Here is a 144,179-nt window from a genome sequence, read left to right as displayed (position 1 = left end):
TCTCTCTGTTCTTTTTGTCTAATAGACATTTTTCCTAATGGCATCTGGCTCATTAAGCACTCAACAGCCTATTACACTATGTTAACCCAGTGCTATCTGACCATGGAGTTTGTGCAGATTTCCAGTTTATCATATTTTTGTCCTGTACCCGCTCCGCTGGGTGCCTGTGCTCCACGCAGTAGCTGTGATGATGGCCCATTCATTCACACTGTGTTGAAGGGCTGACTATAAAATTCTTTCTTTCTTTACCCCCTCCTCTTCTTGCAACCTAATGCCTTCTCTTGCTCTTTGATTCCGGCTGCATTCTTATGGGATTAAGGGTTTTCTGTTTCCTAGAAAGAATAAAATATGGCTATCTGAGCCAGAGGAGTAGGAAATCTCTCCGTAAACTCCTTAATGGGGGTTTTTATGGGTTATATTTTCACCTCATTTAGCTTTTATTTCAGTATGGCTCTTTCATCAGTCTGACCATCTGAAGGAAACGACAACTTTATGGGAAGACAAGGAGGAATCGTTGGGTTAAGAGAGATATGAAAACAGAACTCAAAGAATGGAAAGGTTTAGAAAGAATAAAGGCCTGATAGGTGGCTCACTGAACTCAGAATAAATGTGTTCGTTGGATGGAATGATTCCTGAGAGACTCTGCACTGGGACCAAGAGGCTGCATGTGACAGTCTGTAGAAGTGGGCAGATTAGCTTTTTTTCACAGGTTTTAAAATCAGTAAAGGGACTTTGATATCCTGTACTGCTTTCTTCTCAGAAAGGGCCCTGGTCATTCCCATATCCAGATGAATACTTCCTTCAGCCAGGGCATGTCATTATGGAAGATACCTGGCCTTTCAGACTTCATGAGAGTTACAAATCTGCCAAATCTTTCCCTGGTAAGTTGTTTCAGTGATTATCTGAACTCATTATGAAAAATGTGTATTTTACCCCACCTGAATCTAATTTCTAATTCTAGCTGGCCAGACATTGCATGCCTTTTGTCTGCTAAACTGAGCAACTTTTTATCATCAGAAATATTTTTCGTTACCCAAATACAGGCCGTGATTTCACTGCCTCTCAACCTTTTCTTAGAGAATTTAAAGAGGCTGAGCTTCTTAAGTCTTTTGTTTTAAGTCAGATTTTCCAGACATTAAAATCATTGCTATAGCTTTTTTCTGATCCCTTTCTAGTGTTTCAGCTACCTCCTTGGACTGTACATGTTATTTGAGTAATGGTCTCACCAGCACTGTATGCAGAGGTAATAATAACATTTCACTTTGGCACAACATGCTTGTTGTAAAACCAAGCATTATATCTTCTGTTTTACAGGACAGTACACAGCGTTTTTGGCAGTGCCTGCTTCTGAATATGCTCTAAGGGTGACTTTGTCTTAGACGTAGAAATAGTGCGTTTCACTGCAGTGGCATTCAAAGTAACACAGTTTACCAGGCTGAGAGCACAATTGACCTATTCCCATTATTGTTTACTGTTCTCCAAATGTTTGTGTCCTCTGAAAACTTCACCATCCTGGTTAAAGATGTTGGATAACATTGGACAAAAGGAGATCTCCGTAGGACCCACAGAAAATACCCCCTCTTTGATGATGATTCCCCATTAACAATTGCTTTTTAGGAGTATAACTCTAGGAGAGACCTCCTGGGTCACTGAGTCTAATCCCCAGCTATTTCAAGTAACCACATCATACAGTCACTATTAGAAATCTAGTTCAATTTTAATCCATTTAATATGCGCTGCGTTGGTTTTTATGTAGTGATGTTTTTGTAATCTGAATGCCCTGTGATAGTAAGTCATTAAGCCATTACTTTATTTCTAGTAATGACAAAAAACAGCTGAAGTGATTTTTATATATTGCAACTTCAGCCTAGAAACAATGAACCAAAAAAAAAAAAGCCTGAGGTTTTCTTCTCTACTCATTTCAAATGAAATGTTTTTAAAAATTAAAATAACAAATAAGATGACACCAGTAATGCACTGAGACATGCTGCTGAAAAAATAACACGTGGGATGTTTTTAGGCAGATGGGTCAAAGTTCCAAATGGATTTTTTCCTAAGGATGTTGATTCACAGGGACAGGAAGATAAAACCTAGATGGCAGAGATAATTGCCTTCCCCAATATTTTCCTTCCTCCCCTCTCCCAGCGTTTGTGCCTTTCCTTCGCAAGGAAGCAGAATTACATGTGAAGCAACTTTTGGACTTCAGCCATTTGCATCTGTTCCGTTAAAATAACATAGGTTGTAGAAGATGGTTTGGGAACTGCATCACGTATAGTTCGACTGTACCTACTGCAGTGCAGCAGTCCCTAGAAAATGGGCTGAACAGGCAGTGGAGAGAGGTACCTCCTCTAACTGTCCGTGCTTAACCTGCCAGCTGTCATGAATGAACATCCCTAGGTCCAGGCTTTCGCTCAGCTGATGATGCTGGAAAAGGCCAGGCAGTCTCTGAAGCAGTGTCCAGCAGAAGTCACCGTCTGCAGGGATGAGTATCAGATGGCCAGTGTCACCCATTGCTGAGCTCAGTGACGGCTGATGGCATGTAGCACCTTAAGGTACTGACGCGCTTCCTGCTGGCGTGCAAGTGTGTATCCCTCTGTATTACATGCCCATCAGTGATGAGGCAAGATGCCTTTGTGTGTTTTGGGAGGAATGAAGCCAGATGCCTGTAAGTTTTGATGATTTTGCTATATAACTTCCTTTTCATTTGGTGACTGGGAACTAGATGGAGCTTATTTGTTTATAGAGATATATTTTAATCTCTGGCTGTCAAAGTGGATTTAGGTAACATGTATATCCTTCTTAAATGTTGGAGGCTGAGCAGTTCGGAGCTCCTCTCTAGAGGTGGGGATGGGAGAAGAGTGGGAAAAATAATCTGAATGTTTTCAACACAGTAGTGGTGTCAAATTTACCCCAATTTCCAAACTGACCACAACACTGATGTTAAGGTTTGACTGATTTCCCACCACATCTGAAGCAAATGTAGTTCTGGCCTATTTCCATGTTTCTATGAGCCAATTACTGCTTTTGGATGCTTTGGGCTGTATTTCCCTGTGAGGTTATGAGTTTCTGTTGTTCTGAGCAAAATTCATAGGCACAAGGCATCTGGCAATGTGCCAGCACATTGAATCTGAATTGAAACCCATCTTTGTGTAAACCCAACTGAATAACCCTTCCTGGGCCTCAGATATATGCTAAACCTCATTTATGTGGTGAGTGATACTTCTAAAAACCAGCCCACGTTATGCAAGACTACCCTGCCTTACTATCGTATCACACATGCTTAAATGAGATGTTTTAATGCCAGTGACGTAAGTCCCAACAAAGAGCAAGGGTTTGGAAGCTGCAAAAGGAGCATTATTTGCTCCTGCTCAGTCACCTCAGAAATATCAATCTTGCAACTTATATAAATGTATTTCATCAGGGACCTGTCCAGTTTGGGCATCAGAGTGGAAAACACTTAGGTATGTGACTGAGCGGAGTTCGGTCACTCAGGTGAGCCATTCCCTGCACAGCTGAGTGCTGGTGGGATGAAGTCACAGGTGTGATGGTGTGGGACTGAAGGCAATGGAGCATAATTCTAATCTCAGAGCATTTTACCTTTTATATGATGGGGCTTTTGCTGCTTCTGGGAGACACTGGGTTTGTTACACACAGCCTTCCCCACTCACCTGCAGTGACTGTCTTAAGGCAGAATTCACAGAGGCTACTTAGGCAGAACTTAGGACCTGAAGGGTCTTTGTAATCTGCAAAGACCATGCTCAAGCGGTCAAAAAAATCAACTGGTTTCTAGATCTGTGTGTTCATTGGCTGCATTTTACTTGAATTCTGCTGGATTTTGCCCATTTTGGCAGAGTGTTCCAGAATGTGAATGTCTCAGGGAATTTAATTATTCTAGATAGTTCTTGCTCTGTCCAAGGAGGCATGTACCCTTTCCTATTGACCAGTTAGGAAGCTGTCTAGGTCTGGCTCTTTTAAGTACTCTGATGTGGTCAAATGCCTAATTTCTAGGCATAGCAATATCCAAACTGAAGGCAGCTAAGGCACTCTATTGTCCATAGCCTCTCTTGTGCCTTAGTTCCCATCTTATCATAGGGAATGGTAGCCCATCCTCCCTTCCAAGGATGGTGTGAGGATAAATACATTAAAAGAGGTGAAGTGCTCAATTATTATGGTAATAAGACTCCTATAAATGCCTAAGATATATGTGTATATTTGGATATTAGCAGAACCTAACTTACAACTGCAGCTTAAAAAAACCTACCATAAACCCCCATATAAATTCCATCTGTGAATATTTGATCAGATGCTATGTGGGTGGAAAAGTATGTTTCATTGCTATTGTGATTGCTTTCTTTCTTTAGCTTTTCATGAGTAATAAATGTGAAGAATGTCCAATGCTTTTATGCTCTCCCAGTCAGTAATATTTTCTCTGAACCCGTATGCGAATGTTTAATTCATTAAATGGTATCATGCAACTTTATGGTGAAATCGTAAATCTGTTCTGTTACATTGCTTATTGGAAAATCTTCAATCCCAAGCAAACCCCTAGCACTATAGCTTGCTTCCCTTGATTACATATGTCTTTTATTGGCTGCTTCCCACTTTCTCTTAGGTTGCTTTCTCCCTCTGCCTCCAAATTCTCCATTCCACTTTACAGTAGTGAATCTCACTGGTTTGAGCAGAGGACTTGTTTTCACGTGCATATAGCTGGCAAAAAGTAAAATACAATATGTCCTGCACTTTACTTCATATGGCTTTCTTTCTCAGTACTGCTCAGATCTTCAGGATGAAGGTCAGTGCAGAGGCACTGGAACATTCACTGTGGGCCAGAGACACCTGTGACAGTTCCTATGGTTAAAAAAAAGAAAGAAAAAGTTCCTTTTACTTTCTTGTTTTCTTAAGTTAACTGTTGCCAGTGTTAGCAAAACTGTGCAGGATGGAATGCCACATGCAGTATCACATATTGCTGTCCTCTCAGCATCATGCTTTGCTTTTCAGTTGCTCATGGTCATGACTATAGGGCCATCAGGAGGTATTTCTGGAGACCTGGAGGTGTTATCACTACTCTGAAGTGCTCCGAGGAAAGCAGTTGGATAGCAAGAACACAGGCTGCTTAAATCTTTGCAGAAAAGTCCAGTGTGCAGCCCACACAGACGATCTTTCAGAGGAGTCCAAGTTTTAGCTATGGTTATAGACCAAATACCTGTCCAGACTGAAGGCAAATAAGCTTCTTTTTCTAGATTGTTGTGGCCTTACATTTTGCCAGAATCCCAATGAAATTAAGTCAAAATCAGCATGCCTGTGAACAGCACCCCAAGGGACAGATGAAGAATCTCCCTGCTTGTGGCTCTTTGCAGCTGGATTATCTGTGAGACCATTAGCATGAGCAGCTGTGAGGCAGACAGGGCAAGTCGCCCAATGCTTGGCTGCCCCAGACTCTCTTAAAAACTACCTTTGAATCCTCCTTCCTGAGCTGCGCTGTGCTTTCTGTGGTCACAGCTGAGGTTGCGGGGCAGTAATTATTACTGAAGCCTTGTTGGTGGATCTTCGCTGGGTTCTTCGTGGTCTGATCTCTGCATCACAGAAACTGTCCAGGCAGTTGAGGATAGTTGGCAGCTCCTTGGCAGTGTCAGCAGAAACCGGCAAAAGGAGAGATTAATCCTTAATTCCAGAGCTGGCTCAGGGACCCATAAGTTATAAGAAAATTGCCCTTCTCTTGCTACGTCTACTGCTCATCCTGTGGCTAATACTGCTTTGGATCTCATCTGTCTCCATGTTCTGATTTCCAGAGCAGTCAGCAGTAAGGTTTCAATCCAGCAAGATAGATTGCCACCATTATGGCATCATTGGGCACAATGGTACAACTCTGGGCCTAAAAGCAGCTTTTCTAAATGCCTAGGTAATACCAAAAGCAGTAGGATACAATAGTGATTAGACACCTAAAGGCATAGAAAAAAACCCCACCCTGTTTTTTCAACCCACACGTTAACTCATGCATAGTTTTATTAAATCCAGTGAGCTCCTTTTCTTTAATGCGGACATGCGCTTAAGTGCTCTGGTCGTTTTTTTTTTTAACTCTCCTGTATTTTTAAAAAAATCATTATGTTTGCATCAAGGAGTGTCCTCTGTACAAAGGGTGGGATTCCAGCATATTTTCAGGAAAGTGAACCAGACAATTATCTTGCAGGACCGGTGCAGACGCCAGAACGAGGAGGTGTGGTAAAGGGGAATGCATAATTGATTTCTTCTCTATTCCAGAGCTGGATGAAATGCCTGACACAGCTGTTAGCTCACACTGCTTACAAGAACGAGGAATCAATCTCACCAGATGTTGTTCATTTCCTCTGTTGCTGTGTGGCCAGCTCTGTTGTACAGAGGATACGGGGGGTGGAGGGGAGGGAGGGAAAAGAAAGGAGAGAAAATCTCAGTTTAAATTACACAAGAAGGGCCCAGTGTGGGAATTTAACGTAAGTGAGGAACACAAGAATGGCCCACAACTGGGAAAGTGGAAGCTGGAAAGACAGAGCCCACTCGTTCATGAGTCTGATTCATTTGCCAGGGAGCAGAGCAGACTCCTGTCCCCTGTGGGCTGATATACCACCATCTTATGAGTTCTCCTGAAAGTTAATGTTTTCCATTAAAAGGGTGCAGGAGGTACAAGGGGAGGGTTCAGTAGCAAAAAAGCCAATGATTCAAGGCCACATCTGCCAGCTGCATTGTGCACTAGACCAGATGAGTCTGTGGAGCACTTACATGTGTAGAGTCTGAGCAACGTTTGGGGAAGGGATCACAGTGACAGTGTGATGTGCTGCTACCACAAACTAACTACCTGGGTGCTTGCAGTCCTGAGTGTGCCAGCACCATTTCAAACCACCTTCTTTCCTGAGGCTGGAACAAGCTCCTGTGCTGGGAGATGCAGTAGGGAAGACCAGTCATGACATGGGAGGCACCTGGTGCTGGGAAGCTACTGAGATGTTACTTCATCTCTTCAAGATTTTTTCACCAGAGCAGCATCTTCTGTAGATCACTTAAAGGTTTCTTTGCCTGTGTAACTGGCTGAGAAGGAAGGAAAGAGGGAGGCAGAGGAAAGGACCTTTAAATGAGGAGGACACTTTAAGCTAAAAGTAAATGCTTCAGGAAGAGAAATATGAGATGGGCTGTGGAGGTGCCACTGGCCAGGAGAGGGCATGGTGATATCTGCTTCCTATAGAGAAAAGCTATTTTAATAAGCCAGTTGAACTCTTATTTAATGATTATAATTTGCTATGGAATATCCACTTGAAGGTGAACTGATTTCTGTTGTATATTTTTGACACTTTTTTTTATACATTCCCCATTTGTTTGCAGTATGGACCAGGTAGGTTCTTGTCTCTCTGGCTCTACCAGCCTTGAAGGGGAGAACTCATGGAGCTGCTGCCACGCGACATTAGACCAAGCCACTGCTCACAAAGCAAGCTCTGTCTTGAGATGTTTGGGGAAGGGCTTGTGCCATGCTTTGTGACCTTTCTGTCTAAAACACCTTAAAATAAGTCCTTCCTTCTCTGCCATGTAACATTTAATAACTTATTGGTAAAAAAAACCCAAAGACTTGAAAACAACAACAAAAACGGATTCCAAAACAGAAAAAAGCACAATGCTGTTTTGTTTTTGCCTGAAGTGTTTGGCCTACGACAGGGTAAAAACTCTGTGGGAGAAAATAACAAACAAGCTGTCACTGCTGAAGTCACTCTGGAGAGACACGGTGACAGGACTCTGATGGACTGACACGTTCCTCTCTTGATATACAAACACCACCACTGAGGAGGGGACAGCCAGCCTCTTGCTGTTGGGTTTTAGGACAGATATATACTTGCTGGAGTGAGAGCAGGGATGGAAATGGGACCATAATGCTCTCAATAACACTGTTGTGTTGATGTCGCCGCATCTGGCCTGCAGTTATGGAGCAACATGGACCTACTCTAAGATGTCTTCTCATGAAGTGGTTACTTCTGTCAAGGGTGGGAGACTGGGTTATATGGAGCACTTATTTCAGCTTTGTCCAATTTCTGCAGTTTTGATTAACTTAACTGGGGAACCGTTGGGCTGAAAATAATGTGAAGATTCTGTTCTCCAGCTGCAAGGATGCTAAGCCCTGAGTCAATCTGTTGAGATCAGTGCGATAATCTAGATTTACACCAGTGCGAAATGTTGTCATTCAGATGGATTAGCTGAAGTGATTCCTTAAGGGTGAATAAAACTCTCTCACAGGGCATGTTAGAGGCTCTGATGAAAGGATTTATTGTACAGTTCCTGGGAATGTGGATGAGAGAGACATCCTGATACTCTATAGTTACATTGATCAGATCCTTGATATTGCTCAAGGCAACCTGGGAGTTATTCCTTGAAGTGACATCAAACAATTTCCTGTTTTGTTGCAATTATACCCAACCAAATCCTACTTTGCCATGTTGCTTGAATAGCTTGCTCTGAATATCACCTAGCGTGTCAATTACTTGCTGTAGTTTGCAAATTCTTTTATGCAATCTATGAGATGTGACAAGGGGACCTGATCCTTCCCTGCCAAAGCTGGCAACTTCTGCTAAGTCCTTCGCTTTATGCAAACCTCCCTTCACCATCACTGAAAGGCAGACAATGCATGTGCAGTTTGAAGTTACAGTTAAAATTACATGGAAATAAAATGACAGGAGCAGCTGTCATATTTTTAACAAAATTTGGTCACTGCGGATATGAAACCTGAGAACTTGCATAAGAGACCCGCTCCACTGAGCGTTGGTTTAGTCCACAGAGCAGCTGCACAAAGGGGGGCATTTCACCACTTTTCTGGATCTTCTTGCCTGGGGAATTGTGGCTGCAGGTTCCCGAGGGCCCCCTGGTGTTTTGCGCAATCTATCTTTAGAGAACTGCAAGTTCATTTCTGAGAAGGGCACTGGCTTTGAGCAGGGACTACCTCCAAACTGACAAACCACTTCCTGCAATCGTTAACTGAATTAAGAGCTTGCTGTCCCCTTCATTCCCCTGAAAAGACCCCTCTCCCACCCCTTCACCCCCCCCACCTTGGCTTGGCATCAAGAAATATTGGTAAAGACAACAGGGCATCGAGGGTTGAAGTGATACCAGTTCATAGGCCTCCTCCCTGCCTGCATCTTCTACAACAAGCCCTGGTATCAGTCCCATTGGGTTTCTGCATGAGCTAAAGCCATGACATTTCCAGAGTGTCTTCCAGTCCTGGGAAAGAAGGTACCTCATATGTCTGCATTAGATGCTTCCTTTGTATATCTACCAGCACGGCCCTCTTCTGAAACTGGTGCAAAAGGATGTTGTAATATTTGGCCAAATTCTGGGTAGTAGTAGAGCACCTGCAACTCCTGGGACGTTATTCCCTGCTAAAAGTTTCCCAGATCTTGTCTGTATCAGCTTCCATTATAGAATATGGCAAAATCTTGCAATCATCTGTGTTGACTTCAATGATGTATGCTTGTAGCCATTGAGAAAAAGAACTGCAAAGCTGCTTTGAATTCTTTCTGTCTGATTTTATATGTGATGATAGTGGTCATGGGTCTTTTTTGTTTGTTTGTTTTCTTTTGTTCCCAGATTCGTGGTCTTCTAACCTCTACTTTACCCAGCCTTTGCACGCTTGTGTCTCCAAAACCTCTTTCTACTGGCTGAGATTTACAAGTGCTTACTTAGGACATGTTGCTCCCTCCCTAGGTTCCTGGTCCTCCTCCTCTGAAGCTGTCCAGGCAGGTTTGTTCACTGTAGGAGTTACAGATGCAGACTGGTTGCAAACGAGTGACAGAAATTGAAATGTTAGCTAAATAATATTTTTCAAGAACTTTTCAATTATGGGCAAGGCAATTTATTAGAAGAATTTTTTCTTGCATTATTAAGATTCCAGCATCACTGCAGAAGTTGATTGTAGTTTAAGACTATAAACACACCTTAACACATGCTTTTCTACTTCATTTTTATTAGATAAGCTCCATTAAAACATGATTGTTGCTTCATAACTTAAATCGTCATGAAAGATATCCTTCTTGCAGACATGTTTATCTCAAAAAACAATATAAAGGCTTTGACTGTTTTCACATACAAATATAAAGAAAAGTTTGTTTTGCAAACAAATATTTTCTCTCAAAGCAACTGTTTTGCTTCTCCTTTGCCACAGACACAATGCCAACAGGAATTAAGGAAGAGCTAAATGGGGACCATGTGCTGTATGCCAGTCTCCAAGGACTGGGAAATGCATGGAGGAGTGCATAGCATGAGTAGAAGCCAAAATCAAGAATATAGGCCAATATAGACGAAGCCATCTGAATTTCCCATTCAACTTAGAAGGCTACTTGTGTTTGCTGGGGATGTTGACGGAGCTGAAGTGCTATGTGTAGAAGACCTTCCAAAGGCTGCTAACTTCGGCCCCAAAAAGCAGCCAGAAAAGGAACTGGAAGCCTCTACTACTACTGTCTGTGCAGGATGAGCAAGAATAAATGACCAGGGACAGTTTGTTGTCCCTCTCCAGCTGGAAGAGGGACCCACAATGGTACATTTTAAGGCTTGCAGAAGATGGACTGAAAAAGAGTATAATCACTATAATATCAGATGTTTTGATTCAGTATTTCCTGAGCGTTCAGGGCACCTGAAGGCAAGATGAGCCTTTAAAATTAGCTCAAAAGACAGAACCAGGGAAGAAATTTTTCAGCAGAGCTGGTTTTTTCATTGGGAAGTGACATTTCTTTAAAATGAAAACTTTCCCTGGGAACACACCAGTTGGAACGAAACTCGTCATTGTCATTGCTGACAAAGCTGCAAACTCCAGAGGTTTATACATACAGGCACGTAGCTTGAACACAGTCTACAATATATACACCCCAGGAGGCTGGAGTGTATAGAGGCAGGCTTTTGCTCCCACCAAAAGCACTTGGAGTGTTTCCATCATTCTTAATGGAAGCAAGATCAGGCCCTGAGTATGGAAATGCAGAGGCAGATAGTGTGAGCCCAAGGGAGTTGCTCGTGTTTGGCCATTGCTGCATGTAGGTTGGATACTCACTTTAGCTGCAATATTCTTTGCTCAGTAGGAAGACATTGATGACAAAGGTGCCATTTGTAACACCTGTGTAAATTGGGGTTCAATTCATAAAGGTACTGGAGCCTTCCCTGGCCTCTTGGTAAACCTGGGAGTGAGAGTCATATCTGTTTCCATTGCTGTAAGCAGGCTGTAGAAAGCTTTTTCAGATAAGTAGATAAAATACGCTACAAACACATGCAGGATTGTGTCACTTCATGGTTCACACAGTCCTGACCATGGCTGGTATTGAGTTGTTTCATCAGTTAGCGTCCTTCTGCCATGTCAACTCACGTGAGCCCAAACGGCTGTGGCTCACAGCCAGTCATGCACCCTGGGGAATGTGGGTCTGATGTCCTCATGTCTCAGGACAGCATCCTGCCAAGCATGCCTGGAGGGCATTTGCAGCAAGACCAGGCACAAGTTACATTTTGAATCCGTCATTAGGAGTGGAAGGTTCACAGGTCCCGGAGAAGAGCAGGAAGCGTGAGCGAGGCCGTGCAGCCCAGTGGCTGTGGCTCTGAGCGGGGAGCCCTGGGCTGGGTGGTGGGGAGCCCCGCTCCATCAGCAGTGTCTGGGCTTAATGCACTGGCTGCCTGGTGTCACAGATGGGAAGGAGCATTGACAGAGACACAGAGAAATCAGACCAAGAACGTGTTTCTGAACCCTACATCTCCAAATTATACATTTATTGTTCCTTTTTGCATTTTAAACTCTAACTTGCAAATACTCCATTTGATAATTGTTGTTTTTGTAACGGTATAACTTTCACCTAAGCACTTAGTCAGTAGCCTAATGGAAAGGGGAGTGTATGAAACTGCTCTTACAGTCTCTGACCTAGGACTACAAATGTCTGTATCGAGAGGCAGACTAAGGTTAGACTAAATGCAGGTATGCTGGTTCCCAGGTCTGTGTACTAATGTATTTCTCACCCACCCACTGCCAGAGCCACTTTGAACTTGATGTGGTGTAAAGGCCTTTGACTCCAATTCCTCAACAAAAAAATGCATGCAGATGAAGACCTACTAACACATTTAGACCACAAGGGAAAACTCAGCTACCCATGATGGTCTTCCCTGGGCCACCACAGCGAGCAGCAGTGACTTTTGAGGAAGGTCCATAGATCAAATTTACCCTTTTCAAGACGACAGACATAATTTCCAGCCATCTTGGCCAGAGTTGCTCCCCACTGCAACAGAGGTTGTCATCCTACTAAGTTATATCCCCATTTTCCTTGAGCAATCAGCCATCCTTGGTGCTCTGCTTTTTTGGCTACTCTCCCACCTTCTTTCTCTCCTCCTCTCTGGCCCCATTTCTTTTCTGTTAAGAAAGTTCAGCTTCTCAGTGTAAAGCAATAGAAATCAGGGCCTGAAGGGATTTCATGGGAGCTGTCTAGCCCATCACCCTTGCCCACAGAAATTCTGCTATACCTAAATTTGTATATGAGGAAGAGGAGGAAGGGGCAGAGAGGCTGTCAGGCTGCAAGCTACTTTTGGCTTGGCTCTGATTAGCACCAAGCACAGGTGTTAAGCACATCTTCACTGTCAGATTTTCCATTCAGTGTGTGTCCTTAATACAGGCAGAAACTATTTTTGGTTACAACACAATCAGCATCTTTATCAAGGGTTTTTCTACAGTGCCCATCTGTACAGCAGCCAAGTACTTCCCAGACAGATTTGGTCTTCATGGCATGAATGAGAAAGCATTTCTCTGACAAATTATTTAAAAATAGTATGGGTAGATTTATTAACACCTTATAAAAACCTAGGCAGCTGCAGCTAAGTACAAAGTCAGGCAGCAAAACGATGGAGTAAAAGCTGGTTAATGTTTTACAAGAAGTTTTCTAGACATGAAATATCTCTTCTTTCAAAACTGATTTTTTAGAGAAATGATGCCTTTGAAAACTTTTGCTTGCAATTCACATATACATCCTCGATACACAACCCACATAATAAACATCTTAAACTTGAGAGTCTCACTTCAGTTTACTTGATACCAGCCAGTAATTATGAATACTAAATTTCTGTAAGTAACGTCTAATCCAAGTTTACATTGTCTGCAGAAAGGTTTGCACCATCTAAATCAATTTAGAAATCTGTTAAGTAAATCTGACGCAAGTTTAGTTATAGCAAATGTCTTGGCTAATAAATTTCTTGGGACTGGATTGTATCTTTTCTGCATGCATGGATGAAACTCAAGTGCTCTCAAGGCCTCAGTGAATAAATAATAAATGATGCAAAATAGCTTTTTGATACATAATAATATCATAACTTTAAAATGTGTTTTCCCAGGACTAGAAATGAGTCTGGTGTGTCCCTCTGGGAAGTTATTAAATACAAAGAAAAAAGAGCTATTTCTAGTGTTGGAAACTGGTCAATACATCTCTCACCACACCCTGATTCCTGGCAATCATTTACACTCATCTCTTTCGCCCTTTCAAAGAGGCTGTAAATTATTGCCAACTCAGTATGTTACACCCACCTCATCACAGGTGAAAATAAATTGCCAAGCAGTGAAGATTCAGATCTGTGGAATATACACGTACAGAAAGGCTGCTGCTTCAGATTATCAGATACCTTTATTTATCTTCACTCCATCATAACCTCGTGTTTAATACTCTTAACCCTCTCTCATCTGATATTTGATCCTATGTGTCAGAGGCCTGTTTCTCCCTTGTTGTCTGTCCATAAAGATTTGTTGCTCAGATTAATCTCCATTCAGAGTCAAAGTGTTTCTCTGCTCACTAAACTGATGTTTAATGATCCTTTTTGACTGCATGGCTTGTCCCTGGTGTGCTTGGGATTTTAGTTAGTGTTACAGGTGGATAAGTTCTTAATCCAGTTTCAATCACATATAAGTAAATTTAAAATATCCCTTAAAATGACTTTATTATAACTCTAGACCATTTAAAATAACCAGTTTTTTCTCTCTATGATAAGTTGAAATGGAAGTTAGAGCTGATTTTCCTTCCCTTGGTTTTCCTTCCTGGCAAGAGTTGGAGAGGCCGAGCACATTATACCTGTTCCTCTCTTTCCCCTTTCATTTGTGGGGGAAATATCGTTCCTTTCGACAAAGCTGTTGTCCCTCACACAGCGCCCCTGCAGCAGTTACTGTGTAAAGCTCAGAAGCCAGGAGCAGTTTCTTAGCACCGCACAGAGGTCTTGCCTGCTCCTCGGATGCTAGCCGTATCTCAGCTCCTGGGACACTCCTAGGACAAAGAAGCAGCTACCGGCCATCAGCTCTGACAAATGAGACCTGTGACCTCAGCACAGCAGTTCAGAACTGTTCCTTGCAATATTTGCCAAAACCTTTGAAACTGCCCCTTTTCCAAGTATTGAAGCCTACCGTGGTGGCAAATTTAAGTACTCCAAAATTAGGAGATAAAGGAGATAAAGAAGATAAAGTTGTCTACGCAGCCCCCAACTTGATCTCTTCATATGAACAAGTAATCTTCAATCATATGATTGAAGACCTCTGCACCTCTTGGAGCTCCCATAGATGGTGGTCATTCAACCCTGGGCAACCCAGCATGGTCAGCGTGAGGCTCATCTTACCAGACCCACACAAACCATCCTCTGAGCGCAGCATCATTCATTTTACAAGAGCTTTTCTACCATGAGAGCAGTCAAATGCTATGCCAACTCTAAAGAAAATATTCCTCACTAATGCCAAAAGATGTAGTTAAGTCATTATTCTCATTTTTGGTGGTGGAGAGAGATTCAATGTCCATTAATTACAGGCCATGGTTTTTCAGAGTCTTTGGTGTATTCCATGTGCGCAAGGTACAGCTCCTTGCACCTCCAGTTACAGCTGAGGCAGCAATGGCTGCAAACCAGTTTTGTCCTGTGCGCTGAATGAACATGAGAAAAGCAGGCTGAGTATGCGACTATGTATTTAAAAGTGGATCTATAAAATGTGCAAAAAGAGGCTGGGTATGTGGCCTTTATGTCAGCATGTATTTACTAAATTTATAACCTAAATATTCCTTCCTGTCTCTAAGTGGGTACAGCGTGCATTTTTAGGTTGTATTTTCAATACATTCAAAAATTTGGAAACAAGACATGTAACATCACGTCAGCACCTGAACTTGGTATCGGCTGGACCAAACACTAAATTCACAGTGTAAAGCCCTGCCAAGTGTGTTAGTGGGGTAGTCCACAGCAGCAGTGGGTCTCCATCTTCCCTACTGCCTCAAAGGAAATGGAACATGTGGCTCGTAAGCGTCCCAGATGTTTGTGGAGAGCAGAGGAATGAGGAGATTTTAAAAAAAGAGAGGCTTGGACCATGGAAGGGAAGCGGTTTTAGGACAGAATGAAGGAGAATTTGGGTCTGGAGTATAGAACTATGCTGATTGTTTAAAGCAACAAGAAGTCAGCAAAAAGGTATTTTAGGAAAGAGCTTGGAAGGAAGGACATGGGATCTTTGTGTGCTGTTCAAGCCACTGACATCAGGGCTGAGTCCCTCGACAGCTGCTTTCAGCTCAGACATGCTGGGAGGGAGTATGTCATATTTTATCTCAAGCCTCCTAAAGAGCCAATTACTCTAACAACTCATCCCCACTCAGAGGCAAAATAGAGACTTCTAATGAGGCATCACAAGGTCTCCACCTGTCTCTGAGCTGACCACCTCTGTCTTGTGGTTGTCTGAAGCATCACTTGAGTTTTAGCTCAGCTTTGCTCTGTGTTGTGCCTTCCCTTGCTTTATCCCTCACTTCTGTTGATTCTGGTTTTGATGTCAAGGGTTCAGACTCATTCTTTTTTTCCCTTTTCCTTTTGTTACAGAAGCTGTAGGTCTGTCTTCCATTAGTAATCACCTTGTGGGAGGAAGGCTACTTCACAAGACACTATTGTCCTCTGATGTAATATACTAGTCCAGTGTCCTGCAGGCCCCTTAAAGTCATGATATTCACAATCACAGTAAATTTTCTCGTTCACTTTCTTTGTGAAAATGCCCCAGCGTTTAGCATCAGCACCTGAAACAACCAGCCAGTCTGGGCTGAACTGTTCTCTGCAGGTGTTCAGAAGGTACTGCTCTGAAGTTCAGCAGCATCGAATAAAGCTCCAGAGCTGACTCTCCATCTCTATTAAGCACCCTTTTAACAGTATTTTTTTACAGCAGCAATAAAATGTAGCTATCGCAGAACCAAAATAATGCTATTTTAAAATCAAATTCTTTTGCAAAACAGAGTCATGGCATTTGTGGTCTGTGACCCATTATTACTGCAGATGGTATGCTGTGGCTCACAAAGAAAGATTTTATATGAGACTGCATGTTTAGTGCTTGTATTCTCTAATAATGCTGTTTACGGATAAATAGGATAATAATCTAGAATAAATAGGTATTTCCCCCCACCCCCCCCCAGCATATCCAAATTAATTGTTATCACTCCTGGATCATAGATTCACATTTTCTGGAGTTATGATTCCAGCCTGCTTCTGTTTTACAATTTTGGTTTTTTAAAACTGCCTTTTCTTTCCAGCATTACTCAGAGCTTATTAGTCTGTACTGTTTTCTTTATGGCATTTCTCTACATCCTGAATATTTTGAGTTTTCTTTTGTAATTTCCATATTTTAACCTAGTTCTTCTTATCTCTATTTTTTGCTTTCTCTTCTCCTGTTTCTCTGAAGTCCTCTTCTGACCTGCACTCTCCCAGTGGTGGTCTGTTATGTTTCAGGTGCACCTTCTCCCAGAGTAACTGTAAATCTCATCTTTTAAAGATTTTGTTTTATTTCAATTTATACACCCTCATAATGGGGGTGTTTGATTTCTTCTGGGTTTCACAGATATGCTTATGATCCACTATGGACACTGGCTGAATATTCTTCCCATCCCTGGACCTTTTCCTTCTTCTTTCCATTGGGAGCAATTTAGGGCATCAATGGATGCAGAGGTTGTGGTGTTATCAGGGTTGCAGCTGGACCCTGGGAGGTTGCTGCGTGTGCTGAGACTGTGATGAGTTGGGTTAGGCCTCAGGAACAAGTGGAAAAACCTCCCTAGAGAGCAGAAGGCACTGGGCAGTGTTTGCTGCCACACAGCAAGTGATCATGCTGGCTGGAAGCAGAAACCCTCTGGAAGAGCAGGGGCCATGGTCAGGAGATTGCTCCTTCCATCCTGGCTTACCAAGCTGAGTTTTCTGAATTTAAAACATGAAGTTTTTACTCAAAGCAAAGGTATCTTTTTAGGTAGTACACTTCCTGGGAAGGGTCCGGCCTGTTCCACCTCTCCAGCCAGGTGACTGTCCCATTGCACTTACGTGCCCCCTCTTCAGCCATGATTTGTCCCCTGTATGAGCTGAGCATTAGTGGTATTGGTTCTGTCTTCACAGTCTGTATCGTTAATCAGTTACCAGACTGATCAGTGCACCCAACCTAAAATTAATAAGGGATCTGCTGGTGTGCAAGGTAAAAATCTGCTCCATCTAGGTATCGCCTAAATCTTTCCTATAATAAATTATGCTTGCTTGTGTAGAGGTAATGTCCTTTACACCTACTTTGGTAAATTCTGTCTTTCCAGAAGGCTTTTACAAAATCATTTTGCGTGTTACAAAATATAACAACTGTTTACAAAGCCTAGATGAAAACTTGGTTTGTGTTTTCTTCCACTTTTTGTGCGGTTCTTCGTGCTCCTTTCAAATTTTGTGTGCAGTTTTCCCATTCCTTCCTGAGCTTTCCATTTTCTTCCAGTTGCTCCTTTGGCTAACGCAGTCCTCTGAATGAGACCTGGTTTCCTTCAGAACTTTCAATCTGCAAATGATGTTCTCCACTAAGGTCTAATTGCCTTTTCCAAACTGAAGTCAGAATTTTTTTCTGCAATCTTTTTCTTGCTTTTGTCTCTCCGTTACAACTTTTGCCTCCACTTAAGGATCCCATAAACCCTTCAAACAACACAGTTGATTCAACAATTGCAACTCTGTTTTCAAAGCGTCAAAAGTCTTTTTCCCTCTTTCTGAGTTCTCATATGATATCTTGTCAGATGTCATAAGATCTCTCTCAAAAGTTTCGTTCTATCTAGAATGAAGGTTTTTTCAATGTCTTGATCATAATCTCATCACTAGTTTGATCTCCACTGACATGCATATTATCAAACAAGGTTTGTGATTCTCTGATGAAAAGGCTGTTTTTAGTCACCTTTTTCAGTATGTTTGCTTCCCTTCATGAAGGGACAATCTTCTAGCTTGATCCGATTGTTGCTGTGGATTGATGGGGGTCAGAGCTATTTTTGGCCTTCTCTGTTCCATGTTCTTTGCTCTTTTTTTTTCCCCTTCTGTTTCTAGATACACTCATTTGTAATTATGTCCACCTCTGGTGCCATGTAGCATTGCAAAATCAGCATACTGCTAGTTTGGCCCCAGAATTTTCTAAATAAAATGACAAAAATCTGCTAGGACAAAAAGAAGGGTTTTCTTCTGTTGGTGTTTTTCTGTAGTTTGGTTTGTTTGTTTGTTTGTTTGTTTGCACTTTTTCTCAATATTTGCAAGGTATTGGTTGGCTTTTCCAGATCTTCACTGGTTTGTCTCTGCATATAAAAAAATTAAGCCTAAATAGTATAAGTTTTGCAAAGTTATAAGCACCTGAAATAATTTTCAGAATGGGCAATATAAAGCAACTAAGGTGTGCTTCCAGCCCACCATAAAGGGCACCTCTCCGACAGAAAAAGGGCCTTGGGGCAAGGTGTGCTGTGCTTGTTGAAGTGTTAAGAATGAGCATATTGACCTGCAATACTTCATCACCTGCCCAGCTTTTTACCTGTGAACCCTTGATCCTACATCCCTGCCTTTGACTGTTACATGCTCTGATTTTCTGTATCAAGTATGTGTACTGCAAGTCTGTAATCAAAGCTGTGCTGGGCTTTATGTGCCTAGTAGTTGAGTGTAGGAATAGGCATCAGGGTGGTTGGTGTTACACCCTTCTCATGTCATCCCTTTGGGCCTGAGCTTATTCCCCTACCTTGTGCTGAGTTGAATTGGGGAAATAAGGGGATGCTGATCTAATCCCAGCCCATGGCTGGTCTGGCTGCAGTCCCTGGATACTGAGGGGGCAGGTAGCTCTGCTAGGGCAAAATTGTCTGAAGGCCATTATAAATTTATTGTTCACTTACAGCATTTTAGTGTTTGTAGAGCTGTTTTGCTTCTTTATTTTGCTCTGCACAGGCAGAAGGGAGAGAGAAGGAAATGTTCTCAGGCAAATAGCTGCGCAACAGGGTTAAGAGAGGACGCATCCTCAGTGTGGAAGGCTGTGAGAGTTCAGACTCATTTTGAGATCTAGTGCATGCATAATGCATTTCTAATACCATAAATAGGTAGCAGGTCATGAGAAAAACTCACATGCTTAGAGTTGGCTGGAAACCAAAGTTGTTGATCATATACAAGTAAAGTGAGCAAGGGTCACCTCTTGCATGCATTCTGATAAATCCAGAGCTGGTTTGTTGTGGATCACTGGGCACTTCTAAATTTGTAGTAACAGAAGGAAGAAGTCTGTGATTCAATGGCATTTCACTCACTGAATCTAATGAGCTTTTCCTATCCCCACACTGACCACAGGGTATCAGATGAGGAGATGGATCTTAGCCTAAGAAAGGTATAAAATGGAAAGGAATTTGTCAAGCATAACTAAAAGCTGGGACAGAAGCTCCTATTCAGAATTAAGGTGACCTTAATTCACATTTGATTGACTAACTCTGAGTGCACTAACCACTGGCTCTCATGTGGGTAAGACATCCAGGTTCAGCTGTTTCATAAGGAATAACATGTTGAGGATATGCGGGGTAACTCCAAATTTCCTTTTAAACAGCTGGAATTGTACATTAATTACATCTATCCATAAACATACTTTCTTCATCCTTCAATAAGAACAAAGAACAGCTGTACTGTTGTTAGCTGTAATGTAAGTATGCACAGATCTCTAGAGACTATCCCCCTCCCAGGCCTATGTGTTCATCTCAGATCTGACTTTCTGAGGCAGTTTGCTCTGGTTTTTGTGTCCAAACTTTTCCATTTTGCTTTATATATATACACACTTTTACAGCACCAGCAGCAGCATAAGACTTTCCTGACACAGCTGAGTGGCGAGACCATTCCTGCTTTGGTCAATGCTGAGTCTTAGTAATTCAGTATCAGCAAGAGGCAGTGTAAAGAAACTTAGTTTCTAGATGAAAATGGCACTTTTACTTCCCACTAGACTCTGGCCACATGAAGTGAGCCCTGAGGTTGTGCAAGTCATTCCCTTGTCCTCAGGACTTTGCTTTGTGCTGTGACAGTGGCTCAGTGAAGCATGATCTTGCCTTGGACAGATGCCCTCTGAAATTTACCTTAAATTAAATTTATTACTGTCCTCTGATTCTTACCTTTTATCTGCTGGTCTTAACTTTAAGCTCTGCTTGCTGTGACAGACCTCTCTAGCAGATGTTTCTCTGTATACTGTAACCTTGACACAAGGGATTTACTACCTCAGTTGTCACAGAGGAGGTTACAGTTGGCTAGTGGTGAGTGGGAACCAGGCTGCTCTTCCTCTCCAGTGATGGTCTGGGAGGCTGGAGGACACGCGTTTGTTATTACCTTGGGTAATAACTCCCAAATGGATGAGGGGATTGACTGCACCCTCAGCAAGTTTGCAGATGACACCAAGCTGGGTGGGAGTATTGGTCTGCTTGAGGGTAGAAAGGCTGGATCGATTGGCTGAGGCCAGTTGTATGAGATTCAACAAGGCTAAGTGTTGGTCCTGTACTTTGGTCACAAAACCCCCATGCCACGCTACAGGCTTGGGGAGGAGTGGCTGGAGAGCTGCCTGGCAGAAAAGGACCTGGGGGTGTTGGTTGACAGCTGGCTGAACATGAGCCAGCCGTGTGCTCAGGGGGCCAAGAAGGCCAACAGCATCCTGGCTGGTATCAGGAATAGTGTGGCCGGAAGGAGCAGGGAGGTGATTGTGCCCCTGTGCTCAGCACTGGTGAGGCTGGACCTCGAATCCATATTGAGTTGCTGGAGCGTGTCAAGAGAAGGGCAACGAAGCTAGTGAAAGGTCTGGAGCACAAGTCCTGTGAGGAGTGGCTGAGGGAACTGAGGTGATTTAGTCTGGATAAGAGGAGGATGAGGGGAGACCTTATTGCTCTCTACAACTACCTGAAAGGAGGCTGTAGTGAGGTGGGTGTTGGTCTCTTCTCCCAAGTGACAAGTGATAGGATGAGAGGAAATGGCCTCATGTTGTGCCAGGGGAGGTTTAGATTGGATATTAGGAAAAATTTCTTCAGCAAAAGGGTTGCCAAGCATTGGAACAGGCTTCCTGGGGAAGTGGTTGCATCACCATTCCTGGGGATATTTCAAAGGTGTGTAGATGTGGCACTTAGGGACATCGGTTAGTGGTGGACTTGTCAGTGCTAGGTTTAGGGTTGGACTTGATGATCTTAGAGGTCTTTTCCAACCTTAGTGATTTTAAGATTGTCACGGAGGAGGTCACAGCTGCCTGGTATTGAACAGGAACCAGACTGCTTTTCCTCTCCAGTGGTGGTCCAGGAGGCTGGAGGACACAAATGTGGGCAGACACACTTGACTGGCATCTGCATGGGATGAAACCTGGAACTTCCATTCCCCAGAAATGGTTGAAGTTCAAATGTGATGACAAAGTAGAAAAATAATTGCTGTATAAATATGTGACACTGAGCTAGAAAAGATAAGCTCATTACTTTTAATGGCTTAAAAAGCCAGACGCGAAAGTGACAATAGCTTTCAGCTTTTCTGTTGTAATGTGATATGTGAGCAGTAGTAGTATAGTATATCATTCTGGAAAATCCTCTAATGAAATTTTAAGGTTTTTCCACAATGAAACTTTTAATAAACATTCTATTTTTTCCTGCAGGAAAATGAATTCAGTTTTACATAATTTTGCAAACAAATTTGTTTGATTCTTGTATTTTTCTTTCTCTGAACTAAAGACTGTTTTGATGAAAAATTCCCATTATATTCCAACCTTAGAAAAATGTCACGGTGACATCTTCAAAATTTTGAGAAGGTTTAGTGCAGACAATACCACTACTGAAAGAGAGTGCTCTGGTGCTTGCACAGTCAGAGAAATCTTTTAATGCTATTGTCTGGAGTAGTGTGCAGTCAATGAGATGGTAGGCCTTTAACCATACAGATTTTGTAAAAACTGTGTTATTAAACCCTACCAACTTTATGTGTTTGGGCTCACACTACCACCAGGAGATATAAATCTAAGTTAAGTCAAGTGAGGTAAGACTTTGGTCTCTGGAGAATAGTGTAGGAGCTTCTGGAAGCAGATGGATGATTTAGTAGGAGCCTTCTTTTCGCACTGACTGCAAGTATAAAGCTGACGGAGTTCCCAGCTAACATACCAGAGATAAAAAAGAGCTCTGACTATTTGTGTTTATAAAAGGTCTCCTGACATTTTGCAAAAGACTCTGACACTTCAAATCTCTGCATCCTGGCTAAGTTGCAGCTTGTATTCTCCTCCCAGACACCCCTCATCTCGAGAGGTGACTGGTGCTCTGCTTCCCTTCTGCCACTTTATCTTTTATCTCTGTAGGAGCATGCACAGTTAGAACAGTGTGAGCCACAAAGATGATCCTCCATTTCAATGATGGTGCTGCGAGCGCATGGCACATGTCCTAGAACATAAGTGCCAAGCCTGTGTGTGGCAGAAGTTGAATGCTATAGCTTTACATCAGCAAAAGCATTAGGAAGGTGAAATTTTCTTCTCTGCTCTTGATCTCCAGGCTCTAGGCAGGGGGCATAACGCATTGTAGATGCTAGTGGCTGTCCTGCCCAGATTATTAGTAAGTCTTAACACCTCTTGGGACCCAAATAAAACATTTGATTGAATTTCAACTTGTTATATACTGTGTGTGTGTTTTGATGCCTTTTGCTGTCCACCTTCATTCTTTTATAAATTAAGATGAATTGGATGGAAGAGATGGTGGTATTCCATGTGTGTGAGACAAATGTGGGTACAATCCCAGTGTTCACTAACTGTACAGTCTCCTGCTATCTTTCCCTAAACTCTACGCTGCACTTCTTGAAGGCATCATGTAGCCTTTTAACCAGCAGATAGTGGTATGATTTACATCATTATGCATGTGTGGTCTGTTCAAACAAGCAGGTTTAGATGGAACTGATTGTAAGTAAGCAAGTACATATGCAAGATAAGGTCCTTCGCATCCTATGTGTGGGTGAAGCCCATGTGAGAACTGGAGGAGACTGAAGAACATTGTTGGTTCCAGTCCATCCATCTGCTTTGAAGGGCATTCAGGCACTGCAGGATGTGTGGGCAGAACGGGTATGTTCCTCAGATACAAGAGTCACACAGTATCTGTGGCCCTAATAGGGAGCTGAATCTGGTGATATGGAAACTAGGCTTTATTGTCTCCTGTGACACAGAGTTCATCCTTGATCTTGGGCAACATTTGATCCTAGGCACTAGAAATGCAAACACAGTTGGACCTCCTTTTGGAGGAGGCACTGTTATATAAGACAACACAGAAGTAAAATCATTATTCACAAGTGATGTTTCCTTTAGTTTTACCAGTTCACTATGGAATCATAAAAACCATGCTGGTCTTTCAACCTCTTGTGTCTGTCTGATGAGTGATATTCTTTTTGGGTGATTAATGGAGCTGAATAAAGATAATCCACAAGAGCACATATGTTTTCCTGATTATGTCTTATAAAAGAATGCACTTGGACAAAACCATTTTCAGATATTCCCAATTGTAAAAATATCCATTGCAAAACCAGCTGAAATTGAAAGCATATTTGAACAAATCCATTTTAGATTTTCATTCTCCAGCTGCTTTTGAGTCTTCTTTTTTCCGTTTCTATTCAATTCACATTGACACAGTTTCACTGCCTGGCTGGGTGAAAATATACCCGAATTTTGCCTCAGTACTCACTGCAATCCCTCCAGTGATCAGCAGGGGTTCCCCTTGGACTGTGACTAACTTGACTCTCTGCTCTCCTCCCTTGCCATTGACCAGCCCGTGGTGTTTCCACATTGGCTACCTGATGTGGATCCTATAATACTGGGGAAACATATTAGTGCAATTTTGTGTTCACAAATTCTCTCTAGTTTTTCACCTCACAAATAATCCAAAAAGAGGAATGGATGGATGACCATAGATGTGTTGTCAAAGGACACTTTCTGTATATAAAAGCCAGGCAATGAAAGAGCAACAGCACCGCCATGTTCAGGAGATCATGATCACTGGTGGATGTGGGCAGACCTTGATACAGTTTTGCTACACCGGCAATTAAGGCATGATGAATTTAATATCTGAATAATAGGACACCCCCCACCCCCCCACCACCCCCCCCCCCCCCCCCCCAATATCTTCTCTGATGAAGTATTGCATCTTCACAAATGTGGAGCTGAATTTAACCATATATTAAATCTAATGCTCTTGTTTGTCTGCAATATGTTCAGTTTAAATTCCACTGAGTTCAAAGATATTTGGACTCAGCGCTCAGGTTTCACGCTCCACTGGGAGCTGAGGAATTTGATCCAGATGACAAGGGAGATGTAGCCGACTGTCATGGCTAAGGTGGCTCATGTGATGAGGTGACCTGCATACCCAGAGTGACAAAATGACTCAGGTGCTTTCCTTGACATGTTGCAAAAAACAGGCACAGAAAGAAATAGCTTCATTCTAACAACAAGACTGACTAATTGATCACAAACCTATGTTATTGATATATGGATACCCTGGGGAAAACATGGTGTGAAGCTACAAGTCCAAAACCAATGCCAATGAACCGGGACAGTTGGTAAATCATGTAATTAATGCAGGTGGAGTTTAGGAGAGAACCAGCTTTTGGAAGAGGACTGAAGAAGATGGAAAAGGTAAGTCTTTTACTAGTTTATGTTGAATAATTTATTTCATTACTGAAAATCTGAGAGGATAAATTATTTACTGAGCTATTTTCCAGCAGACAAAAAAAACCCCAATCTAGTAATAAGAAACATTCCTGGAAGGCTATTATGATTTATCATGAAGAAAATAAGACACTGGGAACAGTGGCTGTAAACTGAGTTGTGGATATGTTATACAATGGAAATTAATGACATGCCTTTTCCATCTTGTTACAGAAATATGAAAAGCAGTAATGATTGTTGGCTCAATCTTTCCTAGCCTTTAGTAACATAAAATTCTTAATTTTTCTTGGCGGGGGTGAAGGAGGGAAGCAAATTTTTGGGAACCTGCATTCATGTGGTCTTGCTTTCTCACTCTGTCATTCCTGTATTGTCATTGTTCACCAAGGCTCAAATGAGAGACGTTTTGAAGGATGGGTTTCATATGTTCTGACTTCAGGTGTTCACAGTGTAGGTGTATGGATCCAAGCTGGCTGGCAGCAGGTCTCTCTGACAGTCTTTGGAGAGGTGTCAATGCAGCTAATGGAGTTCAGGGCGAGATTTGACTCATCAGAGTCAGGAGTCTATCTGACTGAGGTGTATTGCACCCTAAAAAGCACACACACTACTGATAGTCTCTCCACTGACTTTGTAGAGGTGTGCTCAGGTGTATAAGCCTATATTATAAGCAACTACATTTAACACCAAAACTCGTAACACTTGCATTCCAAGCACCACTTTGGGACTCTGGACTCTTTGGAGGCTGGCCAATCTGGCAGAGTAGACCTGGATACCCTTCCCAAATGAGTGTCAGTGAAACCTTTGGGTAAAATTCTGGCTTGCACAACAATTCTCTATGATTTGCTTTTATTTTTCATGAGGGTGTGATTTTATTCCATTTCATATATAGCTTAAGCTGGCAACTATGTGCCAGATATTACCTAGGACAAAAAAAAGCGGAGGCTTTCATGGCACTGTACCTAAAAATGGGATTTTGGTGCATAAAATACCTTTAGCAACCCAGGCTTATGCATTTGCTATCAGCTCATCTGAATGAAAGTGATGCATTTATTCCTGGCTTGTTTAGCTTGTGCGTTATGCAGGCCAAAAGCGAAGAGGCTTCTCTCTGGGTCTGGGAGGCGAGTCTGAGGTTGGCTCCAGGCTTGTGCTGAAGCTCACTCCTCTTGATTTGCATGTGTGATAAAGCTCACCATGCACCCATCTCTAAATACGTACCTACACGTTGGACTGTCCAGACCTGTCTTTGTGCACCCTCAACTCTGTTTCCTGAGACCTGAGCTTTGCCAGGAAGAGCATAGCACCAGTTGCCTAACGTGGAGAGAGAGTGGGAGTCAGGAGCACAGCCAGAAGCTGCACCACTAGACAGACCTGGCTGACTGCTAGAGCCAGCGACATAGCCTGATGTGCCTGGCTCTGTTTGTCGCTGGCTGGGTAGGTCATTGCCATAACTGAATCATTCATCCTGTCCCGGCTTCTGTAACATCCTTCATGCCACAGATCTTCTGTGGACTTGGCTTCTAATCAGATTGGAGGAGGTGCTGGCTCTTGCAGAGTACTTCTACAGTTCTGTTCCTGCTGGGACATGTAGACACTACAGCTATGCAGGTAATATGTGGCTAATAAAAGCAATCCCCAATGTTGTGGTTATTGCAATGAACGGAAAACTGTTGTATTCCTTATTTCTTCATACTTGTAGTATGCTAGTATGATAAATATGAATTACCAGGTAAGTATGTGGTTTGTGTGTGGTTATTGGGGAAATCAACCATGCTGTTCTCCTGACAGGCAATAGGATCTGCACGACTAATTCCCTGAGAAATGAAAGGACAATATTCTTCATTAATAGTAGAGAGAAAGAAAACATTTGCATGGTGAATGCAGTGAATTTGTACATGAATATAATCTGCTTTGCTCAGTCTATTGCACTTAAGTGATTTCTGTGTCTCGCATGCAGAGCAAAAAAAACCATTTCACAGCTCCCCATGAAAAGTGGCCAATCATTACTGCAACCCTTGGGACTGGCTGTGATAACATTAGTCATGATGAATCGGTGTGGCATCTATGGGACCATAACATGCAGTGCTATTAGAATACTGCTGGGTTGTGTTTCAGAGTATTGCAGACTAGTTTATATTTTTCTCTTTAGCCACAGAGAACTTTTTCCATTCACTAAAAATATCTTATTCACAACAACTTCTCAGGTAACTCTTTGCTACAGTGCAATGGTTGGATTTTTGTTTTTATAAGGTCAGAACCATGAACTTCTGATATAAAATGACTTACCACAAGCAAACTCCAAACTATAGGATCACTGAAGAAATTAGAGTCCTGAAATAATTTTTAAAATCCTATAAGTGAAGCTGTTCACCAAAAAAAAAAAAAAAAAAGATCAAGGGAAGAACTTATCTCTTCCTGTGTGATTGATCTTTTTCTCTTGCAGTTGCCCTCTGACCTACAATAAATCATTTTAGAGTGTGTCAGGAAAATGTCTTCAATAGCTTTAGAGCTGTGAGGAGGAATGTTTTGTCTCTCAAAGTATTATCACACAAAACATCCAAACAATTGCAGCTTTTCTGTTATTTTTCCCACATCCAATGGGATGATGGAGGAAGGTTTTTCCTCATGTTGATGTGAGTTGATAAAGTCTAATGAATATTGCCATCTGAAATCCATATACATTTTTAATGCTGTAGGAGGTATATAGAAAGAGACTTGGATTTCCGTATGGGTAAGGAACCTAACAGGAAGGAAACACATTGGAGAAATTATAGCCCTGCTTTACTGAGCTGGTGTTCATTTGAAAATAAGTGTATTTTCAAAATAATTCCCTATTAAAAAAAAAGTATATAGATGAAACTGTTGCCACACATGGTCTCAGGAGGCAGGAATGGGTATGAAGGCTGACTCTCCTTTTACCTGGTTTCAGGTAGTCTGATCCCTCATGGTTATTTTTATGTTAAGTTGCTTGTAGTTCGTCCACAAGGGAAACCACTGTGTTTGCAAAACCACCTGAGCTACGTCACAGCCTCGCCGTGAAAACGATGTGCAGTAACTCCACTGTGAGTGGTGGCAATGCCTTCTGACACCTTGGCCTCATGAGACTTGAATTTGGTGGCCTTTGGTGGATGCATCCTGCACAAGGCATCCATTTGACAAGCAATTTGGAGGTGGCTGATGCCTGCTATAATGACAAAAACCTGGAAAGGACTTTCTATAGGAAGCTGAATTAGTTCCCATTAAAATATTGTTGAAAGTTATCATTATTATGTTGTGTTATTAAACATATGCTAGGACATTTGGGATGGGATTCCTGTGGGTACATACAGGCATCTAGAGCAGAGATATCTACATCTGGGCTGGTAACCACATGCTCTCTCAGTAGGTGCTGGAGACCAGAGAATGGTTTGATACATCCTGAAGAAAATATCTAAAACTGTCATCCTAAGAACATCCTAAAGGTGCCTATTTCCTTTAATGGGCTTTTAATTTCTTTTTCTGGAGCTCTCAGAGATTAGCTCAGAGATAGATGTCAATATTTCAGATGTGTGATGTTAGGAAAGATGGTTCCCTATGGATCCCAAGCAATTTTATAGGCATTTTAAAAGCTGAGCTCTCAGTCTAAATACACTAATAGATCCAGCAGGTTTTAAACACTTACTTGCTATATTTTACTTATACAAATATATGTTTGTTGTATGTTATATATTACATGAATTTGTTAAATTGTTCTCCCGTTTAAATTCAATTCCTTGTGGTTTCACTATCCGCAACCCCCACCCCTCTCTTTGAAGAGGCCCCCCACATCTTTACAGTAAAACAGCCCAGAAATGTCATTATGTAACTCCGATACCCTCCTAATCAGTTGAGCTCTGGCTGGGTGGGTAACCCCAGAGGCGGCGAGAATCTCCCGCACCTACGGCTTGTCCAGCTTCCCGTTCTCAGAAGTACCAACCACAAGAAACTCCTGTGGTTACTAACAGAAGAAACAAGTTCCCTCCAATCTCCCAGTGCACCTTGTCAGTTGTGGTTTGTGAGAATTACACTGTGCTCTTATCCAAGGCAGTCAGGACTGGCGCAGGCTTTGCACCCCTTTGTGCTGCCAGTTTGGGGTCCTCAGCCTACGGCTTCGAACCTTCCGGCACGGCAGCTCTGTTCTGTGGGAAATTGTTCACATTTGTCCCACAAAGAAAACCATGGCCTTGTGAAAGCTACCTGTGCTCAATCACAACCACTCTGTGGGAATGAAACAAGGCTTCCCTTGAGATTTTTTAATTTATTTCTCATTTATGTCTCTGCTAACCTGTAAGATAGTTTGTGGTGAAGATCTTGTTGCCTTCTTCCGTCTCACACTTTCTGAATAAAACTGAGCAGCCTCTGTTCATTTATATCATTGCTCTGAGATTACCTTTGCTGTGAGGTGAGGTGGGAATTGGGTGATGTGAGATGACATGTTTCCTAAATAAACCACTAACAACGATAAAAGATGCCACCAGGTATTTTTATTATAATGAATAGCTACATCAGGAAAACCATTGTAATATAGTTAGTCTCTCACTCTTTCAATTTCCTTGAGGCTTTTGTCTATATTTTTTTCTCAATATGACCCAAAAGATTGGGCCTTGCAAAACACCTCCTTTCTGAAAAGCTATCCTGTGATCTGTCAGTGCACCTCTCGCATTGCTGCTTTGTCCTGTGACTGCTTGGCTGTGATCCTGGTGGAATTACACCAGCCTCTAATAGGCAAGTTTTCCCTGGTTGCTCCTGGCTATTCTGCATAGCACCACTCAGCTCCATCAAGGAAATAACTGCAATATTCTCTTCCCTAAAGAATTTCATAATGTAATCAGTGGCAGGCCATGACTGAGAATGAAACTAAAACTTGATGTAACGGTCAGGCAAGAAATTTGACTTGGAGCTTTGTTTTGACTGGGTCCCAAATGAGGAGAGGCATTGCTGACAGCTCTGGGTATACTCTGTGGATGCTGATGGCTCCAGTGGCAATGAAAATGTTCACAGTTTTTTGGTTTTGTCTTGTTTTCATTACCACTGTCATGTTGTTTCTTTCTATGAAGTCTGGGTTGCCAGCTAATGATCTGGTTCCAGGGGCCTTTGGCTTCCTGCAGAGATTAATTAAAGAAAATATTAAAAAAATCACACTGGGAATTATTATGAGGAGGCTCAGCCTCCGCTGGGTGCTGGCTGAGAGCAGGTAGGCAGCTGAAGATGTCACCAGACACCCAGGGGTTCCCAGAAATACTCAGCTATTGAATGTACTTGGGATATTGAATATGAGTTATTTAGCTGTAAAGCATCAGGGGCAAACTGTTGAAGTGCCACCAAGCTTCACCCACAGAAGGGCACACCTCCCCATTATATTTGTACTCTTCAGCATGATCCAGTTTTGGTTTGACCTAGCAGGGTGTGCAACAAACGGTCAAGTACTGACAAACATGACTCCTGCTCCCTTCCCTGCTTTTTATCTGCTGGCCAAGTTTAGCAGCAGCTGCCCACTTCAGCCAGGCTGGGGCAAAATTCAGTTTGGACCTGCATGTCATTTTTAGCTTTGAGACAGGCCATCCCAGGGCTCCCAAGCCAAATATCTGTGGGAATCTGAAGAATTATAAAGTCCAGCTCCAGAGGGTTTTAAGGTAAGAAGCAGTTTGGCTTAGTTAATGTGTGAGCATAGGAGACCTCTGGAGAATGCCAGATCAGGAGGAGACCACTCTAGCAATGAGTGGGAAAAGCAGCTTGGCTATTCCTTCAACACTTCAGCACAAGCACATGCCACATACCACTGTAAGTGCTGCAGCTTCTCTAAAGTCCTTTGGTAAGCCTGGGCCTGGTGGTAAATCACCATGATTATTGTCTCTCTGGAACACCCGATTTCTCAGGTGGGTGGGTGAGGGTGAGGATGACACTCTGGGAGCCCTTGAAGTTTGCAGCTGGAAGAACAAAAGCCACTCGTAGTCTTATTGTGCTCAGTTGTAGCTGCATTTATTGTGCCAAACCTTCCCCTGTGAATCCTGGCCCACACACTGTGGTTCCTTCCTCTGGTGCTGGTGGCTCAGGAGCTGGAGCGATGGGAGACTTCTGGAAAGGTAGTTGGGGTTTCTTCTTGCTGTGGGCCAGGTGGCTGCTGCTTTCACACCACTGAGTGTGGTGGTGAACTTTTCTGATGGACTTTCGCTGGCTCATTTTGTTGATAAGCAGACCCCCACATTTCTGGAGTGCTTTGGAGGGGCAGGACAGGCTGTAATACTTTAGGTGAAGTGCACACAAGGCTTCACAGAGTCATTTATTACGACTGTTGTTCCACTGCCAAAATCTCTGTTATGGTCATTTGGCACCTGTCCGTGGAGTTGAGTACAACTGTGCCAATTGCCGCCAACAGAGACTTGGCCCTCTCTGCTGGAAAATCCCAGCCTTCCAGGATACGCTTATCTTGCTAGAGCTATTTTATTTTGTCTGCAGTAAAGCTGGACAAGTGATTTGACATTGGTGGACCAGGCTGTTAAAAGTATTCATAAATGTGAGGAGTTTTGTTACTGCAGAGGACCGAGCTCCACAGCCTGCTGAGGACAACACTCATTTCAGTGAAGGCAAGAAGTCAACAGCGCTGACCCTTTTGGTTATTGTGGTCCAAAAAGAGGCCAATATGCCCTGCGTCTTGTCCTAATACCCTTTATTTCAGACTAATCTCACACCTTGCATGTCCATACCCTGTGGCTCACCCATTTGGGAGTATCTGCCATCTCCAGCACTGTGCTGACCTGCTTTCCTTCCCTTGGCTGGGATGCTCTGACTCTGGGCCCCTGGTGATGTGGCTTCCCCTTCTAGGTGGTGGCTCATTGGTCTGGTTACACCACAGGTACCACAGCGTATGGGCCTGCACATAGGGAAAAACCCAGTGAAGCTGCTGATGTGCATTAACTATTTCTGGCTGGGTCCCAGGCAGTCTCTTGGGTGGACTAAACTCAGAGCTGGTCCACAGGACAGTTTGGGAAGGTGGTGTTCCCAAAGACAGATTCCCAACACAGGGCAGAAAAACCAAACAGTTCTTTCTAAAATACACAGATCTTGACATACTTTCTCCTGCTTCTGAACTGAAAAGTGAATAGCAGTGTTAGGCAGTGCTCAGGACCTTGTTATTTTGGGTCAGTGATCAGAGAAGTGAGACTCACCTGGTGTTCCCTCCAGCTCAGAGGGAAGGAGGGAGGCTCTCCCGCACCATGCAGAGCTCAGTGCTCTCAACCGGGCAAGGGTAATACTGACAAATGCACTCTGCACCGAAGCTCCACGTGTCTTTTTTAGGATGGCAAAACTGCTCAGCACTAAGTATGTATGATGGGATACAGCAAATGTTAGCAGTAATGGTAAAGGTAAGCCTTACAGGGCTGTCACCTCCACACAAACGTTCTCTTGTGATGTTGAGACGAATGATTCAAAATAACTGCAGTAGTTGTGGGTTGGTTTTTTTGTTTGTTCTTTGTGATAAAGTGATTGTTTCAAGGTACATGCTGCCTTCCCTCCCAGCACTCCAGTCAAAACACGGCTTGTGGAAACCAGTTCCCTTTTACATTTCAACTGGCTGGTATTTACATTCTCCACTCATTGTTTGTTCTCACTTTCCTCTTGCCTCTGTAGAAGTGCCTGCTGAGAGTCATGCCATTTGTTAGGGACAGCCAAAAGATGTTGACTCCACTGCCTTCTCCGCAGGAGTCTTCTGTGCAGTGATGCTCACCGCAGCTGAGTCCGATTTCCTGCATGGTGTGCAAGGTAATCATGCAAACAATTAGCTGTACTGCACGAGTGATGTGATCACATTTGCTAGGATTCATTGATTTTAAAAGCAGAAAAGACTGTTATCATGTAGCCTGATGTTGCATTTTCAAGGTTTTGTTGCACAATTTATTAAAAACCCTTTCCCTCCTTTGTGGTCTGCAGACCAGGCACTACTATATATAAGGCTGATGCCCACATCCCAGTTTCCAGAGGTGAGCCCCAGGAAGAGACATGAAGTTGGAAACCAGGTGAATCAAGCTGGTGTTTAGCTGCTATAGCAGCTAAACCATTAACTAACTGGAATATTTGGACATCCTGTTTAGACACCTTAAAAACTGGACGTTTTGCACTGCAGTTTCCTGGCACTAAGTAGTTTAAAAAATCAGGCCAATTACTTCCTATAGATCCTCAGTTTCAGACCTATATGCGTTCTTAGAAGATTATCTGTACATTTTATCGTTAAGCACAGTTTTGTAAAGATAGAAAAAAATTCTTTAACACAGAGCAATTAACTAAAAAAGGGCACCTAAAGAGTAATCAGAAGTTTGTGCACTTCTTAGGAGCAAGCATTTTCCTCTCCGCCATTAAGTTCTCCCTAGGCAATTTACTAATTCTAATTAAATGCCCACTCACAGTTTCTATGCAGTCAAAACTCCTATTAGTTAGATTTGGTCCAAGGTAGAGGCCATGGGGTCTTCATAAGATTATTTTTACCTTCTTTTGATTTCATAAGTCTTCAAATCAAACAGCAGTTGCTCAGGAAACAGATCAGGTGAGAGAGCTTGTTGTTTTGGGCAGTTTGCAGAATAAGCCAGAGCTGGGAGTAGAGGATGGTCTCCACTTCACTGCACATGGGGTGTGAACCGTCAGTGCCCAAAGGGTACCAGTGGATGTGATGTTCTGCCAGATCAGAGCTGCAGCATTTGCCTTCCACTTCAGTCTGGTGTAAAGGACCCTACATTCCCTACAGCAGTGCAGACCACATTTGCACAGTCCAAATTAAGCTCAGGTTACTTTCAGCACCAGGCTAAAGAGTGCAGTTGCTGTGAACTGTTCTTAAAAGACTATCTTTCCTGGCTGACTGAGGACAAAACTTAAGGAGAAAAGTTTCTTGACTTAGTCATCTTAACTGATCTCCTACAGGTGTGTGGGCTGATCCCAGGTCATCTAAGTGATTGCTGGTCACCATACAGCACTTACTAACATAGGTAAAAGTAACTAGTGCTGTGTAGTTGGGAACCTTGATAGCTCCAGAGGGTAGGAGTTCAAAAGTCTTCTTGAAAAGGAGCCTTGTAACCTACCCGAAGGTATTAGGGAAGCAAGACTAGAGACCAATGAACTTTTGGGGCATGTGGGGCTTTCTCCTTGGCTATGTGAATCAAGAACTATTGTCAGCCCTACTGTCCCTGAGACACAAGAAAAACTCTTGCTGATTTCTGTAGATATGAGATCAGACCTTAAAGTGTTACCCCAAACAGATGGAGCTCAATGGGAGAAAAAAATCTGGAATAGTGTTAGGGAGTTGGGTCAAAAAACAGCAAAGAGTGGTCAGAAATGCCCCTCTCTGGACTATGTTGTGGCCATTCCTTCAGTGCAACCACAGTAGCACTTTGTTTTCTTTCACTGCACAGGCAGCCTTGCTGCTGGTATCTATATAGAGTTAGTTTTCTCTGTGTAGGTAAAGGATTTGCTTCCATCAACAACTGAAAGTCAGCCTGAGCTGCTACGGCCACAGTAAAAAAAGTGCATATGTGTGACTACAGCAGTTCAACCCCTAATCTATTCCTCCTGTTAAAATACTGTTTATTGCTGCTTGTCAGTAAAGAGTGACCAGCAAATGGAGATGCCAGCTCCATCTGGGTGCCAGATTACTGGCAGGAGAGCTAATTCCTTTGGATCTTCCTGACACATTTCCTAAACTGAAGCAAGGGTCTCTCCTTCCTTGGGAGTGACTTCCAGCCATCATTAGAGGGAGCTGTTGCCCCAGCAAGCCTCAACTTCCCTTTGCCCTCTTCTTCAGTCCTGCTCTGAACTGCTGTACAGCAAGGAAATTCAACTGATTCATAATTTGGCACCTTTCTGTACAGCACTGTCAATCATGTCAGCTCTTGAGGGTGCTTCGTAAATAAATATCTTCATATTCATTAGTTTGGCTTGGTCGTACACAACAAAAAAAAGATGTCTGAGCTAAACTGTGGAAGCACTGTGATCTTCTTCTGGCTGGGGGAGCCGGGGAAGCCTTTCAGCCCTTCTGTTAACCTACATTAAAAAAGCAGGGGAGAGCTCTGACATAATTTTCTTCTGTCATTTCACCAGGCCTTTCTTTGAACCATCAGTCTTTTCCCTCATCCTGACCCTGTTCTCATTTCCATCACAACTGGAGTAATTCAGACCAAGCGGGGAAGTTACATGGGTGCAAACTCCTGTGAATGAGATCAGAGTTGGACTTTTTGTGAAAAAGGACAAAGGCCTGGGACCAAAATCTTAGCAAAGTTGAGCATCTGACTCGATAGTTAACCTTTGCTTTTAACTTGTAACCATTTTTCTTGGAAACAAATGTCAGGACTGTGGCTCGGGGTGCCCTGCCTCCATGCATTCTGAGCTTGTTTTCCTAACTGGGGATGGGCATGTTGTTAGGTTTTGTTTTCTGATGAGAAATGTGTGGAGATTAGATACACGGTGTCACTGGTGTTATTCCAGGCTGATAACATCACATGGCCTATTTCATACTAAACGGGGGTGTAGATTGAATTACTGCAGGCCCAGCATGGGTTGTGCACCGCGTGTGTAAGAGCGTATTTCAGCCACATGAAGCAATACACGGGGTATTGTTTTAAATGTGCATGGGCTGAATTAAAAATGTCAGCTATCACATGAGGGTTGTTTTTTAACGGACAGGAACAATTGTGTAACCAGATCCCCATGCTTATTAAACCAAATTCAGATTGGTGGATAAAATTTAAATAGGAATGAATTTGCCTGTTTACTTTTAGTATCTTGAAGCTGGGAGTTGGCTCCCTTGCAGCAGAGGGACTGTGCCCTCTGTACCTGTACACCACTGTTCTTAAAACTATGAAACTTATTTGAAGCAGATAAGGTTATCTTGGTATTTGCAGTTTTCCTTCTACTCTTATGTTTTTCCTACGGAGAGCACTTGGCACTGTCCCTGCTTCTAAGGTAATACTATTTCATTTTCCAAAGCAATTTGTCAGGTTTCTAAGTGTGACCATTCAGCATGTAAATTCAATGCATAATCCTCGTGCTGTCATCTTACTCATTTAAATGGACTGAATACAAGGCATATTTTTGTAATCTGTCTGTGGTCTCTCGGGACAGCTTTGTAAATGACATGTTACATTCCCAAGTCTCAGCCAGGCAAAGAGGTTCATTCAGTGCCAATAAAGAGCAGTTATTTCCTAATAAGTATATTAGCTGCTCAAAATGCGGTTGTGAAGATCTGAGAAAAAGCTCTGTCAGAGAAAAACCAAGCGGGAGTGAAGCAGCGAGTGCCTCTGCTCAGAGCCTGTGTCCGTCAGGACGGCGTCCAGCATGCTGCTGGCAGGCCTGGTGTATTTGCTGCCGTGGGGTGATCCAAGTGCTGCGAGTTAAGCTGGTCTGTGGTCAAAGGGCACACCATCAAGCAGACAGCGCCCAGGAGTCAAGCGCTGTGTTTCCAGGCTTGCTGTAAGCTAGCAGCAGCCACTGTTGCCACTAAAAGAAGCAGCTCTGCCTTTTCCTGCCCTTCCTGTAGCCATCACTAAGAGTTTTTTCACAGCTCTGCAGGCAACTGGGTCTTGGAAGTGACCTGGTTTAAAACTATTCAGGAAACAGCAACAAAAAGTCATTTTAACTGATCTGATTTATCGTACAGCTGCAGATACTGGCCCCAAGGCATGGTGGCACCAGAGCAGGAATAAGTTGCAGGTAGCAGCGAGGAAGATCAGGACTACTTCTTCTGATTGCAGTGTTGGTTTATGGTGGCTTAAAGTGAGCATGAAGCTCCAGGTTTAGCTACCTATGCTGACAAAAGCTCCTGCCTGCCTCAACTCCACAGTGCTGGGCCATTAACTCCCTAAGTTAAAGGGCTGCAAATGGAGTCTGCTCTGTCAGCCCCCCTGGCTATAACCCCTTCCCAGCTTTCTACCTCCATGCTGTCTTGGGCAGTTTGGTTCAATCAGTATCTCCTGGCTCACTCCAGTGAGTTCCCTTTGCTTCTTTTGCGTTTGCTGCCTAGGGCTGTCAAGTCATGGTCTTAAATTTCAAGCAAAGAAAATGAAGTATTTTCGCAGGGTGCAGAACTGAGCAGTGGAACTCACTGCCATGGGATGTCGTAGATGCCAAAAGCATAAATGAGTTGTTTTTTTTTTTAAAGAAAAGACTTAGATAACTCATGGAGGAGAACTGTAGTGACAGCTATTAAAGATGATGATCTCAGGAAGGCTGTTATTAGCTAATTGATGTGGCAAGGATCATTCTGTGCATAACCTGCTCTATTCTGTTCCTTAAATCTTAATGTGCCCCCTCAATCCCCTCCTTAATGTGGCAGGGATTAAGGTTCAGGACAGCAAACTAGGACATTGGACTTTTTGGTCTGATCCAGTACAGCCATTCCTACACTTCATAAACAATATTTAAATAATCTGTGAGTGGAACTTAAGACATGAATGTGCATTGTCACACTTTGTGCACAAATTATCACCTGCAAATGCAGTAGCTTATCTGGCAAACTGTACGGTCATATATTCTCAAGGAAGAATAAGATCTGGGTGTCAGCTTCCAAACATGAAGTTATCCAGTCCTGCACAGCAAAGATAAGGCCAACTATGTCAAACTTCCGGTGCCTTTACTCCGGCTGGTATTCTGCTGCGGACACCAAGTGCTTGGGAAGAAAAGAGGAATGTGAAACTTGCTCTCTTTAGTATATGGCTTTAATTATAATCGTTTATCCCACAAGCAAGTGCTTGTAACTGAAAATCTGCAAGGATTATGTGGAGACTGATTTTGCATTTATTTGCATGGGGATAAATAGAGAAGGATTCCTATGCAGTTGGTGGATGTGGGGCCGTGTGACAATGAGCAGAATCAGGCCTTTAGTATTTCATGGGTACCTTGGTGCCCTTTCTCCCTGAGACAGACACAGCAGAGCCAGGGAGAGCTCCTCCTGTCTGCTTTCTACCCAGCCTGATGGCAGTGCAGATGTAGTTCTCGAATGGCAATTAGGAACGTTTAGATCAGTGTGTTTTTTGTTGCAAATGCTCTATGAAACGTACGTCTTTAAGTAAGAGGAAAAGACAAGAAACCCCATTGTCCGTCCATCTCCCAAATGCTTTGCAGCTGAGAAGGTCAGCATGGTTGATCGTGTTTCTTTCTTCATGGTCATCCCTGGACCATGTGAGAGCTTTTCAAAACCATGCCATTACCTACTGCTGGCCCACAATGTGTCCTGTGTGCTTACAAACACTATCACCCCTAATGATTTCGGGGCTGTATCAGGTGAGAGAGGGTTTCCTCCCTGCTGGGAAGACCTTGGCAGTAATGTCAGGTGGCGTGTGAGGAAGGGTGAGTTTGGGGCTGGCTCCTGGGTTCCTTTGAGCTCCTGGGGACAAGAAGGAGACCTCTCAGGGTGTGCTTCAGATATCTGACCTCAGGTTCACCTGGCACACTGACAGCCTGCAGGATTTATCAAGAAAGAGAGAGAGGGCCATATCCTTCCACCTTGCGGTTTGGAGGACACACACAGCACAACATCACCAAGAGACTTGGTTTCCAACGCAGCACACAGTGCAAAGCCCATGGGCACAACAAACACTTCTAGTAGCAAAATGCATGGGGGCTCCCGGGCCTCCTGTCACAACAGCCGCCGACAGGGACACAGGAATTTCAGCGCTGATCCGAGCTGCAGCAGGGTACGCAGTGGGGTGGGGATCCTGGCCACTCAAACACAGCAAAATAACAAGTGGTTTCATTCAGCAATGCAGTTTCTGCTTTTCATGCAGAGTGGGAAGCTTGCGACAGGATCCAGAGAGGTGACGGGAGGAAGTAACCTTTACATGCAGTAGAAAACTGAATTCATTGAAGAAATACCTCCCCCATACCTAGCCTTCTCCTAAACCAGTCTTCTGCCTCAGAAGAAATAATCTATCAGATACCGACCGCACTCTTGTTTTTCTCAATGAAAAGTAGGAAGCTCTAAGTGCCACGCAGACAAGTCCTGTTTCCTCGTGCTGGCCAGGACAGTGGGTGCTTACAGACTCGTTTGGGGGGGAAGAAACTGCTCTTTGTGGGGTTTGGCCTTCATGGGGGCGGCTATCGCTCTTGTCTGTGAGTCATGTGCCTTAATCCTCCAAAGTGGACTGCCCTGCAGTTTAACATTCCCTGAATTCCTGCCGCCTGCTGACACGAAGCCCATTCAAAGGCAGCTCCAGAGGCCGGCAGGCTACGGGAAACCTTTGCACCAGCTAATGGGGTCGGCCGCTGCTCCTGCTCGTGTCCCTTGTGCCAGACATGCCTTTCTATTCGGAGCTGCTGGGCCACCCGTGCTGGGGACGGATATAGCTGGAGAGCAACCGGAGAAAGTATCTGGAGAGTCACCACCAGCACCCACAGGCTGGGTACCCACTCCCAGAGCCCTGCTGCAGTGTAAATCCTACCGTCTGCTGGAGAATGAAACTGAGGCAGAGGTCGGGAAGGATTTTTTGGGAGGCTGGATATTTGATCACAGGGGGACACAGAGCAGGAGTTGGGAAGGGAAAGAGGTCTAGAGAAGAGGACAAGCTATGGCGGCCCCCTGTGCCCCAGCCCCACTAATAAGACTGAGCAAGGTGGGAAGGGTACTGCTTCAGGCTCGAGCATGCTGCGGACATGTTCTCATAAAGCCTTAAAATTCAGGAGAAAGTGACATTTTTGCTATTCCAGGAGGGTGAAAGCTTTCATCCTTGCCCTGACTCTGGATGCTTGGCAAACCTTAACTTCACTGGTCCTGAGCAGGGCTGAAAAGGAGGGCTATCCTCTCATTTCCCTGTTTGTAAGGTGGAAACAATGATAATTACAAGAATTAATAATTCTGTCACATAAGGAGTGTTTTAAGGTTGGCTGTAAATTAAAAATTCACCAAGGTGTCTGCAGCCTTTGGAAAGACTGAGAAATTTGCTTGGCCATCTGACCTTGCAAACACTTAAAGAAACTACAAGTCTTGAGAGTATTAATAAGATGGTTCTGCTGAGTAAGTATTATGCTTGCAAGCAAGGGCTGGGGACCCAGGCGGTGGCAGGATAGGAAGGATCACAGTTATTTTTTCTCAGTCTGTTATGGTTTCTTATTTTCTAAGAATTTCAGTGACAGGTAGGAATTTGGAAGCTTTGGTGTGCTGATAACAATGGCCGTTAGGATTTGACAAGTGTGAAAGAGAGGCATATGTTGTCCCCAAAGATATGCAACACTAACCATCCATGCATCATCTGTGGACGAGTGTTTACATTTTACAACTTTCTGAATCAACTGTCACTTTTTCTCATTCTCTCTCTTTTTTTTTTTTTTTTTTTATGAATGAAGTCTGAAGCAAGCCAGACAGAAAGGAAGGCTGCAGCATGTTTTATAGCTTGTGTTTCCTTCTGGTGAGGATGTTACATTTGCTGAAGTGAATTTCTGAAAGAGATGTGGAAGGGTTTTCTGGTCAGAGTTAGGGGATATTTCATTCATGCAGGAAGTTGCAAAAGCTGAACAGAAAGTGTATATTCTAGAAGTTTCAATTTAAAAAAAGTAGGCTGGAGGGTAAAATTGCAAAATAGCAACTGAGGTTCAGAAGATGAGTTCAATACATAGTCCTAGTAAGGTTTAATATTAATATTAATAACAAAATTCCTTTAAATCCAAGACATAGGAATACTATTCCAGTGTGTATTTTTAAAAACATTTATTTTTATGATGTATTTCTGTGACAAATAATACCTCTTACATAAGCAGTTCCAATGCAGAAACTTTGGACTGAACATGGGGAATTCTTCAGAGCAGGGATGGATGGGATGGACATGATATCACCTGAGTTTGGGTTTAGGGAGTTTCAACATGTTACTGCCAAACAAATCACCAACACAGCAAGAAACAGGAATGCTGCTCTGCTGTCCAGAGGTGATGCACGAGCTGATTTGAGTGGGGATTGTGGTTCAAATGCCTTTAATACTCCACATACCAGTGCATCAGGGAGTGGAAGCTGATGTGTTTTAGCTTTGTTCTGCTAAGCAGTTAGGTTTTCCCATTAATTTGTCCTAGACACACAGCACACATCTTTTCTACAGACGTGTAGCCTCAGTGGGCCAGATGCCAGGGGGATGGAAGGGAGTCTTGGCACAGACAGTGAATTATACCTTACTGAACCACAGGGATTCATAGTTTGATAGGTTTTAATGTCAGGAGGAGTTCATTGTGGCCATCCAGGCTGACCCTGTGTGTTACATGGGTGAAAGAAGCTCACCTCAAACTTTCTACACCAGGCTCATAGTTTCCTGTTTGAGTGTCTGTATTTTCAGAGAGACAAATTCAATCTTGATTTAAAACACTTCTAATGAATTTGCCGCATCTCTAGCTAAGGATATGCATAGATATAACTCAAGCTGTGCAAGCCCTTTATTCAGCCAGTTTCAGCTAGTTTAATCCTCTCTTAAATCACTATTCCAAATGGATAAACTCCCAGGTCTGAGCACATGATAGGGAATAACTGAGTTACTGAAGATGCCCATCATATGAAACCTTCTAAATGAACATGTGCATGCCTTAAGCTTGACCCAGTGAGAAGTGTGTTAGTTTAAACTGTCTCTACAGTGGATTTAATTTTCATTAGGATCTAAGCTAGCACAATTTACTTTGCAGCTGCATTATGCTAAGGACACATGCACCGTCAGGCACCGACCATTACTGGGGCTTAGCTGACAATCAGTAGCTTGATTAACTGCCTGAATTCACTCATGCACCCCAGCCCAAAAGGAGCGGGTGGACAAGATCTAAATAGCTATATTGTTATCTCATTTAGTTGTCCCTGGACACGTTTTATAAGCTAGAGGAGGCCTTTGATGCACTTCAGAAGTCAGTTTACTGCGTTATTTGAAGGTGAAGGGCAGACAGAGGCAAAATTTTCATTTCTCCAACAAGAAATGGAACCTCTAACTTAAGCTTTTTTTGTTAAAGAAAGCAGTGTGTGATCTTCAAAAGTCACGAGTGTTCACAACAGCAGCTTAGCGTGTCATCCAGCAAAATAACTTCTCCTGTAGCTTAGCCGCCTCCTAAAATCACATGAGAGCACTGCTGTGAGGCCTGTAGCTGCTTTGCTTGTGTGATCTCATGCGATCAGAGCCTGGAATGGCATGTAAAGTGACAGGTTGACCCAGCAGATGGTTTCATTAGTACTGCACAGGTCATGACAGCGATGCCTGCAGTAGCCTGTAAGCATATTGAGAACCAAGTGCCAGGAGACATAGGGAAAGCAAAGAGAAGCTCGCAAAATCAGCAGATTAAAACCTCTGAGGAACAAGTAGAAGAGAAGCTGAAACCTGTATGCAGAACTGTTTTTCTCCTGGTGTGCAAACCTGCCTTTCCAAAACGCTTGGTGTCCAAGTGCCCAACATGGACTCCAACAAGCCTTCAAAACTGAAATGCTTGGAGGTCTCTGCCTTGTGTTTGCCTTTGCCAACATTCCTAAACACTTGCAGGTAGTTTACAAAAGTGATATTTGTTCAACAGTTCGGAGTCTTTCAGCTGCCTTGCAGCCTGATTGAACCACCATGCCCAAGTTGCAGACTCGTTCAAGATGGGGCCCGTGATGTTTAATGTTGTGTTGTATGGAGCAGGGACTGCTCCTGGCTCTGTCTGTGCTCCTCAGGATCCCAGAAATGGTGGGTGGAATGGAGCTTTGGAGGTCACCTAATCCTTCCTCCCCCAGGAAGCAGAAATATTTCCAAGTGGAATGAAATGCAAAGCCACTGCATGGATGGGAGCATAGCTCAGGGCTTTCAAGAATGCAACATCTTAATGCAGTCAAGAAACATCAGAAGGGAAAAGGAAACAAAAGAAAGAGGGAAAACCCTGACAGATTTCCCAGGAAAAAAGAGACCCTCAGAGCACTTTTTGACACCTATCATAGAGGAAATATACTGGGAAGGCACTGGACTGGAGAGAAGTAATTATTTTTCTGTATAATCTGGGTGTAAATATGGAAGAGCCTCATGGGATGAAGGTTTGGGGTTCAGCAGAAATTTGCAACCAACATCCAGCTCCATGAGAAAAAACGTTTCACCCGCTGCTGGTTATCATCCCAGCTCTGCCTACAGGCACAGTGGAGCAGACTGGCCCAAAAAGTACAGTTTCTGGCAAGGTTTTTCCTTTGCTGAATGTGGATGCTATTGATCTGCTGAGCTTAATTAAACTGTCTGGCTATTTCAGCTTGCACAATTTAGATAAGAAAATGACTATTCCTCTCAGACCACTAGCCCTCTTCCTTATTTGCTCTAAGTCTGTTATTGTAATGCTGCTCAATTTGTAATACTGAACTGTCTGTACTCAAATTGAAAGCTGCTCCCACCATTGATCAAAATTTCTGCCTTGGTTGCCCTCTAGATGGCAAACTCTCCTTAGTTTTGGAATGGAAACAGCCACAGTGGTTGCTGCTGACTTTTGCAGTCATTAATTTGCAGCACAACTTCAGTTTGTATTTTTGAATCAGCCAGACACAAAAAAGAGCAAATACCAGCAATAGTAATGGATGAGGAGGAGAAGGGGGAATCAGTGGTGATGTATGCAAGTTTCATAGGAAGATTTCTCATGAGATGAAATGTGAAATAACAGGCATTGATTTACCATATTCATTTGGGAGGTGCTGGCTGTCCCCCGCAGCTGGGTGCTGTGGATCTCCAGGAGTTACTCCTCCAGGAGTGCCACATAGTTCTGCTTCAGTGCTTTAGTTGTGACTGAAGCAAGAATAAAACAGAGCTTTTATTTATTTATTTATTCTTTTATTTTGCTGGTGAGAGGAGCCTCAAGCCAGGAATCAGGGCTCCCAATTACTCTGTAGGCAGCAAGTTCTCCTGTTCTTCTTGGCAGCCCATTCTTTGGGTTTACCTAACGTCCTGTCTCTAATTCTGTTCCTCCTTTTCAGCTCCTGTCTCCTGCTAAATACTTTCTTCCCTCTTTTTCAACCAGAACCCAGCCCTAGAACTCCTTTCTTAACACCCCCATGCACCCCCATTCCCAAATCCCACCTCCCCTCTCTGCCCAATCCTCCTCTCCCCTAAATGTTCAGATGCAAAATACGGTCAACACTTGCACAGAGCATTGTGACAAAGTCACAAATGACCATCTCTCAGATGTCTCTCAATATTTTACCCTCCAGAAGATGCAAACATTTTAAGTCCTACAAAATGAAGAAAGTTTGGTGGCCCAGGTCTTAACTATCCCTCCTGTTCCCAGAAGCACAGGGCCTCAGGGGAGTGTGTGGCCTTCCAGGGAGAGATTTATCTGCTTAAAGTGGTTGTCTACAGTGCAGGCACCTATATCTGAGCTAGTCACCTGGGCTGCCTTTACAATCATTGGAAAGCTGTCATCAGAGTTCGGGGAATCTATGGCACTTCCTAAAGCGGTCACCCACACCGGTTAGAAGTGTTGTACTCCCTAAACTGCCCATAAAGAGAGTCCGGACACTCTGCTTAGATGGAACTTCTATCACAGGCAGAGTTAGAGAAGAGGAATCTCATTTTGTGCCTCTGGTCAGCTGAGGTGACATTTTTATTTTATCTGTTTCTTGGAATTCAGAATATTTCAGACTTCCTCTTTGTGCAGGAAACAGAAGAGTCTTTGACATGGGTAGTAAGACTTCCTTCTTACTTTCTGCTTGAAAGCTTTTAGAAATCAATTCTCAGCCATGGTAGTGGAGGTAAATAACAAAATATGTAAGCTCAGCCCTTTGGAAAATGGAGAACGAAGGTAAATGTAGTATTTTCCAAATGAGAGTTGGGTAAATACCACTTCTTATGCACACTTTTGATTATAAACCTAGGCAGGAATACAAGGTTTCAGAAAGGAACTAGTTCTTCTTTCATTTTTGGTATGATGAGGAGGATGAGGAGATCCAGGCAAGTGTCTGCATTCACTATCCTATTTAGCACTGCAATATTTTCCTAGGACAAGTGAAACACCATTTTTCTTTTCTCAATCATGAGTTCTCAGGATAGACAAAGAAAAAATGATTTCTGGTCCATATAGAGTCAACATGACAAATGGATCCCCTCCCCACTGAAGTATTTGCTTATTCCTTTATGTTGATATGTTGATACAAAGGAAGGTGCTACCCACGCTCCTGGATGGGAAAATGTTGTCAGGATAACAGAGATTTCAGAGCTACAAAAAGCCAGTGGCTTCTCTGTTCATTGCGCATTTGCTGTGTTAGTGCAAATGTCTCCATTTTCAAGCAGCTGAGCCAATGATTTATTATAGAGTCTGATTTCTTATGCTTCATATAATCTAGTTGGAAAACAGTAAGTTAATAGAAATGGGGATCAAAATTAAAATTGTTTGTGCTAAAAAGTGCTGCCTTCTCAGTATGCTCCACCTACAAAATAACCACATTCAGATCTACGGAGATTTAAATACAGAGCTATGATGGAAAGCAAAGGGCCTGCAAATGTAATGGCCTGGGGGCCACAATGATGTACTGGAGTGCCTCTGTTGAGGTGCTGCAAATGCAAAAGGTAGGGTTAGCAGCTGCTTTGCAAAATGTCTGTAAAGTCACATCAGCTCACAGCATCTGTGCTTCGGTTGTGTGAAGGTCTTGATCATCAGTATTTTTTTATTTGCAAATTGGGCTTAGCTATCATGTGAATAGTTATAGAAGGCTGGATTTGTATTTTAAATATTTGTTAGGACCCTGACAAGCAGGCTAACTCTGTACATAAAGCAAAAGGTATTAATGAAAGAAATGTAGTGTGAAAGGTGTCAATGTTAGATCTCAATTTATTACTCATTCCAAGCAAAGAGACCCCCACCAGAATTACACTAATTTCACTATTATAAGCATACTGCGGTAGCATTCTTATTACTCATGGGAAGCTATTATTTTTTATTAATTGCTATGTACTTAACAGTTCCAGCCATGACTCAATGCCTGTGTCCCAGGGATTGTATGGGTGCAGAAGAAAAAGACAAAAGTCAGAGGGAGAGGGGCTGAGACTGTCTTTCCCAGAATTTGTCTTTGTGTATAGCGATAGTTGGGAATTTTCATACTAGGAGAGGCTATTTTTACAGAACTAAAGTTTATGTTAGGGAAAACAAGTTTTGCATGAAAATATTGAGTTTTCTTTGGGAACTTGAAAATATGGTGGGTGCCTACTGATGTGAGAATCCCGTGACATGTTCATTTGCTCTCACTGACACCTACCAAGGAAGCAACCTGTCTTATATCTGAGCTACCAACTAAATGGTACAAGAAGGGATGGACAGGATATTCCCAGACAAATCAACTTCCCTAGAAAATGTAATGACCCAGTACCTTCACATAAAATGTGCTCTGGGAATGGGTGGATGAAAGCATTCAGCATTCAGATTTGGTAGTTTTTTTACTGTGGTCCCATTTGACACTAATATTTTTCTAAAACTCTGCTGCTTTCTGTGGAACAGAAATTTCACTGATGGCCAAGTGTACAGTATAAACCTTGCTCTTTACAGTGCCAGTTACTGCTGAGTGATAGTGTTGTGGTAGTTCAAGCAAGCTAGCAGGTACATGGTTTAACCATTCATCTCAATTGGTTCATCATATCTCTGGGAACACGTTTAAACCCAAATTGATTGGTTTTATTGCTGTCTCAGGATAAACTCTACACAAGTTAGTCTTTTGATGCTTTGTAAATGCATACCTCTCCATGGGCTGTTTATCTGACATGTCTTATGGAATTAATGATGTTTATTCCCAGTTGACCAATTTGCATTAGTGCCACCTTTATCCAGTCGCAGGATATGCTTGAGCTGACCCTCCACAATTAATCACACCCATCAACACAGCCTGTGTGATCTTCACTCAGTCACATTAACTTGCTGGAAGCTATCAATTCCTTATAGGTGAATGTACTTGATGAAGTCCCTATGAAGAAAAGCAGAAATTCAGTCTCAGACTATATTACCTTACAAGTTCTCTGGGCTTAATTCTGGACTGAAAAAGGAGAAGATTTCTCATGGACATGGCACTCTCAACTTAGACTAATAAGCTCTAATACTTGGACTCATCCACCCAGTTTTATTTACTTAATGCAGAAGCGAGACCAAAAGATTTTACCATTGGAGCTGTTATAGTCAAGGGAGAGAGATGGCCTTCTCCGGGGCATGCTTTAGCTCACCAAGGGAGGTACCTGTATCTTTCCACTGGTGAGTTTTCAGCTTATAGAGAATAATCATGGGCCAAAATGAGTAGGATCGGCCCAAGAAAGGTCAGAACGAAAATCTCAGGAAATCTTTATTGGCATGTTTCCAAATGAAGTCCTAGGTGAAAGTTAAGCTTCCCATGAAGGATGGGGGTAATCAACTTTGCTGGCAGAGAAAGATCTTGCTTAGGACAGGTTTCAAGTTATCTGTATTCCACTTTAATCACTAGCCTAAATATAGGGTCTGGTGACATTTCAGATGCCCTGCCTTGTCCCACCTGACCTTCAGCTGCTGCAGAAGGGCACAAGTCTCCTGTAGCTTATGTGTCACATCTAGCAGTGTGACCACGTCTATGTATTTCAGATAAACAAGGGCAACTCAAACGACATCAGACACCTAGGTTTAAGTAACCCAAATCTGCTTGGGAGTTATTATATAATGGTCACTTATGAAAAGGTAAAAGAACCCATCAGACTGAAGGAGAGACCCTGGTATTCAGTCTTTTGGACAGGTAAATTTTTTGTGTCCATCTCCATGTCTGCAGCATACTTTGGAGGAGATACCCCTGCCATAATGTTGAGTGACTGACTGATCTCTGGGGCTCCTCATACAGTGACTGGGAAAATAAAATGTGGATTGTATTAGTTGGGTCTCGAAGACTGATCTGAAAAAGAGAAAGGGAGAAACATGTATTATTAATCACAGTCTTGTGGTGTGACTTTGTTTCAGTTGCATTATTTAAAATTAGAATAGTCAAAATTTAATCCACATCCTCCCAATTAGTTCAGAACAAGAAAAGTATTACTTTTTTCTGTTTTCCTTCTTTCTCCTGCATTATTCCTCCTTTTCTTAGTAAGATCCTTTTTGCAAGGGAATGTCACCTTTGCTAGGGTGTCATTGCTTTTAATGGTGCAGGAGACTGTCTTTGACTGTAAGAATGACCCAAAATTCAGAGTCTTACTGTTTGTTCCAGTTTACAGGAAAAACCAGGGATGTGTCAGGTTTCTCTTTGTTATAATCTTCTTATACCAAAGGGGGAGGAGGTCATTGTTCTTGGTGGGATCAGTGAGAGATGCTGAGGAGGCTCACAGCTCTTCACTTTAGGTCTTTGCAGCCTCTGCCCAGCTGCTGGACTGCAGGTGCACCTGGATGGAGCCTACACACACCTGTACAGGCAATGGTTGGCTTTCCATTGGAGGCGACAGATTTTCTAAACTAGGTGCTTAAAATCAATGGCTTGAATAGTGCCCGCCTCATACTGTATCTCCTCTGACTATTTCTCTTCTTTCTGCACCAGCACTTACTCCCTTTTTGTAAGCTTCATTTCATAGTCTTCTCTGGATTGGATCTGGCACTTTTTTGCTACATATTCTGTCAGCCTTTCTCACAGAACACGTTTCTCAGTGGAAACCTCCTGGTCCACGTATGCTTTCAATATGTCTGTGGCTGGAGTGGACTCATGCACTCAATGAGGGTGGAGGTTCTAACTGTTTCTCTTTTCAGGGAGGCTTGGCTGAAAACAGCACACACTACTTCTCTTAAGCACATGTCAGTGTTTTCCCCAACAAACATGGCTGGGCAACAATCACTTCTAAATGATGTTGAAACAGCTTGAACTACATTTTCCTTTTATCAGACGTGGTTTTATCCCTTCCTCTGCACCCTCATTAACTGTGTTGAACTTAGTGGCAATGTTTCTGTGAGCAAGATCAGGTAACAGTTAGTGGATTTTATATTTATGCATCTTTGTGTATTCTTTCATCACCCCAATACACTCAATGTTTCAGGCACACATTTGAACCCCTTGGCTACAGTCTAGCATCAATTCATACCTTTGAAACTCCCAGTGCAAAATCTAGAAAAAGCAGATTTGTTGTTTAGCTAGAAAAGCAATATGGGGTTTTTTTAGCTCCCTTTATCATGAAAATTGTTAATTTCATGATCACCAAAGCAGTTTTCACTGATGGGTGAAAATTTAGTCCAGAATTATTTAGTCAACAACTGCTTCACCAGCAGGATCCCGTAGATTACCAAGGCTATGGGAATTGCTCTACAGTAGTGTTATCCGTCACTGTCTACATACCTGTTTACTTTTAAAGGTGGAGTGAGGTTAGCAGAAGCAACAGCTTTTTGGATAGGAGCATAAGGGAAGACCATGGAGATGCACCCACAGAAAGACATTTGGCCACCTTCTAGTGAAAGAGAACACTGAAGAAAAGTGAAGGGACCTCATCATGTGCAAGAATCATGCAGAAAGGCAGAGAAAACATGGATCTGAGAACACTCTTGATGTGTTTACAAATGAAAACATTAATTAGTGGATGGAGACTGACAGTCCAGAAGTGTGGTTTTTCTGTACAGGTTAAAGAGTGAATCTAAGAGCTACTTCAGTTCCGTGTGTGTGTGAATAAACAGGTCCCCAGAGCAGCGTGGTGACTTTACTGCAACGCCTACCCTCACACCCAAGTTCAGAAGCTCTGCAATGTTTAGGTGCAGTTTTTAATTCCAGAACTGGTGCGTTTGATGATCTAGATGTGCCCGTGGCTTCCTAAAAAAGCTGGATTGATCTTGCTCTGGTTTAGATGTCCACAGTGTAGAAACACATGCATATGAGCCAGTCACCCATGGCTTTCTTCACAGTTGATGGAGAGAAATAGTAATTTTCAGAACATTATCCCTGTGAGGTATTTTAGATGTCTACCTTGCTGTGAGATAAATTATGCCACAGAAGAGCCTATTTCTCTCCAGTGATGATAAAGGAAATCTAGATGGTTAGCTCAGAGGTAAACAACTACAAGGAACTTACTGGAGTTCTGCTTGACAGAATATGCAGAAAAAAATGAATACGATGGCTGCAAGCTGTGTGCGTTCTCTGCACAGCCACATTCTTCTGGCAATGGACCCCTTCCCCTTTTGTTGTGATTAATGCCACATTTTCTGCAAGTAAATTTTGTCTGGGCCATTTGCTGACCTTTGCAGCCCATCTTTGCACTTCAGTATGCATTTTTAACTGCACTCCCTTTGGTCTTACTGAACTTTTAGTTTGAAAAGCAGAGTTTTGACTTGACCTGCAAATATCTTTTTTGCAAAGTCAAGCTCTGATTTTGTCAACAGCTACACTACAAATAATCTGCTAACTAATCCATTTCCCAAACTATTCAATTTAGGCAGTCTTGTTTTAGCAGCTTCCAGTAGTCCTCATGCTTCTTCCAAAGCATACTGTCAGTTTTCAGTGCCTTTGGAGCTGCCACATCCAATACTGGGGAAGATTTCAGTCTGTTTAACTTCCTTGCAGTAATGCTTGCTTTCAGGTACAATTATAAAAACTGCAACTATTTCTTCTAGTTCTGTGTCTCAAAGGAAGGACTTGAAATTCTCGGATCTCAGTGTCAGAGTTATAGAAGTTCACTGCTTCTATTATATCTGATACCTGTAGTTACTTTATTCTTGAGCTTCACAGGATCCTGTTGAAAGTGGCTAGAAATCCCCATGTGCCATTAAACATTAGACACGTCGGACTGAAAGGATCATCTCGGTGATTCAGTCCAGGCCTTAGAATCAGAGGTAAGGAAGGCCCATGGAACATCCAGCTTGCCCCATTACTGATGGACTACATCCATGACAACTTCCCAATGATCTCTTATTTATGAAAGCCCTCTAGGATAAAAGTCTGACAGCCATCAGAACTAGCATGCCATAGAAAGTGAGCTAGAAAGGAGATGAGCAAGGAAGTGAGCAGAAGAGCTCAAGATGATCAATAAAGTTCTGTACACAGAGTGGGAAAAGGGAGAGGCTGAGGCTATTTGGACCAGAAGATGGGGAACCAGGAGGTGTGGAAAGTGCTGACATAATCTGCTTCATGAAAGATGAGTAGATGTGTGAAACATTTAAGGTATGAAATCACTTACTCAACAATGAAAAGAAACCATGGTACTGAAAATTCTCAAAATATAAAGGGAGGATTAATCTCACTGAACTGTAACTAAAAAGTCAGTCATTGGGCTAGGCTACCTCCCTTGTAGTCAGTGGAGAAGTCATCAGTACCATTAGCAGAGTTTATGGTGCCGTATGGCCTTTTCTAAGAGACATTGATGTTTGGCCAATTGTATTTCATCTGGCCTCACTTTTGCAAGACTGCATAATTCTGTGATGCCTCAGGCATTTACCATTAGAAAGCAAGCCAAGTACGGTCCTTACTATACAACCAATTTACAAATGTTTGTTTCCTACATCAATAAATGGCACCTTCATGTTCTTTGCCAAACACACTGACTTTAACTTTATTCAATTAGTAATGAAGAAGCACGAACCATTAAAGACTAAGAACTTTGGTGATTTTATCCACCAATGTTTGGCACCTCATCAGCAAGCAAACACTGGTTTCCTATGGACATAGTTACACACTGGTGGGGGCAGAACCAAAGTCAACAAACATTTTAATTACCCTAGGTACCATATCCGCAGGTATCACATTACAGACCATGTACTTCAGAGAAAGCCGCAGCTTAGCTGCAAGGAGACCAGAGCCTTTGCATGAAGGAAGGTCAAAAGTCAAAGGAAATGCCCATAGAAGCACTAGTCACAGTAAAGGAGCTTAATAAACCCCTCACCTTCTTGTTTACCCTTGATTTCTCATTTATTGTATAAGAGAGGCAAACCTAAATGCATAACAACACAAGAAGCAGCTGGACTGTGTTTGCTCAAGAAGGGGACTCAGCTGACATGGTAGACAGGAACTCGGTTAATCAAACCACACTGTTTTTCTGCTCATCAGTGCCCTGAGGCCACGCATACAATAGCTGGAATTAAGTCCTCACATTTGCACTGATGGGCAGGATGTCTTTCACAGCTCCATGAGAGAAGGAAAAGTTGCCGCTGATGTTAAGTATGTTAATAAAGTCAATGGGTGAGATTGATGCAATTGCATGGCTAGTGTGTATATATAGTTGCTTTAATTGAATGTGGATCCAAGATAATGCTGGATATTGCTGGACAACTGTGTCCCGACCAGACCATGTTCCCACCTTCCTGTAGCCAGCTGGGCCTGACTCTTGATCACAGCTATGCTGGTATAGTCTTTCTCTCTTAATGGCTTTAACTCAGATCTTAGATAAATGCAGTTACAACAAGGCCCAGATGTGCTAAGGCAGGCTTTTGAGTAGATGTGGTCAGGGCACAATTATCTCATTGTGGCATGAGGACTTGTGGTATGAGATGGCTGGAGTGTTGGACAGCTGCCTTTGCAGGCTTTGTAACAAGGTCCAACTGCCCCCAAGAAGCCTTGATTCTCACCCCAACCACTGTCCTGAACCTCTTCTGTGTGTTATCTGCTGTAATTGGTGGCCTTCATCCTCTGCAACTGCTAACAATGTGAACATGCTGAAACTACCACAGTCTGTTTCTGTTCTGCTTAACATGCTACAGCTGACCTTCATAGGGACTGCCAGGAGATGCATTTAATTGCCAGCACTTTTAAGTGGTCCCGTTGCTGTGGTACAGATGTGCAGTGCAGATCTAAAGCAATGAGACACCCCAAGTGCATTTTTTTCTGGTTAGAAAAGGCTACTTTTTCACTGTCTCTCTGGTGACTCTTGCTTTCTTTGTTCCTTCCTGAGTGACCTCTGGGGGTGCTGATGGGATGAAGCATGTATGGCACATCCTTACAGAAACCCAGAGCTCGAATGCTGGGTGAAGGGTGGTACAGGATCTTAGTTAAATCTGATGCAGTGCCACTGATTTCTTCTGTGGCATTGGACAGGTCCCTTAGACATCCAGAAACCACTAGAAAGCTTGGTGTCTGTCTGTCTGTGGCTCAGACCCCTCATGCACAGCCTAGCCTTCACTCCTACTTGTGCCTCCACATTTAAGGGAGTGTTGAGAGAGTTGACCTCCTGCCATGCTGGGCTGAGCAAAGAGCAGAGAAGTGATGGCCATGGTTAATGTAGCTGTTCCAAGGAAGTGACCTGAGCATGATGTCTTAGGGACTGCAAGGTGCTCAGATGCTGCACTGACTGAGTTTAAACATTCAGAATTTACCAAAAGCATCACAACATTTATCAGGGTTAAATGGTTAAGTTTGGTAGTAAAATTGCCCATTTAGTTATGTGACCATTTCAAATAGCCTGTTATACAGTAAATCACACCCCTGTTCTCAGGTCAGCAATAGCTACTTAGAGTTTGTGCTCTTTTTATGTATGTTACTGGCATATGCAGATTCATTCCAGTAATTATATTTATCCTGGTACATGATCTGACTTTTCATTATTACCCAAAAGAAAGTTGATATTCAGACTGACAGCAGAATTAGATCCTTAGTCTTACAACAGGAGATGATAGCTGCTTATTAATATCCCATAGAATATAAAACTGTAGATTAAGTATTATCTGTTAAATGTAGTCATCCAACAGTTAGCCTGGGTTTCAGAACTTGTGAGGTAGGTGTTTGCAGGTCATGCTTGCTATGGAAAAACGTGAATGGGCAAAATGACTCTTCCATATTCATGAAAGGTTTAAAAAATTGCTAAAGCTGCTGCCAGGTCACCTGTAACAAGTTCCAATTCCCAGAAGCATGTGGGAGAATTTTCAAAGTCAAAAATCAATGGCTATGAAATTACACATTAGTCTAGGGGAGTGTACTTTGCCTGTTTTCACAGCTAACATTCATCTTCCTATAGTAATAGTGGCGCAGACAATTTGCCACGGTAAAGTTGATCTATAAGTGTTTTAATTAAAGTTCTGACAGCAAATTGAAATCTCATTTTACTTACAGAGCAGACAGAATTTATCTCCCTCTCACCTGCGAACTCAGGCTTAGAGGAGGACCTCAGGACTGGCACAAGCCTGGGAGGAACATTAGGAAAACACACACACTCATCAAGCTTTAAGTTGGTGCTGCTATGTCTCCTCTCCCACAATGCAGATGACGGTATAAGAACTGGGTTCTTGCGGCTTGGACAGACACTTCTTGGACATCAAGACTCATGAGCACCTTAGCAGAGGTCTCTGGGCATGCCAGAGTTCTGGTCTGTAGGAGGTAGTAGGGACTTTTTTAGCTGTCTAACACATAGGCAAGAGATGAGGTACACTGCCCTTTCTGAGGGGGCTTGGGGGCTGAATGAAGAAAGAAGGTGACAGGAAACAAAATCTCACATCTGCTTTGAGGAATCTGGTATTTTCCATCATGCCAGAATAAGGTGACAGCAGAAAGGAAGGAGAGGATTATCACAGGGTTTTGACAGGCCTCAAGCAAATACTCAGAAAAGATGAGGAAACTGAGGCAAGAGTCTCTTGTAAATTATTGATTTCTTTGATTGTGGTGTGCTGTGTAAGACAAAGCACAAGGCTGAGCAGACTTAAGCAAGGGCAAAGTAGGTAGTTGCCCAGGGTGAAAAAGTGGAAATGGCAAAATTGTAGTTTTGAGACACAATGAGAGAGACCCCTCCAATCTTGGACCCACACTGGTGTGTCTGTAAGAGGGGTGGTGGGACTCCCCAGACACATGCAATGCAGTGCGGCAGCATGGAACGAAACCCCCAGCAGCACTACCAAGTGCCGATGTACTCAGCCCCCAGGGCTCCCACCCTCCTAGCAGCTTTGCCTCTTCTGCCATTGGAAAAAAGGCTGTGCATATTCATGGTTGCATCTGTAGAGAAGGCAAGGCCAGAAGAGACCTGGCTTCTGGCTGCGTGCATCACTTCTTCACAAGGTGTGTGCATGGTCAGCTGTGCCAGAGGAATGGGTTGGTGACAGGTAGTGCAGAGCCATGATGGACTGTTGTTAAGAACAGGGCACTGATTTTTGTCCTCCTGAGTTATGTAGGTGATGCTGGTCCTCAGAGGAGCTGTTCTGTTTCCCTTGCCAACATGAACTTTGATTTCACTGATGAGAAATCTTTTGTGAGTTTAGAAATCTCACCTTTTACTGATTTATGCATGAGAAGTGTCTGTCCCTTTCCACTAACTGCAGAGAGCGTCTGTAAGGGCATGGAAGACGTTGAAGAGTGTCTCAGAGGTCCTGAGAAAAAGCTAATATAAATCAAAATACATAACAAAGCTTTGCAGCCATAAAGAGAAAAATGTTAGCTTCTAGGAGTTCAGCAAGAGACTTAAGTTATCTAGAACATAATGTATAACGGTCTCATACCTCATCAACTAAACTTGCACTGGGATCAGCTGAGATGATAACTCCATTATCTTCTGTTACCAGTTTTTCCTGTGCAAAACCCAGTACAAAGCATCAAAAACCGGAACGGATGCTAGTATTTTGATTCAGCTTTGTTTGAGAAGTGACCTGAGAATTGGCAAACCACAAAGCCATACACCTTTGCTTTCAAAAATACCCTCTGCAGGTTATATATATATATATGTATGTATTTTTTTTTTTTCAGCCAGGGCAGAAAAACCCTAGAAAATCACCAAAGTGCCTGCTTAGTTTTCACAAAGTGTGAGACCATAGAAAAGATCCATGCCTCTTTCTTGTGGGTTAACCACTAAGTCTGGCAGCTCCTTTTGGGACTCACATAGCAGCTTGGTTTTGTAATTATTTATAGAACATTAATTTTCAGTCAGGAAAGAACTAATTGTTTACTATTAGCATAACACTCAATTTGAAATAATTAAGGAGAACTCTGTTTTGCACTAATCTTAATCTAAGTCTGAAATGTATCCCCAAAGTCCATTAAAAACAAAGCAAAACCCACTGTTAATTAGCGATTTACTCTGTTACAATAGCTGGGAGTTTTAAGAAGTTCAACCAAGGACTATACAACATTATAAAATAAATCTCCTGGTCTGTCACATTTGAGAGTTACTAATAAAGAGGGTAATTCAGCATTATAAAAGTGCTTACTTTGTCTGGGGAGGCGTCACAGTATGTCAGTATTACATAATTCACATGATGGTGGATCAGAAGAGAGATATAAATTGTTTGGTTGAGGAAATTAACTGAGGATTGATTCTCTCTGTTTTAATTTATCATCAGAATGCTAGAAAACCCCTAAAAGCAGATGGGCTATTGATCCTACAAGAGGATAATCAGTGCATCAAAACAGGGGGAGGTCGAGAAATGGGGACTCTTGAGGCTCTTCAGTGATTGCTGCCTTAGACAGAGAGATCTTATTCACAGAGAGAGAGGCGGGGGGAGAGGGAGCTGCAGGAGAGGCTGCTTTGGGACAAAACCTGTAAGTGAAGCAGAAAAAATGCATCTAGCAGGGGAGGAAATGTAAAATCGAAGAGGGAAGATCTTAAATTGTAGAGCATGGGGTAAAGAAAGACCTCACAATCACTCAGTGAGGACACACAATCCATCAGTGTCCATCCTGTCTGCAGGGCATTAATTGTCATGTTCATGAAAGGAACCTGAGAGTCCTGAGGGGATGGGCTCCCAAGAAACCAAGTGTCTTCTATGTGTGGTCCAAGTCCTGGCATGAGCTTCCATGACTATTTATTTCTCTGTGAAGTTTCTGAAGGACTGGAAATAATTAATAAGCTGGTTGTGTCTCTGGCTCCGGGAGCAAAGCATTTCTGTGTCCATGTTAACCACACATAAATGATGTGGTCTGATGGGAGGCTGTGTTAAGGCCGGAGTCAGGACATTCTGACTCCTGGCATGGCAGACAGTTATATGCAGTGTCCTAGAAGCAGCACGGGAGCATCACTGCCTGAGGAGGAGAAGAGGAAGGAGAGGGATAAAATTCTCATGTTCAGTCAGCAGTAGTTATCACAGATCCTGGAGGGAATCCAGGCGAACTTAAAACAATATTTATGTTTCCCTGATCTTGGTTGCCTTCCTGACACAGCTTCTCTCTGGCAAAATATGGATGACCCAGAAGGGGCTCTGTCTTGTGCACACCCTTGTAACCCCATAGTCCTAATACAGCATTTGGGAAACAGTTGGGTAAGGCTGCAGCCCTTTGCCAGGCGGTGCCTCCTGCTATGGGGTGTCTGTGCACACGAAGAGGGGCTATGAGACTGTGGTATATAAAATGATGCACCAGAATAAGACTGGTCTATGAACCACAGACTTCTTCAGTGACTCTCAGCAAACCACTGGCTCTTTCTGCCTACTTATGTAAAAAAACCCAAATAACAATTACTTTCCTTTTAACCCTCATGCAACTGTTTTGATTATAAGTCTGTCTAGGAAGATATGCTCTCTCATTGTGTAGAACACTTCAAGCAAAAATGTTTGTTGTCATTTAGGTGTCCCTCAAGTGGGGAGTTAATGCCATTTCACACATCACAGGGTATACTGCAGATCATGGTCTACTGAAGGTCCTGTGTCATACCTGAGAGCTCCCTGTGGACATCCTGGATGCCTTAGGGCACCTCACCATACAGGGGCTCATGCCCTGTTTGCTGTGGGGGATCCATCAACAGTCATAAGTTCACTTATTTGTGTTTCTAAACATTTCTGAGGCACAAATCTGTCAAATATCATCAGGAACTGAGAGTTAACCCTTTTTTATGACATTGAACTTATTCCAAGGTATTTACTGTCTTGTTGATGCTTCCATTATTTTCCAGTGACTCTCAAGGTTTTGCTCATCATGGGCTTTCTTTTAATAGCAATAGATTCATACGTCTATTAATCCATGCCCTGGCTTTGGTGTGAGGCACTTCTCATCAGAATACTCTTGGAATGGAGCCAATCACTTATTCTCAGCACATTGATATTGGGAAAGTTGCAGAATATTTTCAGTGCTTTTGGATTCAGAAGTATCCCAACCCCTATGAAAGAGTAATTGTGCCAGTGACATCAGCTCTTCCTCTACTTCCATCACATACCCAGAGGATGAGCCACCACCGTACACAAGACTAGGGTCTCTGTGGATGCCCAGCAAGTGCTCTCCTGTCCACAGAATTCTGTGTTTGAGCTAGGCAGCCATAAAACAAGTACAATTTGTCCTGATTTTGATACTCTGAACCAGTTGCTCTGATATTGCTGGTTCAGAAATGGCTATGTAAAGAACAAATGGGCAGAGTTGGAGATGCTCCCTGTATTTCTGAGGTTTGCCTCTAGCTGGGGCCATTCAGTTTGTGGTATCAGTCTTAAGAGGAAGGAGTTTCATATCACAGGGACTCTGGAAAGAGCAAGCAAAATCCACCGCCTTCCATGGGCTCGAGCTAAATCCTTCTGCCTGAGAGACACCAAGTAGCTCTCTCCTATTTTGCTCTGTAAGTGGCAAGAGTGCAGTTGGTTGTGTTGAAACCAAAATACTGTGCTTGCTGAAGTCTTGTGAACTTGAGCCTACAATCGAGCCATAGGCAGAGGGGATACTTTGTGATTCTAAGAGGAGTGGAAAAGACTTTTTGATTAATCTTTTTTTTTTTTTTTCTGTAAAAGTCTCATAATGTTATGGTGGTTTTAGACATGTCAGATGTTTTGTGACAAACGGAAATTGTATTTATACTTACATTAAAAATGCCAGTTTCAGAGTTTTCAGGGAAAATTTGAGTATTAACAGAAGCTGAAGCACCTTAAAGCAGAAAAATCCCTATCCTAAACCCCCAACACTTAAAAAGAAATCTTTAGTTTTTAACAGGATTTAGAATTTTAATAGCTTTGAATTAGGTTGATAATGACATAAGGTAATAGACAGAATGTAAACCTCTTCCTTCTGCTGGTCACTGCTAGCTAACTGGGGAGCTGACCAGTCAGCGCTGGTTTCTTACATGACACACTTTTCCCTTTCAATGTGCTGAAAACATGGGGTGCTTACCTTCACTCTGAAACCTCCACTAGCTGTCAGGGAGATGCTCTTTAGAGGAAAGCACAGAAATGTCTAGGGTCCAAAGTGATTAATGGGGAACGTAGATGTTACTATCTTCATTTCAAAGGTAAGGAAGTAAAAGGACACTGAAAAAGTAACCAGTGGCAGAGGCAGGGTTCAACACCACATTGCACACATTGTCCTGCTCACTGATGGCTGCATGTAAATGTCCCTGCCACAACTAGTTGTTATGAAGCTTAATCTTCAACTGGTTTAGTTGCCAGTAAAAGATGTTTGAAGAAGTTGAAACTGCAATGATATTTTTAAATTAAAGGGCTTTTTCTGAGGAAAAAAAAAAGCAGCTTCTGTTAATAATTATGTGTATTCTAATGGTACCTTCAGGCTCTATGCAAAAGCAGCCTTTGCCAGGGAAGAATTCAAGATCCTGCAGGGTGTTAATCCAAGCAGACTAGACAGACAAAGAAACTATTACCCCCTTATCAATGCAGACTTGAGGGATTAAAGCTGAGTTCCAGAGACCCAGGTATGACCTTGAAGGAACTAAACCCAAACCATCTAATACCCTGTTCAGTGCTATCAGCTACTAACAGTATTCCTTAATAGTCTGAAAACAAACAAAAATAACCACTGTACAACTGGTCAAAAACAGTGAAAGAGCCACTTATGGGAGCATGAGGATATTGCATCAAGCACTCTGGTTCATTCCTCAGAGAAAACCCCAGGGAACTGTTGTTACCTCATTTATGAAACTGAAGAGTTGACTGTTATGGGTGGGTATGAGAGATGTGAGCAGCACATTTAATAGTGAGGGGTAAAATCTTTTCTTAGACCATCTGAGATAGCTAGAAAAAGCAGACAGTATTTTAGGTAGTCAATCCCTTATGCTGGGCAGCATGTCATAACTAGATGATAATGGGATTGCTAAGTATTCTTTAATGGCTTTTAAAACATCACAAGTCATTCCCTCCCAGCTAAGCAGTTTGTTTCCAGTAATTATGTAGGCTTTGTTTTCAAACTGTAACAGAATCCCAGTGCAAGAGACTCTCTGAATAAAAAACCTGGTAGTGTGGCAAGGAGCACTTGTGGGTTTGCACAGGCTCATTGGTGTGAAGCCTGAAACTCTTCCGCTTTACACTCCTGGACCACAAAAAAAACCAACCAAAAACCAAAGCCAAAACAAAAAAACCCAGTATTCTACTTTTCTTGAGTCTATTTCTATGGCCCTGTGAAGCATTGGCTCTGTGTGAGCTAGTTGCTGTAGTGGCATCATCAGTTTAGCATGATATCCACTAGAGCAAATTAGCTTGTCAAGGAAAACACATCAGCATGGGAAAAGATGATCTGAGTGTGACTGCACTGTTTCTGATTCAACACTGACTTGACTGTCTCCTTCCAGCTCTCCACAGTGCCTGTGGGCTGGACATCCCGTCTGAGGACCAGAGTTGTCTCAGGGTCCTGAAGGCTGCCCCAGCAGGTCACATCAAAGCCTCCTGAGAAGGAGCCTATTTCTCTTCTTGGGCTGGCATTATCACTAGAGGGGCACAAGAGAGAGCTAGAGGCACAAAGCTCAACTACATTATACGCAAGCAGACCCTAGAAATTTCTAGATGCTCAAGCTGCCTTTTCATTAAGTGATGTACATGAATATTTGTGGTCTTGGAGCCACCCTAGGTCTTCCTACATAGTACTGCATGTAGGGACAGATAAGTGTATGGGTAAGGTAACTACAGGTGACTTACAGAACACTGTTCAAAGACAACCATTTTCCCTGTGGATATTTTACTGTGAACATTGCCTTCTTCTTGGCCCACCTAAATCATAGTGTACGAACTTTCTGCCTGAAGGACAAGGTGAGCCCTATGTTACACAATATCAGGAGGAAAGGTTTATGATGGTGAAATGTCTTGGATCAAGGTCTTGGTGCAAAGTATCCTAGACCTGACTGAGCACATAAACTTCAGAAATGTTCATTGGAAAATTTTTCCATTTTTGCTGGAAAAAGTTGCTCACATAATAAAATAAATAAATAAAATAAAAGTGTATGCATGCTCAAACACAGGAGATTCCTTAAATGTCTCATTGAAGAAGAAATAGCAAAGTTCCTTTCAATAACAACTGAAAGTTTGGTTGTTATTTCTGTTAATTTTTTTTTTTTTAAATATTTGGGGCACATTATGTTCAATTTGGAAAGGACTAGGACATGTCTGAAACAGCGTAAGAACTCTGGCAGCAAAGATCCTGAGCTTTGTATGCATCTCAGGGAAGAAAATAAAAACTTCCAGGTAAAAAGCTGACTCTGTATCTATGGAATTCTTGCAACAGTTGTTCTAGGGAGTAAGAACCTTCTAGGACTTACCTTCTTTGCTATCTGTTAGCCTGTCTCTGCTATTGTCCTGCGAAAAGAGGCTGCTGGGCAACCACAAAGAGAAAGGAGAAGTTAGGAACTTCCAGTGCTATAAATTACTTTTCCACAGGATAAAACTACAGAGGATTATGGCAGCCAAAATGGTAGCTCCTGCTGTCTGCTGGTTTTTGAATACATACCCACTATGCCTAAGTTAAGAAGTAATTTCCCAGTTTACTGTGTTCAGATCTTCAGTGTTCAGTGGCTTATGGAAATTTATGTGACATGTTCGCAAAGGAAATAAAAATACTTCAATTGGCTTAATGCATCTAATGTATAAAGTTTATAGTGATTCTTTCAGTAAGTAAAAGAATGAGTTTATTGGCTGATATTGAAGTAAGAAACCGAGTTTGATTGCTAAATTGTGCATCATTCTGTCTGTTTACTTTGAAAGTGTCCTGGTAAGTGCCATTGTAAACCAGTGTAGAGCGTTTGTGGTGTGTTGTTCACATGACAAGCCAGTGCTTTAACTGACACCATAGTCAACTATTTAATTATATCTGTATAACCACCGAGTCTCAGGCTTCGAAAGACAGCATCCTAATGAGAGTTGGATGGAAACTGGTCCACCTATAGAAAACTTTGTTTTCAAGATAACAGCATACCTTGTTAAAAAACCATTTTGGTCAGCTCTGTTTGTGCTTTGGGGTCATTATCTGTACTTCAAAACAAGACTGCTTTTGTGCAAGCAAGTTATCAATTCTTGCTCCATCCATGGGACAGGAATTATGACTTCTGTTTAGAGCTTTTCAGCACCAGCCTTCACCCAGCTGTGGACTGCTCATACTTCCAGAGGTGAGGAACACCATGTGTGAGGAGCATGGGGTGGGGATGTATATTAATCCCAGCTTGGTTCAAACTGATGACTTCCCTAGAAAAAACCAAAACCAAAGATCTGCATGTAGGCTGTAAGGTCAACACATTTCAAGAACCAAACAAAAGCAGTGCAGTACAGTGTAGTTCATCTATACCCTTAGGGCTTTGGAAAAGCATATTGCTTTTAAAGGACAAACACACTAACGGCATTCCCATTCCTTCATTCTCCTTTTCTGGGCAAGCCGAAACCTAAGACTTTTATACCGTCTTTTTGAGGAAGCAGTGTCTTGTGGGAGATGCTTGTCAAAATTTAGATGGTGTATCACTGAAACGCACCTTTCCAAACAAAACCACAAACCGTATGATTGATCCATGGTGTTTAATGTGTAACAAGGAGTTCTGCTGCTATTGTAAAAATACCAGCCGACTTTTAACAGGACCATTAATTGATACTGTATCTTATTAGAACTCTAGTTTAAATGGCAGTAAAATGTTAAACATTCTTGAATGTATTAATAAAGAAGGGCAATTAGACATGCTTGTTTCAGGACTCTTGATAAATTAATAAATCTTGAGTTAATTACAGTGACGGGCAGTGAAATTTATCTCTCAGTGGCCACAATCAGTACATTTCGAAAAGGACTCTTATCACAGTTAAGTACATGTGTGTAACAATGGTTAACTGGCATAGTAAATCTGGCAGGAATGATTGTGAGGGGTGGCAACTCTATAGTTTATTCTCTTCATTATCTATCATTAATTTTTTCAAAGATTAGATGAGATCAAGTTAACACTGCAATCTGAACATCTCCAGAGGTGGGGGGTGAAGTTTGGCCACCTGTTTTTCTTCGGATCCTTCCGTACCATTCATTACCAAAGGATTTTGGTCAGAACTAGGTCACATGAAATAATAGGTGACACTGTACATAAAGCAAAGCCATTTCCCACCTACCATTTTCATCTCACTCTGCCTCTGAGGTGGCAGAGCACCAAGATTAGACTCATGGCTGAAAATAGACCTGAAATGCTGACTGCTTTCTCATTGGAACCACTTGCTTTAGAACGGTATCGGTAAATATAGGAGGTGTTTCCTTAAATCTTGGTATATACATGGTGACTCAACTTTCATTTAGCACTGTTTTTAGTAAGTACATGTATTTTTACACTTAAGGACTTTGATATAATACACTCTTGCTAACATTCTGCAAATCTTTGCGCTACAGTTTTTATGCCTGTCTGCCTGAACATCTGGTCTGCTGTAATTGGTGACAATGTTCTAGTTGATTTTCAAAGGTGCTCATTGATTTAATCTCTACATTTATGGGTATCCTATATCCAGTAGTAATGTTTAGTAGCCTTTCTACTTTTACAACTGTTTCACTTGCTTTGAAATGTTGAGTTATTCTCTTGAACTTTGCCTGTACTGGCCGAGACCCAACGGGACTATTCTGCATAGTATAAGGTAACTAATATGTGAATTATTTACTTTTTTATTTATCTGTTCAATAACACCCCACTCTCCTTCTGATCTCCATGAAATTATCCAGAACTCATTGCTTTTCAGACCTTGGTTTCTTAGATGGAATTTAAATAAAACTTGATGAAAATGCATAGGGGAGAGAATAATGGCTCCAGCTGTAGGACACAAGAAGCCTGGATTCTGTACCACTATACTCCAAACTAAAAAGCAAGAGAAGTAATGTTTTGAAAAAGCATGTATGGTTAGTAACATAACAGTTTCAAAAATACAGTTTTGACATGATGCAAACTGGAAATGACCCCATGCTGATTACAGCTCAGACTGTAAAATTTAATTTAAGAACACTATTCTGCCATGGTCATGCAATTTAAATCATATATGTTGCACCATCTTTTCATGCTAAGGACCATGTTTGGACTGATGGAGCATGGATCTGAAGCTGAAGAACAGTGCAAGGGGCAGAACATAAGCAAGAACCCTTCCTTTAAGACTGTGAAGAGGAACCAAAGACTTTTTATGTAACTCAAGACTCAGTGAAAGCAGATAAGCTGTATTCCTTGGGAATAAGCATGGCAAAAATTGACCTACAAGCAATCACATGGAGATCACATTTTATTAATTCTGCTCTTTATTAGGCAACTGGCACATATATACGTAGGCTTAAGTGAGTCTTTACTTCAACCATTTACTAGAAAGATAAGACTTTAAAATGAACTCTTATAACAGAAACATTTATGAAAGGCAATCAAGTGAAAGGTTGAAAATCTAGTTTCAATTTTTCATGGCAACATTTTCCATCAGTTCATTTTAACCAGGTAGTTATTCATGTTTGTATTCAATAAAGCCAGTGGGTACACACTATATTTTGCTTTTGGTAAACTATTGCTTTACCTAGGTATTATTTTATTGATGCCTCCAAGCTGCAGATTCCCTTTACTGGATTCCTGCAGTAACTGACAGTCAAGTCTAATAATAAACTGTTGGCTGTGTTAGCTATTACTAAAGAAAGGCCAATTATTTTTGAAGACAGCAGAGAGATTTCTGCTCTTTTACTCTTTGAACACAACGTCATTGCTTCAGTTTTACAACAGTCCCTCTGAACCCAGAGAGGTGTCCCAAGAAGTTTACCTTTGAGAAGGGTGGATGAAGAATGATGATTATGACTGTAAATTCTAATCATTATAGCCTAGCCTAGCAGAATGACAACAGTGTGGATAGCAACAGGGTCATTTCTGTAATGAGAAAGTCAGTGCTATTTGTATTGTGTGGGTTTTTTATGATTAGAGAAGCAAATCTAAGCAATTCGTAAGGAAGTTAATTACTTTACAGGTATATTCAGATTTACTTGTCTGCAAAGCTGCATGCCAGAAGATGTTTACCCAGGTCTTGCTTGGATTAATGGTGAGAGGCGAGGTGATCAGTGCAATGTTGGTGCAGTGCAGAGCTATGTGAGGGAGCCCTGGACTCTCCCTGACTGGGCAGCTGTGAGTGAGCTGTGCAGTACTGCCTCATGCAGAGATGGCAGAGTTCAATTTAAGTAAGCATCTTGTTCCCTTGACTTTCTAAAAGGTGGGATCAGGAAACCCTTGGCTCATTTTGGGGCAGGACACCACCTACTCAAGTGCTGTATTTGCTCTGTTTACGGTGGGGACTCCCCTCCTGCTCCATTTATGACCTTTTTGTCTTGCTAGCTGCCTGGCTGGGATGCTCGGCTGGTTTCTGCTGTCCTGGACACAGAGACAACCGGATCCCTCAGGTTGAACAAATATGAGTCAGACTGCAGCTTGTCAGGCATCACCATGTTCTGCATCTATTTGTTTCTATTTGTGTGGATACCTGTTTAAATGCTATTAGGGAAGAAAACATAGAGTAGCGATGATGTAAGTTACTGTCCAAGCACTTCATTTGAAAGCCACAGTCCCCTGCTGGAAGCAGACCTGTGCGTAGTCTGGTGTCTCAACTTCGCTCACAAACCAATGCTTGAGCCTCTGCATGGACTCATCCAGGTACCATGGCAGCTTCCTCACTCCAAACCAAAGATGTCTGCACAATGCTAGCACAGAGATGGTGGGGCTTACTTGTAAGGTTATGGTGCATCTTCACCCATATTTATCAGAGGATCTGGTGATCTGCAGTTGAGGAGACAGAAACAATAAGTTCAGCTGAAGTGGAACCAGCTGATGCCTCTCACAGATCATAGGACAATAATAAGTCTTATGAGGAGTGGCTGAGGGAACTGGGGTTGTTTATCCTGGATAAAAGGAGGCTGAGGGGAGACCTTATTGCTCTTTACAGCTACCTGGAAGGAGGGTGTAGTGAGGTGGGTGTTGGTTTCTTCTCACAAGTAACAAGCGATTGGATGAGAGGAAATGGCCTCAAGTTGCACCAGGGGAGGTTTGGATTGGATATTAAGAAAAATTTCTTCACCAAAAGGGTTGTCATGCATTGGAAAGGGCTGCCCAGGGAAGTGGTTGAGTCACCATCCTTGGTAGACATGGTTGTGTAGACATGGTGCTTAGGGTCATGGTTTAATGGTGGACTTGACAGCGTTAGGTTTACGGTTGGACTTGATGATCTTAAAGGTCTTTTCCAACCTAAATGATTCTGTGATTCTATGATCTTTCCTTCCAGTTAAAATGGGAAAGTGCCAACAACTCTGTCCTGTGAACTCAGGTTGTCCCCAACAGCGCTAGGTTTTAGGTCCGTCACCAATGGCAGCGTCAGCTCAGGGCTCTCCCACTCTTTCACCTGGCTTGATCTGACTTGTTTTGCCGTTCTTTTCTCAACCCACTTCTATTAAAAATTGAATTATCACTTTCAACCCAAATGCTGAATAACAGTGCCTTTAGCTGGAAAGTAGGAGGAAGAAGAAAAGCTGTTTTCTATACCCAGTGCCACAGTTACCTGCTTTCAGAGGTGAAGTTGCTCTGACCAGCTCATCATATCACATTCCTCTTGGAATTAAATTAGCAATTCATTTTAAAACACAAAGGATTGAGCGTTGATTTCCTTTAAAGCCTGTATTCCTTTTTACAACACCACTTCCCTTGTCTAATGCTTCCTTCAGCTTAGCTACTGAGGTAATGTCTCTCTGGGACAGTTTTCCAAAGCAATGAAAATGTCTCTTCAAACTGTATGCCTGATTTCCGTGTCAGATCTGACAAATCCTTATTTCAGATGAACCATCCTGCTGGTAATAGAACAACAGAAGTGAAACATCACTAAATGCATGGGAAAAAGAGGGGTCACAGCGGTTCATGTTTTAGCACTTTTCTTAAACCTTTGCTTTCTTCACCTTGCTTATATCTTTGTGCTGGCTGTGGCCTCAAAACTGATCTCACTTAATTTCTGTCTTAGAAAGTATCTTTTAAAGTGAGGTGATTGCCTGCGCAATTTTTTGCCTGCTTGGGAAATGTTCTGAGGCAAGTGGCCCTTTCTTCCAGCCAAAGTTAATGTAAAGGTGGTCCTGCAATGGTGCTTTTTATTTTATACCTAAGGGAATAGGAAACGATGAACAGAGACAGTGCTGTCCCAAGCACTCACTGCTGTCAGGTCCTCCAGACGGTGCTGGAGTGATGGTGCCAAAGTAAAGGTTAGAATTAAGAGCTTCAGAAACAAGATTATTTCATTAAGGGTGCTCCCTCCCTGAGGCGCTGGGAACGAAGTGGAAAAGGAAGGTTATGATGGATGAGCATGAGGAAGGGAACAACATGACCAGGAAAAGGACTCACTGCTGCCTGCAGTGAGACCTGCATGGCTGCAGATCTGTGATGGACTTATGCTACATGTGTATGGCATATGCTGCCCACATGGCACATGTGGTGTTTTGGATGAAATGTGTGCAAGCCCCCCTTATCCCCACATCCTCTCACCCTGATTACTAGAGGAAGGACACATAAGTGTGAGGGCTACACTGATTTGGGGGGTGGTGTTCCTTCAGCTGGTGTGTTTTCATCTGTCATGTTGCTCCATGATGTTGAACGCAGATGCTGGGAGAAGCAGAGCTGTCACACTGCTGGGCGCGGAGTTCCCTTGCTTGGCTCTGAAGGGCAGTGCCAAACAGCCACCACAGCTTCCCCTCCTGCATGTGGCACATGGCATACACTGCGCCAGGTAGAGCTGAAAGGAGACTTTATAAAGCCTTAGCAAATCTGCCCTCTAAGAGCTGTGTGTATCCATTTTGGAGTCAGCAAGGGAGAATGCAAACACTGTTGTCAGAGTTCCCTCAGGTTCTTCAGATGTGCACATCTGGCCGTTAGGCTGATATACAGGGCACTCACATATCTGTGTGACCTCTACAAGGTGTCCTCTACAGGTGTCTTCTTAAGTACACCGTTGTGGCTGTGAACAGGGCTGAGAAGCCCTGTGCCACAATGAAGGAAAGTGAAGCAAACCTTCCTACTGCATTTGCAACAACGTAGCAGAGGCACGTCTTTCAGCTGGGAGGGCTCCCATGGGACCAGGATGAATTCATCTGCTTTTAACAATTGCACTCTGTAGTGCGGTTTTGGCCGTGTAAGTTTTGCTGGGCATGGAGTCCTCCTGGGAGGATGAGCGATAAGCCCTAAGAGCTGCACCCTCTTAGGAAAACTGGGTGCCAGCTAGGGAAGTTTTCCCCATTAAATGATGAAGCTGACAGTTACAACATGCCGTGGTAGACAGTAATATACCTGTTGAAGGAAAGCCAAATTGAAACCTGGTGGAAGATGGTGTTTTCCATACATCAGGGGTCTTGTACCCACTTACAAAGGGTCACACTGGTCCTGCCTGGAAACAACTTTAGAATTCCATAGTGATCACATATAATTGCAACAAATGAATTCACTAACGTCCCTTAAACTACAATGGACACTGGCAAAACAAACAGACAGATGTTTGATGTAATAAAAGTTAAGTTGCCTCTTGTCATCTCTCTCTGTGAAAGGTTTCTTACTCCATATTCTGTGGGAGAGCCATCTGAGGTCTCCACTTAAAACCAGACTGAAATGTAATCTCTACCCTAGATAGCCATCAGCAGGAAGGTCTCCAGACAAATTAACTAGTTTAAAAAAGGAGAATATTCACCTTAAAATCAAATTCACCATACACGTTTGGTCCCGCCAACAAGCTGGTTGGTTTGAAACAGTAGCCAGGAGCAGGAGAATCTAGATTTATTTCAAGACATCTGGAGTTATTTGTCTTTTTGTTTGGGTAAGGTTTCAGAATTCACAGCCACTGAATTTCAGGCTTATGCGCCTGGTCCATGTAAGCTGTCTTGTACCACACATGGAGAATGGGGACCAATCCTATGCACTGCCACTATGCTTTCCTGCAAAAGCCCTCAAACATAAAGCTGTTACCAACAGCTTTATTTCTCATTTTATACCATCTAAATGTTGCCCACTACTCCTTAGAGCTGGATTTCACCTCAGATCAGAGCTGTATGGAGGCCAGGCAGCAAACAAAAAAAGATGTTGATTATTTTCTATGATGGAGGTGATCATAGTTACCCAGGTATTTAGATTAATACTAACTCATCGATATTTATGCACAAACAATTCAATGCGACTACATATATGAAGAAAAATACAGTTCTTGAATTCAAGGATTTTCTTTTCCTTTGAAAAATGGCCAGCTAAACATTCAGAAACAGAGTTGTTTAAAATTATGTGTCTGCCCTGGGGTGCTGAGAAGGTCAAAGCAACGACATCTGCAGAGCCGTGTCCTCCTCCTTCCCTGGATGACTGCGATGTAAAATGTAAGGCTTCAATCTGTGGGGCAAAATTAACCCCAAGGTCAGAACAGAGCAAAAATGGACACTGAGAGCTGCATTTTTAATATCTCATTATTTCAAGCTGCGTAGATCTAGGATTTTGATTCAAGGCCACTGCTAGTTTCATTGCCATTGAAAAGCAGTCAGGTTTTGAGTGTAAGCATCTTTTTACAAGATATTGTATTATCAATATTCAACCTGAAAATTTATAACTAGTTTCGCAGGTTTCAAAACCTTTAAGAGTTATTTACCTTCTGGATTCTGCTGTTAAGAACTTCTGCAAGTTGCTACAGATCTTTTAAAACCCCCAGCCTCTTATTGGTGATTTTACATTGGCAGCAGTCAAATTCTCTGTGTTATAAGCCTTCTGGGCATTACAAGTTAATGGCTGAAACTGAGTAGCAGTAAAGAATGATTAATGGAAAAATCTCATGTCCCCCTATCAAAGCTGACTCAAGAGCTATGCTCATATAGCAGCAGTTACATTTCTCAGCTTTGCCATCTCCAGACAATGAAAAATGGCTTCTTATATATTTCTAAGATAGATAGTTCCCTTAATATTGACTCTATTATATGAGAGAATTGTGCTTTAAATAAGGATAAATATTGACATATTTTATTATGGAAAATAAACTCGCATTTGAGTCAACATGGCACAACTATCTTCTGTAGTGAACTAGTGTTTAATCTTTATTTAAATTTTAGTTTTATTTACTGGGAAAAAAAAGGCACTTCAAAAGCAGATAGTTTAAGAAGCCAAAGCAGCACAGAAGTAACAAGAACCCAAACATTTAAGAAGCACAGAAAGCTAAGAGTGACACAAATGGTAAAAATACAGTGAAGGGGTTTTAATGAGAAGGAAGCACAACATGCTAATACCTCTCAAAATATATGCTGCTAGCTTTGGGTTTCAGATGTTTCATGTAGGCAGATTCAGAAATGATTTGGGTGAGGTTCCCAGGGAACCATGACAGACCGAGTCTCATCAAACCCAGGCAGACTTTGAAGGGTCATCTCTGGGTGAGCATCATGTAGTTGTCTCAAAAGGTACCACAGCCCTGGTGGCGTCTCTGTCATAAGCTTGATGACAGCTGCAGTCCCACACCCTGCTGAAGAGAGAAAAGGAGTTTCTGGTGTGGGGCATAGTGTTGTCCATGGATCCTGAATCCAAACATGAGGTTACAGAACAAGGGGCCTTCCAACTTGGGAGACACTGTGTTATATTGACAGTATAAGCTGTACTCTAAGTTTGCTGATGGCACTGGGATCTCTTCCACTGTATTATTCCTCACTGGATTCCTCTTCTTTCCCAGAAAAAAGTCTGCCTTGCCTTGCCTTGCCTTGCCTTATTTTATTTTATTTTATTTTATTTTATTTTATTTTATTTTATTTTATTTTATTTTATTTTATTTTATTTTATTTTATTTTATTTTATTTTATTTTATTTTATTTTATTTTATTTTATTTTTTATTTGTACTAGCATTGTAATTGAGCTGGAAATGTTTCTTTCCACCACATAATATGTGTCATGGCTTTGAAAACAAAGCCCTGTTTTATATAGAAAAGGACCTTCAATCCTTTGGTGTTTTGTGTGCAAAAAAGTGAGCAATAGGTACTGTGCCTGTGTCCTGGGGATTAAGGCACTCAAAATACAGGAGTTCAGTGCTCTTGTGATTACTGGGCAGATGACAGATCTGAACTGGCTTTTTCTAGGTTACTGATTTGTTCTCAAACTACTTTCAGTCTCCCACTCTTTGAGCAGAAATAGGACCCTTATCCTGATCTTTGCCGATAGATCTTTCCCTGGAACTATCACCTCTCTGTAGAAAGATTTTATTTCCCAGACAGGTGCTGTCATTTGGACAGCATTCTTTCTCTCCCCAGTCTATAAAAAAGTTGAATTAAAGACATTTCAAGCTCCTTGGAGAGCACGAGTGCTCATTCCTAGTTGGCAGCATCCTCGCTCTCCGCGGAGATGACTGTCAAAAGAAAGAAATGGCAGCTGCAGAGCAAAAGGTGAGCTTCCGTGTAAGGAGCACCTACCTTTGAAAGGCTTTGAATAACAACACACAGACCTGGAGCTTGATTCTCTTTAACAGTGAGAGGACCACAACATTTTGTTTTTAGGACATGTTATTATCCACAGCATTTCCTCAACAAATTACAACAGAAACCTGGACAGAGGAATGGACTCCGCGGTGAGGTTCAGGTGAATATCCAGATGGCAGAATCAAGTCTTGTAATTGCTACAGCCTCCAGTAAAATTAAATTGTAAGCCATTGGCTTTCTAAAGGCCACATGTCTAAAATTACGTTTTTCCCCCTTTATGCCAAGACACATTCTTTCAAGAAAAAAGTATCGCTAAGCAAAGGGCACCTGTCTAAAATTACCAAGGCTCAAGTAAGAGATTTGCAGATCAACTTTGCTGCCCTTTTCCCCTTGCAGTAAACCTATATGCTTTGCTTACTGAGAACAAGAGAACATGCCCTTGCCTTGATTTGTGAACTTTAAAAAATGCTGAAAAAAATATCTGGGAGGAACTAGAACGCAAAACTGTCCTTCAGCTGTGAAGACTATTTTTTCTGGTTTCTTAATAAGAAAATGAGGATACCACAAACATATCTGTCTTTATTTATTCTTGTGGTCCTCTGATTTTCCTCAAAATAATTATTGCAAGCATTTATTTACACCATATGTTGATTTACACTCTAGGCAAAACCAATATATTTCCAAAAGAAAAAAAATCACATTTGAATTTGTTTATTTCAGTTGTATTTAGACCTAGTTGGAAAGTAGAATTTACAACCTGCATGGAAATGTGGAATATCTGTATTTCATTTTGGTCTTCAGTATAAAAAGACTGAACTATTACCGATGGAATAAAATGGTTGAAAAGAGTCTGATTTAGAAATATCTAAACATTTTTTATTTTGACATTGAATTTGAATACAATTTTCTGCTGTGAAATAGACATCTGCCTACCTTCTCTCTATATGTGTGTTCTCTTGTGTGACTTCAAACTGAAAAAATGTTAGCTGTATGGCACGTTTTTCCACTGAAAATAATAATTTTATTGAAGCAGCTTCCTTCAAAATACATAATTGCCAGAGGATGCTCATTAGGACCTTGATTACATCTTAGGGATAATAAAAGTAAATTTGTTTTTTTCAAGCTGATTTCCTACAACTAATGTAAGAAACCCAGGAAAGACTCTGCTCAGATGGGCACGACCCATCTTCACTCACATCTCAGAACTTTATCATTTGACGGTCTGTGATATGCCTCTGCAACCTCTGCGATGGCTCACGTGCTGGATCTCATCCAACTTAAATCACAGCTCACAGTGTGGTCACTGTATTTGCTGCAGTGCTAAATTGCCAAAGGGCAAGAACAGCTATGCAATGCCAGTGAAGGTATTTTGTGTTCTGGATTGCTGCAACAACTTTTTCAACCTATTAGGTGAAGATCATAAAAAAAAAAAAAAAAGAGTTTGATTAGTTGGCATTCTAAACCCGATGACAAAACTCCATTTACTGCTACTGATAAAACCAGTCATAAAAGTATGAAAATGTTTTGGGCTTTTGCAGTGGATCTGTCATGATTCAGGTGTGCCCAGCATTAGTCCTTACCTGCTGGATAAACTGCTAAAGAGCTGGTTCCTGAAATATTCTGTAATGGAAGAGAGCATCAAGTAATAATGCCTCCATTTTTACTACAGTTTATTTTGTGATAGTAAACATTATTATGACATTGCTTGTTCCCATGATAATGCCAGCAAAAACTGCTGTGCATTATTGTACATTACAAATCACTTTTCCCATAAAAGTATCTTTGCGATTGGAAATATCGGGAAAAAATGCAAGAAGGTACATGCCTTAGTTGTTCTTAGCTTATGTGAACCATTGCCACCCTATGCTGTGCACGAAAATTAAATGTACAAAACTGAGGACTGAGGGTCAGCGTTGTAAGCGTGCAGCATTGCTCCACAGTTTAGAGACTGTCCAGTCTGCTGATATCCTTCAAACCTGATAATAACTCTTCAGCTACTGTAATCAGCTGAACTATGGCAATTTACTCCATTGCAAGATTCTGCACCAATTCAAATTGTTAAATTCCCCTGGGCTGCAGGTAGTTGTGGATCAGCCTCTCGTTCCTTCTCTTGCTAAAACAAATTTTCTCATGGTGCAAAATGGTGCAGCTTTAGGCACATGAGTTCTTTCTCCAAGCCAACTGTCCCATGAAAGCAAGCAATCAGCTTGAAAATCCAGAAGCTGTTTTTCTTCCCCAAAATAAAAACAAGTTTTTCTGTTCATCCCAGTGTCTGAATCCACCTGAAGGAAGAATTAACTCCAGTTAATTCAAAATCAGTCTCATTTTTTATAAGACCAAAAGACTCCTGTGGGTCATTTTCTAGAAGTATAAGTGCATGTTGCTCTTGCAAAGTGTTTATGTGTCAGGTAATGGTGTATATACTTGTACCTGCTTGTTTTGGATGCATAAGCATCAAGGACATGTGTCTGAGAAGCTTCCAACTTTTGCACAAATACAGATTCTCTAAGGAGTTTAGCAGCCACATCAGATACTTAAAAGTGGTATTAGGGCAGTACAAACCAACCAAACCAAACCAAAACTGCTTTGCAGGTTGTTGTTTTTTTTTTCTTTCATGCTCCCTACAACTCTGTGCAAAGTAACCAAAGGAGCAAAACCAGGCTACAGCCACTGGCATGAGAGATGGGTCAAAGTGTGAATATCAGTGGAGCTGGGAAGCATTTCTTTCTCATGAAGTAATGTGTGTTGATAATCCCAGATACCCTTCAGCAGGAAGAACAGCTTTTTATAGGGCTCAATTTTCTGCATTGAATGAGACTTGCTGAGTGTCATGGAAGACATTTTGAAAAGCACCTCAGGTGCCAAGGATCTCAAATCTGAACAGACTTGGGGGTTCCTGGATCCCTGAGCTGCTTCTGAAATGTGCTAATTTAAAAAGAAAAAGAAATTTTAAAAACTATAGAAAACCTTAAAAGATGAGAAACAAATCCAAGCGCTTGTATGGGACAAGCGATATGTGGCGTGGGGACAAGAGGTGCAGCAACAGGAAATAGGTCAGTGTTTTAAAGCACAGATTGAAAGTGGCACCATTATTGCTTTTTTTACAATGACCTTCTGAACTGGAGATTACAAGTAATTAAATAATATAGTTAAAATAAGAGATAAAGGTTCTCCCCATGTATAGTGGCAGTCCTTGCAATGCTGGCAGCAGCAGGCGGTGCCCAAACCCTATGATTCCCAGTGAGCCCTATCTCCCGTTACAGTGCTCTGCAAAAGGTGCTGCAGGTCCATGAGCAGTTTGGATCACATCTCCATGCACTTGGATTTCACTCCATTTTCAGTGTGTTAGCTCAGTTTTACAGATTTGAGCATCGGCGCCTGGTGTGGTTATGACTCTGACCTGGCACACTCACCCACTGGCTTTGGGCACTGAGTGCACTGCACCCAGAAGGAGTCAGTAGCTGATCCAGCAGTTGCCTGCTGTTTATAGGAACTGCTCATGATCCCACAGTAAATTGCCAGAAAGCTGCTTTCATGACAGACTGCATTCCTTTCCCCCTCATCGCTCCCCTCTCCACACGGCGTAGCTGGATTTCCAATTATGGTTGAACACTGATGTGTCTTTACTCCCCTTTTATTTTTGTTTCTAACCTCAGAAGCCATTGCCAACCTGATCTTCCCTTAACTAACCATATTCTTCTCTCATCAACATGAACAAGTGCGGCACCATTGAGCCCTGTGTAAATAGCCACAGTGACATCTGAAACAACAGAAATGTTAGTATTCACTTGATGGGGTTTTTTAACAACATACTTGGAGATGTCGAGGGTTTGCTTTACATCTGCAGCAAATTCACTATGTGATCTGTTGATGGGTTGCAGATGGCATCATGAGCCACTGCTTGCAACAGAAGTAACAACCCTGGTCACATTTTACCACATTAAACAATTTACTTGGGTGGTAATTACATAGCAATTAACTTTGCTGCCTCACAAATGCTCTGTGAGCAGTCTGTCTTTTTCAGTTTTTTCTTCTCTGTCAGCTTCAGTCTTTTATCTGTGGCTGGGTACAAGTGTTCCTGCCAGAACAAGCTACTAGGAAATGAGGGCCAACCATGATCTCTTTGGGAAATAATGTCTGGTCCTCTGGGCAGGACTGGGAGATGAGCTACCAGGGTAGTATTTTAGCTACCACTGGATTACTGTTACCACTTAAAGGACAGGCTCTGTCTTGACTGAAACATTTGATGTCTAGTCAAAATCTATTGCCCAGGCTCTTTCTGCAGTCGCTGGGTAGACTAGGACCCCAACAGGGTGATTCACTCCTGCTACTTAGCAGTGAGGTGAATTTCTTGAGCTGAACACAGAGGTGATGTGAATAAGATGCTACTTTTAGATAAATATAATTAAGGAAAAGGAGGCCTGTTCTGCATGGTTACAATCCTGAAAAGACTAAAGACTACATGGGGTATGGAGAAAGTTTTTATATCGGGAAAGAGCTTGATTTAGCTGTCTTAAAAAGATTTGATTACAGGTGATAAAACAAAGTGGCTCTCTGGTGTTATTAGGCTTTATAACCAAGAAACTTACAGCAGAAATATTTGTGTGGAATGGAGGGTGGTATCAATCACTGGGACACTCTGCCGTGCTCTGTGGTAGAGTCCTGAACACTTGACATGAAGACTGGGCATCTTTCCAAAAGATGTGTTGTAATACATATAAATAATGTGCTACATATTAATGGACTGAGTACTATGTGGACATTTTTACATTGGATGGCCGCTGTAATCTTTCTGGAGCAAAGTCTATGAAACATTTCTTACATGTATACTTTTTGTCTACAAGTTTTGCTGTGCATTTTTTTTTTTTTTTGCACAGCTTGATGGCCTGGAAATAAAAATACATACAGAATGCTTTGGACGCATAGGTTATTCAATTTTGATCCAACTGAAGGTTCTGGTCCTTAGGTTGCAAACCTTTAGGGCATATGACACCTGTTGTGTTGACATATTTTCATCACTAAAACTATTAATAACCATCTTTAAAGAAGAAAAGTGATCGTGGAGGAAGGCATTGCATGAGGACAGAAGTGATTCAACTTTTCTGCAGGGGGCTTCCTTTGTGATTTTGTCTGACTCACTCAGGTTCAGCACTTTAAGCTTTTAAGATCTCTTTTGAAACCATTAGGAGGCTGATTCATAGCTGAGCTTCAGGCTATATAGGCTGCATATAGACTTCCTACTTTAAGAGTGTAACAGTGTCATTGCTACTTTTTTGACATCTACACTCGATGATGAGCTACTGCGGCTGTCTCTTATCCAGAGCTGCCAGACCTTTGCTCCCTAATCAGTCAAGAGAGAATTAGTCTCAGCCCATAGTTTGGCACCTTTAGTAGGAGGTCTGAATGTGATCTTTTTTGCATTTTTTTTCCCCATGCCTATTCCCTTTCTAGAGAGACTGTGATCACATTATAGGTAGACACTTCTAATTGAAGATGCAGCTTTAAGTGCTACGTTCACATAACTAAAAGCCAACTACACAGGGCAGTCACAATCTATAAATTCCTTTCAATGCCTTTGTCATTTTGAGCACTGTTTCTGGACATTGTGAATTGCCTACCTTGTACAGAATAGACTGTAAACTTGTAACTTGTAAGTTGAAAAATTTTGCAGTATGGAGGAAAGGTGGCATCTGCCGAAGGCGGGAGTTTAAAGTCTGTTAAAAGTCAGTAGCATTGTTTTTTTGTAATTTCCTCATGTAGCTCTTATTATCCCCGCCCATCTGTTCTGACAGAACTTCTCTATGTTCTGAACAAAACCCTGAATAAGAAATTTTTCTAGTGCCATAAACTTAATATAATCTAAGCTCTGATTACTGTAGGGTTGTGGGTTTTTTTACCTGCGTTTAGATAATTGCTGTGCCAAAACTGCTGTAAAGCGAATAGTGTGCTGACTGCTTAGAACACTAGATGACTTAAATATTTCTCCCTTTCTAATATTTAGCAACTGTCATTTAGCTCTGTAGCATCTGGAAAAGAGCAGTCCAGCAAAAGTTGTTAATGTTATTTTGATGGTATGTTTCCATCCCTGACTATCTTGCTTGCTATACCAGCTGCTGGCAGCACTAAAATGCAACTTCTATTTAGAGTGCTATTATTATTACTATTATTTTCCTAGTGTGACACACACAGCAAAAAAGTTTTGTAATAGACAAGTTAATCTGCAGCTGGAACTTCCTTTGTGGCTTATTTCTTCCAAAATTACAAGAAGCTTCTCAGATTTATGCCAGACACAGGTCTGGAAAAAGGCTAAGCTACTTGAGCCATCACTACTCATGGAGATCGGAGATTTCCTAGTTTATATACAGGACTGGCCAGGGATTTTTTTTTGTGGAAATAACTGTGCTACAGAAGATCCAGTTCTGGCAAAAAGGACCTTGCTACATTTTAGTGATAGACTGCGTCAACTAAATAGAAAATTATAATTTGTTAAATTGAACTGAAATATTTAATGTTGGATCACTTTGAGATTAATCCATGTTTGGTTAAGATTGTGGAAACATTTAAAAGATGTAGTCTGATAAGTATTTTTTGCTTTACAGCCAGAATTCCCCCGCAGGATAGCATAGGTATCTTAATGTTGTACTAGCTGAGTATCTAACCAGGCAACATCACTTAGGCCTTACACAGCGAAAACCAAGAGATTGCCTCATCTTCTAGATATATGTGTTGTCTTCATCAGCATAGTGTAAGGTCATATCACTATCTTCCTTCTCAACATCCATGAGAGGCAGCAAAATGCTAGTATTTCTGTTTCACATATGAAATTGAAGGCCAGTTAACAGACTTGCTCATCGTACAGGAGTGTGAACTGGAACAGACAGCAGGCTATGCTGTATGCTCAGCTAGCTGCTGAGCTGATTGTAACAATAGTAAGAAGGAGCTTAGGCTTAAAACCTGTCTCTGCCAAGTAGGACCCAGAAGTAAGAGAAATGTAAACTCTTTTTTTCACCTAGGCCATGCTAGCTCTTCATGGACAGGGGAGCTTCAAATCCAGCTTCTGCTTGATTTGGAGCAGGGCTTGAGAGTCAAGACTCCCTTCTCCAAAGTGAGTGAAACAACCAGTCCTTCTGTAAGAATTCCACTTTATCTAGAATCACTCTTCACCCCAGCAACATCTGGACCCCACTAATTCAATGAAGGACCACAACTGTTAGGACGCCTTTCTCTTGCTCCCTGTGGCCTCCTGAATATTTTCTTAAATTATGCAAAGCTGTTCTCAAAAAGGGAAAATAATAGTTTGGTGACTCAAGAACTCTCCCAGAGCTGAGTCCTGATATCATATTCCTGCTTTGGTCTGGATGAGTGAGAAGCCATGTTTCTCCTGACACAGAGGTGGGCTGTAATAACTGGGTCATGGAGGATAGAAGTGCCGCCAGCCCTGCTGTCAGACTGCTCACCACCTTGGGCCTCAGAGGTGTGGGGACAGAGAGTGGTACAGACAGTGTGAATGCAGATGAGGTTTTGCAGATCACCAGGTCACTGCACACCACTAGGAAAAGAAATGTAGCTGCTGGATGGAATTCCCTGCAAAAAAACTTAGGTGCCTTTAGGGTAGGCAGAAACTGAGTGGCAGGTTTGAAATTTCTGTGATATTAAAATTTAGACTTTTTCATCTAATGGCCTGAGGTCAAGCACAATAGTTTAACCAACCTACTTTAGAAGCAGGTTGGTTTCTCATGTTGCTGGTTAACACCTTAAATGAAAAGGACTGTAACACTTTACTTGTCTATGGCCTTTCTGGAAGTGCTCCAGAATGTGACTCTGTCCCACGACTGTATACTAAGAAACTGCCTTCTGTGGCCGAGATTTACAGACTGAGCTAAAACATAGGTGTGACTGCCAAGGTGTCAGTTTGGAGTTGGGGGCACAGAGACATCCATACTACAGAGTAACCTGAGCTGCTTCCTGCACGGATGATACCAATGCTACAACAAAGGTGGGCATGGGGAGCAGAAATGAGCATCAGAGAATTTGGCTCTCCTTCTCTTGATTCCTGACTGCGGGAGGTAGAAAATCTTTAACTCACCCTGACATAGCTTCAGAACAGCTAAGAGAAACAGGATATCACCAAATCTGTCATGAAACTTCCATTTCTCATAGGTTGTCTCCTCTACCTGAGAAATCCCAGTTAAGAAAACCTGCAAGATTGCTGTACAGGGGAGTATAAAAAGAGGTGAAGAAAATAATGGAAGCCACATGAGGAGACAGATATGCAAGGAAAAGCTTCATTCTTTCATTTTCATGCTGCAGTTGCCCAGCCTAGCTGTTTGTCCCCTAAAAACGTAAGATCATAAGTCATAGAATAATTCAGGTTGGAAGGGACCTCAAGAGGTCATCTGGTCCCATCATATGTATCTTGCACCTCATCCAGACATTCTTGTGACCTAAGTGTGGCAATCTGTGAAATAACATCCTTGTTATTAGGTGTCACACTATAAGTACATTGCAGTGATTTGCATGTCTCTAATCTGAGACATAATCCTGAAGTTTTTCCTGTTCTGACAAAGCAAATACAGCCTCAGTATTCATAAAAAGATAGACATTAAAATAATATTGAGTAACCTTTTAACTGTAAAAAATGTGGTCATGGGATTCTGTGTGAGAAGAGCGGGGAAGGGCAGTAAGGTTTCACATCCGTGTTATTCATGCTCCTTATTGTATACCTATCCAGAGGAAGAAAGTTATGCATGGATGACTGCTTAGTGGCTCCAGTTCAGAAACATAAAACCCCCCATGCATGTGAACTTTAAACACATGACTAATTCTGTTGGCCTTAATCTGAATTTTCCCAGTGATGCCCCCTATTGTGTCCATATAATTTATATCTAATGTCTCTACATAATCTGCATATACATAAAAGGATACATCTCACAGATAGGGTAACCATATAATTCTAACCACCGGGTAGTATTACATGTCTATGTATGTGCCTGTATGTTTTGTAAGCGCAGGTTGCTGTGTAAATGTTACTTCATTCCCTCGTCTGCTATAGAACTGAGGGTACTTCAGGGATCTGGTAACCTTACATTCATTCCATTTAAATAAAGCCCAACAAAATAATATAGGAGATTATGCAGCACTGGAGGAGGAGGGACAGGCTGGCTGCATTCCTTACATTCATTAAGATGCTTCTGTTCCAGGCTTCAAAAATGTAAATAGGATGAGCTTTCAGAGGAGTCAATGAGAGTTGAACTGCATGCAGAGTCAAAATAAAGGCCTGTCTAGCTCAGCATCCCTCTCCTGGCCATCTTGTGCTCAGTGTAGGACAAGCAAGATATTCTCGGGACCATGCAAGAGGTTCAGGTGAAACTCCTTATAAGAAGGAAATAATTCACTGGCTCAGTCTTGTATGTGCTGTTTGCTGAAGGAATTAGTACAGATCATTTTGAGGTAAGGCATGGAAGGAAATAAAAGGATGTGCCCCGGAGTTCTCCTCTTGTTCTCCTTCACCTTCTTGCTTAGTTTGCAAGCAAGCTTCTTTGCTGAAAAAAGCAAAACCAATCACAAGAAAAACAAAAGCAGCATCCCAGATAGGGCATCTCCTCAAAGTATGTCTGCTCAGCTACTTAATTTCTTCATCACATTCCTTCTCAAAACTCTGCTTTCCTGCTAGTTTCCAAGACCCTGGTTTCTTTGTTCTCACACTTCTGAGTCTTGACTTTGTCCTCTGCCCCTTGGGGTACAAAGCTGTTGTTTTATTCTTTTGTACAGTGCTTACGGTTAGGGGATGCCTGGACAAGGTATCCCCTAAGGCCTTTTCTTCTTTCCTTGTCTCCACCTGACAACTCAACTGCTATGAGAGGCCTTGAGGTGAAAGTAGCTTCCTGCTCCTCCTGAAGCTTCCTGGACATGCTCCTTTCCAGCCTGCATTACCCCCTGATTTTACGGGTTTGGCAGGGCAGGATTCAGTGAAGAGAGAGAAAAAATTAACTGTATCTGCCCTGGTGTCTGCACCTCAGGACCAATCACTCCAGCTTTTGATGAAGCACAGTCTCATCACGTCATGCCACAGTGGTTGCTTACATCTGCTCAAATTAACATAGGGTTGTGTTCAGTTGGCCAGACGCTGACACCAGCTGTATTTAGTTCTCACAGCCTTGGCAGGTGCAGTAATTCAATGAGGTTAACCACCAGTTAAAGGGATGCAGAAACCACTTCTCATGTTTCAAGCTATTCTATTTTGTGTGGTAGGAAATGTCCCTTCTATCTATATGGTTATTGATCATATCATTAAAACGTAACAGTGGCTGGAAACTAGAGCTGTGCAAAAGTATCAGTGGTTTTATTTCCCAGAGATATTATCAAGAAATATCACCTCCTGTGCCCTCTCCATCAGGTTTGTATTCAGATGAACCCAATATTTCTAAATTTTTAAAGAAAATGTGTAACAACTGATGTGCATTGAATTCTGTGGGTTTTTTCAGGCACAAATTTAGCAAGGGTGAAGGAATGATCCAAACCACAGTCTAATCAGAGTCAACTTGAAACCCAGCTCAGGTATTTATTGTTTCCAAATGTTGGCTGAAGTTTTGGATTAGGTATGAAGTAAAAAAACAACCCAAAGAGCTCCATTCCATCAAAGTAATAGCAGGAGTGTGCAGCGAATCCTGAGCACAAACAATGTGTATTTCATTGCAATTTTCCTTTCTGGATATTTCCTTTTTTAAGAGTAGCCTTGAGTCTTATGCTTCATCATTTCTTTACAATTGATTCCAAAACATGTAAAAGTCTCACTAGAGTTGATATCTGGCAGAAAGGATCCTGATCCACAGACCACTGCACCGTTGGGAAAGCCTTTTTCATTGGCTCAAAGACTCTGGAAATGACATACTGAGATAATTTCATAAACTCACCATTTAGCTCCCCGATCATGGGTGTTTCACTGACAGCATGAGCTCCCTCAGTTGGCCTCACCTCCTTTTTCCTACTCTTGCTAGGGTAGAGCTACCTTATTGCCTCTGGGTATAGCACTTTGCACAGTAGTACCTTATAATGTTGTGCTACATGTGAAGAGCATCACTCATGCAGTGCGACCAACAGCCCTTTCGCTAGATTGTGTGGTGTGCAGCTTTCCCAGGTTGTCTTATGTCTGATTTATGTTTAATTGTGGTTTTCTTTTTTTGTGGAAATTTGTCAGGCTCAATTTCTGAAGATATGGTTAAACAAATTAATAAATTTCTAAAAGCTACTATTGCTAATTAACCCAGCATGGGAATAGCCCTGGTGAAATGTGTGCTGTGTGTCCCCATACATGCAAGAGCTCTCACAGGTTTCACACAGTTTGCTCACTAAAACCAGTCCTATGAATCTTCATTAAGCCAGAAATTATAGGCATTATCACAGCTCCAGTTCTGGCTTTCCACATCCATATCTGAGACTGTGCATAGCAAAGATACCACTTCATTTCCAAATAATTTACAAAGGGTGTATTTTTCCCCACTGAGAATTGCATTGTAACAGCAATCAGCAATTCAGAGCTTTCAATTAAACATCGTGCCATTTAAATGGCAGTAAAAATGAAATGGTAGAGCAGAATGGGAAAGAATCTAAAACCAGGTGCAATTACACTCATTTTTATTTCAGACTCTTAAATTTTAATGCCTTTTACAGGCACATGAATAAATGAATTATGCAGGATTCACAACTGTTGGGAATTAATTCATACTGTTCCAGAAAGCTCTAGTTCAGCAAAGGTAGCGAAGGGAATAATAGCTTCTAAAGGCACCAGCTGTTGACCATAGGTCTTCCAGTGATTCCATATACACACCAGCAAGTTACAGTACCTGCCTTGTGGCTAGGGATCAGGGGGAGTGATCCCACCATATCCTGACAAAATAATTTCCTACCAGTATCGGTGGGAGATAGCTGGCTTCTTATTTTGTCTCCAAGGAGAACTGTGATGCCACTTAATACTAGGCACACTTCCCCTCCATCCTCAAGTACTATTGACAATATAAGTTGTTTTCTCTTGTCAAGCAAAGTCACATACTTGTGACCTTGGTAACCATCATTATTAACTCAGTTGCCTCTCATGAAGATCCAAACATTGATTTGCAGTTAGATTCACACTGCGTAAGTGTATCTGTAACTTGGGACCACTTCATTTAGGCTCCCTGTGGATTGCAAATTTTCTTCAATTCAAGGCCGTTTACACCTAATAGGATTTACACTTGCTAACTGTAATTTTGGAGCTGAGGCTGCTGCTGTGGTCAATGGAAGCTTGAAAGTTTCTCTCAGGATCTTACCTAGATGTCAGAAGTTTGACAATATGAATACTCCTCCTTTATCTCTCTGAGGCAAAGGACACATCTGAAATCACAGCTCAAAAAAGAAGCACTGATTTGATTAAAACAAGGACCTTATTTCTCTCCTAAAGGTCTAGTATATCCATGAAAGAATTGGAGTAAGACTTGACCTGGGTTATTTTATTGTTTTAGGCAGGAATCAAACCCTTTAAAAATTTTAGGGAATATCAGCTGCTAGTCTGAATCATACTAAACCCTCTGTACCCTGTGTTCTCACCAGTCACTAGAAATCGAAGAAGCTGAGAAGCTCATGTGGGATTTTCCACACCTTGCAAAAGTAGGAGCTTATTACTCTATTGCTCCCTACCAGTTTCTGCAAACAATTGCAAATGCCCAGACTGCCTTTTCCCAGCACTTCTTCTCTGAAGTGAGCCAGGGTTGTCAACAAACAGAAAACCGATTTTCCAGATGTGTTTGCAGCATATACACACACATCATGTGTTCAGGTATCTTTTCTCAAGTGTGAAATAGCAACATAAGTTCTGATGTCTGCAACGCTAGTTTGCAGTGTAAGTCTTACCAGACATGAGATGCTGCTAGGCTTCTCTTGCTCAGCAGCCATCACCTTCCAGTTCCATTGTACCCTCCACACGCATCTTAAAGTTAGCTCAGAGTGAATGTCTGGCACTGTGGACATGGAGCATAAGCAAGGCCACAGCATGCCCCATTAAATTTTGCCCTAGCTGCAAAAGTGTGTGAAGGGGGGGACACAGATTCACATATGCAAATGAAACAGATTCATGCAGCTGATGTGTTCAGTATCTGGCCATCTTGCTTTATGTGAAAAGGTTCACACAGGAACAAATAGGAACAGAAACAGGAACTTTACTGTTCAGCTTTACCTACATCCATTATGTTAGTAGCTTTTTGGTTTCATGATCTTGATTATGGGCTCTGGAAAATGCAGCAAAACTCCCTCCCCCTCCCTTTCCCTGCCCAAGTTTCTACAGTGGGTAAGTAGCTGTAGAGCAGCAGTGGTCACAGCACTGCATTTCTTTGTGTTACTGCATTTTTATTTCTTTATTATTCTTCAGGGCATTACATTGACATCATTGCCACTCCCATCATGTCAGGGCAAACTGGCTAGATAAAAAGGCAATCCCATCTATCCTCTGTCTGCACCAAAGACATCAGTTTCAAGGAGGAATTACAATATGAGGCTATTAAAATTATTAAGAGTATCAGGTTCTAACTTTGCTAACAGCAGTGTAACTTCACTCCTTTTTTCCATGGTGCTTTGTAATTCATTCTGATCTGAGAATATCCTTGATTCTGGGGCTAGGAACACACATGGAGTTCACACAATTTGTCTTTGAATTAAACTTGTTGCTGCATCTCAGATGAAGAACTGAGATAGCATTAAGAGGAACAGAGAGTCCTCCCAGTACTTCCCTCCCTGCCATCCCTTGTAGTGAGATCAAAGATCCCTGAAGTGTAACAATAGTTTATAAAGGAGGGAAAGGCAAATATTCATCCCCCTCCCGCTGAGGCCTTTCCCTAATTTCAGGCTGCTTTCTGTATGCAGTCAGCATGATCTGTAGATAGGGTGCTCCCAGAAGAGTCCCAAACTCTTTGATCCCTGACTACTATGGTTTGGCTTTTGTGACAGCCTCGTAGTCTGCATGTGCATCCACAGCCACAGCATAATGTGCAACCTTTAACAGGAGGCTGGCTGATGCCTCAGCAGTTCTTCCACTAAACATTTGGTTAAGGTAAATATAAACAAGGAAGATTTTCTTGAGTGGTAAAGGATTAGTGGCAGCGAGGGAGGCAGCTGCTTGTTGGTCATCCACTGAAACGTAACTTCATTATTGCAATGGGATCTCCTGCAAGTAATTCTGCCCCTCCACCAGCTGATCTGCAGCACCTTTCTCCTTTGTGTGCATTTGCAAAGGGAGAAAAAACATACCCTATCTGGCCTCAGAAGACAAACTACTCATTCATGTCAGCTCACTGTCGCTCTCATCTCAGAGTTAAACTCCTTTAGCAAAGGCATAACAAACTCTAGCTCAGACTTTCTCTCCCAGAGCCATCACTTCTCCCTGCCACTCATCTACCCTGTCCAGGGAGAGCTCCGCCAGATCCTACCCAGCCATGCGGTGCCCTACCCCAAGTAACCCACGGGAACCCATCACCCAACTCCTCTACCAGGGCAGGTCTTTGCTCTGACATCTGTGGGTAGGACTGGATTCCCTCTGGGTAGAGACCAGACTGTGTCATGAGCTTCACTGGGAAAGAAAAGTGCTCTGAATAGAGACTGACAACTTGCTTTGGTAAGAGAGATGAGCCTATGCCCAGCTCCAGGAACTGCTGATGCGTTTTCTGTCAAAATGTTTCAAGTGTGAGACTCCAGTAAGGGTATTATTATAGTTTCCAATGTACAGATTTTGTGAGTCAATACCTGTGAAAATCCTTCACCTCAATTGTATTCTGGTGTTTTTCTCACAGGGGAAAAAGTGATTTTTTCAATCCTAAGAGTTTCACATATGTAGATTGTGCTGGAGCTAGTTAGGAAAGTTTTCTTTTTATAGCTATGCCCTCACGCAGCTGACCTGCTGTCAGAGCCATATTATTTCTGCTAGCACATCTGAATTACAAAGATTTTATTTATGGAATTTTATCTCCCTTCCTGATAACAGTAATTTTAAAATGTCAAACTTTTGGAAGCACTCTAAAAAAACATGAAAGAGATAAAGGTAACTTTGTGGCCTCTTTAAGAATAGTTCTTTCTAGAAGAACAAAGCATATGAAAAAAAGAATGTATAGAAAGCTGATTTGGATTGATATACTTGGTTGGTAGCTCATTGACTAGTGGTGACACATACATCTCAACAAGACAATCATGAAATAAATGAAACAAAACAAAACAAACCAAACACCCCACCCCACAGCTGCAAACAAAATGGGAGAAATAAGCGTGCTTTCAGTGTTCAGCCTGACCTTTATTTGCTTTTAAATGACATGCCACTGAAGCAGCATTGCATAAAATTGTCCTAAGACTTCCTGTAAAAGGTGTTGGGTTTTGATTCAAAACAGTTGGAAAAACACATGTCTAAAGGAAAGTGCACTCAGAGAACCAGCTGTTGAGATGACTGTGCCACTTGAAGCCTTGGAGAATATAGTGGAAAACTGCCTCAGAACTGGAAAAGAAACAAACTCGGGACGGATCTTCAAATCAGGACTCAGCATGCCAACAGGAGTGCAAATATGAGGGTGGGCAAGAAATTGGATGTGAAGCTACAGTCATAACAGAGAACTACAAAGACCTATAAACATGACTATTTCTTGAAACATTCTCTTTCTGGTGTTTTTTTAATTTGGAAAAATTCACTTACTAAGAGAGGTACTAGAAAACAGGGCAATTCAAGGAATTCAACTCAAGGAAGAGCAATCAATGGCAAAAAGAATGTGATTTCAGAGATATGACAGATTAATTACACAATTATTAAATTACACTGATTTGTATAGGAAGTCATGTAAACTATCACTTACCAAAATTGTGCTATTGCCAGCCTTTAGCAGACAGAATATGAAAATGTGTGACTGGAAGCTGTGTGCAAACAGAAAAGAAGAGAGAAGAAATCCCTGTTTTTATGGTTTTTGAAAGTAACAGGAGACATTGAGAAGAAAACTGATAGTGAAATGCTATCAGGCTGTCAACTAGTCTCGAAGGAAAATCTCTGAAAACCACAAGAGTGGGAACACTTATGGAGACTTGGAAGAAACAGCTGAAGGATTAGGCACCCACCCCTGGCTCCTTAGCTGTCTTTAAGCACTCATCTTCTGTTTCATTCTGGAACTAGCTGACATACAGGAAAGTGCCCTACTGTCCTGCTGTCCACAGTCAAGATGTGCATTTTCACCCAAACTGGGTTTTTTTGTTGTTTGTTTTCTTTTTTTTCTTTTTTTTTTATGGGGTGTCTTTTTCCATTCGAACTATTCAACTGCAAGTAAAGGATCTTCCTGACCCTGTTTGAAAAGCTGATGAAGGTCTGTTCCTGACACACCCCAATCAAACACCCAAATTTCAAAACCCTGAGTGACGATATGCCCATGGGTGGTGGGGAAGGGAGGGGGAGAAAGCATGCTGCAGCCATCCTTTTTGAACTTGAAGGAAAGCAGTGCTGAAAAGTAAGGAATGACAGCCTTGTCCAGACATTAAAATCAGAAAGTCACCATATTTCTGGTTCAGTTCTGCTCTGCACACCGAGGCCTGGGAGTAGTAGCTCTGAGAGAAAGAGGCAGTGAGAGACGGAAGCATACAGCTGATGTAGTCTGAAATAACCAGATGTGGAATTTTAAGGCATGAACAGGTGTGGACATCTCGGAATGCATTTTTGTCTGGGTAAGTGCCCCGCAGAGCCTGGAGATCAAAGTTAGGCTCTGCTGGTGGAAGAGAGGTTTGTCTTTTGAAGAACTGGGGAAAAGCTCATTTTGTGAGCAGACGATAAGTGGATAAAGGTTAGTTGGGAGGCTTCAGGGCTGAGAAAGTCAGAACAATGAAAAGTTTGCCAGGATTAAAAGCATCATCCTCTGCATGTTTCCTCATTACATTCTTTCACTTGGCTGGCTCTGATCCAGCAGACGCTTGGATAGAGCTCACGCTTACATAAAGAAAAGCACCTGAAATACCTCTTTGTCATATGTGCACCCACACACGTATAGGTATATAACTTTTAGATTTAAAACTTGTTCTACTGGGGAGTGAAGAATTGTCACTGGACTTGCTTGTGAGGCATCACCCTTCCCTTCATCTCTATCCAATTGCTTTGTCTGTGACATGACTGAGGTTGAAAAGTGCCTCACACATTTGTGTGTCTGCCACTAGAAACAAATATTAAAAAAGAATCTGGTGGAAGCAAAACAATGGGCTTTAGTTAACTCCCAGAGCCTTTTTGTTTTCCTTCTGGCCACATGCATGGGCTCTGCTACTGTCCTGCTTTCCACTAACTCACTTCTCTTCTTGATCAAGTTCACAGAGCTTTCTGCACATGCATTCACTGATGACTTCTGTAGGAATGCAGGCTTGCTTGATATGTAGCATATTAACACTTCAGATTTAATCCCACTGTTGTTACTACTGCTGTGATAGTATAGCATGGCTGTGGTCTTAAGCACTGCACAAGCATAGAGGGTAGAATTGTCCCTGCCTAGAAGGGCTTGAAGACAGACAGACATAAATCAGCAACAAAACAATCAGAAATAGAGAGAGCAGAGATTTTTTTTTTCTCTTCCTTTGCCTTCTGCTAACCACCCCTCTCATCTCTGTCCAGCGGTGAGGACACATGCTCCACCCTGCTTTGCCCATGCAGAATGGTGCCCCTGGCAGAATGGGGCCTCATGCCCCATCTGGGTTGCGCAGAGAAGACAGAGGGGAAAAGAACAAGCTGACATGTCTCTGTCTGACCTGCCTCACTGATGTGGGTAACAACAGCATGCATGGGGCTCTAGCAGGTAGTATCTCTCAGATGCATGTCCCCTGAGAAGCCCTGCCTATGCACCCCATCAACACAGCGTGCACCCAAATGAGGCTGCGCTTCTCCAGCTTCCAGTCCTGCTCAGTTATCAGTTATGTTATCACAGGCACAGTGGCATTCAGCTATCTTTTGGAAGAGAGAAAAAGGAAAAATGGAAGAGGAATCCCCAACCTTCTCTCTCCCAGGCTCGCTCATCCCCAGCCCCATTCTCTCCTGAAGTAGCTCCCAGCAGGACAGAGCTGGGAGCTCCCAGCTCTCATCCCTCTGTCATGAAACCCACAGACTAGGGATAGACAAGCACTAGCACATCTGACCAGGAGCTGTTGTCCTATGATTATGGGAGGGCTTGCAATCTGAAGGTAACTTCCAGCCCTTACATGAGAGGCAGTGGCTCTTTTACCTCCTTCTAATTTGAGGAAGCCACTACTTGTTTACTGATGTTCATACTGCACTGAGCATACATTTTGCAGTCCTTGCATTGCCATTTTCCAACATGCCATAGGATTTTGCACTGACAGTTTTTAAACTGCATCAAGGAAGCTGTCAGAGGTGAAGCTACAGGTTTTGACAGCTGGATAGTTGACAGCCAATGCTTTAGGTACCTGGGGAGGCCTTGGGAGTCAGTTTGCAGCTCTAGGATAAGCACATTAAGTGGATGTATTGGCAAAGTAGCAAAGTTATTAAGAATGGTGAGATTTAAACTGTCATCAGAAAACCATCACCAACTTGGCTTGTGCTCAATTCTTGTTTTGCAGGCTACCTGTGCAATGTCATGCTGTTGCTCAGTATCTGGTGAACAGTATCATGGGGAGAATGTAGCTGGCCTGCTTCACCTATGCTCCCAGTAATTATGACTCTGGTCTGGATTTTATACTCTTCAGCAGGTTAAAGTTGGAAGGGTCCCATTTTACTTTCTGTCTCAGCTAGCCTTCTTCCCCATTCTTTGACTAGCCTGCAACCCTGGCTTGCAAAGACTGCATGTAATAAACTAAGGTGATTTAAAGCAGTTGAAGATATTGTTAACAGTTCCATTTCACCAGATTTGAAAATTCAGCACTAAATCTCTACCAGCCTTGTTTTGCTGGGGTTTGACAAGCCAGGGTTCCTACCTGAAATACATAACGTTTGTTGCACAGATGTAAGAAATCCATCTGTCGTGACACATACACACACAACCCAAACTTACCTTCTGAGCAATCCATCATCTTAGTGATTCTTTTCCTTTCCTTGTTTTCCCATGGAGATGATTAATTTACTTCAAAACTTACTCCTTCATCTTGAGAGCTAATGCAAGGCTCGTCTAGGAATAGCTCTAACCAAGATATGTGAGGACATTTGTAGCTGAGCCAAGAGGCCCTGTTCCAGCTCCAGCCGACATGCAGCCCTAACAGCTGATCCAGACATCCACCAAACAGCTGGCAGGATGCAGCCCACAGCTGTTAGAAAAAATGACATGGAATGGTGTCTGTTTAAAGAGGCAGAGGAGATAATTTAAATCCTATGACCTAGGGACTAGCAATACACAAAGGAAGAAGTTTTCAAGCGCATTGTGTCATACATATGTGTATGCACATATGCAAAGAAGCTTAACTGCAATGGGCTATAATAAATGAATTGGAGATTATAGTAACCTCAGTACAACTAGCTGTGTCAAAGCTCTATGTGTTGTTCAGCTCCCAGTAAGAGGATTCCTTTGGGATCCTCCCTCCATGTGAGGGAGAGAAAAGCAGTGGGAAATGGTGGGGTTTGTATGTGTGGCTGCTCTAGCTTTTAAGGGTGTGGAGTTGCATTTGTGAAATAGTTTTTTTTTTTGTGCCCACATGATGCAAAGTCACGGTGAGTGCTTTAATAGATCACTCGTACATCAGGTAGCAAAAGATACTGAGGCCATCTGTCTTGCTGCTAAATAACACCACAGTTTAGATCTCAGAGTTGCTTAAGGTCAGATTTGAAAAGAAATTTAGGAGCCTAGAAGTAATGTGCTGAAATGCTTGACATTTAGAAGCCAGGTCTCTGGAGCGCGATCCAGAAATTGAGAGTGTCTTTGCTCCTTACATGAAGTCTGAGGAGCACTGGTGTCTCCAACCTGCTACCCAGACAGGGTGGACATGCAGCTACATATACTCACAGAAAAGGCACTGAGGACAGCGGAGTGAGTGAAGACAAATCCCTCCAGATGCCCCACCCCAGAGAGCAGGGAAAAGGTAAGAAAAATATTGGCTGGCCTGATTCGGTACCTGGACTCATTTTCTCCAAGCGAGGTCTGACCATTCACTGCATTGGGTTGACACAGAATTGTACGTAGGTAATATGTAGAGATACCTCCATCCATAGCTTATGGTCTCCTGTACTTTCTCACATAAAAGTTTGAGGATTAACCATGGTTAGAGATGGAAAAGCCCTCTTAGCTGCTGAACCCCAGCCCCCTGCAGTATGGGATTATCATCTTGGTAGATCCTGCTGTAGCTCAGTCAATAGGGGAAACAGAAAACCAAATGAAATGAGATATTTGGCTTCATGGAACTCAATTTGGAAGCTACACTTTTATGAACATCTGGTAATGTTGCCTCCCACTCATAAATGTCAAATGCAGGACCCTTTGTGTCCCTTTGGTCAGGATCTTCCCCTTCTGCTGCAACACTTTAACCAGGGAAGTATTTAGAGCATTTCCTTCTTCACAGCAGGTTAGAAACTGCAGGCTTTTAAGGAAAAAAAAGCAGTTTGTTTCCCACTACTTTATTTTTACTTTCTGGTCTGAAGGGACCATTTTATATCTTCTAATTCATTAAAAGTCCTCATGCACTTCCCTGGTCTTTGTGTCAGAAACAGATTTATCTTTCCTTATTATATTCTTAAATTTCAGTTGAGCCTGGAAGTTAATGTCTTTCTGTCAGTTACTGTAGGTCAGAGCTTTTACTTCATTATATAGCAATTATTTATTTAATTGGAGCTTTTTGAAAGGTTTAAATCAGGAAGGCCAGCTGGAGGCCTGTGGGTTGGCTCTGGCCTGTGGACCAAACCCCCACAGAGGAGACAGGGACATCTGTTTTGGCAGTGAATATGCTGCCATAATTGCACTTGCTCCAATGCCAGCCCTTGGTGGACACATAAGCCCAGCCACCACGACTGTTGAATGGACATGGGAGAACACAAGGACCCCTGCCTACAAGCTAAGTCTGGCAGTTAGCTCTGGACCAGGTCTCTAAGTTGTCCTTCAGAAGAGAGTAATGAAACTAGGATTCAGGTCTTACGGTTGGTCTTATGATCAGATGAAGTCATTTGTCACCCTAAATACAATGAAAATTGAACAACTGTTGGCACGTGGATCATATTGGAAACCAAGGATGTGCTCTAGCACTTAGGCCACAGTGGACTAAACTTCAGCAGTTATAGCCATAGCTAACCTCAGGGAAGCCTCTTCTTCTGACATGCTTTGTCCTGCTCACATGTGCAGAATATCTACAAGATTTCCACCTCAGCACAGAAGCAGCAGAAGACAGCATGTGCCCCTTCTTCTGTTGTTGGGATACACAGACAGTTGGCCCCAGCCCTAAAATCAACATTAATTGCTTCCATGGGCTTTGGTTTAAATCTGTTGAAGAGAAATATTGTTAAGGAAAAAAAAAATGCAGCCACTGATTTCTTCTCAAAGGTAAAGAGTAATAAAACCATGTCTATGAAAACAGCCACAGGTACAAGGGTTCCAAGGTAGATGCTAATAGAGTGATCCCTGACTGTGTAGAGTTGCAGTTTCCGAAGGTATTTTCCTTCCTTTCTCACCATGAGCAGACATCCTGTAAGACCCTAATGAACTATCTTGTGAGGTCCCTAATGCAGAGGGTAGAAGTGAAACAAATCTGTGTGACCAGACTATCCACAAGTGTTGAGCTTCACATTTAACATTTCTCCTCCTGTTTCACCACGCTACCTGTGTGGTATCTCTGGTTGCCCCCCTAAGGCTGTTATATTAATGGCCATACAGGCCTCCACCAGAAGTACATAACCTCCACTAATGAGCTCCTGTGTATGAAAAAGGGAGCATATTCTAAAGGATAAAGCATTAACTTTCTTACTAAAAAGAAATAACCCAGATGAAATGGCTGCAAATCAGCCTATCCAAGAATCAGCATCTTCTGTGTTTTTGATTTATAACTTGTCTTAAAATAGTGTTCAGTGGTCTTAGCCCAGAAGGCAGAGTACTAAATTAGAGACTGCCCTTGACTTAAAAAGCCTCTAGACTAAGTTCAGATGGTACGATGTAAGAAAACTGTTAGAAAGGACTAGTAAGATAACCTTGCTGTAACTTTATAACTTAAAAAATGAGGAACTGTTTCTGCATTTCTCATTTCTGTATTCATGAGCAGGGCTCTCCAGAATCCCATTAGCCAATGTTATTGCTCTTTCCCCCTTGTTTCCCAGTATTGGCTGTAGCTGTCTAAAATCTGGCTTAGGGTAAAGATATGTTCCTCCTGTATCTTTCTCTCAAACAATACACACACCTGGCTGAACCTCTATCCCAAGTGGGAGTATGCTACACAGAGTCAAAAATTAATGCTCTTACTGCTCTCTGAAAGCTACCAAGAGTTTTCTGGCTGAACACCTTCATTTCCTTATGGAGAGCATCTGTAAGACACAATCCTGGCACACCATTAAGAAACTCTAGTGGTTAATCATTCTTCAACCAGCAGTCCTCCTGCTTAGGTGAAATTTCTCATCTCTCATTGTCTGTTACTACCTGCAAAAACATGGACCAGAACACACAATTGAGTGTTACTAAATTTTAATGCAAAAGACTATATTTTCAGACAAATAATTCAGCAGAGTTTACTGGCTAAATTCAAGGAGCTCTGCTGAAATATCTTATTCAATATTTCAACAGTTCTTTTCTTGACCTTTCTTAAGCACACTTCAAGGAACTTCAGGGTTTCCCTGGCAGACAACCTGCCCCAGACCTGCAGTAGAGGACACAGTTGAGCCCTGTTCATCACATTCACTTTAACAATGCAGCTGTGTTCTGCCATAGAGCATTTCCAAAGCTGTTTCCATGGCTTAATTTATCCTCCAGCTACTCCACGGCCACACTGGGTGACAAAAAAGAAGTTCATGTCAGCAAACCACATACTGATTTCTCCAAAGCATTTTGGCCTAATAGAGTCATAACTGTCTACCAGGACAAGCAATTTTGTTGTTCTGGTGCAGTTTGTATGTTTGCTTACCTATGTCTATCTGTCTTCAGTCTTCTAATTTTGACTGTTACTTTTTATGTGTTCTGGACCAGCCATTTATTCCCTACAACAGCAGAGTCATGAACAAGACCCGGATGCTTAGGCACATATGCTTATTTAACTAAAAACAGCTGAAAAATTGTCCTATGTTCCTGGGACATCCTAAAAGAGAATAGGAGATGATGATGATGATGATGATAATAATGATGATGATGATGTTGATTATGGCTGTCAGTGAAAAATCAGTCCTTTAAAAAGTGTATTAAAAGACACACTTTAAAACAGTTGGAAGTTGCTTATCAGCCAATCACCTCTTCTAAATGTCTATGGAAAAAGTACTAATAGTGACTTACATACATAAAAGCTTATAAGCATATATCTATATCAGTGTTCCTGATATTACTGCTCCACATGCAAAAGGGACAAAATGATATTTTTGTACACAGGTTTGTGTGAAGCAGCACTGAGATGTGTTGGCCTACGCTTGATGTTCCTTCTTTGCCACCACACAAACAACCCCTAAATGCATCCTTATGCACAGCATGGTGCCTCTGTAATACTTCAGCCTTGAAGACTTAAGTTTATCTTCCTATTAAGTTAGTTCGAGTTGTTTAGGTTTAAGATCGCAACCTGCTAATGGAGAGACATGATTATTAACCATAAAACATGGAACTGATCAGAACCATCAATATTTTTAAGGAACAACATTTTGGTAAAATTATAAGCAATTTTCTGCTATCGTTTGGGTAACACATGATCTATATCGTTCCTTTCCAAAATATAAGTAACCAGGGAATCGTTTGGCTGGGCTGATAGAGGGTGTGGGGAAGTGACTGTAAAATGCTAGGCTCTTGTTTGGATTGAAAGGACATGGTCAGACTTGCAGAATTGGGTGAAGTTCCTGGGCTACAGAATACAGAGGAACAGTAAACTTGTTAAACCCTTGTTGCTCTTCTTTTTATTTTGGAGCTTACATCAACCTCCTGCATCTAAGAGCTGCACATGTCCCTAACAGCACATGAACGAAGAATAAGGTAGAAAACAACATGAATACAGATAGAATGAAATCCTGAGACAGTGCAAGTTCAGTACTAGAAAGAGGAGGTGACTTTATAGCATTTCAGTGGCAGAGTCTTTAAAAAATTACATATTCCTATGATTATTTTGATGCACATAATAGTAGCAAGGTCCTGTCTCCCCCTTCTGCCCCCCAGTCTTAGTTTGGAAGTTCTATATATTTTTTCTTCTGCATCCCAGCAGAAGACAGAGCATGAAAACCTGTAGAGAGATGCTCATTTAGAATACCGTCAAGTTTTTAATTTCCTCAAAAGAATCAAAGTTTGCATGAGTTCTGTATGAAGGTCCTACCTGGAGTACTGAAACTCTTTCTGACAGAACTGATCTAGCCATACAGTTTAAATTTAATCTGTGAGATCACAATATCTACAGCACAAGAGCACCGAGTAAGAGAATGGATGATAAAATGCATGGACAGCTCCTGTTGGTTAACTACTAAGTGATTACGATTCTTCAGCCCACAGAATAGACAGTAATAACAAAAGTCTGTAAAATCATAAGTAATACAGGGAAAGTGAAAAAGTAGTGATTCTTCACTGCCCTTTGCAGAAGAAGAGGACATAATGTGAAAATATCAGGAAGCAAGCCCAGAGACAACTTTTCACACAGCGTGCTGTTAAGCTGTAGGACTGCTCCCCACAGGATGTGGGGGATCTGGGTTCAGGAAGGAACTGGACCAGTTCATGAAGGAAAAATCCACTGAGGGCTATTAAGTACAAAAATTCTAAGTCTGGTTTAAAATATCACTGAATTACAAATTATTGGCAGCTGGGATAGTATTCTGGGAAAGTATCCTTGAATGCTTTCCCTAGCTCTTCCATGGGGATCTACATGGCTAGACTGATCTTTGTGTGAGATGGTGTAGCTGCTCTTGTGTACTTACATCACAGAATTAGTTTAGATTCAAAGAAGTGCCCAGCTTGTATGACAATCGTAAAACACTACATTTCAGGGTGTCTCTCTTTTCTGCTTCAGAAAGCTAGTCAAGCCTGTAGGCAGCTTCCTGCATACATTTAGTTCCATTGAAATTAATGTCAAACTTAAAGCTCATGTTTAAGCTAAAATTGAACCTAAACTCTGGTTGCAAAGACACAAGTGGAAGGGTCTGTGATGGGAAGTATAATTCTCAATGTAGACACTTGCAGGACTATCTTGTATTCAGCTGCTTACAGATTAAAATATGACCATGAATTGTTCTTTTAAGGGCCTTGCTTCAGCCCCGCATATTTGTTTTGAAGCTTAACAAGCTATTTTAAACAATGAACCTAGAAGACAATGTGGTTAATGGTCGGGTTGTGTCAATGTCCCTGACAAACCTTCTCAGGTGAAAAAGCACCAGTGGGTTTCTCTTCTTTAACTGAAAACTCAGCCATGAAACCCAGTGCAACTCATCATCAAACAGATTTTTCACACCTGTTCGGAAAAGGTTAAAAACCACCAAGGAACCATCTGGGTGTCAGAAGCAGCATCTGGAGTTGTGGGGACTGCTGATTCACTACCCAACTAGGAAGCAGAGTTGTTATTTTTTTTTCCCTAGGCTACTAACCTATGCTTTACCACTCCTTTCTTGCGCAGTTGAGAGATTAGTCTATTTTTGCCCTCTACTCTATCTACAAGGAAGAGGGCTGTGCAATGTGTAATGACCTGGGTGCAGTATTGCTAACTGACGATGGTGGGAAACAGGAAGGTTGTTATAGCTAGAATATGAAGCAGAACATTTCCTTTCCCTTGAAGCCAGAGCTGCTTAGCTTTGGGAGAGGTGTGAACAAACAGATTCGCCTTTAAAAAAAAAAGAAGTGTGAATGGTTTTTTAAATTGTTTTATTTATATATTTATTTAATGCATTCCAGACAATGACAACCTGTATTTCATATGATTTTTTTACCACTCTTCAATGGAGATGTTGACACTTTTGATTAAACCTTTGATTAACTCAAACCCCTTTTTTTCAAGCACAGTACAAGGAAGCACTCACTCTTTTTTTTTTTTTTTTTCCCCTCATACCTTTTTGGATGGCTGGTAATTTTCTATGTCATTACGGCAACATTTTTCAGCATGTGCTGTCTTGCAATATCACTTCAAGCTTTTAATTCCACCCAGGAAAACAGATTCAACTTAGTACAAATTATGCCAGATAACGTTGTTTTTCACAAAGGATAAAAGAATAGCAAGTGCTAACAACAAGAGCTTAGAGTATTTATTTAACCCTGCACAGTGTTTAAGGCTGCAGTGCTCATTATGGGATCCTGCAGACAAAAACATCATTGTATTTTGAAGACATCGATAGAAGGCATCAGATTCAGGAAAAAGTCAAGAGCAGTCAGTGTTCTCAATGCAGAGTTATTTGGAAAGGATAAATGTAGTTATTTAATAAACTATCTAGTTCAAAGGCCACTAATTTAGGTACCTAACCTCAGTGGGGAAAGGTGGCAGTTAGGAATCCACCCCACCTAACTCTCTGTCTTGGGAATTCCAGATTTTACGGGGGGGAGTTAAACAAGCAGTAGAGGTTGTCCTTGAACCTTATGGAAACGGGGATAGTCATATTGGGATCTATAGTTAAGATATTCTACTGTGAATAATAACCAAAAAAGCATATAACATTGGAGTATTAATCCACTTGCTATTGTTATGAGTCTACCAACCATTGCTATCAATCCAACCTTTGATTAGTTATTATTACTCCATTACTACCCTAATTTGTATAGTGACGGACTCTCTGATGAAGCCTTCAACTTAAAGTTGGGTGGTTTCTGAAAGATTTCTATGTGTTATCACAGACAGCAGGACCTAATATACCAGAGAAATTGAGCATGATATGTGTACGATTGTTACCATATAATGTATTCATTTGCATATTTTGTACTTGTCAGAGTGGATGAATTAATAATGATCCTGTCTGGCCTATTTGCAACAGCATCTCTGTGGAACGGTATTCATGTAATTTCAGTCATTCAACTCTAAAGTTTAGGCAGGCAACACTGTGAATTTTGCTCACTGCTTTTTTCCTTTTTTTCTTCTAGGTATTTTTAGAGCAGATAGTGCTGTTGTTTACTGGGTTTTTTTTTAAGTCTTTTGTTTGCATGTTAGAAAATAGAAGCTCTGCTTGTATTTTTTCCCTGCAGAACCAGTCATGCAGTGCTGTAATAATAACCAAATCCCTCTCCACATCAATGTCACAATGTTTGTTTTAGCAATCTTAAGTTCAGCTGCCAGCTGTTCTGTTCTTTGGATTTTATTGCAGGAAGTATAAATTCCCCCTGGCTTGGCTGGAGGTGCTTTTAGAAGCCTTCAAGTGAGGGGGGAAGGGTAACGAAGGAGGGATGGGAAAGGAGAGAACAGCATGTCTATTTTTGTTGGGGCGGGGTGACAATCAGTTAAGGACTATTAAGCTTGATGGCCTTGATGTTATAGCATTGCATCTCTTTTTACCATTTCTTAATCACTACAGAGTAATAACATCTTTAAAATTTATTGGGACAATTAGAAGAAAGCACAGTTCCTTTGACCCCAGCTGTTTCAAAGACTTCTGTGGCTTTCTTTTCTCTCTCCCTCCTTTCCCTCCTTTTTTTTTTTTTTTTTTAAAGAAAGAATAATCACTGGACTGAACTTCTTCTCAAGCAGTTTCTATCTTGAGATTTATGTCAAGTTCCAAGTTGCTGATAACATGATAATTAAACTCAAAAAGAAAAGAGGAGGAATGTAATCATGAATACTAATCACAGAGCTACCTTGTTCTACGAATGAGCACCTCACTTGGATAGATAAAAAAAGTCCCTCAATTTCTTTGCCTGAAATTTGACCTAAATACTTTTTGAAGAGGTTGGAAGAAGGTGGGGGGGAAATTTAGTTAACATTTCCCTTTGTTTACATTCCTAGTGACACTTGAAGTCAAGTGATACTGAAACATGGTAACAGAGGTTGTTTCTTGTCTTTTATCAGACTGTGTACTGTCCCATGTCCATTCTTCATCTCATTTCCTCCTTCCAATTCAGCTTTTCTCCTTTTCAGTGCACCACCTTCAATTTTGTTAGCAATCTGTGAATGTTGTTGTTCTTAATTCCCCTCTCAGTTTTCTCCTTTTTTTCCATGTCCTATGTTAAAATAATTTCCAGTGTTCATTTTGGCTGTGTTCCCCACACCAAAAAAGACTTCATTTCTCTGATCTGGTACCAACACAGAACCAACTGCAGCTATCATCTGGTTTGTGATCATTTTTATATTGACTCTTTATAGCTTCCATGTCAGGGAGAGGAAGAATTACATATTTAAAGAGAGGTGAAACTCATAGCTGAGAACATTAAACACAGAATCATAGAATCACAGAATTGTAAGGGTTGGAAGGGACCTCTGCAAATCACCTCGTCCAACCCCCCCGCGTGAGCAGGCACACCCAGAGCAGGGGGCACAGGAATGCGTCCAGGCGGGGTTTGAATGTCTCCAGGGAAGGGACTCCACAGCCTCCCTGGGCAGCCTGTGCCGCTGCTCTGGCACCTGCACAGGAAAGGAGTTTTTCCTCATATTGAGGTGGAACTTCCTGTGTTCCAGTTTGTGCCCATTGCCCCTTGTCCTGTCGTTGGGCACCACTGAAAAGAATCCAGTCCCATCCTCTTGATACCCACCCTTCAGATATTTATAAGCATTGATGAGATCCGCCCTCAGTCTTCTCTTCTCCAGGCTGAACAAACACAAGTCTCTCAGCCTTTCCTCATAAGGGAGATGCTCCAGTCCCCTGATCATCTTGGTAGCTCTCCTCTGGACTTGCTCAAGCAGTTCCCTGTCCGTCTTGAACTGGGGGGACCAGAACTGGACAGAGTACTCCAATTGTTGTCTCACTAGAGAAGAGCAGAGGGAGAGGATAACTTCCCTCAATCTGCCGGCCACACTCCTTTTAATGCAGCCCAGGATATCGTTGGCCGCCTTTGCCACATGGGCACATTGGCTGGCTCATGGTCAGCCTGCTGCCCACCAGCCATCCCAGGTCCAACACCTAGATGAGACAACCAAGTTATGAGTGTCGTCCACACTGCTTCACTAAATAGCTATCAGAAAGAGATAATTATCTCTAGCGGACTACTCAGCCCAGATAAAACTTAATTTAAATTGTCAACTACTATCTCTTTCCACCATCTACATAAAATGCTTACAGAGAAAGAAGACACTGTATTTGAACTCAGAGATCCCACAGACAAAGACCTGGGCACATGCCAAATTGCTGCAGTAAAAATTGTGCTAAGATGCAGGTTTTGTTCAAAAAGAAACATATTGCATCCTGGACAAACTTTATGGCTCTTTCAGAACAGACAAGTGAACTTTGAGTTCTCACTTGCCACCCAATTGTCCTAACTGCTGAGCTAGGGCATCACCCCCTCTTTTAGGACATGTTTCATTTTGAGCAATAAATCTCAGTTAAGCCAGAGTAAGACTGGCTGCCCAGCCTCACTAATCACCTAGCACTTGAAGACCCTGTGAATTCATTCATTCACAGGGAGAAACCTGTGAGTTCTTGCATCAGATCAGAAGTGGTGGCCTGATAAAAGCTGCCATTCCTTAAACCTAGTTAATGATTATGAAGTGATCTTGGTTCTCTCTACAATATGCTATGAAAAACATATCCTGAAGCAGTATGGGAACAAGTGTTGAAACATCAGCATTTTTCCAAATGTAATTTTTCTTTTCTAGCCAGCTTTGTTCTCATGTTTCCGCCTTAATCACTAGCCTAGCTTTCTTCCATTGCTGTCCCAGGAGTAGTATTATGTGGCTGTCATCCTTTTATGACCTTCATGACTGAAATCATATCATACCATGTATTTTGAGAAATACCATGTATTTTCATTATATAATACACATCGTGTAATATTTTAGTTATGATCACATTAAGCCCCAACTTATTAATCACATCCAATGTAAATCTAAGTAGTCATATGAAGTGACACAATACATAACATTGAGGCCTAAGTAGTTCACTGTAAGATACATGAAGGATCAGAGTTTTTCCTGAGGTCCTGTTGAGAGGTCTAGTTCAGTACTGTGAGATCAGGATTCTTACATAAACATTTCAACATCTACATACTCCCCCCAGAAGTCTATGAAGATTACAAGTATCTTGAGGTTGGGCAAGCATTGGTCTATCATAGCTTCCTCCATTCTTTGATTCTCCTTCATGTGCTCAGATGTTGTACTGCCTAATGTTCTAACTCCAACCCATAACTGCAGAATTTTTAGATTACAGAGTTAATGTCATAGTCTGGCAACAAAAACTCCAACAGTATTTTATTCCTTTTTTCCCTTGTTTTTGAGGACTATAAACTCAGCTTCCTCTACTGAAGTTAAAAGGTAGACAGAATGTCACAACAAAATACTGAAATGTTTCTCATTTTAAGAAGAAACATTAAAAATTTTGAACTGCAACACTTGACAATTTTGAGTTGCTCTAATTTCAACTTTTTTCTTCCTCTCAGAAGATTCATGCTTTTCTGGCTTAAGTCAAGATCCCAATCACTTAGGTGTTATGGATTCAGTAAGGCTGCATAAGCAGACACTATGGAGATGACAAATAGAGAGCTGGAAGATCAGTAGTATAAATAGGCACAGTTACAGTAATTATGTAGGAAGCACATACATGTGTCCATGTATGTTTATTTATATATAATGTGAACAGTATTTTATTGTTGTTATGCTTTATTGAGCCCATTGATTACATTTACATAATGTCATCAAATATCTCCACAGAGGCTCATCTGCATCAATGTTGTTATAGCTCTAAATCAACAATGGCTTAGGCTTTACAGCCAGAGTAAATAGCTCCCTTTAAAATATGCTGGAGAGAAACAAAACCAAACCATGAAATATCCCAGCATATTGCTGTCTTACAAATGTAGTAGTTTCGTTACTGCTGAGAGCTGAAGTCTGACTAGTTGTGCAGGCAAAAAGTTAATGGGAAGGAAGGAAAAAGGTACCATCTATAAACAGTGAAGTCCTGGAAGACCAATGGAGATCTCTGAATTTGCATTCAGCAATAAAATAAAGAGCAAGAAACTCGAAGCAAAACCAAGGCTTCCATAAGCATGGAAATGAACTAGAAAGGCCATGGTATCAAAAGAGCTGAGTGTACAAATGGCACATGAGAAAATCACCAGCGTAAAGACAGCAATGTAATACTCCTGAGCTTACTTAATTTACCAGAATGCATGCATGTACTAGGTCTAAAGACCCTGAGCTCATCCTCTTTCTGGACTTAAGGAGTTCATCTGGCTGAGTCTACCTTCACTGCTATAAGAGCTGTTGTGAAGAAAGCCAGAAGAAAGCAGGTACAAGACCAGGTAGAGACATAGCTGTGATGCATCTGCAACGTAGCACAGGCAAGGGCCAGTGGGAAAGCCTCAACTTAAAAGCAAATCCCAAGGGATAGGAGGGACAGGCTTTCACTTCTAGTTCTGGGGAGGTGTGCTCAGGGCGCTGACACTAAGGGGAAAACAGCACAAAGCATATAAAGCCCTGTGTGTACTATTTGCCCTTGGTCCACATTCACAAATGGTGAACTAATCTTTTGTATGGTGCTTGGTGAGGTTTACAATAAAAATGGTACCGGCATTCCCAGCTCTGAATCTCATAGTTTTAACATCAGAAGCTGGGAAGGGTGGTAAGTGGTACTGGTTTTAGTGAAATGGTCCAAAATGGCACTGTATTATTGCAAAGTTCGCAATTTCCAGTGAAAATAAAAGCTGAAAGTGTTGCAGCTTCTGTAAAATGAGTTCAGTAGTGGGTCCTTGTACATTTACAGAAGCCAGGGACATTTTTGCGGCCATTTGCTGAAATGACATTCATGGCTCTGAGCTGTCCTTCCAGGGGAGAAGTGGGTTTCAAGCAATGCTGCCAGCAAGTATTCCCTTCCTGCACAGCATCGCTGTAAAATGAATGAGAGCCACATACATGTTGACATGAGGCATCTGTCTGCGGCATTTTGTACAGTGATGGAAACTCTATTTTCTGCACCTTGAAAGTCAGAAAACTTGGAAAAAATGATCAATTTAACCCTAAACACATAAGTTAATGTATAAGAGTTTGTGTGTGTGTGTGTGTGTACAGGTCCAGCTGTGTATGTTATATGCATTTTATGGGGTGTAAAGGACTAGCTGTTTGAAAATATATAGTCAAGTTTGCCCAACATTTCATACTGTAAGTCTCTGATTTCAGTACTTCAGCTTTGCCAAGGGTAAGCAATTTTGTTTAAGTTCCTAGACAATTCTCTGTTTCAGGAGATTCTTTTTGTGAATACGTCTGAGAGGGATTTACTTATAAGTCCCAGCAAAAAGTGGTTCAGTTATTTTAATGAAAAAGGTTAGAGGAAAAATATGCAGTTTTGCCCCTATTGAACCATGTTTTATGGAAACCATGTTTTGAAATAAGTGTTTCAATTTTGGCAGTTTGTGAGCTTTGTTAGTGATAGATCTCTTGCTGCTGTCATGTTGCAAATCCCAGCATAAGTAGCTAAGCTATAAATAAATGAAAAATCTTAGTTAACAGATGATCTGAATTTTATTTTGGGCAGGTGACCTTCCAAAGCCTCTCTCCTCACTGAGCTCATGCTAAGCTGGCGCAGCAGGAGCTAAGTACTCCTCTCCCCACAACTTCTGCTCCAGACTCCTCTGTCAGCATGCATCAGCACTGAGGGCAGCAATCCTCCCTCCTCTGGTCTGATACCCAAATCCTGGAGTGGTGAAATGGGGTATCTTCTTTCAACTTCCAATGGAATGAAAGGCCAGACCAACTGAGATATGGTGGCAGCATACTGATGCAAGGACTGTCTCTGGACGTACCGATACAACTCAGGCAGTGCCTTCTAGTCCAAATATGGCTGATGAACAAACTTTCCGTGGTTTTGCCAGGACTTCAGCTATTCCTCTCTACATTTCTTATTGCTCTTCTTATTGACCATGAAGTACTGCACTGTGTCATCACTGTTCCCAGCTGTGAAGAAACCTGTACTGCTTTTTGCTGTTAGGTAAATGATCCAGGGGACCTTGAGATAAATGAGCTGATTAGTCCTGAAACTTATTCAACAAGCCAATAAGGCCCATTAAGAGACTGTTAATCAAGAGTAAGACTGGCAGGAAAGAAGGCTGAAATGATGAATAAACCGATGTTGTGGTCCAGTTTCCCTTACTGTCCAGGTGAGGAGTCTGTTTTGTTGAGTGTCTCACAGCTCTGTTCTGGCCTATAGCTTGGGCTTTCCTTTCATGGGAACCAGGTGAGAAGCTGAAGAAGAGGGTGCAGAAAGCTGATGTTTCTTTGTTGTGTCATCTCAGTTTGGAGTTAGGGCATGGACAAGATGCATGTATGGACCACAGATGTGCTTCTGGGTTTGAATGAAACCAATACTCCTTGGAGAGATCTGAAAATGAAACTGGTTTTCAGAAAGTGGGAGAGATGGTATATAAAAAAATAGCTGGACAACAGAAGGCTAAGAAAACATGACGGTTGTCACTTTTTCTACCTGTAGACAGCTGCTTCCCAAACACCTGTTTAGTGAAGCAATCTTTGCAGCATTGTTTCAGTTGGTATTTAGTCTAGGTGTTCAAAGGATATCAGTCTACAACTTGGGTTACTACTTCTAACATGCATCACAAACATATAGTGTTCTGATATCTGGGAATAAATCAGATAAAAGCCAGAGAAGCTATATTTGAAGCAGCGTTGGAAGATAGTGTGCTAAACAAAGTATGAAAGCAGATACCAATCAGTGAGGTTGAAAGGGGAAAAAGCAAGATGTGGATTCAATGAATATTATTGCTTTTCCATAGTAGAGGACAAGTGGAAATATGTCATTCTGTAATTCAAGGCTATTTGACAATACGTGCACACAAGGTTTAAGTGAAGTTGTATTTTCATCCTTAATGATGGCATTTCCTAACCGATGATTACTTGGTCTTACCTCGTTATTGCTCTTTAAACCAAAAGGTTGGATTTAATGTATTTATGCACTTCAAAATATGCACATACCTCTAAACCAGCTAGCCCTCTGGATAGAGACCATGCACAGGTAGGAAGTAGTCATGACCTATAAATATATAAAAAGTGTGGATAAACAAATATATTTAAATAATTTATAAAAGATTAAAGTAGTGGTTAAAACCCACAAAACATCATGAACCAGAAATAAAGGTGAGATTAACAGTGTGTATGATAAAATAAAATGATGCCTATGGGAGTTCAAATAGCTGATGACTTTCAGTCAGGAAGGAAGGCAAAAGGATTTTGAATAAACAAGTTTAATTACTAACGTGATAATGGTACATTAATAGCACAGAAAAATAAATGAAATATTGGAAATTGCTTTCTAAATTAAAGTTTATTATCCTATTGTTTACTTGTTTGTATGTAACACTAAAGGTGCCTGGTTATCAACAGGACAGGGACACATGCTTAAAATCAAGCATACGCTTAAGTGTTTTTCTTTATCCTTGAGCCAGTGCAAATGTGAACACACAACTTCATCTTGCCATGGAGAACAAGTGGAGAACATCATGCTGCTTACAAAAGCTGGGGTTCAAACAGGTCAAAGGGAAGACCAGTGATAATCACTTGTTGGGAATGATTATTATTTAAAAGAGAAAAAGAAAGTGTTGGGCTTATTTTTCTTCCCTAAAATTGATGAAGAACAAACATGCCAGTGAAAGACACATTTAGAAATACTATGGAAGCATTAGAAATAAAACTAAGTTCTAAATGTAGTGAAACATGAAATGCAAAACCCCTAGCTGTAGAGCAAACCTATAGTATCTCGTATTAAGCAGATTATGTGGGGATTAGTTCCAGTGTAACTGCCATATGAAAATATATGATGACAGGTGTTTTTAAATTACTGTAACAAGGTGGAACCTTATCTCACAGCCAAAAATTTTGGCAACAAAAGAAAATGGATTTTAAGGATAAGAAGCTGCAGACAGCTGGAACAAAGACAAATCTATTGACAACAAGTGGAAGCCTTTTGCATATATTTGTCATAGACCTGAGTGTTTTCCATAAACTCAGCTATGTATTTAAAAAAAATAAAAAGAAAAAAATAAGTTTGTTTCTGCTGAGAAAATCCCCCCCTACTGTGCTGAAAGTTCTCCTAGCAGCACATTTCCTACCAGCTTTCCTGAGATTACCTAATGTTTCCATGTTGCCTTGCAATCAGTCACAAACAAAAAAAAAAGGAAAGGAAAAGCCTCAGATGTGAGCTCTGCATCAAGTTTAAAAATTCTGGTCTGGATGCAGCAGCTTAAATTCAACCCTATGGATAAACAGCATCTAGTAAGTGGCAAAGATCCATGCAAGACTTACTGTCTCACTGGGCCACTGTCCTTAAGGCATTTTCTAAGTCATTGGCCCACAATGGAGTGAGCTGACTTGTGTAATGGCTTTCCCACACGGAAGGACAGGGCCCAACTCTAAGTGGCTCAGTCCAGAGTGAGCTCTGAAGCCCCCATTCTTAAACCTGTAATGAGACACCATTTTTGAACCACCGCTGCTTCTAGAATAAAAACCAACAAACAACAAAACTGGTTAAAATTATTTTTGTCCACACTTCCAACTAAATGGGTGACTTTAAGCTTTATGGTGTAAGTTAGAACCAAGCACTGCAGTGAATGAGGGAAGGGGATGGACTGTTAAGGTGCTGTATTCCCAAGGCTGCTCCTTGATATGGAAGTGGAATGATGAGAAATGGGAGCCAAAGGTGGAGCCAAAATCACTCATATACTACCTATTATGGCACCAGTACATTACAGAAACTTCACCTCAATTCTACACTTGCCTGAACTTTAGGACTATAGGAAAAAGGCAATTTTTTCCCTTTAAGTTACATGGATTTAAAGTCTCCTTTAGCATATTTAAACTGAGATTCATCTCAGCTTACTTTAGGTGTCTAGAGCGTGGGTGTTTTCATCTGAGCTAGTCCTGAGCTCCTTGCTTGGCTCCTGTTAAAACTCATTAAGGTGTAATCAGTATAAGCCAACAGAGGCTAATTCACATTCAGTTGATCCCATAGCATCACCTCTTTAAGATGAGACAGCTTCATACACTTCAGTGGCAGGCTTTCTACTGATTACAAGGGGAACCAATATGATTTTCTCAGCTCTGAATGCCTACATTGGAGGCAACCCCATTCAGTCAGATGAATCCCACAGCGATGTCACTTTTTCTTTCTTACTTTAAAAGTATGTTGACCTCTTGACTTACCTGTTATGGTGCATGACATGCCAGATGCCAGGTTACACGGTAGTGAATGAGGAACTGGTTGTTGCGTGCATTATTGCCATGTATGGATATTTGTAGGGCCATATCCTGAGTAACCCCCAAATGCTCTAAGTTTCATGGATGAGAAAAGCCTGTGACGCTGGGCTGGTCCCTGGGAATATGCCTTCCAGCACATCATCTCTGAACTCCCATTGGTGCTGGGAGACATAAGCCGGTTGCAGGCCCTTTCCATAACTGCTGCCTTCAGTGTGCTGTGAATAAAGAAGCTGCCAGTATGGGAAGAAGGTGGACAAACAAATGAATCTTTCTTTCACAGCATGAGGCTTAACATAGGTCATGTTGGATGATATAAGAATTATGTAAGAAAAGCTATGCTGCAGCTTTATCTTATCCCTTCCTCTAAAAGACCAGTCAGTCAGTTTGGAAGAAAATAGGACTGAGTAAGGTTTCATGCAATTCCTACAGCAAGCATTACAGAGAGGATGTCCATGATACACAGAAGCATGCCCACTTATATGGCTACACTGATTTGTCTTTCAAAACACGAAGTTCTGTGTCGCCACTAAATGATTAACCTTAAAGAGGCATTGTCTAATCCTTGGGAATTTGTAGAAGTATAGAATGATAGACTGGCTTGGGCTGGAAGGGACCTTTAAATATCAACTAGTCCAACCCCCCTGCAGTGAGCAGGACAGCTTCAACTAGATCAGGTTGCTCAGAGCCCCGTCCAACCTGACCTTCAAGGTTTCCAGGGATGGGGCATCCACCACCTCTCTGAGCAACCTGTGCCAGTGCCTCACCACCCTCATTGTAAAATTTTTTTTTTCCTTATATCCAGTCTAAATCTCCCCTCCTTTAGTTTCAGACCATCACCCCTTGTCCTGTCACAACAGGCCTTGCTAAAGAGATTGCCCCCATCCTTCCTAGAGTTCCCCTTTTAAGTACTGGAAGGCTGCAATAAGGTCTTCCTGGAGCCTTCTCTTCTCTTCTCTTTGCCAGGCCGAACAACCCCAACTCTCTCAGCCTGTCCTGTCAGGAGAGGTGCTCCATCCCTCTTGTCATTTTTGTGCCCTCCTCTGGACCCGCTCCAACAGGTCCATGTCCTTCCTGTGCTGAGGGCTCCAGAGCTGGACGCAGCCCTGCAGGTGGGGTCTCACCAGAGCGGAGCAGAGGGGCAGAATCCCCTCCCTCGCCCTGCTGGCCACGCTGCTTTCGGTGCAGCCCAGGGTATGGTTGGCTTCTGGGCTGTGAGTGCACATCGTTGGCTCATGCCCAGCTTTTCATGCACCAGTACCCCAAGTCCTTCTCTGCAGGGCTGCTCTCAGTGCCTTCATCCCCCAGCCTGTATTGATACCTGGGGTTGCCCTGACCCAGGTGCAGGACCTTGCACTTGACCTTGTTGAACTGCAATGTTCACCTTTCCCAGTCTAAGAGAGGAGTAGCCCATTTGTATGAAAGATTTATTAAATACAGACTTCAAAAGTTATTTCCAATCCAGAGTATTTATGTCCACATGGCTCTCAAGAAATCTGCAGAAAATGGTATTTCAGGACCTCTTAGTAGGAGCTGAGTTTATGAATGTTCTCCAGCGTCTTCTCAGCTGACCTACATCCAACAGAGATATCTCCTACCACCTTTGTAGTACGAAGACACAGGAATAGAAGTCCCTTGTTATGGAATGAAACATAGCAGGAAAAGGTCTCCCTGACTTTCCACTCTGCTGCACATTGCTGAAGCAGTAACAACAACCACACAGTGTAACACACCCCACACTTAAAACAATAGCTTAGAGAAAATTATTTCAGCAGAATTCGATTAGAGCACAGATACAGGTGTCTCTTTTGGAGGTATTTACCAGAGCAGAGCCCAGATTAGCCTAGGCTGGCAGAGCTTTGATGAAGCCAGCAGAACCATCTGATTTACACTGCTTGAGTGTCTGCCTCACTAGTTTTATTACACTTGCAACATTTGTGTTTATACATGTGCGTTCTTTTGATTTTTAACGCTTTTTGGCATCATTTACCTCCTGCAGTTGAATAGTTAAATACCCTGCCCCCGTGCACTTAATAGTATAAGTGGCATTCACAGGGTTTTCAAGAGCACGTGCCAAGCAAAAGCACTTTCAACACCACAAGAAAGCAAGTTCTTATGGTCTCTTGGCTGGAAATGTATGCGGGGGCCTTGCGTGGTGGCACTGCAGTCTGCAAATCCTGGCACCATTTGGTTTTGCATGTGCCTAGGAATGCCTGCCCTTCCTCTGCATTCAATTTTCCTGTCTCCAGCTTTATTTAGTCAGATGTTTCTCTTGTGCATCCAGTAAAACTCAACCACAAAAATGAGTAGTTGCTGTTTATAAAATCAGCACATTGTTATGTAATCCAGATGACAGGAGAAGTGTGAAATGCTGTTAAATACTTGACTATAACCACAGTTCAGTTAGATCTAGACAGTTAAAATGTAGTGGCGTCTAGGTTTCCTGAAGAGCTGACTCTAGAAGTGGGAGGCCTACTTTACTTTCAGGGTGTAGAAAACAGAACAGCGCTCTCAGAAGTCTACACACTTATTCTGACTTTTCACTCGTCTTAATGAAGAATTCAAGTCTACCAGTGTAATAAAAAATATCAGATACATTCGCAACTACAGAGTCTTGGGACAGGTAGTTTGATCTTACGGAACAACATGAGAGAGAAATACATTGGGAAAATAGCAAAAAATACAGTTTTCACAACGCATTAATCTGTAAATTGAGAAAGTAGCATGGTAACATAAAAGGGATAACAAGTACGAGAAGAACAGCAATAATATTGTCCTTAGCAACTTTTCAAACACAACATTATTCTAGAACTTTCTCTTAGAAACATTAAACTTTTGGGAAATTCCAGAATATTTCCATTCACTGATTATGATCATACTGATAATATGGCAGTTTCGTTAACAGAAATATGTTTGAATAAAATTCTTTCATGTCCTTACTCTAATGGGAACAAAATAACAACTTAGAAGCTCTGTCCAGTGGGCTTAGGTCTGGCATTCTGACCAGGAATAACAATTACTAAACGTATATACGCTTTCTTGTTCATAATCTTTGATTTTTTTCTTCAGTGCTATTAGTATGGACTGGAGGAAATGTTCTTTTTTCACAAATGTGATTCTTTTACCTTAGACTGCCTAGCTGAAAATATCTTTTGTTCACAAATATATATTTGGTTATAAACTAGCCACCATTCTGTAACCAAGTAAGATAGCCAAGTCCGAAAATGAACCAAAATCACTGAAGCAAGACACCTCCCTGCTCCTGCTCTGGGGTCTGCCCACAGACCCCACTAAAATGCATGGGGAGGAGTAGGGAAAGAGCTGGGTAACAACCTTTATGTCATCTTGCACTGTTTCCTAAAACTAAACACCATAGTCCCTGCTGGAAGGTGCAGCCTGCTATGAGCCGCTATTGATTGCAACAACCTCATTAAACTTATGCTTACCAGCGTTTACACCTATTGCAGTATGATCATATGAATAAGATGGGCCAGTTTCTATTAATTAACTCCACAACCAGACATATTTTCTTTTCTGCCAAAGCAAGAAGAGCTGAATTGAAAACACCTACATTTCTTCATAAAACAAAGAGATACCATTAGCTTGAACCTCACACCCAGAAACCCAGGGAAAATAAATACCTCTCCCCAGTTTTCTTCAGAAGTGGTTTCTTTAGCCATAAGCACAGGAATTCCATATAAAACAAGGAAATACTTTATAAATAAGAAGGACCTTGGGATCTGGGAAAAGGCAACCATGGTACTCTCAGACATTATTTAATCTCCCTGTCCAAGGGTGTGGGTTTCCTAGAAGCAAAACCGGTTTGCTTCCTTTCTGTCTCAGCCACATTCATCTCATGGTTTTAGAGGTGGCTCTCAGCATGGTCCAAGTATTCAGGGTCTGTCTTCAGTCTCTAGAATTGTTGCCTGGATCACCATCAGAGACAGGTGCGCTGACTTCAGTTTTGTTGATACTGAGTGAATTCTTACCTGGAGTTACCCAGTTTTGTTGCAGTCATCTGTAATGAGAACCAGAAGCATCTTTGATGCTACCTCCTGCTGCCCAGCTGTCTTTAGAAAATCCCATTACTCAACTCTCAAGGGTAATGTGTCAAAAGCATAATTTGTCACAGAGTCAGTTCCTACAATATGGTAGGAGTCCGTTTATCTTTTACCTTGGCCTGCCTAGTCCCGCCACCTCCCCAGCTCTGAGCTTCTGTCAGTTCTGGGGGCTCCTGAGGTTATTAGTCAAGGTAAAAGAGAAGCTGCAATTTCCACTATTCCTGTGTGGAGTGGCAAACAACTCATTCCAATGTACAGCTTCTGCCCATTGTTCCCCCCTCTCCTTAGAGGCTAGCTCTCCATTTTATGCATCATAAGGACATAGAGCTTAGGTACAGACAGATCCCATCTGAAAGATACTGCTCCCAAGATCATGGAGAGGGCTTGTAATTTCTGTCTGTCCACAGCAGCCATTTTCTATAGAAAAGCTAAATGCTAAAACCTATACTGAACTAGTGCTGAGGTTTTTTACTTAAAAAGTGAGCAAACGTTATTTGCTCAGATATAACAGGGAAGAAAGAGCAAGATGCAAGTGCCCATGAATTATTAGCGAGCTGTTGCTGACAGGTGCATGGATACGAGCCACGCACAATCTCTTGCTTTCTCCAACTCTCATCCAGGTAAAATTGTTCTCTTTATATATGGCAGTCTCTTCTTTCCTTCTGACATGTGAACACAGTCCACTTCAAAGAAGATTGTCTCTGATACACCAAAATATTTAACAAAGTAGGGAGCTACCTATAACAGTAAGCAAGGACTGCATGCTTCTGAAACTGGTTAGGATCTGTTTTAATCATCTACCAGCAGCTGCTGCAGATTGTATTTGATCTGTTTGCTATCATTTCATGATTCTTCTTCCAGTTGTGCTCACAAGAAACGCATCTTCCTCTCACCCATGCTGATCGCTTCAGTAAGATGGAGCAGCAAGACAGGTCAAAGAGGTCTAGCCATAGGCAAAGGCCATATACCAGTGTAGGCTGGGCACCCTAAGCCCTGGTCTGGGCTGTGAGGTAAAGCTAATCCCCATGGGCCACCCATACATCTGTTTTCCTTAGGACAGATACCCAGATACTCCTGCAGGTGCCTCTCACCCTCTGGCACTGCAGCAGACCTGCTGCCACACTCCTTTTTCTAGGAAGTGCTTTTAGAGATAGATGGGATCAAATGTTTTCTCAAATCTAATTTTTGGATAAGTGCATTATCAGGCCATGCGTTGTGAACAGGAGTTATTTTCATTTGAATGTTAAAAAAAAACCCAGCACAAATATTTTATAGAAGAATGTTCTTGTGTACAATTGCCCCAGCAAATTATGACCTAATATTTCGAGTAAATGAGTAGATCATATTTATGAAACAGACATATTAAAGGTAGGAAATTAAGGACCTGCGTGAATTTGTGTCACAGTTTCCATTTTACAAGCTACATTTTATCATTCACAGTACAAAATGAAAATAGATAGCTCTGTTTCATCAGTTACTCATATCCAGCTGCTATGAAAATAATATGTTTGATATAATTCATTTGACATTTGATGGGTTTAAGGTTCCTCTGACAAGATATAATCAACTCATTACGGAAAAACAGAAGCCTTCCTTGTTACAAATAAATTATTCCTAGTCATGATTGAATTACTGTGTATTCAATGAAACTGGGATGGTGGAGCTTCCAGTAGAAGTGGGTATTTTATCATCAGACCTGTGTGATAAACGCCAACTCAAGTCACTTTATGTTTTCTCTCTTCAGTGCTCTGATTAATGAGTGGCATTTCTTTTCTAAACCAACACATTAGGTCTTTCCTCTCCATTTTTTCACATTAAAGCTGTTAGATCAATGTATGAAACACCCTGTCTTTCTTCTTTATGCATGAAGACTGGATCAACAGCTTGGACAGTGTTATTTTACTTTATTTTGTAGTTTATTTTTAAAAATCTCACACAGTGTTTGTGAAAGAAGACTAGCTTTATAGGCAAGGTGTGAATAGTCTGTTTTAAATCAAAACCTGTGATTAATTTAATCTGTTGCACACTCTGTTCTGCACCATTACTTTGAGGAACAGGACAGAGTTGTATCATTTTGCTGTCATCAAAGAATTAAAAATGCATCTCCACAGGGAGCTGAAGCAATGCAGCCATCCAGGACTACAAAGCAATACTGAACACGCTCAGGACTGAGGGTATGGCACAGTATGAACAGTCCTGCAAGTTCAGCTTCCATGATTTCAAGGGAATTTGCACATACAAAACCTTTTTACAGTTTTTACGGCCTGTAAAATTGATCAAAATAATGTTACATGGTGGAGACATAAAACAAGTAATAAAAATAAGTCTGGGATGACAAGTTTGGGGAGCAGGTTAACACATGAGGTGGAACCCTGCAAATACCACCAAAAGACCAGGCTGCCTGCTTCAAAAGCTTCTAATTATAACAGTGATTGTTAGACATTAGAAGAAAAAATACCTGGGCCATTTTAAAGCAAAGGCACATAAATTACCCAGCAGCTACCGATTGTTTCTCTAGATTTCCAGAAATATTCTCTCTCTTAGGAGCCCCTTATTATTTCTGCATATCTAAAATATAAAAAAAGGTTTCACATACAGTTAAAAGGAAGAAGAGCAGACCTGTGGGCTATGCACCGTTTCCTTTGTTCTTCCTTGTTCATCTTTAGAAGGAAAGTGACTATTTCTTTGTTCTTTGCCATTGTTATGGGACAAAATTTATAACGCATTTGTGGCTTTCTAGCTAATAAAAAAAAATCTGATACTGTGCTTCATTAGTGTTACCACACAGGGTCACCCTAAGTCCAAACAGATCAAAGCAACCTAAAAATGAACTACTGACACCACTAATACTGAAGAAAACTCGAATGATGCAATACGCATAAAGTCACTTCAAGTCGCACTAATTCCACATGTGCTAGTCCTGATTCCGCTCCGCATATTATCTTATTGCCAGTTACAAGCAGTGCAATTCACCGTGCCACAGAGGGATTTAAAAATTAGCCTCCATCTATTCCACTAAGTACCATTCACTGAAACGTGATGATCACTCACGGGAACGCTTGCAGGATCTTGCAAACTGCCTGTTGAGGCTGAATGGTAAAGTAATATACTCTCATGAGTCCCTGCTGCTTTTCAAAGTGCGACTCCGTAACCCTTGGCAAAAGTCAGAATAATCTCATGTTGCCATACTTTTAACTCTCTTAGGTGGCTTTGAAAACCCCAGCATCCAATGTCTCCATCATGCTGACACGGTTTAGTCTTCAGTTTCTTCTTGAGGCTGGCATTCTTCACAGTTTTTCAGCTCTATCACTCAAGATAACTTTGACATCTTTTATTTGGTCTTTGTTTCCTTCTGCATTTTCTCCCTTGTTTCCTGGAGCTGTGAGTCACATTTCTCACCTTTTACAAATGTACTTAAGTTTTTTTCTGCCGTGAATCAGCTGATGGTGCTTGCTTTTCAGAGAGGGATGTGAAATCAAATGATGGAAGAGATCTATGTACATCATTAATATACAGATTACTTATAGCATTGTTTTTCCCATCTAGGCAAAATTAGATAACTTTCCTTACGTGAAAATACATGACTGTCATCTATGGAGAACATAGATTTTAATATATATGTAGCTAAACAGGATTTCTTCAGTTCATGCTTTTGCTTCTGCTGTCATTTGTTACCAGATGTGACAATTGTGCCTCTCTCTCACTGAGCTATTAAGATCTGATAACCAATTTCTGGAACTCAAGCTCCTTACAAACACAAGATTTTTCAAAATCTACATTACGTGGTTGAACAGAGCTCATTCTTGGCTATCATGTAGCGGTACTGTTCACACACATATATCTTTTATATGTCTTGTTGGTAGGCAGAAGATACCAACCATAATACAGGTGATCAAAGGTATTTAATTAAAACTAGGAAATTGGAATCTGAATTTTTAGAGCGGTAGTTTCTGGCTTCTACACTAACTACCAAGTAACCGTATTTTAGTTATCAACCATAGCCTTTGTCAGTGAAATTAAAGCAGTTCCTGCAGAGCTGGGAGAGGATTGGAGAGCAAGACCTCCGTGAATACTGTCTTTCTTTTGGATGGAGGAATGGCCAGGCCAGTGGTGTGAGGGAGTCAGAGTTTGTGGGGAAAAAAGAAGCTGCAGCATGGGGCACAGCAGCAAAACTCATGGGAGGGGTAGAATTTATCTGCTGGTAACAGTAAAAAAGCATGTAGAAAGAATTTGGGGTAAAACTAGAAGAACTAGAGACACTCTTCCTACCATCCTCTCTCCACAGTGCCCTGCCATGACAGGAAAGGCAGTTGAATCAGTTGGAAAAGAAAAAATAACCTTGGCAATGAATGCTGGAAATACAGAAAATTTCAAACACAAGGAGGCTAAACCGGCTCCATTGCACAAGTCTGTCTCCAGCTTATCTGCAGTGAGGAGTGCTGCCTGGGGTAACTCCTTTTGTTACCATGGGAATAGAAAAAACTGATTTAGTAGCACAGTTACCAGTCAGATTGGGTTAGCCTGTGTGTATTTCACAAAAAGATATTTCCTCAGCTTCATGATCCAAGTTGTTATAAACATTAATCTGTTTATTTGACAATATTCAACAAAAACATTTAAAAAAATCACACACCTGTTATTTTGCAACAGGATTTGAACAATTATTTTGCAGAGACTGAACCTGAAAAGTTGTTGGTTTTTTTAAGAGAAAAAAAATGGAGAAAAAGAAAAGCAAGGCTGGTACATCGATATAGAATTTTAACTGCTTCTTGTTGAAATCTATTGCATAGACAAGCTGATGCCAATAGCAAAGCTATTTCCTCTGATCAGCAATAAAAGAATGATTAGGGATTGGCAAATGGATTCAATAAGATAATTTAGACAATCATTACTTTATAAATGATGTTTCAACTGTTCTCAATAACTGTAGAATGTGATTAGCTTAGTGCCCTTCAGTGAAGGCTTACTCTGCTTTCCCCAGCTGAGACCCGAGATTTTTTCTCAAATCAGAAATTACTTTACCTAAAATTACAGACTTTCACATTCCTATTTCTTGAATTAAGCTTCCACAGTGGAAACAGGTTATAATTGAAATGGTAGGTGTGTTTAAAGTTCTTTAAACACCAGTTTGAGAAAAAAAAAAATTAAACCAGTTTACATTCATTATAATGGAATAGCTATTGGCATCAGGCTGTCTATGCAATAGCTTTTAACAAGGGTAGTTAAAAAGACTGGGGGCCTAAGAAGTTAAATTTTGGGGTTGTGCATTTAAAACAAAATCCTCTTATTATTTTATACAGAGAATATAGGTCAATTGTTGAATGCCTCTGTAATGATATTCCGGATGAAAAACCTCGATAATAAACCTGGATGACAAACTGGATTCTGGATAGCAAACTCATGATTTGGTTAAAAATTCAACTAGAATTTCATAGAAGCAGTCACCCAAGAGCTCTGGAACACAAAGGTAGAGTTTGTGATTTGGAAAGTCTTTAAGGCACATATTTCAGAAGAGCTACACAGGTTATAACATACACCAAATGTTAAGGTCAGCCCTTCTGCTCGGTGGTAGCAGCAAAGACTGCAGGAGTTTAGGAAACTCTGAAGGGGCTAGTTTTGGAGTAAAATATCCTTCCGGACAACAAGAATTAATTTAGGACTGAGATTTGGTAGTTTTTTTACATATATCTCATATCTCTGTATGATTTCCTGGGTCCAAAGAAAGGCAGAACAGTTTTCAGAGGTCTGAGCTATACTGTACACCTTATGCCATGGTTTGTTTGTGCCTCCTGATAGCAGTGGAGCTGAAATCTTCTGCATTGAAGAACAGTTTTTGCTGAAATAGACACTCTTTCCAAATCATTTCAATCTCAGCGAAAAGTCCTCTGGGAAAACTTGTAAGTCAAACTCAAAACCAAAAAACTTTCAGAGTTTGTTTGCATTTGGGAAAAGGCTTAAGGGTTGTTGGTTTTTTTCTGAAGTTTTTAGCTTTAGCTTGGAACTTTTAAAATTCTATTTTATGTTACTTAATTATAGCCTCATACTGTAATGACAGATTATATTATTTTAACTTTATTTCAGAATCACTATCCCTAGTGATTGATACTTATGTTTTAATATTTGTCCTTCTAGATCAAACTACCTCCTTTTTATTAAATTGTAGGAAACTCCACACACAGAAGATAAACAATAAGGACATGGGAAGAAATTTTTTTTCCACTTTGAACAATAATCATTAAATAGAAATTTCCTGTAGTGATGTTATAATAAATATATATTAATAACAGAACTTGAATGAAATTCTAGATTTAAAACATTATGCAGTTAAAACATTCTGATTGTCACTAAGATATTTTGAAACTGGATAAAAAGTGTCTCTTTATGACAGAATTTCTTCAGAAAACTGGAAATTTTCATTTTTCACCAGCTTCAGTTTGTAAGCTCTTACCCAGCATCAGTTATACATCTAAATCTCCTAGCTGACATGGAACTTATTTAAAACATAACTCTGAGGGATAAGATTATGAGATACACATCTCATTTCCGAGATGGGCCCAGTGGGACAGCAATTAAGCAATCATCTTCCAACCCAGCTCAATAATGGCAAATAAAGGCTCGAAAATCAACCAAAACATTCCTTGAACATATTTTAGTGTTGTTTATATTAAATAATGTTGTTGATTATATTTTGCCTCTCAGGCATTCCATGAAGCCCCAACACAACGTCTGGAGTATTGCTTTTGTTAACACCTTCCTCAGGCAGAAGGCTGTAAATTTTTATGCATCGTGGGACGAATATTGTGAGGAACTTCAGTGAAAAAAATCCTTACTGAGCTATTTCAAGTCGTACCCTGTACTTATTTTTGTTGTTGTTGCTGTTCAGCAATAGAAATGGAGTCTTACTAAGTCTTGTGAATACCCTTAAGTCCCATAAGTAACTTGCCAAGGGAATTAATGTTGCTTCCATCAATAGTAATATCCCAAGACCATCCAGGATTGCAGTTAAAGCAGCCTGGAGACTTCTTTGGCTGATTGATGTTGGGTCGTCTTGATCTGTAGGGACAGTTCCTGTGCTCAGATCGTTTTCCCTTCAGCCACATCCGTTTTCTGCCTCTGATTCTGACTCCTGAGGCGTTCACCTCCTCACCAAGAACAGCCAGGGGAAATCCCAGGAGGCCAAGTCTGTTGGCTTTATATCCCCTTTGTGTTGCTGCCAGGGTGCGATGTAGGGCTGAACATAGCATGTACACTGTGGTATTCTGCTGTAGGAGCAGGCACAGCTGCAAAGTTACTTTCCAACCAGTTGCTTTTGATATCTATTTTTTTCTTGTCTGGCTCCTGAAGAAGGAGAGCATAGTTTTATGGACTGTACAAAATCTGTCCACTGGAAGAAAAAAAAGAAAAATATTACCACCAAGGGAAATAGGCAGACAAAAGATTTCACTATCTTTGTCCTTGTGTTCCTTCCCAACAGCAGTGACAGTTGAGAGGCACAGACAAATGCCTTGTTTACTTAACTAGATGTGTCAGAGAAATACAATCTTTTTTTTTCAATTAGTTTTGCTCAGGATTTATTTTTCTTTTGCAGAAATAAAATAGAAAAATATTTAAAAATATTTCACCATTTGGGAAAGTTCCTATCAAGAAGACTTTACCAATAAAACCAGTGAATTTTCCATCCTAGCTAAATGATAGCATTTAACGCTTCCAAAGACTAATAAAAACAACAGCTTCCTTAAAAATTTTCAAGAAATATGAGAAAACTGGCATCATATAGCTTACTGCGATTTCTCAAGTAGAATGATATCGTTTTGTTTAATGAAACATGTAATAAGACAGATAAGTGCAACTAGAGAAAAACCTGGGCTTTTAAGGAGAATTGTTAGAGCATCTTTAGAGTTAACCATCCGCATTTCCTAAAGGCTTTTCTCACAAACCTTATACCCTGTGTGCCTGATGTGACCAGCCAAAGAGCTGCTTATTGATCCAGAAGCCTCATTACAACTTGTACAATGTGAACTTACCATCACCGGTCATGCCATTAGTGTAATTATCTTATTTCATTAGTGATAATGCCATTTTGCATTACAGTATATTGGCTCACTTAAAAAGTAATAAAGATTTGCAATCAGGGGATATATTTGTTAACTTCAGAGCATGCCTCTGAACTTGCCCTTGGTCATACTAAGCACCAGAATCTGCCCTGTGCAGCAATACTGAAGTCCGTGTGATTCTGGGGGTGGCAGACCTCACACACTGATGGTGTAATGCGTTTAAATAAGCGTTAGGCACTGATGGCCACACCTGGCTTTCGGGAGGTTAGGAGAGACAGCTGTATCTCTGGGGCTTGGGCCCTAAAAGACAGTTTCTTTGTTATTAACATGCCACTAACTATAGGCCAGAGCCCACTGAGGAAGTAATTTTTCTCTCAACATCACGGTTTTATATCAGGATCCGATCTTTCACAGTGGGATGGCTCTATTTCAAAGCAAACAAATGGTTGTTGAGCAGGATGCAAACACTGGTGGGTGAAATGCCAAAAACTTAACGTATATGAGTATCTCCCACAAGGGTTTCCTTTTCTCCTTCCTTTCATACACTGACTTTGAGTAGAGCAAAATGCAAATTCCTGTAGAGACTAGAAATGCTGGTCATCTGCTTCGGTGCCGAAAGGTTAACTGAGGCTACACCTGGGGTAGGGCAGTAGAAGTTGTCGCTGGATCCTGAATATTTGTCAATCTTAGTAGGTAACCCCCATTCTCACCCAAGCAGAGACTGGCAGGTATTTTCTGCTCCTCCTTGGACTCCTTCTTTGTCCTCCCATGAGTGAGTTCAGCAAGGAAGCCAGCTCTGGGATGGCTCCATCTCTCGCACCTTTGCTCTCCAAGCTTTTAGTCAATAGGCAGAACATCCTTTTACAGGAAATGCTTTTGCAATGACAAGTTATCATCAGGGAACTGTAGCACCTGGCTTTGCCAACCCAGATCACAAAGCCCACTGAGGATTGGCACTGGGATGTTTAAATATGTGAATACATCAAATATATTTTCATACATTTGATTCACTCATGCATTTTAACACTGGACAAGCTGATCAGTGTTTTTCAGCCAAGCAAAAAGTTAAAGTATTTGGAGACTAAACTGGAAAACTATTCAGAGGAAAAGCAGAAATCTAGGGTGAGGACTAGGAACATGCTATCACTCTCTTATCCTTGCTGTCAGTTATGAAAACACCTCATAGCCCTTTCCTGCCATAGATGAGAATCAATTTTGCTTAACTTTGCCTCAGAGAAACAGTCTTTCAGGGTGGACAGAACCTAGATCCTCTCTTGCTGTTACACACAAAAATAATTTACATTTTAAGCAGTCCCTGTGGTCTCTATTTCTACTTCTGACTAGTCAGTATTAATGGAATCTGCTGCCTTAGCTCTTCTGATTTGTTCTCAGTCTTTATGACAACACAAATAAAATGTTTCAGATTACTTATTTCTGAGCAGCCCTTAGAAATACACTGACACCAGTGTTTTTTTTCTTTCACTGGGCTTTTGTTCCTCAAGGATTGCCATTAAAACCACAGTTAGTAGACTGGGGTATCTCAGTTTGCTAGCTTGGTCAGTCTCAAGCATTTGGCATGACATGTAAGGGATGCAAGAATTGCCATCTCCATGTCAGCACTGAATTCTGTCTTGTCCAGTGTCCAAGAGTGCTAAACCCAGGTCTTTTAGGACCAAATATAAGTGTATTCATCATATATAATTAGTAAATAATACAAAATTGTGAAGCCAGTCTCAGGCTGGAACAGTATTTAACAGTTGAATAATATTTGAAAGATGCTTTGCAACCAAGTAGAACAATGAATCATTTCTATAGTCACAGAAATATTGAATTCTACTCTTTCCCCTCAATACTCTTGCCACTACGATAGACAAGTACAAATCTTGTACATATAAAAGGAATTTAGAGGCTCAGAAATGGAAAAGAATTTATTAACATTAATATGTAATAAGTGCTTTTAGCAGGCTAACAACTTGAATAAGGATGACTTGGGACTTACCCAACAGTGTTCAAAAAGAATCTTTAGCCATTTCATGGCAACTTAAATTCTCAAAGCTCAAAATCAGTGGCCGTCATTAACCTACTGTAACACCACAGATGCCAGTGATGAATCTCCTTAATAGTTGGTACTTTAATGTAAACAGATGTTGTTCTTTCCTAGCAGACGGGTGCAGCAACTCACGTTCTAACTCCTTGAATGCAGGACGCAAGTCAAGAAGCATGCAAAGTATTTGCAGTGAAACATAAAATAAGAAACCTGAACATCCACATATTTTTGTTTATCCAGATTTGTCACCTTATCATGTTCTTGTCCTACAAAGAAATTGACTTCACTGTGAAAACACATGGGATAAACACCAGAAATCATCATGTTTTGGACACTTATAAACAAATACACTCACAAAAATGTCTCAGTTCTGCACAGACAGTTGATCATTTTGTTCTGCAAGTCTAGACAGTATCAGAGCACTACCAAACACGCTGTCAGAAACAATCTCTACATAGTCAAATGATGGATTAGCAGATTTCATCACTGTCTTCTAATGCTGTGATTTTATGAATTGTGCATTGTAGTTTTTGATTTGATGTTATGAAAGATGGACTTGATAAATGCCTTGTTTGTGGGTGGTTTTTTTTCACTATAGCTCTAGCTGGAGCATGGATGATGATTTCTTTTGAGCACAATTGAAGATAGCACTGTTGAGGGTAACTAACAATATGATATATATGCAACGTGTCTAATTTTGGGAGGAAAACAGCTGCTCAGTTCAAGATCAATCTCAGGTATCAAAAGTGTGAATTACTACTTTCTAATCTCCTCAGTCATGCCCCTAGACTATAAAACCAAAGGCTTTATTGTAGAATTACTTCTAGAGAACCATCTAATAATTATCTGATCTTTGAAATGGATACAAACTCACCATATCCTTGGGAGCAGCAGGTAAAGATCACATAGAGAAACTGCTTGCTAGTACACACGACCAGACATGCTGGCTATTGCTAGCTTAAAGATATTTATAATGACTACTCAGATCTTACTGAACCATCAAGACTGTGTAAAATATTATGGTTAGAATCTTGTCAGGAACTTATTGCAAATAGCTGAGGATGATGCTATTCTGTAAGTACTTTCTTAAAAAAATCTACTGCATCTTTGCCTCTAGGATTTCAGAGTCAGGATCCCATAGAAAATTATTCAGAACAAGAACATTCTTGTGGTAGTTTAAATATCCCTCTCAGGAGCCCTTTCTTCTGGGGAAGATAGTGGTGTGTTGTGAATATTTCACTAAGGGTCTTGCAAAGGCATTGTACTTTGTGCTGGGAACACACACACCAACGTGCAGCTACTGCTTTGTAAATCCACATGCTGCCTCTCCACTGCTAACTTCTCTCCCGAGCTGGCATAAAGCTTCTCAGTGAAGGCAAAGATGCATTTTGCTGTTATAGGGCTAATGGTTCAGACCTGGCCAGGAGAGCCAGGCTTGCTTTTCCCATTGCCCCTATGAGAACACGGCATGGCTGAGGGGCCTGAAACTGAGAGGCCCCATCCCAAATTTCACACATCATGTAGATAGTACCACTTCAGGCACTCTCAAATACATATTCTCAGCCTGGCTTCTCCGCCTCCTGACATGTACGGTGGAGAGAGGGGGATCATGCTGCTTGGCTCTTCCAGTCCCATTTGCCAGAATGCTTTCCCAGAAAACCTGTGGAGCGGAGCTGTGCGCTTCTGTTTTATACAAATCTATTCAAAGACAATGGAAGAAATGTGCAAGTGGATTACTACAGCTGTGGCTGAAATTACCTCACTAGTGATGAGTGCCCCTTTCTTTACAGATTTTCCATTGGTTGGGAAGAGGGCACCCATCACTAGTGAGGTAACCTTACTGGGGGGAAAGGATTCATCTGACTAAAGGCTCATGATGTTGATTTTTGCCCATTAAGTCTTTCCTATGAGATTTGACTAATGGACACTACAGACATCCAAAATGAGAGGGGAAAAAAAAAGAGGCTATAAGAGAGAAAACAATAACCCAAAGCACATGCAGGAAACACGTCAGAAGGCTTTGATGTCTTGCTGCAGGGAAGCAGGCTCTGTTTGGACAGACAGTGTGCTAGGCAGGGTAGGAAGTTTGCTTCTGAGTATCTCTGTCTTGTAGGAGAATTATCTAAAATCTGTGTAAATAGTGAAAGGAGGGGGCATGGTGGAAAGGGCAAAGTGGGGCAAGACAACTAAAACAAAGGGACAGATGAGAAAGTAATCATTATCTTACACTTGAAGGAGATTTATCCGAATGTTCTGCCCCTGAACAGAAACTACACTGTGACTTTCTTTTTATTGTCCGAGGTTTCCAAAGGATTTCTGAGCAAACAACCATGGGTAGTTCGACATCCTAATTATAGCCTGTTCACCATCCATTTCTGAAGTGTTGCTGAGTTCCCTGGCACAACAGCTGTTTGAGCGTACTTCCCAGAAGTCTTGGGCTCCCTGCCATGTTAACACACTTGATTTATGTCAAACTTTTACCAGGGGATCTAGGGGAGACTTGATTGTGCAGCTGGTGATGTTTTTTTCCTTCAGAGCCAGGAGCCGAGAGCATCCCTTGTCTTGTTCATGCCCGTAGGTGTCTGAGCAGAGGCTGTGGAGTCAGCTACTCCCCTGAGTGCTCTCTGGGGAAGTCAAAAGTGCCTCCATGTGGGTTGAAGAGCTTTTTCTTCCGCTTGCTAGCTCACTTGACGAAGTGCTAGACTTGTTAAAAAGAACTTCTTTTTTATTAGGTTATTGGAAGGTTTAAAGCTGCTAAGCACAAACCACATTTCTTTAAAAGTATTTTTTATTTTTTAAAGAAAGAAGTAGAAACACAGTGCCAAAACCCCTCACAGCTCCTCATGGTGCAAGCCCCTGGCCTCAGTCCATGAAGAGAATGAGACGAAGTCCTCCACACTGGCAGCAGTGGGATTAAGAACAGTGAGTTTTGGCCCTATTTACAGTGCAGCCCCTATGTTTTCTGCATGCCACAGATCCAACCTATTGAAAAGGTTTATAGCTCGGATGAAGCTGGCTAAGGCAGGCTTTCTTCTTTTTGTGTATAGAGTAGCCCTTATGTTTCCACTGCGTCAAGGTTATTTGTTTCTAGGAGGCATGGAAACATGTTCGACAAATAGGGCAGGCAAATCACATGGCTTGGAACTTTCTTGGCTGAAAGCTCCAGTGTGGGACTGTAACCGATTATAGTTTCTTTTATTTCTGAGAAGGCTCAACAATCCTTAATCCAGATTCATATATAAGAGCTGGTCATTACCTGACAGTAGATAAAATTGATTTTAAAGTTGTGACTGTCTGGCTTCTAGTGTCCATACCTTATTTATGAACACAACAAGGGCTAAATGCTTCGCTGCAAAGGATTTGCATAGAATAAATATCTAAAATGTGAATGAACTGTAATTGCAAAGTGCCATCAACATCAAGGCTAAGTGCTGTTCTGACTTAAGCACCATTCAATTGTTTGCTTCTGCACTCCACAAGTGGAGGTGGAAACTGCAGTGATGATGTAAGAATAGAAAAACAGATAAAACCTTTTGGTAGTGATTGTGTAGTTGAGTTCAAAAGTAAGAGCTGGTCACAACAGACAGTCAAAAGCCAAGAGTCAAGGAGGGCCAAAGAGGTTTGTCTTTCTCGGGAACAGACACCAGTAATATCTGCAGAAGAAAGCACACGATATGAGGGTTGGTGGCCAGTTTTTCAAAAGTCACAACTAACTACGCATGTCTACATTGGGAATATCTGACAACCTGATTTGAAGAAGGGAAATATTAAATGTCAGCTGGAGAATCAAACCCAAGATAAGCCATCCAAACCTGGACAAATATCCAGTGAAATTACAGTACAGCTGGCAATGATCTGCCCTAACATAAGGGAAGACTTCCGATACCTTTGTCTCCAATCCCACCCAAATACCTGCTCCAGGGTTTGGTATAAATATGGACTTTTCCACAAAATTGACACCTTGAGAGATTCAGTCTGATCAGAGAAGGTGCTACTACAGGGTAATTAATTTCAACATACTAGATTCTTATCCTTGGATAAGATCAACAAAACTTCTTTGGCTTTACACACAGAAAGGAAAAGTTTCAGTCGTAATAAACCTCAATAATTAACTCAGAATCTTTAATTAGATGCCTAATGTATGCATGTATTAGAGACACATATGGTTTGTACATCTCTGAATGGTAATAAAAATCAGCACTGGCACCTCCATCACCAGCAGAAGGTTATGCCCAATGCTCTTATGTGAAAATGGCTATTGAAAGACAGACAAGACCAGCTGATCTCAGTAATCTGAACACGGATGCTGCAAACAAACCTAAGTGAATAAGAGCTATGTTAAAAGACAGTGTTTGAATGAAAATGAGAATGTACTTTTCTTGACTTTCTATAACTGCACAGCTGCTGAATAGTAGAATGAATTTGAATCATGTAGGGATTATGCTATGTTGTTTTAAATGATGGTAAATTAAATTATTAACAGGGTATTACATTACCAACATTGTGTATGGCGATAGCTTTTCAAATTCCTCTGAAGCACCAGATGTAGGCTACTGCTGGAGGGAAGAGATCTATAGTCATTGGTCTGTTTCAGTGTGACATCTCCCTTCTTGAGTGTATAACTTGAAAAATTAATTTAGGATCATATAGCTAAATATCCTTAAAATAAATATCAATAGAGGTCAAGTAGTATAATCTGAAGAAGGCAAATGGGAAAAAAATCCTTTTGCTGTAGGAATTCCACCCAGTTTTAACATACGTCTTGGCTTATGTCTAAAAAAATTGCTAGAGACATGAAATACTTCAAATGTTAGGGGAATCTACTGTGGGATGCATTTTAAGGGTGCTAGTGGTCGACCTTTGGCATTTACAGAGTATTAATATTTTTTCTGTGACAGATCAATCTTTCTTTAGTGAACTTTTGATCCCAGGAATATGTTGGAAATACCATTTTGGTGCCCTTCATCACCAGTTGGTCCATACAAATGTTTATCAATGCCCTGTGGCCACCCATCCCAGAAATAACTTAGGTATGAGGCAATTGATAGAAATACTGCCTCGAGTCTGACCACCGTGTTATATGCCTAGCATTTGTGAAATCATGGTAGCTACATCTCTGTAACTGTTTTGTCAGCCCACCTAAGCCAAGCTTTCTGAATTGTCAGGTTACATCATGCTATTTTGTGAGATCTTACAGCATATATGATAAAGTTTTCTCTGCTTGAGTCAAGGCTAGTAAAATTGTCCAAAGAACAACTGAGGGTAGGCATATTTTTTCCTATGCCATATATTTTGGCATCACAGTTTTCTTGGCTAGTGAAGATTAGTGCAGAGGAATGATTCCACAGTTGATGGAGACAGCCAAAACATCCCTTTAGGAGAGAGATTTCCCCAATCCTTCTGAAGACTGTAACTCTACAGTTGCCTTTAATCACAGCTAATTCCAGCCAGAAGAGATTAGTTACACTTGCAAAATAGCTACCCAGGTAAGGGCTAGATAAAAACTTTGTCACAAAGGGATTTCCTGTTAGGGTGGACCTGATTTCAGTGTGCTGACTTTTGCATGTCATTTAATACATGGGATAGTTGGGGTCAAGTGGAGAGAGTCAAAATGCTTGGTTCTCTGATTCCAGTGAGCTAGATAACCTCTGTGAGCTGCTAGTACTCTCTGAAGTAGGAGTAGCCTTAGGATTGGAGCTGAAGTCAAGGCCAGGAATAGTGAAGGATTTGAACACATCTAAAATTGATTTCTTAGTCTTCAAAAAGTTGAATAAAATCCTTTTTCTGATTTATTCAATCTGATGCGCAAAAGAGAAAAATATTTATATCAGAGCTTCAATCATCCAAGTTCTGAGTCATGTGAGTAGCAATTTATTCATGTTAATTCAGTAAATGCATCAGCTTCAAAGAGATCACTCACATGATTCTAGATTTGGAGGATCAGGTCTTACTTATGTAATAGCTTGAAGAGTGAGAAAACAAAGAACTGTCTTTTCTAATATTCCCTCCCTGTATAATTTATTTACATTTTTTATAAACATTGATTAGCACAGATGTTCCTAATAAGATTTTCACATCTCATCTGAATACATTTTTCTATTATTTTGCCCTTGAGGAGCTAGAAAAAAGGAAAAAAGATTCTCCACTCCCCAATTTCTTTTAAAGAAAAAGAGAGGGTTTATTTATTGTATGAATAAAAAGAAAAAGATATTTGTGGGTAGATCTTGTGTGTGTTCTTTGGCTGAACTACCTTTTAGTCAGAAACAAAGACGTAACTCCAGAAACCAAATCTTAATCACCACATGTATAGCATTACTTTACCAAGTTATTTTCATTATGTATAAGATGGAATAAATATTAATACTAACCCTGGGCAAGAGACTTTAGAATAATTTCAGAAATAATGGTGTAAGTAAGCACAGTGACAATGAGCTCATTGTCTAACCTTAAGTATCTTTTAAGAAGTCAGCTTAATCAGGAAATGCTAGCAGGCTTTTACACAAAGAACCTGTCCAAGAACTACCAGAGCAGCACTGCAAATTTCTCTCCCATGCAGATCTGGCTCACTGTGACAGCATTCCCTCTGTGACTGGGCTCTAGAGAACACATGGCAAAATGGCCAGTGGATCTAGCTTCATTTGTGTACTTACAGAGTTAAAAATTAATGAAAACATTTAAAAATAGCATACAAATAAATTACTTTTACTTCCTTGGCACTATTAACTCACTAATTTGCAGGATGTTTTTTCCTGTGGACTGTGTAAATCAGGACCAAAGAAAAAGACTCCAGGGAAATTATAGCTCTTGGGTTTCATTTCTAGAAGAACAGAGGAGTACATTTTACATTGTAAAAGTCCATTTTCCATGCCTGAAAACTAGTCTGGAATCAGACTAGGCTCAGAACACTGAATTGCAACTTTGAGCATTTATTTCTGAGGGCCAAACAATAAAACATATTATAATGGCTATTACTTAGATTATTAACATTTTATTGAAAACATCTGCTTAATTGCTAAATATCTGATGCAGATGAAAACAGCTTTAATTGTAAAGACAGTGGAAACCCTGTTTCAAAACAAGCCATAATCAATTTGTTTTGCTACTCACTTGGGTAGACGAAAATCCAAGATAAGATGAACTCTGAACCATTGTCATTCCATAAAAAAAAATTAGGATATTATCATAAAATCATAGAATGGTTTGAGTTGGAAGGGACCTTTAGAGGTCATCTAGTCCAACCCCCCTGCAGTGAGCAGGGACAGCTTCAACTAGATCAGGTTGCTCAGAGCCCCGTCCAACCTGACCTTCAAGGTTTCCAGGGATGGGGCATCCACCACCTCTCTGAGCAACCTGTGCCAGTGCCTCACCACCCTCATTGTAAAATTTTTTTTTTCCTTATATCCAGTCTAAATCTCCCCTCCTTTAGTTTCAGACCATCACCCCTTGTCCTGTCACAACAGGCCTTGCTAAAGAGATTGCCCCCATCCTTCCTAGAGTTCCCCTTTTAAGTACTGGAAGGCTGCAATAAGGTCTTCCTGGAGCCTTCTCTTCTCTTCTCTTTGCCAGGCTGAACAACCCCAACTCTCTCAGCCTGTCCTGTCAGGAGAGGTGCTCCATCCCTCTTGTCATTTTTGTGCCCTCCTCTGGACCCACTCCAACAGGTCCATGTCTCTCCTGTGCTGGGGGCTCCAGAGCTGGACGCAGCCCTGCAGGTGGGGTCTCACCAGAGCGGAACAGAGGGGCAGAATCCCCTCCCTCGCCCTGCTGGCCGCGCTGCTTTTGGTGCAGCCCAGGATACGGTTGGCCTTCTGGGCTGTGAGTGCACATTGTTGGTTCATGCCCAGCTTTTCATCAACCAACACCCCAAGTCCTTCTCCACAGGGCTACTTGCAATACCTCCATCCCCCAGCCTGTACTGATACCGGGGTTTGCCCCGACCCAGGTGCAGGACCTTGCACTTGGCCTTGTTGACCCTCATGAGGTTCTCACAGACCCACCTCTCCAGCTTGTCCAGGTCTCTTTGGATGACATCCCATCCTTCTGGCATGTCAGCTGCACCGCTCAGCTTTGTGTCATCTGCACACTCGCTGAGGGTGCACTCAATCCCACTGTCCATGTTACTGATGAGGATATGAAACAGTACTGGTCCCAGTACAGACCCCTTGAGGGACACCACTTGTCACCGGTCTCCATCTGGACATCGAGCCACTGGCCACTACCTTTTGGATGTGACCATCCAAACCTTTCCTTATCCAATGAACAGTCCATCAATCAAATCTGTATCTCCCCAGTTTAGAGAGAAGGATGCTCTGGGGGACCATGACAAAGGCCTTACAGAAGCCCAGATAGATGACATCTGTAGCTCCTCCCTGGTCCATCATAGAAGGCCACTAGGTTGGTCAGGCAGGACTTGCCCTTGGTGAAGCTGCCTCAGATCACCTCCCTGTCCTCCATGTGCTTTAGCACAGCTTCTAGGAGGATCTGTTCCATGATCTTCCCAGGCACAGAGGTGAGGCTGACAAGTTGGTAGTTACCCAGGTCCTCCTTTCTACCCTTTTTAATGATGGGCACAATGTTTCCCTTTTTCCAGTTCCATAGTCACTTCACCTGACTGCCATGACTTTTCAAATATCATGGAGAGTGGCTTGGCAACTACATCAGCCAATTCCCTCAGGACTCTGGGATGCACCTCATCAGGTCCCATAGACTTGTGTATGTTCAGGTTCCTCAGACAGTCACAAACTGAATCTTCCCTTACAGTGGGAGGGACTTTATCCCCCTGGTCTCCATCCTGCGGTCCACGGACTTGGAAGGGGAGACAAGTTACTCGTGAAGACTGAGGCAAAAAGTTATTGAATACCTCAGCCTTCTCCTCATCTGTTGATATTACTATGTTCTGGGAAAGTCTCAATGACACTTGCAAATCGGGCTTGCTTTGCCTATTGGCTTAAAAGGAAATGCAAGTGCCTGTCTGAGGATGAATAGTTTGAGTTCCTCAGAACAGGCAAACTTAAATGTCCTTGCACCTGACATTAAGTGATATGCACTGAGAGTCAACCAGTAGCTCAGACTTGGTCTTCAAGATCTTCAGCTGGGCAAAAGAATACCTGGGCTCCTTGTTGAGCCCTAATCAAAGGTTAATTATTCACACAAAATGGAAGGGACATCATTAACAATAGTAAGCATCAGTCTGAGCCAGCCTCCTCTTTTTACCCTCATATTACTCAGGTGTTTGGAATAGAAAAGTAGAAATTAAAGTCCATATCCATCCTCTGTCTACAACAAGCTGAAATCACTTCAGGGTGTAGAAGGAAATTAAGCAGGGTCTCCTACATCCAGGGAAAATGTTTTAACTGTTCAGCTAATAGACAATAAAAGGACAGTATCTACATTGTACATATTTTATGAATCTGACTGAAGAAGGATAAAAGATATTTGGTGAATTCAGACTGGATACAAATTGATCTCTTGTTATATTGCAGACCTGAAAGTTGCAAAGTACAGTCCCTCATCTCCCCCACTACACATGCATACATGCACTGAATAAAGCTTCAATTCAAACAAATATGAATCCCCAAAAATTTGACTGCCCAAGCTACAAAATGGACTGGATCAGATGATCACAATGGTTTCTTCCGGATAAATTACTTCTCCCACTTTGACTTGGCTTTTGTATTCTGTGATGTAGACAAATGGGACAGGCTTTATGTCTAAGTATGTTTAAGATTACCGATGAAAGCCTCTTTCAGAAAACAGGAAAAATCTTTATTATCATGGTCAGTTAAGTTCCGTACTGCACCCTTTACAGGATTGATGTAACAAATTTTGTACTGAGAGAAAAACGCTTCTTTCCTTCTAGATACAAGACAACTTAGAGCAGGATCTGATACAAACAATCTCTGGTCAACAGATGCATCATTTTAGTAATCAAAAACCATGGGTATTCACAGAGTCATATTCTCAGAACCTTTTAGCTACCTTCCCTAGGCTCTTTATTAGCAAAAAAGAGAAAGGCAAAATTCCTGCACTACCCTCTGGAAGCCTCAGTTTTGCAGTAATAGCGCTTGGACCTGGGACACTGATATTTAGTCTGCATGTCTGGATCATGTACATCAAGTCAGACAGTGTCAATATCTCGAGGATGTCCAGGCATGACATAATATGCCATTTTAGGATAAATATGTTAGCAAAGTCAAGTCATAAAACAAAGTAGCAGTTTTAAGAAAATACCAGGCAGTATGCCTTCATCCTCTACAAAATCTAATTATCAAATGAAAATTAACACACCTTTCAAATTTCAAGGTATTAATTTAGATTAATGAGAACTGAGATGGAATTTAATCTGTCTTTTTGGTCTGGCACTGTTTTTATATACTGGAGAAGCCACCTACTCTAGAGCAGAGCACTGGCTTAATTGCTTTTATTGGCATTAGCATATAAATGGCTACTTAAATGAGTATTTTAAATCCTACTGTTGATCTCCATCTCACCAGGCTGGCATTGACTGTGTGACCAGGAGATGATGATGATGATGATGATGATGATGATGATGATGATGATGATGATGACGACGACGATGACAATGATGATGACGACAACTACGACAATGATGTTAATAGCATTGAGATCTATAGACGATACAGAGTAGTCATGAGCCTGCTGACTTCAGAAAAGAGAAAGATGACTTAACATTTACTTGAACAGAAGCTTCAAATCAATGTCCATATTTTTTTATTTGAAACATTATGGTATTTCACCAGCTTAGTTCTCAATAACACGCATTAATGTGTGAAGCTGAAATTTACCTTATTTTAGTTTTACTGGGACAAAACCTGCACAGCAAGAGTTTGAAGTTCCACCTCAAAAACTGATGATTAGCGGAGTGCACTGATGTATAGCATTTTATAGACATCATTGTACTTAAATTGCTTCAGGAATACACCAGGCTTCCAGGCTTGCTAAATGGAGTGGAAAAAATAACTTAATTATGCAACTGAGGGCAGAGGCAAATTTACTTCACGTAATTTTAAGCAAAGAGAGAAGAAGTAATATTTAAAATTTCAAAAGGACTCAAGATATAAGCTTCAAACTTCAGTGTTAGCATATTTTTTAAATGTCTCTCTGTTTCTTAAGAAAGCACATCATTAAGATTTCTGGTTGTCTTAATGTTAGCAGATAAGATTCACCCTCTGTTCACATTTGAATGCAATTTTTCTTGTGACTGGGAAATTTATTAAATTTATTTAATCTTGGGATTGGAAAAATCCCCAATTTTTATTGGGGCGTGGGAAATTTAGTGTCCTACTTCCCAAGAAGAATATGGAACCAAGAACCTCCAGGATGTTCCTGCATAGAATGGAGGACAACTTTTTGGTCAATGAGGCAACATGTGCCGCTGGACATTATAGTAATGAAGAAGAAAAGGCTGGTGGAGGATGTGAGGGTTGAGGGTAGCCTTGGCTGCAGTGACCATGAGATTGTGGAGTTCAGGATCCTGTGTAGTAGAAACAGGGCAACAAGTAATATTACAACCTTGGACTTCAAGAAAGCCAATTTTGGCCTCTTCAAAACCTGCTTGGAGGAATTGCATGGGCTAGTGCAGGGATGAATGTCATGGACTCATGACAGATGTTCTACAGAAGACCTTTATTCTCAGCTTTTCATTGCTTATATATCTTTTTGACACATTCCTCACGCGATCATGCGCCCAAACAATTTCTGTTATTCGCCAGATAGCTCTAAACATGCCCCTTATGCTACATTTTAATAGGCTGTTCTATTTGTGCTACTTCATTTGTTTTTACTTACTTAAATTCTTCTTGGCATTTCCCACATTCCTGTCTCTGTCTTGTACTGCCGCATTGCTTCAGTTCAAGAACGTGTCAAACAGTGCTAAGTTACCTGCAAATTCATCCCCCACAGACTCAGGCTAGAAGGCAGAGGGGTCCAAGAGAGCTGAACAGTATTCAAGGACCACTTCCTCCAAGCTCAAGACTGGTACATCTGCAGGAGGAAGAAATCAAGCAAAGGGGCCAGGAGACCCGCATGGATGACCAAAGAGCTTCTAGAGAAACTCAAATGGAAGAGGGAGGTTTACAGTATGCGGAAAAAGGGACTGGTCACTCGTGAGGAATATAGGAACATTGTCAGTGTATGCAGACGTGTGACGAGGAAGGCCAAGGCCCACTTGGAACTGAATCTGGCAAGGGATATCAAGGATAACCAGAAGGGCTTCTTCAAATACACCAGTAGTAAAAGGAAGACTGGGGAAACTGTAGGTCCGCTGCTGAACGAGGTGGGTGTCCCAGTGACGCAGGATGGAGAGAGGCAGAGTTATTGAATGCTTTCTTCGCTTCAGTCTTTACTGCTAATGCTGGCCTTCAGGCATCCCAGCCCCCAGAGGTAAGAAAGAAAATCTGGAAAAAGGAAGACTTCCCCTTTGGTGAGGAGGATTTGGTCAGAGATCACTTAGACGAACTAGATCCTCGCAAATCCATGGGCCCCGATGGGATGCATCCACAAGTGCTGAGAGAGCTGGCGGATGTTCTTGCCAAGCCACTCTCCATCATCATTGAACGGTTATGGAGGACAGGAGAGGTGCCCAAAGACTGGAGGAGAGCAAATGTCACTCCAGTCTTCAAAAAGAGCAAGAAGGAAGACCAGGGAAACTATAGGCCAGTCAGCCTCACCTCCATCCCCGGAAAGGTGATGGAGCAGTTCATCCTGGAGGTCATCTCCAGGAATGTAGAGGACAGGAAGGTTAACAGAAATAGTCAACATGGATTCACCAAGGGAAGATCATGCTTGAGCAACGCGATAGCCTTCCATGATAGCGTGACCGGCTGGGTTGATGAAGGGAGAGCAGTGGATGTTGCCTATCTCGACTTCAGTAAGGCGTTTGACACTGTTTTCCATAGCATCCTCACAGACAAGCTTAGGAAGGGAGGGTTAGATGACAGGACAGTGAGGCTGAACGACAGACCTGTCATGATCAATGGGACAGAGTCTGGTTGGAGGCCTGTAACTAGTGGTGTTCCCCAGGGGTCTGTGCTGGGTCCAGTCCTGTTCAATAAATTCATCAGTGACCTGGATGATGTAACCTCAGCAAGTTTGCTGATGATACTAAGCTGGGAGGAGTGGCTGATACACCAGAAGACTGAGGCTGGAGAGTTGGGTCAGAGGGAACCTCATGAAATTAAACCTGATGAAATGCACCTGGGGAGCAACAACCCCATGCACCAGTACAGGCCGGGGTCTGAACTACTGGCAAGCAGCTCTGTTTAGAAGGACCTGGGAGTGCTGGTGGACAGGAGGCTGACCATGAGCCAGCCAATGTGCCCATGTGGCCAAGAAGACCAACGGTATCCTGGGAGCATTAAAAGGAGTGTGGCCAGCAGGTCAAGGGAAGTTATCGTCTCCCTCTGCTCTTCTCTAGTGAGACCACAATTGGAGTACTCTGTCCAGTTCTGGTCCCCCCAGTTCAAGACGGACAGGGAACTGCTTGAGCAAGTCCAGAGGAGAGCTACCAAGATGATCAGAAGGCTGGAGCATCTCCCTTATGAGGAAAGGCTGAGAGACTTGGGATTTGTTCAGCCTGGAGAAGAGAAGACTGAGGGCGGATCTCATCAATGCTTATAAATATCTGAAGGGTGGCTGTCAAGAGGATGGGGCTGGGCTCTTTTCAGTGGTGCCCAACGACAGGCCAAGGGGCAATGGGCACAAACTGGAACACAGGAAGTTCCACCTCAACATGAAGAAAAACTCCTTTCCTGTGCAGGTGCCAGAGCAGGGGCACAGGCTGCCCAGGGAGGCTGTGGAGTCCCTTCCCTGGAGACATTCAAACCCTGCCTGGACGCGGCCCTGTGCCCCTGCTCTGGGTGTGCCTGCTCAAGCAGGGGGGTTGGGCAAGATGATTTGCAGAGGTCCCTTCCAATCCCTACCATTCTGTGATTCTGTGAGCAAAAATCTTCGTACAAATAAATAGTAGAGAAAACCTGAAACACACAAGATTTAATGAGCATTTCTTCAACTTACTATCTTAAGAGGGTGAGGCCATGCCGAAAGAAACAGCTGTTGGGTCTGTCTCTGCAACCCTATGCTATTGCCAGAGGCTCTGGCCTAAAGGAGTCATGGAAAGGAAGACCTTTCTGGAAATAGGGATGGAGGAATTAACTCCTAACATCTGAAAAATAGAGTGAACTGTTGAGTCAGAAGTTAAAGAACAAGACATGAGGACACCATAGTACCTCTGTACCTTTGCTGTTTGTTTATTGTGATGCTCCAAAAGGCACAAGAGCTTTTGTTTCTCACAGGGACCCACTACAGTCTAACAGAAAAAGCTGAGCAAGATAAACATGACAATTATTTAGAACTGTATAGACAAATAAGGAATAGGGAAACCTTTGCCCAGGCTCAAGATTTCCCCATTTTCTATGTATACAGTTTAATATTTTTTTTTAAGTTCTTACAGCAAGACCTAAATTCCAACTATAATAATGGAAACAAAATGTTTAGCAATTATTTTAAACTTCACTTACTATGTATGGGGGTAGATCAGTTTATCTTTATGATTGAGGGATGATCACAAAATTCACAAGTGGTGAAGCACAGAGAAACCATCAGTGCCAGTTACAAAAGGCTATATCCCTTGATTGAAAATAAATTGGTTATTCCAACCACCTCACATTGCACGTTTGATTTACATCATTTCATCCTCTCTCTTTATATTTATTATAATGATTTCAATACTTTCAATTACCAGTGCTGGCTACTGTCCTTGGGTTGGCACCTGAATTAATTTTGTATCTGATAAAGCATGGACAGGAGAGATTTACAACATTAGCAATAATAAATATTTGTGCACAGTGTAATAACTGTTGCCCTCTGAAGATCTCAAAGCACTTTGTAAAGGTTGATTAAGCTTCATAATTGGGCCCTTTGTGAGGTAGCAAAATTTTTCTCACACATTATTTTACACTGGAAGATGAACAAACAGCATTTGATCCCAGCTCGTATAAGGATCTCAGGTACAAGGAGGAAGTAGATGGACCCTGAGATTTAGGTGCTGTAAAAAGAACTGTTATGTATTTATTCTTTTTTTTTTTTTCCCCTTAAAACGTGGTTAGAGATGTTTAGATGTTTAAGGTCTTGGGTCATGACAAAATACAAGTGACTTTTGTAAGATGGTAATATGACTACAACTACTGTGGAGAAACTAGAAAAGAGAGGATGCATATTTTTTATATAAAAAACCAAAGGCATTGTTATACTATTTCCAGTAAAAGACAGTCATAACCTGCCAATTTTTTAGAGCACCAAACAATTAAAGAAGAAGGTCAAGAATCACAGGACTCCAGGAAGACCTCCTTCAGCGCCTACATCAACTACCAGGAAACAAAGATGATTAGAAGCTGAAATACCATGTGGGTGTCTTCCTTCTCCTCAAAGAAATATAAAGGAAGCTGGGGCTGTTGTATAAAAATAATTCACAAAGCAAAGGCCATAGTGAAGACTTTTTGAAGCATTAGTAATTTTGGAGGTCTCAGTTTTGGGACAGTTCAGTTTCCTGCTGTTCTCTGAAAAGATCCTTGAAAATATCCCAAACTGAAATTTCAGACTGCTATATGCTACAGTGTATATGTCTACAATTTTTTCCCGCCACTGGGAAGGCAATACCAAATTTCATACTGGGAATGGTTCTGCGCCAGAGCTAACACTCAGCTGCACCCAGAGCCATTTGGGGAAATGCCTGATGATCCAGGTCAAAACTGTTCAGCTGTTCAAGTGATGGAGATTCAATGCTGGAGAACATTCCCTGACACTTGTTAGTTTACCAGTATGTATGAAACCCCTAATACTGAGGAATCCCATATTACGGCTCTCTCCTGAGTTACCTTGGTGAATACACTAACTTGCGTATTGTGCATGGACTTGTTATGATATATCGACACATTCTCTGTGAAGATAAATTATGGCACAGCTAGGCAGACTCAAAGTAAAAATGATCTTAGGAAAATAGCTCGTTAAAAAAAGTTTAATACTGTTTGAACATAAAAAGAATACTATTACAGATATTAACCAAATTTGCCTTCAAAAGAGTAAGATGAAGTTTTCTGAATAGCATTGGATTTGGATTTATTTTGTCAGAATAATCATCTTGTAAATTAGCATAAAGAGAAACAAGAAAAAATATTTTGGAAAAACTGGAAAACATTCCGCTAAATGAGTTACTTTTACAACTTCGGTCTCCAGGACACAGTCAACAGAGGTACATCAGGGGTGGAATTAAGCTGTTTAAGTGGCATTAAAGATTAAACAAGCCCCATGCAAAACAGTATTTAGATACAGCTTGTTTTCCATGTGGCTTTGGATATGAGGTGTCCCAAAGAGAAGCAGTGTGGCCAATGCATTGTTTGAAGCATCTCTTGTCATCTGTGAGGTTGGGCATCCTTGGTAGTAATTACAGCTGTGAAAATTTGCAACAGGCCTTAAAGCAGGATGGCAAAGTAGGTGGGAGAATGGCTTAACTGAGCAGCTGGTGGACTGATGTATGTTCTTGTCTCCCTGATTTCAGTGGGGCTGTTGCCATTGATCTCAGTGATGCCAGGAGCTGTCTCATTTTATTTTCTAATTTTTATCTACTGTTTCCATTAGGTTGGCTGCAGTTCAGGAAAGTTATTGAACCAGTGGATGGTTTCTCATGGTTTTGCTTTCCTAATCAATCTCAGTAAGAATGTTCTTAATGAAAAACTACTGCAATCACTTTAGCACAGAGCAATACTTATTAATAAGACACTTTTTATAAGACAGAGAAGTATTCAAACTAGGATTCAATCCTCTTCTTCCAGAACAAGTTTTTACACCTTCTGTCCACCCTTTCCCTTAAAGTTTATTCTCCTCTTATAGCAGTCTGCAGCCTCATACTTCTGACTGAGAATGCTGTTTTTTCTTTAGGAAAGGGGGAAAAACGTCAACTCTCTTTAGAGCTGGGTCTCTTTATAAAGGGTTGGCTGAACTTTGCAAACTTTACCGAAGGGGGAACCCTTTCCCACAATCCATTTCAAGACCAACCCCTTTGATGTCACAGCTGGCTCAAGTAAACTCATTTCCTCCTTCCCTAATGTGTGTCTGATGCAATTTTGGCAAGCGGTCTCTCCCTGCTGTTACTGCTGCCTGTTTTGAAATGAGGCCAAGTGCAATGTTTAATGTGCGTGTTTGGTTTGGCCTAATCATCTGTGCTTTGTTTCACTGGTACTCCGCATTACACACACACACATATATATATCTCCAGATCTATCTATAGAGATGTATTGGCAATTTTTTACTTCTTCCCCTCCTCCTTTACAAATAATTCACACCACATGTTTTCAGTTTATTCCTTTGTGGTCTACTCCACCCAGTTCCTAAATCAGTAAATCATCTTCATGCTTCTTCCCACACTGAATGCAAGCAAGTTCTCAATTACAGAGACAGAATAAGTTTTCAAGCCTTTGTGGTAGGTGTTGATTAGTTTCTTGGTAAAACCTGAAGGTTCTTGAAAACAGTAGAGAAGGTTTTGGAACGGTAAGATTTTCCCAGTATTATACATAGTATCAATGGCAGTTTGAAGATGTGAGGGGTAAGTCAGGAGCAGCTTGTGAAGAAAATGATGTGGCACATCAAAACTGTGGACAACACTTGCTTTCTCTGACACAAAGAGGTTGATAGCAGGGGGACCTCACCCACTGCAAGCAGCGGACTGATCAAACCCAGAATAGGAGATGTGAGCCTGCAGGGCAATGTGCACCGTGGGTCATGTGTGCGATTCACGCTTTTGTAGCCTCCTACAAAAACCTTTTTGACTCAAGATATTTATTCAAATTTGATGCAGGTATTAAAATTTGACTCTAAAGTTAAGTTAAATGGCCCTTGGCATCACTTTGGCTCAAGTCAACCCACTCTCTTCCAAACAACGCTGTGTATTCTTTGGGGAACAGTGGGGACAAAGGCCACTCACATTAAATAAAAAGAATGCCATGTTCACTGTTTTAAACGATAAGGGAGTTCAAGATTATGGCTCTTTAATCTTTCATGTTGCTTGGCATCTGTGCTAAAGAAGGTGAATTGTTAATTTACCAACACAGACATAGCTTAAGAGGCATTTTTACAGTAGCTGGTATTAAACACCTCCTTTACTAACTAAATGCAGGAATGAATGCTTTCCTCTGCATGTAGTTCAAAGAGATATATGCTCTATCTCTTCCTCTCCTCTGGAAGGAAATTGAGAGTGTCTGACGTATTCTGCACTGAATCACCAAACCCATTCTGGAGGACCTTCCTCCTCTTTATTAACTATAGAGAAGGAGCAGGCTCCAGCTCTCAGCCAGTAACTTTGGGATCTAAAAGACATGCTACAATTGAAGTCTTTGGCAAATCAGTAATGAGACAAAAAATAGGGATGCTCCTGAATATTAATAAAAAATATGACTATGCACCAAAGTGGCAGGTTTACCTTGGCCAACTGCCAGTTGGCCAGCCAGCTGTTCTCTCACTCTCCTTCCTCAACAGGATGGGGGAGAAAATAGGATGGAAAAGGTCATGTGTTAAGATAAAGACAAGGAGATTCACTTACAAATTACCATAATGGGCAAAACAGACTTGACTTGGGGAACAATAATTTAATTTATTGCCAGTTAAAGTGCATTTGGGTAGTGAGAAACAAAGACAAGATTAAAACAACACCACCCTTTTTCCTATGCCTACCTTCACCCCCTCCCTCCAGACCCCTCTCCCCACCCCAAGGGGCGCAGGGGTGGGCTCGGGGGCTGCGGTCAGCCCATCCCAGCCCCCCTCGGCCGCCCCTCCCTCCTCACACCCCTCCCTGCTCCAGCGCGGGCCCTGCCCCGGGCTGCAGCCCTTCAGGGACCCCCTGCTCCCGCCTGGGCTCTCCACGGCCGCAGCCCCCGCAGGAAATATCCCCCGGCTGCGGCGTGGGGCCCTCCCCGGGCTGCAGGCGGGGTCTCTGCTCCGGCGGGGCCTCTGCAGGGCTGCGGGGGGTCCCTGCTCCGGGCCTGCACCACCTCCTGCCCTCCTCCCCCTGCTCCTCCGGCCTGGGGGTGCCTCTGCTGCTGCTCCCTCCTCGGCTTCCTCCTCCTGTGCCGTGTTTTGCCTTTGGCCCTTTCTGAAGCCCGTTTCCCCCCGGCGCCCCCAGCTCGGCTGAGGGGCTCGGCTGTGCCCTGCCGTGGGGCCGCTGGAGCCGGCCGGGACCGGCTGTGCCCGGCACGGGGCAGCCCCGGCCTCTCCCCACAGAGACCACCCCTGCAGCCTCCCACATTGCCAACACCTGGGTACATAAACTCAATACAACCAACCACCCAAGAAAAAGCCTATGTAATGCAGAAAGGGAAATGTGACTTTTACACTCAACCTTTTTTTTTTTTTTTTGTCTTCTGGAAGTCAGGTGAGCTTTGACCACAAACCCAAGCAAATCTCAGTGCCACACTCAACTGAACAGAAACAGCAAAAGCCCACCATGACTTCAGGGAAATGTGACTTCTTTTTAGTTTTCAGGTTGCATACATGAGTCTATCAGTATTTCCAGTCTTTGATAAAAGGATCATGAATTGGAACCCTAAGATTATTAGCTGGGTTTGAAACCTCCCAGATTTCCTTTATTAATATGCACCTTTGAGGAAATAATGACGCCGCTAGTGCATTATAGGATGCATACAGACCACAGTCCAAAGCTGTTCTGAATAACAGGAGAGAAAGGAGTGGGAAGGTGGGAGGGTTGACAGAAACTTATTATAAAATTAGAAGGTCAACGTGTTTACATGGTGTCAGTTCTTAAACCAAAAAAATCACAGGCCACTAAATACCAAAGAACTGTGATAGAGCAAGGCACTAGTGCTCTACTTTTGATCAACTAACCAAATACATTTTCTATTATCTTTAAAGTGGAGTTATTTAGATTTGTATATACTCACCAACTTCTGTTGGCATCAGGAAGGGATTAGTGTGGGAGGAAATGTGAACTCAAAGAGTGAGGTCCTGAGCTATGAATGAAGAACATGAGTGCATATGTGTCCCAAAGGAGAAATAAAGTCACTTTTAATTGGCTAATTGCATCTGACTGATTATTTTGATGCGTCAGACCTGCCTGTTTATCTCATTTACTTTTCATCAGTTACCTAAGAATGTAAAGAGACACGGTGAATTGTCTGACTAGCCCCTCCAGGAAAAAACACTTTAATAAAAATCATGGCATTCAATTGGACAATATCAATTTTGATAATTCAAAGTAGAAAAAATACTAAAGAGAATTGGCTTTTTCACTTTAATAAGGTGACTTTCTTTCGGATTCATGCACAAAGTATACTTAATGAATTTAAATCGTTTCAATTTCATTCTGACATTAGAACACCAACTGCAATAGAAAGATAACTGTTTTATTATACTGAATATTTGGATTTTACTAGATGAATAATATAAAAGAAAAATGGTTTTCTGAATTAGGTTCATGCTATTTGCAGCTGTATTTAAAATACATCTTTAATTCAGGAAAAAAATATTGAATTTTGGAATTTCCTGCAGAATAGATATTTCTGCTTTTGACAAGGCATACTGGGAAACTCTTTGAGACAGGAATAGTTATTTATAGCAGATTTGCTTAGCACAGTTTGACTGTAGTCATACTGATCACTAGGAATGATTGGAATGGATATAGATCAAATAAGAATTTATGAATTGGGTAAATGTCCAGCAGATATCATACCTGACAATTTTAATTATCTGCTGTAGTTCTTGTAACTCCTTCAAGTCAGTAGCAGTGACTATATCATCTTTATTGCCTGTTAAGCATGAGGTATTTTAAATAGACTTGCAGAAAGCAAAGCATATATGACTTTGTGATGACGTTACCTGCATTTGTGAGATTGGAAGCAGACTTGGGTTTATGACACAGAATTCAGCGCACAAGTGTGTCCTGCTTATGGTGGGAGGGAAAAAAATCACAGTAATGTCATTCTTGTGCTGAAACCATTCTTATTTCTTGTTTATAGACACTAACTGATCACAGCCTTTGAAACAGAATTAAGAATGATATGTGTTTAAAGAATTTGCATTTTTATTATGAATTATATTAAAGATACAAGAACAAGTTGTGCAAATACAAAAACAAAACAAAAAAAAAAGAATCTAGGGAGATTCAGACTTGGTTAAGCCATGTGTTCTTCAAGGAACTTGAGCCCCAGAACCAGAGAAAAGTGGAAATGGCATCAGAGTTCCCAAGATCAAATAGAAATGTGATGGAAGAAAAACCAGAAGAGCAAAGACAAAAATTAGATCCAACTGTGAATGCAAGGCAATACTCCATAATCCATTATTGTAAGAAGAGGGCATAACGTTGGTATGATACTCGACAGAGAGGGAAAATGATTGGCAGACAGAGCTGAGAAGGCTTAAGCCCTTTTTTCCTGAATTCAGATCAGTGGGTGAACTGGCTGGGCAGACTTACATGAGTTGGATTCCTCCTACCCGGGCATTAGGAAATTCTTCCTAGAGTACTCGGGTCACTGGCCAAAGATATTTCGGAGCAAATCTCAAGGAGGTTGAAAACAATTTTGTATTGTTTTGTGAAGAATTAATATTATTTTAGACATACCTACTTTCCTCTTACACTAGGAAAGAAAAAATTTATTGTTGTTGCCCAATGGGTTTGGTACAAAAACTAAATGTCTTAAATCACACTGAGGGTCATTTATATTTGGCGGTAGGAAAATGCTTTTCACAGTAAGAAAAGTTAAGTTCTGGCATAGATTGCCTAGGGAAATGTTGATACCTTCACCACAAGGAAGTTTTACAGAATATATGAGGCAAATATCAGGAGACATTCAGACACAGGTAATCTGGCATTTGGAATATACCTGGCTGCATAACTTAAAATCCTTTGCCAGCTTTACTCTACACTTGGTCAAGTACAAGTACACATTACTTTGTGTACTGCTGGGGAACAGGCAAGATCCAAATCTGCTCTACCTTTTCTAAAACATGTATTTCTATACACTTCTATAGAGATATTATGGGGGGAAATCTGCCAGGATATTGCTATTTCTGCGTATACACACATATATATGTGTGTGTAGTGGCTAATGGCTCGATGTCCACATGGAGACCGGTGATGAGTGGTGTCCCTCAAGGGGTCTGTACTGGGACCAGTACTGTTTCATATCCTCATCAGTAACATGGACAGTGGGATTGAGTGCACCCTCAGCGAGT

The sequence above is a fragment of the Phalacrocorax aristotelis genome, chromosome 2 (genome assembly GCF_949628215.1).
Source record: "Phalacrocorax aristotelis chromosome 2, bGulAri2.1, whole genome shotgun sequence".
NCBI lineage: Eukaryota > Metazoa > Chordata > Aves > Suliformes > Phalacrocoracidae > Phalacrocorax > Phalacrocorax aristotelis.
Note: the sequence above shows the minus strand (reverse complement) of the source record.